Below are 118774 nucleotides of genomic sequence, written 5' to 3'. Positions count from 1 at the left end.
AAGGACCATTGAAGGAACACCTGTATGGCGGGAGGGAACAATGCACCGGGCCCGTAGAGAGATTGATTTTGTGCATTAGAGAAGCAGCCTTTGTCTAAAGCCACAAGGCCCTTTGTTATGCTAACCAGCCGTGGAAGATTTCCAATTCAATTTCACCTGAACGCTGGTCAGCCGCGCGCTCCATTGTATGGCGTCCCTCGGGCCCCCGGCAGGCCCCCCCCCCCTCACCACCACCACACCGCCGCCGCCGCCGCCACCCCCACCGCCCGCCACCCCTGCCTCTCCCCTGTCGTCTCTCAAACTGCAATTTAGCCACCGAGAAGTGTGTGTTTGTGTGTGTGTGTGTGTGTGTGTGTGCGTATAAGTTGTGGTGGGGGGGGATAGGAAGGGTGAGGGGGGGGATCTAGATTGACAGGCGGCTGGATACTCTGCCACAATATTCCCAGTGTCCTGTCCTTGTGTGTGCATTGGGCCGCAGGAGAGGATCACAGTGAAATGAGATGATATTAATTATCCTAATCCTGATCGCTCTCTCTGGAACTCAGTATATCCACTCGTTCTGTCTCAGGAGAGGATCTGGTACGGTCAGGAGAAGAGAATGTCAGAGAAAGAATAATAAATTCAAAAAAAGCAAATTGAAAGCCGACAAATTCTGTGGAGGATACTTCACAACAAGCTCTGCTTGCTGAATGCGGGAGAGACTCGTCTTTCCTTTGTCCCTCCCTCTCCAATCGTCCACTCTCATCTTTCAGGGCGTCGATCAGTTCGTTTTTGGTTTTGGTGACAATGGGAATAAAAAAGAAAAAAAAGAAAAAGAAAATAATCATGAACGTTGTCGTTTGAATTTTTTATTTGGCTTGTTTGAACTTAATTGAAATTACTCCACAACTTTGTTCAACATAAACACACACACACACACACACACACACACACACACACACACACACGAACACACACACACACACACACACACACACACACACACACACACACACACACACACACACACACACACACACACACACACACACACACACACACACACAGCCAAGGAGAGAGAGAATTTTTGAAATCATTACTCATGTATTGTCAAATTTATTTTCTGATAAAACTATACGGGGAGGCCTTTTTAATTGAATATTTCTCCAATAGAGCAGATGATAATTGAACCAGAAGGAAGAGGCAGGCTGCATGAATAGGCCTGTATTACATAGAGATTTGTATTAAGATCAAGTCCCTGCAGTGTTGAAATAGCACAATGCCCGGCCCCCACCGTTTACTGTGATATATGCATTAAGGAAAACTTCTCAGCTCACTCATGGTCCCTCATTATGCTTGATGATTGCATTATTTTAGTGATGTCACACTCTGGTGGACTGATTTGATAACACGATTCTGAAGACTTATAGCTATTAATTAGTTATACGTATATATATATATATCATTACAGTTTGGTGTGAATTGCCTAGAGAAGTGCATCTAACAGTTCACTAGTGTCTGTGTGGGCCTGTGTGCGTGCCTGTGTGCGTGCCTGCCGCTCTTAGGACAGAAGGAGGATGGCATGGAGCCATAAGTGTCTGTCAATCATAATGTAGCTTAATGAAAAACAATCAAGCTGAAAGCTAACAATCATGGAATATGCTATACATATGGAATATTTTGGATTGGAAAAGTGCAGTGAATTATGAAGCTAAATACATTCTCAACAGAAAAAGGGTATTAATTTGTAGCAATAGGCCAATACCCAAATCTTTAACTTGCACTCTTGACTATAAGAAATCACAGTGATGAGCAATACAGTAAACGGTATGCGTATGCGCTTTCTGTACATACAGAACTTGTGCCATTTCTTTAGATTGGTGTTTTGCGTGCGTGTGTGCGTGCGTGATTGCTTGCGCGCGTGCGTGCGTGTGCATGCGAATGCATTGTGAGTTCACCTGGCTCGCGCTAACACATTCTTATGTTCAGAGGGTGCGGATATTTAGGGTGTTTGTTTTGATAAGGTGAGACTGTCCTATCTCTGTCGCCCCAGTCTGTGGATTAACGCGTTAATACGAACCAATCTCAGCTGACTAATCCCGTCTCCTAATGAATGGCATCATAGACGAGTCACCCCCGCATTCCCCAGTCAAAAGGAAACAATCCGTCCAGGTCCAGACGTACGCCCTCAACATCACATGGACCTCGTTTATGGAGCGTGGTTTTAAAACATAATAAATACTGGGGAGGCTTAATATGTCCAAGACAAACAAGACAAATCATGATATTTGCATGACTGCACTCGATGAGAAAAAGAGCTCAGATACTGATTCAGTAGAACAGTGGTTCTCAACCTGAGGGCCGGGGCCCACTGGTGGGCCACGACGGTATCGCAAGTGGGCCCCCACATACTTTGCAAAACACTAAGATTTGACTAATGATAATAATATGACATTAAAAATAAAAAGTGATGGCCTGGATCGCTGGCGTAGCGGCTCAGAACATGCACGCGGCCCACCCATCTGACCAGTGGTGTAAAGTAACTAAGTACATTCACTCAAGTACTGTACTTAAGTACAATGTTGAGGTATTTTTACTTTAGTGGAGTATTTCCAATTTTCAGTACTTTCTACTACCTTCTACTCCACTACATCTCAGAGGCAAATATTGTACATTTACTCCGCTACAATTATTTGAAAACTTTAGTTACTAGTTACTTTGCAGATAAACATTTTTAAATGATAAAACATATATTAACCACTTTAACTTTATACCTAGATCTACAAGCTCACACGCGTCGCATCGCGACGTGTTGTGAGCTTGTAGATCTGCTAACATTTTAGTAGGCTACTTTTACTTTTGGTACTTTAAGTATATTTTGATGCCAATACTTTTGTACTTTTACTTAAGTAACATTTTGAACACAGGCCTTTTACTTGTAACAGAGTATTTTTATATTGTGGTACTGCTACTTTTACTTAAGTAAAATATCTGAGTACTTCTTCCACCACTGCATCTGACCACTAACACAGTGGTCAGATGGGTGGGCCGCGAAAGCTTTCGAGATTTTCAAGTGAGCCCTGATACAGAAAAGGTTGAGAACCACTGCAGTAGAACATATTATATGGGGCCTGTGGTGGTGCTGGGCCCCCGGTTCATTCCCGGCCCGACCGGACCATTTGCTGCATGTCACTTCCCTGTTCTCTCTCCATGTTTCCTGTCTCTACACCAGGGGTCTTCAACAGGGGGTCCGGGACCCCAAGGGGTTCCTCAGAGTTACTACAGGGGGCCGCCAGTTGCAAGCCCTTCCTTTTTTAAATCCCCCAAATAGCCAACATGTGTCTCTTCACAGAAAGACATGTGTCCTGTTAAGGTGCAAGTCACTCCAGATAGGGACATCAGCTAAATGCCTACAATAAAACATATTTGAATGAAGTGAAAATAAAGAAATCACATTAAACATGACTCTTATCTCCCAGTGTACTAAATAATTCCCATTGTACTAAATTCTGTTTAATACCAGATAAATAAATAAAAAATCAAACATTTAACTGACCCCCTATAGCTCTACAACTTAAATGCTTCAGCCTTTTTTGGGAACATTTTTAGAACGATATATGCCTTTAACACATCCACTGCCAGGCCCGTAGTCCTACGGGCCGTTAAATCCAACCGTTAACTGCCGTTCCCGTAGCCCGTAGTCCCGTAGTTTTCCCATGTTAAATCGTGCAGGTGCAGATTCCGGATTTTTTTTGCACTTCCGGTCTCGAAGTGGGCGGACCGGAAACGAAATAATACTGTTTCCGGTTTTTCTCCCGCCTCCGTTTCCTGTCTAGCGGTCAACTTTGGACGCCATTATCTCTGGCTTGTTGTTTTTCTCACCGCATCCACCATTTTAGCGTTTTCCTCTCGTTCTCCAGAATGCAGTGTCGGATCGCCGCACGGTTTTCAGCGTTTTGTTCGGTCGGGTCCCGTGTTTGTGTCGAACCAAATGAACGCGGATTTTAAACGGATTTAGCGGGGCCTATGACGGAATCAAAAAAACAAAAAAGGTAAGAAATTGCTTGGCACTACGATGGACGTTCTGAGATTAGCCGATGGCAGTCAATGTGTTAAATTATTGTCACAATATGATATCATCACAATATCAATGCCGAGGTATTTGGTCAAACATATTGTGATGTTTGATTTAGCCCATATCGCCTAGCCCTACTTCAGACCCACCACCACCCCATATCCCATCAATCTCTCACAGCCACTGCTGCTCCAACCCATGGGAGGACTCATGCAGACCAGTTGATTAAAAATCACTTAGAGGCAAACACAAACAAAGCTGTCAGCCTTCTGGCTTGCCCTTGGGATCAGAGAGAGAGAGAGGGGAGGGGGGGGGGGGGTGTATGGATGGAATGAACAAGTATAGTCAAAGGGGAGGGCAGAGGAGATACTCAGCAGGCTGACTAAATTAGATATGAAAGTTGGGCAAATGTCTCAAGCTGAGAAGCTTCAAATGGCAGATTAATGCCTATGACTGTCTGGGCAGCACTGTAAGGCCTTCATTTCAGAGGGAAGAAAAGTTAATCAGTAAATCAGTTCTCATCAACTATGACATTTCAGTCATATTTCTAATGTATCATTTTTGTAACCAAGATCTTGTGATCACATATCACATATACTGTATTGTAGTAGTGGTATTGAGTATTTCAACGAGATAAAGACAACTGCTGCTAAAGGTTATTACCATGCACACAGTAGGAATAGGATAGCAAAATATCTTACAAAAATGATTTTCATGACATTTTCAGGTAGCGTTCCTTGGGGGACCCTCTCCAGTTCATTACCTTTTGTTGCATGTCATGCGACAGCTGACCAGATGGCACCATGAAAGGTATTCTTGCCATTATAAGTGAGGGAATTATGTTGATATACTGTAAGTCCCTTATAAAAACGACAACATATTTTACATACAGAATTTGTGATTTGTGTCCATCTACCTGTGAACAAAATAACTTGTGAACAGATTCACTCATCTTTATGAAACTTTTAGGAATGATCAGTAGGCTGCCCCCCCCCCGAAAATATTAACGCTTGGGTCAAAAAGGTCAAAAGTCAAGGTCGCAATGAAGGTCAAGGTCAAAAGGACATTACATTACAAGTGATGTTGGACAGGGACAGGGCCTGCACCCCAGGGTGCTTTTTTTTTTTTAGAAGAGATCATGGTAGAAGTGCATACTGTAGAGAGGTGATGGTACAGAAAACACTCATCGATGTGTCACATTTCTGTTCAAAATTGTGGAAATAATCTATGATTATGAAAGATAATTGTGGATTATTATTAATGATATAGTAATGTACTTTGTCATCTGTCCTGTTGGAGAATACATGTCCCTTTAGCAGGCCATATTAGACCCCCTGGTGAGGTAGCTGCTTCAAAGGGCCCCTCGCATACCAAGCGGGGGAAGGTTGTGAGATAAGAAACAATAGGTAGACAGGGCAGAAGGCCAGAGCTAGCCTCCCCTTGTGTGATGTGAAACAAGAGACAGGACCAAGCGCAAAGCCTTGTGGGTAACCAGAACTTCCTGTTGCTTAAAGATCTGCCCTAAAGGCGGACCTTATGTGTGAAGATATAATAGGCTGCCTGAGCACAGGATTTTAGATTCAGAAGGAACAGTGCCGTGGGTTACCTGAAATATGGGTTTTAAGTAACTTACCGAGATCCTACAAGAGAGTGAGAGACCAATAGTGAGTAACATTGTAATTTTGTACTTGTGATGTGTACGTCTGATGTGAAGTCATATCCTTAATACTCTGTGTGTTATGTGCTTATTCTCTCTCTCAGGTTTTATTACCTAACCACTAACTACCGGTGCCTAAAGTGCTAACCGTTGCTAACTGGTAACTAAGTTTTAGACTAGATTATGTTTGTAATGTTTGTATAGTAAATAAAAAACCATCAAAGACACCAGGTATGAGTAATGTGCTTACAACTCTCTCCACTCTTCTTGAACCCTTTCAATGGGTCTAGCGATTGTAGCTTAGCTGCATCAAACGCAGAAAGTGCGATTTGCTACAAAATTGAACAGTAATAAAACTACTGATGCCTCCGGAGGAGGCATGTTTGAGTTTTAAGCATTGAATTATGCAGTTATTAAACTTTAGGGTCTCTTATATAAGAGACATCTATCAGTTTTAAGTTTAATTACAAGTTATTAAACTTTAGTAGTCTCCGGAGGGGACTTTTCTAAGGCCTTTGTGTATACAGAGGTATAACACAGTACTAGTTTGTCTGAGAGGGACAACTAGGTATAAGTATAATTACAAAGTCATTAACAAAGTTTAAGTGTTACATAGTAATCAACCACTAGTGTGTCTGAGAGGGACAACTAGTTGTGTGTATTGGTTACATAGTCATTAAACAGTGATTAAATGTTACAGAGTAATTAAACAATTATAAACCCGTGGTAGCCTTGGTAAACTCTAAGAAAGTATTTGGCCATAGAAGCGGATGAACCTTGAGAAAAGGTCCCGTGGTAGCTTCTGTAATTCTAGGAAAGAGAGAGGCCTTGGAAGCGGATGTTATGCATGTTATATAAAGAATAACAAACTCCTATAGCCATAGGAATGAAGACGCACGGTCTCTTTAAGATGAGACGTGAGTTGTAATAATAAAATAATTATAAGGCCTGGTATGGGACAGGTTTAAATAGGCTCACAGAACTAACGCTGGCTTAATGAACCAGTGCTAGTTGTGTGAACAAAGGGGACAAAGGGCCTCAACTAACACAAACTGAAGGAAGTCATCTGTCCACGGAGGCGAAGGGAGATACACGGAGCCGGCGGCCTACACGACGCTAGGACCGAGGCAGCAATACCGTACGGGCCCGAGGAACCACCGGGAAGAGACTCGCTATCAGGTTGCTATGAACAAAGCCCCACAGTTCTGCGAAGACCGTGGAGGACAAAGAGACTGTAGATTGTGAAACGCTGCGTGCTAAGAATAAGGAGCTGAGGGAGAAGCTAGAAGCTAACCACAGGTTATGTAGCTAGGCTACCGTTAAAAGTTTGATTAGCGTACCAATAAGGGGGTTTAGGAAGCTAACAGTCCTGAGAGCTACTCTTAGTGTCGCTAGCTCACAGTGCTAACAGATCTATTGTCTAGCATAAAGTGCTAGCTGCTAGCTAACTGCCACTGCCACTGTTGAGTGGTGGGGGTGTCTTTGTTCACTTACAAGACAGTGCTAAGCTAACCGCCAAATTCTAACACGCCTTGAGAGGAGAAGTAGTTAGGTTTGGTTAATAATCTAATCATAGATGCTTGCCTTAAGCTGATTAGACAACCTTTAAAATAGTATTCATGGTTTAACTAGGCTTTATGAGAGACCAGCCACTGCAATATAGCTAAAAATCAGACTAAAGACAGTGATTATGAGGTGATCTTATAATTGGGAGTTAAAGGCCATTGTTTACTGATAAGGGGTGGGGGAGGTTTTCTACCACTAGTGTAATACCATGTTCAACCAGACTTCATGATAGACTAAAACTGTGAGCAACTAGATGATTAGTTACGATAGCAGTGGATTAAGTCATCATTGTGGGTTAAATGCTATTATTTACTTTGGTAGAGCTAAATAAATCCTGCCAGTATTAATTAACAAAATAACTAAATGTGAATAGACCATTAACAGGCTTCTTGCATAGAATGCTACAGGGTGGGTGCTATTACAGGTTAAACACAGTGTTAATTAATTATTGTTGTTATGAGCTAAAGGCTGAACAACACTTGCTAAAAGAACTGACGATTGCTTTCACAGCCTATTGAATTAAGACTAACTGAAAAGCCTACCTAAAAGTCCTGTAGAAGCCAAGAAGGCAAGGTAAAAAGGGGAAATGGCAAAGTTAGCTAAATTAGTGAAAAAGGTGAGGGCAGCACAGTCAGAATTCGAGATAGCAGCAGGGTTCCTAGTCTACAGTGTTAGTTATCTATCAATGAAAGAGGTAATTACAGCAATGGAGGAGCTAGAAGCCGATTTAGATAGATTCCTTGAGATTGCTACTAGTTCTATCGCCATACTAGTAGCTGTTGGCGAGGATTCATCTGAGATCTTCTGTATACAGGATGCCTGTTGTGAAGAGTATGACGAGACCTTGAGGCAGGTCTGGTTTGAAATGGTGAGGGTTGAAACGGTGAGGTCACGCTTCACACAGCCCAAAGTGAGTGAACTCCCCCCTGCTGTGAGGGAAGAGCAAATGACCTCCCCCACAGAGATAGCAGCAAAGCCGGTTGTGCCTGGAGAGGGGGTTGGAATCACCAGTCCTACAGATGAGCCGGCCGTAAAGGACAGAGCAACAGGAGGTGAGAATGTCACTCCTACAGATAAGCCGGTCGCTGCAAAGGGGGGTTGGAAGGTCACACCTACAGGATCTACTGGGCCAGCAGTCCTGAGAGTCAACCCAGATGGCACCACTCCAGGGAGGAACGCAGGGTCCTGCCCGGGGGTCCCATTCTACGCTGCAGAGGAGGGTGAGAAAATTACTCCCACTGTCCAAGCAGCCATCGCCGCTGCTGCCATAGAGGTCGATGACTTCACTACAGCTCCAGGGGACCACGCTGAGAAGGAAGTCCGTCCAGAGGGCCATCCGGAGGGAGTGGCATCAGAGGTCGAACCAGGCGTTGCTGTTCCTGCAGACGAAGCTGCGAACGCAGAGACCCCACTCTACGCTGCAGAGGGAGGTGAGAAAGTTACTCCCACTGTGCAAGCGGCTGAACCAGAAGCTGCTACTGCTCCAGAAGACGACGCTGAGAAGGTTCCAGAGGGAGTCAACGTCGCAGAGGAGTCGGCGGCCGAGGAGGGAGTGCCATCGGAGGTCGAACCAGCTCCTGGAGACAAGGCCACGGGTGACGTGGTGGTCGAGGCGGAGGCGTCAATCGTGAGAGCCACGGAGGAGGACCCACTCAACGCAGAGGGATACCATCCACCAGAGGCCGCAGGAGAGGCGCCGGCGAGGGCGTCAGAGGACGTCGTCACCGAACCAATCAACGCAGAGGGATGCCAGCCACTGGATGTGGCAACTGGGAATGCTGCACCAGGAGAGGCGCTGGCGTGGGCGTCAGAGGACGTCTACACTGACTCACTCATCACGGAGGAGGTCCAGGGAGTAACTGCGGGGTGCCAGCCGCTGGAGGTCGCTACTGGAGAAGCTGCACCAGGAGAGGCACCGTCGGAGGTGTCAGCCACGACAGCTGCCATGGAGGACCGTCCAGAGGGCGCCGCTATGACGGACGTCGACACCAGCCCACCCAAGATGGAGGGGAAGCACACCACTACGCCAGGGCGGAGAGCCATGGCCAGCCAGCTGGGTGGTCCTACGGAGCCTCGGGGTAACCAAGGTGGCAGGCTACCTGCTCGGGGTAACCAAGGTGGCAGGCTACCTGCTGGAAGCGGCGGTCCCTCTGAACCTCCAGTTCACAACGGTGGCAGGCGACCAGCTAAAAGCAGACTGGTGGCGTTCGAGAAGGGCGGCGTTTGCCCCAAATCCGCGTGTCACAAAGGTGGCAGGCCTGGGAGCAGGCGACAAGCTAAAGGCAGACCAGGGTCTGTCCGAAATAGGGGGCTGGGCGCCAACCCAGCAACCCCAAAACCACTCAGAAGGAAGTCTGAGTGGGTGTGGCCTGGCGTACAGGTCCTTTCAGTTCTTACCGCCAGGATCCAGGCAGAGAGAATGCTTCGTCCTGGTGGGGCTGGAATAATTAGAAAAAAGAAGGTAAAGATAAAAGATAAGCCTTCCTCACCCTCTGCGGAGGGAGCAACCAGCTCTTTCTTGGCAACAGCTGAGAAGAGGCCCCAGGAGGGAGCTGCTGGAAAAGCAGTCCCACTGGCGGTTGGTGGCGCCAGCAACGTGACACTGGCAAACGAACTGACACTTGCGCTGCCACCCTCGGAGTAAGGGGGCAGTGCGGACGAGAAGCGAAAAGACGCCATGCGAGGTGTCTAAAAAATCGAAATGTCTTATTTGAGCGACTGTTTACATTAATTTCGAAATATATTTTGTAAATGAATGTATCATTTCTAGGATTTACAATATTACCACAGAAGAAATAACTTAACGCATAATGAAATGTATTAAGCTACTTGTAACTTCCAAAACGTCCAAAATGCAAACATAAGTTGGGAGGTTCTTCCGCACAACAACAATTATTCTCTACTGATATTTGACTCATGGTATGAGCAATCAGACCTGTTTGAATTATTATTTGTTGATTGTCTAAAAAGCATTTTTGTATGTGTGCTTGAAGTTTAAGTTAAGGCTTCTTAAGGTGTAATTGTAGACCAACTATTTTAATAATCTTTTAACCCTTTTGCCCAAATTGCAATGTCAGTTACCATGGCAAAATGCCCTAAAATAGGACATTGACTTAGTGGGAGGAGAGAAAAAAGACAAGACACGTGGGTGTCAAACAAATGGGCCTTGGAGGGTTCATGCTTGAATATAGATAATAACTACAATTAAAGTTAATTTGTCCTGGGATTTAGGAAAAATCTCAGGGATAAACTAGTGGAAAAGAATTGTTGCTAAATTAAATTGGTCTTGATTTACTATGAAGTAAAGTCAATTTGAGATCAAATATTAGCCACAATGTCCAAAAAGTATTTCAAACAAATTGAGAACATTAAGTTGAACTGTTAATTGTTTCAAAATATGGGTTTGGAGCCACTGAGAGACAATGTGTGTTGAAAATGTAACCTGTATGAGTATGGGATCAGAGCAGTTTACAGAGAGCCATACTAAATAATTGTTTTACCGAGCCGTTATCTAAAGAGCCAAAAAGCTCACGAGGAATGTTTTGTGTGTGTCCTGGATCCTAGATCAGACACACAGGTGGCAGGTGTGGAAATAATCTATGATTATGAAAGATAATTGTGGATTATTATTAATGATATAGTAATGTACTTTGTCATCTGTCCTGTTGGAGAATACATGTCCCTTTAGCAGGCCATATTAGACCCCCTGGTGAGGTAGCTGCTTCAAAGGGCCCCTCGCATACCAAGCGGGGGAAGGTTGTGAGATAAGAAACAATAGGTAGACAGGGCAGAAGGCCAGAGCTAGCCTCCCCTTGTGTGATGTGAAACAAGAGACAGGACCAAGCGCAAAGCCTTGTGGGTAACCAGAACTTCCTGTTGCTTAAAGATCTGCCCTAAAGGCGGACCTTATGTGTGAAGATATAATAGGCTGCCTGAGCACAGGATTTTAGATTCAGAAGGAACAGTGCCGTGGGTTACCTGAAATATGGGTTTTAAGTAACTTACCGAGATCCTACAAGAGAGTGAGAGACCAATAGTGAGTAACATTGTAATTTTGTACTTGTGATGTGTACGTCTGATGTGAAGTCATATCCTTAATACTCTGTGTGTTATGTGCTTATTCTCTCTCTCAGGTTTTATTACCTAACCACTAACTACCGGTGCCTAAAGTGCTAACCGTTGCTAACTGGTAACTAAGTTTTAGACTAGATTATGTTTGTAATGTTTGTATAGTAAATAAAAAACCATCAAAGACACCAGGTATGAGTAATGTGCTTACAACTCTCTCCACTCTTCTTGAACCCTTTCAATGGGTCTAGCGATTGTAGCTTAGCTGCATCAAACGCAGAAAGTGCGATTTGCTACAAAATTGAACAAAAATCGTCTGTTTCTGGTGATTGATAAAGTATAAATTAGGCTTTACAAATCAGATACGGTTGAAAACAGAGAGGGACGTGTTGTGAGCTTGTAGATCTGCTATTTTCTGCACAGGACATCATCGTACGACAAATTATAAATCAGGCTTCACTCCCGGTAGACTAACGTAAACGTTGCTGTCAGACAGAAACCTTGCATCTCCATAGTTCAACTTTTTATGTTTTTTTCGTAAATGAATGTCCTACTTCATATTCATAATAAAATAGTGGTGCACAAAAGTAGTGAAAATAGCAGCTCTACAAGCTCGACAACGTGATGTTTGCAGATCAGCTATTTTCACTATTTTAAATCGTTTTTAAATAAAAATTAAATAAATTCCACCCGACAGCAATGAAAACCACAGGGGCTGGGAAGGCATCCCCTTTGGTACAAATTCGATGTGTCAGCACATGATGACCAGCACCGGCTTGAATGTGTTGTAAACAGTAACATATTGCATGCTACATCCACCCACACCTACACATGTGTGTGCAGATACACACACACACACACACACACACACACACACACACACACACACACACACACACACACACACACACACACACACACACACACACACACACACACACACACACACACACACTCTGACAGAAGCACACAGCTGCCACTGACAAGGTTAGGGCAGCATCATTTCAACGGTCTTCTGCTCTTCACTTCATTACCAGATGGTGGTCCCTACTGGTTTCTCTAACACTCTCTCACACACATACACACACACACACACACACACACACACACACACACACACACACACACACACACACACACACACACACACACACACACACACACACACACACACACACACACACACACACACACACACGGTTCTCTCCCTACCGGTTCCTCTAACTCTCTCACACACAAGCACACGCACACACACACACACACACCGTAAAATTTGTATTTAAATATAGTATTAATTCAATATTAACTAGAAAAAGTGCTCCTCGGAGCACAACTCTCCGCTGTTGGGAATGTTGGGAATGTTCTATCTGTATAAGTGTCCTATCCGTCCTGTCTGTATAAGTGTCCTATCCCTCCTGTCTGTATAAGTGTCCTATCCGTCCTGTCTATGTAAGTGTCCTATCCGTCCTGTCTGTGTAAGTGTCCTATCCGTCCTGTCTGTGTAAGTGACCTATCCAATTGTTACAGTATCCGCCATTTCTCAACCATTTCGTGATTGTTCCTGTCTTACCTCACTCTTACCAGACTTGTGTTGGGAATGTTGGGAATGTTCTAATTCTTATGTTCTAACTGTCCTATCCATCCTGTCTGTATAAGTGTCCGATCCGTCCTGTCTGTATAAGTGTCCTATCCGTCTGTATAAGTGTCCTATCCGTCTTGTCTGTATAAGTGTCCTATCCGTCCTGTCTATGTAAGTGTCCTATCCCTCCTGTCTGTGTAAGTGTCCTATCCCTCCTGTCTGTATAAGTGTCCTATCCGTCCTGTCTGTATACTGTAGGTGTCCTATCCGTCCTGTCTGTATACTGTAAGTGTCCTATCCGTCCTGTCTGTGTAAGTGTCATATCCCTCCTGTCTATGTAAGTGTCCTATCCGTCCTGTCTGTGTAAGTGTTCTATCCGTCCTGTCTGTATAAGTGTCCTATCCGTCCTGTCTGTATAAGTGTCCTATCCGTCCTGTCTGTATAAGTGTCCTATCCGTCCTGTCTGTGTACTGTAAGTGTCCTATCCGTCTGTGTAAGTGTCATATCCCTCCTGTCTATATAAGTGTCCTATCTGTCCTATCTGCCAATTATGTATCAGCCATGCAGCCATTTCGTGATGGTTCCTGTCTTACCTCACTTTGACGGTGGCAAAGACACCGTCAAAGTGACGCCATGTATTTATACAGTATTTCACCGTATTGTCACGTGTCACGTGAGGCTTGACCAATCGGTGTGTCATATTTAGAAAGTGAAAACAAAACTCTCCTACGGAGAGTAATAATAATTAATTCAGTATCAAGTATTCATTTCACTCATCCTACATTAGAATTGGCGAATGGGAGGACCGGCTGGCCGGCGGACCACAGCGTCACGCTCATGTCACTATGACTCATAATGGCATGCCATAACCATAAGGGGGCAACTACGCCCAAATATGGAGTGTGTTGTCTAACCTCAATGTATCATCATGACATCAGGCACAAACAAATCAGTCAGCTCCATATATGGGCACAAAGGGGGCATATATTGATTGATATATCCATATATGGGCATCTTAAATTCGAATATGACAAAACTTGACATGTTTGTGGGTTCTGAATTCCATAGAACAAAATGTTTTTGTTTTTTTTGTAATGTCATATTATATTTAGGGCCCTATTTTGCGTCCAAGTCGCTATACGCACTATTTGGGGATTTAGCATGGCACAAGGGGCGTTCCCGTGGCCAAGTTGCCATCTTCCTACACCAAGCCTTGTCCCTTTGGGCGTTACATTAATAAAACCAACCAATCATCGTGCCAGATGAAACTGTGTGTATTTTGGAGCGAATGGCATCACGCAGCACAAATCATTGTCTTCTTTGAATAGACTATCATCTTATATAAACACAATTGACACAAGGAATTGACACTCTCACATCTGCTGATTAAAGGAAAATCAGAATCACAGAGTTTCGTTGAGAATTAGGAGTGAGGGAGACCTCTGAATGTTGTGCGTCCGGCCCGACTCCCAACATGTCCATTGCAGGTGCGCTCTACCAAACGGATTTGGCATAGCGGGTGGTTTTAGAATCCACTATGCGCTTTCCCAAACGTGTGTGGGCAAGATAGCAATTTTAGGGATAGCGCAACAACACGGCCATGGCCACAATACACAATAGGCGCAATAACGGAGTCGGCAAGTATAGCGGGTAGCGCAGCCGTAAGATACCGTTTGGGGACAGCACCAGCTGCCTTGTTTGTAATTAATAGGTGGTGGGTAGAAATAGGGTCCTTAGAGTTTGCCAAACTCCAAATATTTTCTTCCAACAATCGTTTGTCTTTTTTGGCTTGGGAAAACCTACAGTGGTAGCATTCAGTAGTCCGCAAGGCATCCAAAGACCTTCATGACGTGATTGCTCAAGTGCATTTCCATCCATGAATTCTTGGTATATCTCTAGGTGTGTTGTCTGGCATACTTCTGCTTGTCATGAGCAAAGAATTTGCATAGCTTATTGAGAGAAGAAAGGTGAAGCTCCAAAAGCATGTAGATGGAATTTAGGATTATTGGCCTCTTTCTTGTCAAACACTGTCATGGCAACCAGGACTTTGTGAACCTGTGGGCTTCACCGATTGGCTGGGCTTTGCGTCGGTCGTACGCTCGTCAGTGGGTACTGCACTGGGTACTCTGATAATGGGTGCAATGGGTACTCTGACAACAGGTACCACAGGATGGGTATTGCATAACCGAGTGGGGCATGCATTCCCAATTTGTATCGATCCCAATTTACATACAGTAGTTCCCAACTTGCATGGTCCCCGAGTAGGCCGGTGCCCAAAGGCCACCGGTCTAGTCTACTTATGGTTCACATATTATGCAAACCTGACCAGCCCAAGTGCAGATGGCCAGGCTGGACTTTAAGCCTTCTTTTACATCATTTATATTGTTTAAAAAAAATTGGAACTGAAAAACTGTGATACCTTACTTCTTCTATATCTCTCTACTCTTACCTGTATATGTGTTTTATGCCTACTGCAAATGCTGCTTTGACACCTAAATCTCTCTCAGGATCAATAAAGGTCTGTTGTCTGTCTGTCTGTCTGTCCATCCATCCATCCGCCCGTCCGCCGTCCCATCCATCCATCCAGTCTCTCTCTTTCTCCCTCTCACACACACGTGCCCACACAAACACGCGCACACTCACAGTGACCTACTCTAATCCTCAATATTACCCTCACTAATCCTAAAAATCTAATCACAACAACTAACTACAATATCACCTTAGGGTGTCAAGTGTCAGCAATCGGCAGCTTTTCTCTTGTCCTTAAGCCTTTATATCATCTACACAGCTAATCACCTTTAGTACAGTGCGGATAAGAAAGAAACAACCTATTCTTGAAATGTATGATATGACACAGAACTGACTGTGTGTCAATCTCCTGTGTGATGCTCATATTATGTGTCTAACAGGCTTCCTTGAAAGGCTTAACTCTGAGACCTCTGTCATGTAAAGAGTATAGCCTGAAGCCTCACAACACATTGCAATGCAATGCGTTGTGGGCTTGAAGATCTGTCTGTATGAATTAAGCAGAACAGACCCTCGGACACAAAGGGATCACAGGTGGAAAACCTTGACAGTACAGTACACTAAAATACTTAATGGGGGAAAGCTTAACGAGAGGAAAGAATATAATGACATTGATGTAAAACTCTTTGAATTTCTGAGTGTAATTTAACAAAACGTTAATTCTTATGACCTAAAAAAATTTATACATTAAGTGGAATCTTAACATGGCTTAATGACCTAAAATTAAAATAGGCTTTCTGTGTGGAGTTTGCATGTTCTCCCCGTGTCCCCTAGGGTAGGTACCCTCACAAAAACAATCCTGGTATCTATACGGCCTCCCCCTGGTCAGCCGGGGCGCCTGATGGAGGGGAAAGGAACTGGTTGGAATAACGTGTTCCTTCCACGCGCTACGTCCAACCGGAGAAACTCCCCCCTGTCAAGTGATAAGAAGCTTGCTAGCTCCTCATGCATTGAAGAAGGCATGAGCTCAGTACTGGGCTCTCCCTGGCAGAGGGAGAGTAGCGCCCAGGATTACATAGGCAATTGGCACTGGGTGAAAAAATGGGTTGCAAAATCGTGGGATAAAAATGTAAAGTAAAAAAGTGTGTCCTTACTTTTAAATGTCCATACCGCTGTCAATACATGTCATTGTCTATTCACAGCATTGGCCATATATTGTGTATAAAATCACACCCCGTGTGAAGGAAGCGGTGCCTTTGGGGCGGAGCTTAACTCATTTCAGTTCGTCCCTATTGGTCGTCTGAGTCCACTTACCAAATTTGTACTTGGTAGCATGCTGCAAACTGGAATAATGGCTGTTTAAAGCCAAGCCAATGGGCAGACAGAGGGGGCGGGGCTTAAGTAATTACAGTTCGTCCCTATTGGTGGTTTTAGTCCATGTACAAAATTTGTACTCCGTAGCATGCTGCGAACTTGAGTTATGGCTGTTTAAAGGCCAGCCAATGGGAAGACAGAGGGGGCGGGGCTTCAGCAATGCATACTCGTCCCTATTGGTGGTCTAAGTCCACATACCAAATTTGGACTTGGTGGCATGCTGCAAACTGGAGTTATAGCTGTTTAAAATCCCGTGCTCATCCCGTGCTCATACGGGCGGACGGACATAACATACGCTGGGGGTCCCTGGAACCCTGGGGCGGGGCTTCAGCAATTCATGCTCGTCCCTATTGGTGGTCTAAGTCCACATACCAAATGTGGACTTGGTGGCATGCTGCAAACTGGAGTTATAGCTGTTTAAAATCCTGTGCTCATCCCGTGCTCATACGGGCGGACGGACATAACATACGCTGGGGGTCCCTGGAACCCTGGGGCGGGGCTTCAGCAGTTAATGCTCGTCCCTATTGGTGGTCTAAGTCCACATACCAAATGTGGACTTGGTGGCATGCTGCAAACTGGAGTTATAGCTGTTTAAAATCCCGTGCTCATCCCGTGCTCATACGGGCGGACGGACATAACATACGCTGGGGGTCCCTGGACCCCTCTTTGATAACTTCAGCAATTCATGCTCGTCCCTATTGGTGGTCTAAGTCGACATACCAAATGTGGAATTGGTGGCATGCTGCACACTGGAGTTATAGCTGTTTAAAATCCCGTGCTCATCCCGTGCTCATACTGGCGGACGGACATAACATACACGTGTGGCCAATGAGAGGAGAGATGGCATAGGCAATCTCCAAGTCCGTGTGTGTGTGTGTGTGTGTACTCCATGTGGTGCGCCTGGTCACCCGCACCACCTTCTGCAGGTCCTGGAAAGAGCTATTCCCATATAGTGATGGCCTCCATCAGGATGCTCTGGGTGATAACAGAGTAGAAGTATTTCAGGACCTTCTCTGAGACGTTACAAGTTTGATTTCATAACGTATTGAAATGGATGGAATCCAATGGCTTCCTCAGAAATCAAACAAACTACGGGATGCTTGGGAATACCATAGTCAATGGGCCAAATATGACAGACATAATATGTTCCTTCAAGAAGATTGAAGTACACTGTACACAGTAAAATCCTCAATTGTTATAATGCCTTATAAGTGCATTATAATGCATTTTAAATGTGGTTATAACACATTAGACCCGACCTTAATCTCTCAAGAACAGATTCAGAGCTACGCTACTGAATCTGTCGAGAGCCCCGTTCAGAACGTGTGCGCGTTAGCTTACAAGTGGGCGTGCCTTCAGATCAGGAAGCAGGCCGCGCTTTACCCAATCAAATGCAGTGGGCGGGATTTACTGTCTGTGCGCTCCCTTCCCAATCAATCCCACTGAAAACAAGCCGAAACTCATTTAACAATAGCGTCCTTGACGCAGACAAAACCACGGAAAGATATTCACATTTTAACTTGCTCTGTCATCATAGAAACAAGTGGGCTTATAACCAAAACGATCCATGTTCTCTGGGAGAAATGGTGTTAGTGTTCCGTGTAGAAATATTGTTAGTGGGAATGAAAACATAAGCGCACCACCAGAGGTGGAGCGCTGAGGGCAGACTAAAACCCCGGTTTCCTTGCGCACGGGTGCTCCATTTAGCTCGGCCCAGAGCCAAGTGAAAGAGTAAAAAACAGCAGAGGGCGCTGTTTTTCATTTTTATTTGGCGATGGGTTCCCAGATTGGACCCGACCTTAACATAAAGTCTTCTGGTTCTAACACATCTGTCTGCACAAAACATCCATGCATAACTCTAAGAGTGTACTAATTAAACCAAATGAGCCAATAAGGGTCTCTAATTGACACTCAGGATTTTACTGTGTAGATGATTTGGAGTGAATAAGTGTCACCCTCACAGTACTGAAGGTAAAGCTAAAGTTGCATGGTTGAATGCTTAATTGATTGGCCTTATACCTGTATATGTTTTTTTAAAGGACAGGCCACATGGGGACTGACTAACATAGACCACCATGAACCTGATCAGCACTTTGGAAGCAGGGTTTCAAGGTGAGCTGTCTCCAGGGGAGCAGGTTGAATGAAAAAGTGAGAGTAAGAGACTGAAGGAGATGAGTACAACCACACAATGAAAGGAGGATAACAATAAAAAAAGAAAGAAAACAAAACAATGAATATGGATGTCCCGTGGGTCACAGAGCAATGTCACCCCACCCCACACACACACAAATACAAACTACTCCCTCAGGGGCCTTTTAAAGGGTCAGCTGAGAGCTCAAATGCATAACGCTGTGTCTGCCTACACAGCTAGAAAGTAAGAAAAGAGAGACAGAGTAGTGAAGGGTGCGTGGAGAACTGTCTGCAAGGACAGCAATTTACACACACACACACACACACGCACACACACAGCGCACACACACACTGCGCACACACACACTGCGCGCACACACACACACACACACACACACACACACACACACACACACACACACACACACACACACACACACACACACACACACACACACACACACACACACACACACACACACACAGTATACACAAGACATTTCCCTTAACTGTTGTTGTGATTCTCCATCTTATTTTGCTGACCTGTATGTGAAAGGGTTGACAGAGATGAGCACACAATCTCCCAGCGCCCAAACGCAGGGAATTGGATCACCCCTGGTCTGACCCCCTCAGAGCAACGCCTCCCTATCTGTGCCCTCTGCTGTTGAGGGGACGAGGACGGGGACGGGGGGGCAGTTTGTGACCCCGCTTGCTCCCCTAGTCCACGGTTTCCTCTGCTTCGTCTACTGGTCAACATGACAACCTATACAAGGCCCTGTCAAACACATGATTGACATCTCCCCACCCACCCACCAACCCACCCCGCCCTCAAGCCCCGCAAATTACCCAAACCCCCAGACAGCAGTATCTCATCTCCCCATTTCTTCTCTCACCGTCCCCTCCAAACACACATGCACACACACGCGCACACACGTGCACACACACACGCACACGCACACACACACACACACACACACACACACACACACACACACACACACACACACACACACACACACACGTCTTAATATCTTTGTTGGGACCATTATAATTGCCATTTGTCTTAACCTGCTGGCCCAACCTAACCCTAAAACTAACCCTATTGCTTTTCTTCATGGGGACCAGTACAATGCCACATTTGGGCCCCACAAAGGTAGCAGGTGGTAAACACACACAACTGCATCCCCACACTTTGGGGTTCTTCTCATTTTAAACCTGGCATCCCTATTTTGGCCATTTCATTATAAGTGGCATTTTTCAACAAAAAAAAATAAAAATAGCAAAAACAGCTCAAATCTAGTAGATTTTTGCCACGAGACACTTGACAATTTGCTCCATTGAAAAAAATATATAATTCAAAATATGCTCCCCATTAACTTACTTAATTGTACGGTGAAACAGCTTTCAAAGTCACTCTTTTAGCCCGTAACTGAATGCAAACAAAGCTGATTCTGACAGAACATAACGTCACAAAACCCAGTACTGTTTGTTTTTAAAATAAAAATGTCAACTTCCTGTAGATCTTTCTATTTTTATTAACAAGAAAGCAAATTGCTGCTAGGAGCAAATTTTGAATGTTCAATTTCTAGTGAACGGAGCAATTATTTTTGGATTTCTTGCACACCTTTGGAGTTCCATCATGGAAAGGTAACTGCACAACTCAAACATCTACCAAAGTGTTTTTGCCCTTTAAGTGGCTTAAAAGTTGTGACAAATAACATGATGTTGGCTAGCGAAAGGAAGTCAAGTCATTGCAACAGTTTGTGTAAAATATTAATGTGGTCCAGAAAGATGTCTCTATTTAGTTGACAATAGCAGGTTACGTAGACTACTTACAGATTCAGAGCAACCACACTGTCTGTTACATCAAAACACCACAGTCTGTTGGTGATTGTCACCTTTGCTTTTGTCCAAAGCCAAAGTGTTTTATTTACGTTTTGTCCTGTTCGTGACAAAGTAATCATGGCAATGGGGTTACTGTGGCAGAGCGGTGGGCTCACGCACTCCCCCGCATGAAGCACAATGCAAGCCATGCCTTAACCTTCCTCGTCAACAGATCACAGATTGACATGCAGTCTACATGAGAGTGTACAAATGCGACCAAATGGGTCCATTTGGTCCCACAGTCGCAAGAGTTACAAGTGGATACAAATTAAAACTGTTTTTTTTTTTACTGTGCATACAGATGGTACTAGCACAGATCAAAATGTGTGTGCGCGCACACACACCTACAGAGATCAAAACATAAACATCTCCGCCAATACACATTCACACACAAAATAAACCCACAGATTTATATACACAGACAAGCAGACTCACACAGACACTACTCCCACAAAAAGAGTATCCCTGCTGTGAGAACGAGCGGCGGTACTCCCTACCATCAACAGCGGCCTAGATAAACACAATACACACAAAAGACTCACCCCATGAAAATAACCCTCCATCTAACCATCACTGCACTTATCTACTCATAAACATAGGGATAAATCAATTCACTGAGAAACACAGATTTTTTTTCTTCACTCATATGAAATTACAGCTCTGGGACCACAGCTAGCATGATAGCATAGGTCAAATACGCTAACCTCTCTTCTCCATGGCAACAGTCTTGCTCTTACAAAAAAGAAAGGAAAAAAAGAAAAAATAAATCTCACTGTGGTTTGTTGGAGTAACTGTAAGATGGTGTGTGTGTGTGTGTGTGTGTGTGTGTGTGTGTGTGTGTGTGTGTGTGTGTGTGTGTGTGTGTGTGTGTGTGTGTGTGTGTGTGTGTGTGTGTGTGTGTGTGTGTGTGTGTGGCTGTTTTGTTTTGATTAATTGATTGATTTAATACTTTATTAGTCAGAAATGTAAACAGCACGTGGTACAGTAAGACATTAAGGCTAAAAGGATAACACAAAAAAGTCCTGGGGAGTTGTTTCCATTGTGGTCCTACAGTATGTATTCAATTCATCAACAGCATAAAAAATGTACCCAGTAATACATCAACAAATACAAACACAATATATGTACAAAGGAGAAGAAGGAAAAACGGCTGCAGTGAATGACACCACCTTTCGATGGGAATTAACATTTACCTCCCCTTTCGCAAGTGTGTAACACATGTATATTTTCATATGTACATTAGTGTATCGGTTTATCTGTGGTGAAACGTGTGTGTGTGTGTGTGTGTGTGTGTGTGTGTGATGACAACCCTGCTATCACAGCGTCTGTATTAGCATAGCAGCGTCTCAATGCTTTGTTTTACTCTGACCTGTATAATCAGTGTCACATTAGCAACACAACAAATCAAACGCTGCATGTTTCCCCCTTGCAGCCCCCCTCACTCATGCACGCATACACGCAAATGCGCACACACACGCATGCACGCGCACAAAGAGACAAACACACACACACACACACACACACACACACACACACACACACACACACACGTCCCCCCTGTGTGCTCCCAGCTGGCTACCATACTGTGTCAAACAGATGCTAATTAATATGATAACTAATACCTATTACAGAACACACTGAGTTCCAAGACCACTAATTTGATTTCTTTCATTCAGAAGGACAGAGACAAGCACAGAGCACAAGCCAAGCAAATACTTCTTGTGCTTTAATTTATACTTAGTTGCACGCAGGTGTCCCGCGCCGGAAACACCCAAGCTCACGACACATCGCACTGGCGCACAACTAAGCATAAATATAAGGCTTTACTGTTTGTGAATCCTGTCCAATTATGCAGGTTATATTTAGGTTATATCATCCTATCCTATACTACATCCTATTCCTATACACTTAGAATCCGCAAGGCGTACGGTATATATCCGTTCGCCTACTAATGGCACACCAGTAGTGCAATTGGCTCCAAACTTTGCACAAAAATAATGCATGCCGTGGGAAATTCAATAGGCTACCTTTCATACTTTCATATTGTCCTTTAAACTTTGATTAAAACTGAGATTTTGCCCCTGATTTTGTCCAGCAGAGGGCGGCCCACTGCGCATTCTGCGCAGGCACCACAGACGCACATGTGCGATGCAGGACTCGCGCATAACCATTTCACTGCTGTGTTGACTACAAACTAGGCATGCCATAAGCAACAAGTGGACAGGAGAAGCCCTATTTTCTTTCTTATACAAACAAATCATGCCACAAAAAGTCAACACAATACCACTGTTATTGATATTAGGCTTACATGTGAGAGAGACGATGTGTGTGCGAGTGTGAGAGAGTGTGTATGAGTATTTTTTCAAAAGCGTGTTGCATTTGGTTACCTATCCAATACGTGTCCTGTCACGTCCCGGCATCACTGCAATGCATAGACAGGTCACACAATCAGATGAGTAACCATATGCGGTGTAACAGCGTACCATGTCCTTGGCCGTGACTAAAAAGTATACTGGGCTTAATTTTCGTGCTATACCAGGACCATGGACAATTTGGAGATACAGGAAAAGAAAACATATGAAACGTTGTAGCTGGCAAGGGTCTTTACACCCAGTGTAACACTACACTCATCTCGGTGTGCGTGTGCGTGTGTGAGTGTCTGCATGTGTATCTAAAGTTCAAATGTAGGACACAGACAGTATGCCACATGCGCTGCCGTTGATATTAGTAAAGCACAATCAGAGAGAGGCTGGGGGCTAACCAGAACAGTGGGCCCCTGACAACACTGCTCACCATTGCTTTTTTATATGTAATTATTTTAGATTTTACATTTTGATTTTATGTACATTTGTTTTACAAATGAGGGGCCAAATACATATAATACTTTTGTTTCTCCTTAATTGCATTACATACACAAAACCTGACTCATTTTGGGGCTACACAAGAAGTTGAAGGGTAATTCTAGGTCTGATAATGATGTAGCGTGATGTTAAAATCATGTATACTTTACATTATTTCACACCACTTACACTTTTATACATTTCGGAAACAACTGTCCATTTAAGGTGCAATTTTCCAATTCAAATAACAAAGAATATTGATGCAATATATTTTAGTCAGTTTAATTATCAATTCCATAGTACATCCAGAATATAAAACTATTGTATTCTGCCCACCACTCTCCTATATCCCACTCAAACAAAGATTCTTCAGCTTCTTACAGACACTCCAATTCAACATCTTGTGCCAATGTGTACTACGCAGGCCCTTATCAGAAATATACAGTAATGTCACTTCATTCACTGTAGTTTTTCAGCTTACAATCCACTTTGAGTTTTGTTCCTGCAGTGACATAAAACCACAAATTTCAAGTTACATTTCCCAATAATACGTTATTAAGAAGTCCTCCGTCAAATAGCTACAAAAGACTTGGAATTGCTGCGAGAGAAATTTAAGAGGTTATGTAATGCTTTTATTCAATGTGTTATGCTTTTTATAAATGTGTGCTCCTACATGGCATGTTTTGAATGACCAAATGTAATAATCAGCACAGGATCAGATTAGTGGACAACACGTGGACAAAGTAGCAGACAAAACAATGCTGTTGCTCTTTGTGGGACTTACGATGAGATGGAAGGCTCAACTCTAACCACTGATTTATAGCCGTACGATGGCGTGGCACCCCACGTCGGAAATAGCAGATCTTCAAGCTCAAAACGTGCTGACATGTTGTTAGCTTGTATATCATGCTATTTCTGGCACCGTCGTACGACAGAGTATAAATCAGGTACAACTCTTGAGTTCTCAAGTGATCATCTGCTTCGTCCCTTCCACTGCAACCTCTCGTGAAAAGCCTAGTTCAGACCGAAGAATCAGGATGAGGCAAAAAGATTTTATACTTCGTCGTTGTACGTTGGCTCCAAAAATAACCGATCTACAAGATTCTACATCTGCTATTTTTGGCGCACAACAACGTTGTATGACGGAGCATAAAATGAAGGATTCAAACGGGAGAGAAAAATCGCAGCAGTCTGAATTACCCCAAAGAAGATAAGAAGTGAGGCATGGAGGAAATTGTGAAGAGGGAGAAGATCAGAGGAAGGAAGGGAGGGAAGACGGAGACAGATGGGCGAAGAAGAGAGAAACGCAGAAAGACAAGACGGGAAGAGGGAGCTGAAAGAAGAAGGAAAGAGAGTTGATAGACAGAGAGATTGAGGGAGAGAAAGAAATAGAGAGACAGAGAAGAGAGGAGGCGTACTTTAGGGGATCCAGCTGACATTAGCGGGTGAGTTTATGAGACGTGATGATTAGCCAAATCCTGCTAATCAATGACACATTCACATGGGTTCCTGCTCTGTTGCTAATGCCCTGCTAAACACTAATTGGTCTAATTCTGTGCTAAATAAGGACATGCTGCCTTCCACTTTGCCGTAAGCTGACATGCAAGAACACATGGGACACATGTGCACACACACACACACACACACACACACACACACACACACACACACACACACACACACACACACACACACACACACACACACACACACACACACACACACACTCACTCATCATCTGTGCTTGCATACACTTAAACGGTACATCTGTAGTCCCAGAGTGTGTAGCATATTTTCGTAAAAGGTCAAATTGAGGCTGATTCAATTTGAGAGTGGATGAGTAGCGGGGGGACACTGCTCCGCCCGCTCCAACAAATAAGGAGAGAATATAATCCTGGAACGGGCCAATCGGACGGTAAGGAGGGAGAGGGGTGGTGGTGGGGGGTGAGTCTTAAATTCAATTTCAGTTTTGTTGAGCGTTTAGATAATGTCTCCTAATGTAATGTGGTTCTGTGGATTGAACCACAGTGCTGCATACCTCCCACAGTGGTGACGTACAATGTAGCAGCAGCGCCACCAATGTCCTGCACTGGACACTGCCACCCCCCTGTCTCTACCTACCTAATTACTGAGCAATTGGAATAGATCTACTGTATACCAAGGCAGTTAGTTATCGGACTAATCGATTTCAGCGATTATAAAAAACAATATCGATTTTAATAAAACAATCGATTTTGTGGGACAAATTCGAAATTCCTTTTTTCCCTTCCCAGATTTTCAAAAATACCCAAAATAGCTGATCTACAAGCTGGCACCATGTGTCACAATGCGACACATTGTGAGCTTGTAGACTGGGTATTTTCTGCATTTTTGCGCGACATCATTGTACGACAGTACAAAGTGCAAAATATGGCTCAAGTGGTTAATAAGAATATTGATTTAGTCAATTATACATTTGTAGATTTGTTGATTTGTATTTTTATTTAAAAGAATGAAGCAACTTCTCTATTTTTCAAAACATTTATCAATAGAATAATCGTAAAGAAAATAATCCATAGTTGCAGCCCTACTGTACTAGTTGTGTGTCACTAACATCCAAGTGTCTAAGTGTGCTTCCCTCAATGTTTTGATTTAGACCAAAAAAAATCAATGAATGGATTCATAGAAATCATATACGTATGAATGTATATATATATATATATATATATATATATACATATATATATATATATATATGTATATGTGTATATATGGTGTATATAGTATATACTGTATATATGATATGATACTGGTAGTGTTATACTGTAAATATATATGTCATTTATATGTAATGTAAATATATATCAACTATCACTACAGTAAATTCTGGAGTGTTATTTCAACTCTGAAAATGTACAAAAAAGCATAGTTTTGTAATCTAAACTGAACATGCACAAAACAACTCTCACCCACTCATGCACACACGTAAGCGGCTAAGCGCGCACGCACACGCACACACACACACACACACACACATACACACACACACACACACACACACACACCACGAGTAGGGTCATTGTGGGGTGGATACCTCTCTAAGTGAGTGCCCGTGGTGAACAGCGCTTTGCGTTGGAGAGGAGGACAAAAGGAGGGTTCACTCAAATGTGTGACTGTTACTACCTAAATATTAGTGCAGGGTTCCTCTCTCGCACTGGATGTGCGACAACGTGCGATAGTGTTTGAGAGATGTGTGCGTGGCTCTAATTACGTGTGAGAGGCTGTTTGTGGTAAATACAGACGCAATTATTCTTTTAACCTGTTAGGTTGTCTCTCCCATTGACACAGAGGCAGTGGGAGAGAAAAGGAGAGAGAGAAACTGTGTCAGACACAGCATTTACAGACAGAGAAACACATATTACACCTACTAAACTAAACTCTCTGATTATGCTCATATGCTCAGCTAAATCCTGAGAGTTCATTTAACGCTGACGTCGCTGAGACAGTAAAAAAATCACCAGTACATGTACATGTATGAACATTTCCCAGGTGGATTGATTCAAGAGATATTGATGGATATCAATCCATCAATCCATCATTTAATCCATCATTTTAATGGTAATTTCTCTTCCATAACATATTATAAAACAAAAATATAAAGTGATTTTTGTTCCAACCAGTGGCAGCCCTCCTGTGTGTTGTCAGTTTTTGTACTTGTTATTTTGCGTTTAGTTTCGTTTTTTTATTCTTCTATATAGACATATGTCTCTACTGGAGTCAGATGTTCTGCACTGGTGACAATGTCAAAATACCCTCTGGGGATAAATGAGTTATCAATAATAACATTAACATCATCAGTGTGTTCCCCTTAGATGACTATTCCTATGAATATTCACATTCCTTGGTACCAGTTGCTGGGCTGTATTCATGCAATGCCACATCATGTTTCATTAGCGACACATTCCGCACAGTACCACATCAGAGGCAGAGGGAACAGTTTATTTTACAACTAACTGTCAGAGTGGCAGTAGTAGTAGTATTTCATAAAAGCCCTCAGTATGCAACTTAACAATTCGGTAACAATACACAAAGTCATTTGCATTATTTAACTACTTAAACTACTTAACTATACTAATAAACCTGACATGAGTTTATTTATTTATTGAATTTATTTTTATTTGACATGGACATCACAATCACATTGGACGAACCAGATGCATTGCTTAAAGTGTATAATATACATTAACTTGTGAAACAAAAGTAGACATAATCATTCAGATAACCAGTCAGTAACTATACATGACTGTATTGATTTGATTTCAACCATAATTTGAGTCCTGACTCCTCTGTTAAACACATTACCATCCGACTCTCTAGTTTTAGAACCGTAGGCAAAGAGTTCCAAAGGTTTGCCCCCTTTACTGATAAGGCAGATTGTCCAAATGTGTTCTTGCACATGGGAACAATACAGTCACCATTTGTTGATGCTCGTGTAGTTGCTCTACAAGAGCTCTGACGTCTACCAACCCAACCAGTCCAGAAAACAGAGCTGAAACATGATTATGTAAACATTTAAAAACAATTTGATAGTACAAAAAAAAAACCTTTTTCAAAAGTAAAAAGGTTGTGTTTTCTTAAAATATCACATGCCATCTCACCGGTTTCTGATCCACAATTTTTATAGCCTGTTGGTATATTGACGTTATTGGTTTTAAGACAGTTTGAGAAGATTGTGACCATGATGTAATGCAGTTGGCTGTGTACTTTTCCCCCTCTACACCAAATGTCTTTGCCGAAAAAGATCTGCTATTTTCTGTGAATTTTACCCCAGAATAGGGTTGCTGAGGTTCAAGTGGTTAATTTAAAATGTCCTGCTAAAATGTCACTATTACTAAATTGTTTTAATCTCACACAATAATAATAATCATCATCATAATAATAAGAATAAGAATAAGAATAAGAATAATATTTATTTGTTTATATATATATATATATATATATATATATATATATATATATATATATATATATATATATATATATATATATATATATATATATATATATATATAAATTAAGCTTATTGTTAAATAAAAGAAAATGCAGATAATAGAGAATATAAAGAAAGGTTTCTGATCAAACCTTCAAGTCTTGTTAATGCTCTCAATGGTAAATGTGCTTTGGAGAAATACTATGGTGCACTCACACACACAGATGCACATGCACGCACACACACAGGCTAATAATGTTATCGGCTCAGATCACTAACTCAGCAGATCTCAACCACATGTCACCTATGATAACTCAACACACACACACACACACACACACACACACACACACACACACACACACACACACACACACACACACACACACACACACACACACACACACACACACACACACACACACACACACACACACACACACACACACACACACACACCCTTGTCAATAGGACGTTAAGGGTTTTGGCACTAATGACCAGTGTAAAGATAAGAGAGGAGAGGTTAATGTGTAGCTGTGGGTGATCTAGATAAGACCCATCCCTCTAAACCTGCATGGGGACAATGAGAGAGAGAGAGAGAGAGAGAGAGAGAGAGAGAGAGAGAGAGAGAGAGAGAGAGAGAGAGAGAGAACTAAAAGTCAGATAAAAATTTACTTACATGAAAAAGAAATACAGAAAAAAGAAACAGAAAATACACACTCTCACTCAAAAGTGAACCCTACCTCAAGCTGATTTATGTCACACACTGAGTCCTATTCATGTGAGATGTAACATACTGTATGTATAAGATGAGATCAGATGTATTCTGATTCCATTTTTTGGGAGTAGTATGCACATTATGTTACAGGTTGTTGCACGTAGCCAGCACTAGCCGGTCCAGTCTTTCATTGGCCATGGGTGAATGGGTTATCGGACCTGTTCAACAGACAGACAGAATATACGACCCTGTCCCGGACACAAAAGGCCTTTGTTTGCAAGCTCTTTGTGCAAGTCAGTATGTGCGCGAGTGCATATGTATACGACGTGTGCACGTGTGTGTGTGTGTGTGTGTGTGTGTGAGTGTGAGTGAGCGTGTGTGTTTATGTTTGTGTCTATGTGGGTGCATGTTTAATACACCCCTCCATCATGTAGAGGGATTTTCAATTTATTGTAATTAAAATCGTACTGTAGTTTAACATCAATTCTATATTCAATTCATTTACAGACATGCTCACATGCAGGCGTGCACATACAGAACACACACAAACACACACACGCGCACCCACACACACACACACACACACACACACACACACACACACACACACACACACACACACACACACACTTGTGAGGACATCAACATTTTAGGACGGCAATTTTTAAATGCCATTTTTATCTCCTCTTTTTTTTTTACCATAACCTTACGACCAGATTATACTTATAGTACTGTATATATACAGAGTACACTACTTATGCTTAGTTGTAAACTGGTGTCGACGCATTGAATTTATAGCCAATCTACAAGCTCACAACCAGCCACGCTGTGACGCTTTGTGAACGACACCAGAGAGCAAATAATTGGCTCTAACGCCAACACCTAAAACCAAACTCTAAATGCCTAATCCTAACCGTAAAACCAATCTGAATCATTTCCAAATTGTAAGCCTTAAGTCTAAACATCTTTTTTAACCACAAACAACAATTTGTCTTGTGATGTCTATTTATCAAATTCTACTATACTTGTGGGGACATTTGGCCCTCTCGCGTATACAGTAGCAATACAAGCCCACACATCCACACCCACACTCACACACACACACTTTCTGCTTCCATGTGAGTGAAGGTAAAATGGAAAGGCTGGCCCCCTATCTGTGTGGCTGGCTGGGTCGGCTGACATTTGGACACTTGTCAATCATCTCTTTCAATAGCCCAGCCGCGGGAAAAATGGAGTTGGGGGTCAGCAACTCAGTGTATCGCCATGGCAACAACGGCACTGAAGTTCATAGCCTGCTGGGACCGTAGCTCTAAGTGTGTATAACTGTGTGTATTTGTGCATTTCTGTCACTTTGTGTGTGTGTGTGTGTGTGTGTGTGTGTGTGTGTGTGTGTGTGTGTGTGTGTGTGTGTGTGTGTGTGTGTGTGTGTGTGTGTGTGTGTGCCTACTTATGTTTCCAATTGTTCTCCACTAGCCAGGGGCAAATACTCTTCCTTCCATTTTAGCCCTTCTACCTTCCTACCCAACCCCCACCCTCCACCCCAGCAGGTCAAGGTAGAAGACCCTGCAGGAAATACAGCATCCAAAAAGAGAGAGAACTTAACCTTTCCCCACCTCAGCCAAGAACCCCCCCACTTCTCTGCCCCGCTATCCCTGCACCACTTTTTACCTTTCTCACTGTCTGCCTGCAGGGAGCTGCTGCTTTCCACTTTCACCCAGCACCCAATGCAAGTGAAAAATGTAATGCAATGTGTCGTCGCATTTTCCATTTGAAAATCAGTACAGTACGAAAAGTAAGTGTCCCAATTATCCCAGGCTCAGGTTCAGAAGCACGATGCAGACCTGCATCCAGCCATGCGTGATCGCGTTCCCAACCACAGTGACTATCACCGGCTCATTCGGGCCGCACCACGGAGGGCAGCTTTATGCCGATGAATGCAGAAGATGATTTGTGTTCTCAGTCAGGGATAATAACCCAGATTGAGCCTGGGAGGCGTTTACTGACCTGTTTACTGAACACTTATCACAGAGAGCTTCACAACCACTACTCAACTCCCTGGGGGCTCCATTGGCCACCACACACCAGCAGGCACCTTCATCCTTCCTAACTATCAGACTTTAATGATAAAGGGATACGAGGCCAGGAGAGCTACTGTACATGGAAATGATTCAAACAAAGTGGGCTCCAGAGACTTTTCCTATGTGCACAAATGTAACGAATTGGCCCCGCCGTGGTCCATTTTGTTACATTTGTACAGTCTCTTCAGTTACAAACCCGTAAAGGTCCATTTGGCTCCTCCTAACTATCAATCATTTACCTGGGGATTTTTTTATTTTAATGTGTACAGTAGCTACAATATGCTCGGTTGTGTACATGTTTAGGTTGTTGTGAACAATCACAGCTTTTTTAGACTTTGGGTCCAGATTTACGTGTTGGATGGGATTGTGGCGAAGTGCGGCGAAGTCCAAACTCCTGTGGCTTTATACAAAACTAATTCAGGTTCACTTCATGCACAGCCCAAATTGCCAATATATCTACTTGGAAAACCAAAACACTGGCTGGTGAAATGGACAACTCAACTACAGTACTTGTAAAAAGGTGGAAAATGGGTTGCTAAATGTGTGCTAGCAATGAGTCTAGCCTCTCTCACTGTTATGAGTCAAATCTGCTGCTAATGGCTGTTTGATGTGGATTAACATGCTCCATTACCCCAATGTACCAACACTGCCAGAATCATTACAGAGCACACAGACGGCACACACACACACACACACGCCGTGCACAGAAACTCCAGCATCCAAAACTCGCGCTTCGTCTCCCAGACCCATCAACGGACAAGGCCTGACTGGAATGGCGTAATTCGAGGGATAATTCATGGATAATTTTGGGATAATCTCCAGCAAACGATTCAGAGCGCTGCCACCCAGTTTGCCCACAGCCTGATTACCAGGCTGCCAGTGCCAGGCACTTCACTGACCAGCGACGCCAGCAGCCTCTCTGTTGCAAGCAAACAAACAAACAGCTCCAGCAAGCCAGCAGTCAGCGCACACACATAGATATTCCATACCTGAACTGAAGTAAACGCACACACTCGCACAAGCACGCGCATGCACACACACACGCACGCACACAAACACACACATAAACACACACTACACACAATACTAAGTGAGACTAATACACGATTTACACTTGGTCGTGCACGTCGTGATGTGACCTGTTGTGAGCTTGTAGATCTGCTATTTTCCGTGTACCAGCGTGCAACTAAGTATAAAGCAGGCTTAATGCACACACTGTAACACAAATACAAACAGTAGGAATAGGATGTGCTCACCTCTGAATCAAGATAGAGAAATACCAGCCTCAACACCTACAGTATAGTTACACACACACATATGAAAAACATGCATGTTCACACACACACACACACACACACACACACACACACACACACACACACACACACACACACACACACACACACACACACACACACACACACACACACACACACACACACACACACACACACACACACACACACACACACACACACGATTGAAGCGATTTCCTTTAGGTATGATTGCCATCTGGTGGTGGTAAGTGCAAATGTTGGTTTCCTATCAGATTGCGGGACGCCCCATTAATCATGGAAATAAGAGGAACTACTATGATCTAGGTTCCGTAGCTCATTAACTACATAACTGAGATCAATGTTCCTTTAGCTCTTGTATAATCTAGATTCTAGAGTGTAGGCTATTCTAGACCAGTGGTTTTCAAACATTTTAATGTCAAGGAGCCCCAAAATGATATGTATTTGGCCACAGACCCTGTCTGAATAGATGTTGTGCCAGGGGACACCCATAAGAGAAGATTCGTGTTGTTAACATTTTTCAAAATTATTAAAAAGAATTCCCACAATTCATCAAGGTTTTATAAATAAACATTTAAAAAGCAGATCTACAAGTTCACAACGCATCACATCACAATTGTAAAATAGGGTTCCAGTGATTAATGCATGTTTTGCAATAATACATTTGATTTTGATAACATATGATATTGATATTAAAGGTAGAGTAAGTGATTTTCTTTGGTTAAAATAAGTGTTAAATAGCTCTGTATTCTGATAGTACTCATTGCTATAGACTCTATAGAGTCTATAGCTATGTGTGTTCAGTAACAGGAGTCTCCATGTCTCTCCAGCTCTTTATTAAACACCAATTTGATCCAATCAAGATAGAGCACTCAGTCAGGATACAGATTAAAGTGAAATTGGAAGTGATGACACAGAGAAATGGGCACACAAAATTGGAACTGGAACACTATAAAAATGAAGCTGATAAATGGGTACTATCTCCTGATTGGCTGAAATGTTGTCACCTAACTTAAAATGTATTTTCTGTTTATTAAAGAGCTGGAGAGACGTGGAGACCTCTGTTACTGAACAAACACTATAGCAATGATTACGATCAGAATATAGTGCTTTAACCTTTTAACCAAAAGCTTTTAGTTTTAACCAAACAATACCACTTACCCTACCCTTAACTAATTAACCCAATTTGCTGGGGACTCCCTGGAACCCCCTCAAGGACCCTGAGGGTCCCTGGAAGCTGGACCGACCGCACTTTGAGAACTTTGGGCTTCTTGACTCCTCCTGGCACTTTTCCTTTTCATATTTTGTGTACTATTTTTTGTTAATTGTTTTTACATTTTGTGCTAAATAAATAAATCAAAACCACTGTTCTAGATTATCTACTCCATGGGTGGGCAGCACTATTCTCCAGAGGGCCATACTGACTTAGATAAAGTGAGCGAAGGGCCACACATTGGACAACTGAATTGAAACTTGACACACATAGTGCTGTGTACATGACATTACTATGCACCTTGCTTAATCACAAACAATGCAAGAATTGTCTTTCTTTTTTTATTTTTATTTTTTACAGCTGTACTGTATCACTGGTGTACTTTGAGGTTACAATGAAAAGGTTACTTACATAAAACAATCCATTTCAATGCTTTATCAACTTTTGAATGAGCCATATTGGAAAAATAATTGGACCCACTGGTGTAGCAGAGTGTTTCCAGCAAGTCAACATGCACAATATCAGCACCATGATTCTGTTTGACTAGAATGGAACAGAGTCTTAATTTGTATAATTAGTAAGACCTGTGAAGGAAGTAAGGAAGAGGTCCAATTTCTTTCCAATATGGCTGATGAGCATAGAGCCTATTTACAAGTTAGTTGTCTAATATGCACCACTCCATAGGTCACTGATAAAATACATTGCATTATGTTATAAATGTAGGCTGAAGGCAGATTGTTTCACTGTTAAATTACATATGGATGGAATGCAGGTATGTACTCAAATGGTACATAATATTAGTACTATTAATTTGAGTCAGGTTAAATACATTTCCCTCAAAACCATTAACATACTGCCTATTATAGGCTAATTATGATTTTCTTTTTTGTTTGTTGTTGTTGTTTTTTGGGTGGGGGTCATTTAGTTTTTCTTTGAGGATTTCGTGGGCCGGATTGAAATGGCCAAAGGGCCGTATGTTGTCCATGTATTATCTAGACTAGAAGAACACAAATGGGACATTGGGGAGCTTTCATCATATTTTTTTTGCCTGCACAATAATGTCCTCATAGAACCAATACCAGTGACATAAACATGTTTCAATCACTCTTGCAATGCACTGTAAAATCCTGAATGTTAATTTAACTCTGACAGTGCATAACTCATGTCCGTTTTACTGAGAGCCTTGCTCCAAATGACACACATTTACTGACTCCCTATGTACCTGAGAGTTCTCTGAGATCGGTGGATGCAGCTCTGATGGTGTGGTTCTTAGATCCTGGCTTGTGAGCAAAGGTGACCACCAGGCTACATCATCAGTGACATTTAAATCAGTTCTTAGAAACATTATTTTATAGGAAAGCATGTATGAATACTTGAAGCTAAGCTAGTGGATTTTATCATTTCAATCCTGATATTTTGAATATACTGTATGTGTGTATGTATATTATATATATATATATATATATATATATACCTTATTTTATCCCCTGATGTTTTATAACCCCTGTGTTATATTTATTTGTTTCATTTTCATCTGTTGTTCTGCTGTTCATTATCTGTTGTTTTTATCTGTGCTGTTATTGTCTCCGCCAGGCCGAAGACGTGGCCGGGACTATGTTTTGCACCCTGTCCGTCCGTCTGTGGAGAGCTAATCTCCTGCACGCACACACACTCCCTGGATGCCAGAGCAGAACCTCTGTCCCAAACTTTTCACATCGGCCTGTTATAGCGCCACCAGGAGGCAGATTATTGTTAAACACATTTTGTGATATTACTCCTACAGATTTTGTCTAAACATCACGCAAATCAGTACGCAGTATCTCTATAGTCATCTGATCAAGACGGATCTGTCCAATTTTTCTTATTCCATCCTGATTGGCTAAGATTTGCTTCCAAAGTTTGCAGGAGTGGTCCGTTTGAACAAAATGCCTGAAATCATGAACCACGCAAGGCAGCATGCGATTGCTGTGAAACTTTGCACACACATTCCCACTAGAACAAGCAAGAAATGTCACCCTACAAATCGGCCTCATGGTAAATGGTAAATGGTAAATGGTGCATTTTATATAGCGCTTCTATCCGAAGCGCTTTACATTGATTGTGCCATTAACCCATTCACACACACATTCATACACCGATGGCGGAGGAAACCATGCAAGGCACCAACCTGCTCATCGGGAGCAATTAGGGGTTCAGCGTCTTGCTCAAGGACACTTCGACACTAACTCTAGGGGAGCGCCCCAGCCCGGGATCGAACTCGGGAAACTTACGGTTTTCCAGTTCACTCTACCCGGCCACTCTACCCCTGAGCCACTGCCGCCCCCAGGGTGGCGCTATAACTGGCTGATTCAAGTGTTTACCTATAACTGGGCCAATTGGTGTGCACACACACTCCCTGGAGGCCAAGGAAAAAACTCTGCCCTGCATTTTTCACATCAGCCTTTTATAGCGCCACCAAGAGGCAGATTTTTGCAAAACTTTTTTTCTATATTACTCCTACAGATTTTGTCCCAATATCACGCAAATCGGTACACATTATCTCTATAGTCATGTGATCAACACGGATCTGTCTGGTTTTTCATATTCCATCCTGATTGGCTAAGATTGGCATCTAAAGTTTGCAGGAGTGGTTCGCTTTGAACAAAATGCCCCAAATCATGAACGCAGCGATTCCACTCGTCTCTATAATGACAGAATTCCGAACATTGCTGGCCCACAATAACCTACCTGGCCTGGCGGAGACCTGTGCTCCGAAGAGCACTTTATAGTTATCTGTTGTTTTTCCTGTGAATGTTCCTGTTTTGAATCCTGGTCTCCTCCCAATGAGCTTGTTGGTGAGTGTGTGTGTGTGTGTGTGTGTGTGTGTGTGTGTGTGTGTGTGTGTGTGTGTGTGTGTGTGTGTGTGTGTGTGAGAGAGAGAGAGAATGGGTGAAGAATGGGAGAAGGATGGGTGAAGGATGGGTGAAGGTAAAGAACATTGTAACATAGCGCTTTGAAAAAAGGTACTATAGAAATGTACTTAGCATTTAATGATGAGTATTATATATACATATATTTTTACCAAAATAAATAAGCATTAACAAATATTCTATGGCTTATGCTGGATTTCAATTATTTCAATGGTCATCAACAACTGGAAGTATAGACTGTTTCATATGTTGACTAATACTGACATCTAGTGGCACAGCTGTGAACATTACGTTTCGGACAGCCCCAGGGATCACTTATCATTGCCCTGTACTAAAAATACCTTGTTTTTTCAAGCGTTTCTATAACAAGGTTTTCAACCCCACTGTTTGATTGTGTCTGTGCCTTTTTTTGTAAACAATCTTAATAGACAGATTTTTGGACATTCTAAACGTTAGCATAAAATGAAAAAAAGATAGATTGTATGTAATCCTGGCAGTGCAATGCATGCAGGAAATAGTTAATAAACAGATTAATCACTGAACTGATACATTCTACATCATTGACCTGCAGGTGTCAAGACGTTAAGATCTGAAGTTTGAAAATTCTACTGTTATTACCTCCTATTTTGTATTAGATACTCAGGCATGACTTTTGTAGTATCCTGGTAAATGTAATTGCCCAGTGTGCAGTTAATAATTCCTTCAATGACCAAGTCAAATGGATTTCCTGCAGGTTACACATCACGCACACACACACACACACACACACACACACACACACACACACACACACATACACACACACACACACACACTTAATCCAGCTAAAGTCCAAACAAAGTGCCATTGCAAGCTGACTCACCATTCATTGAGAGTATTGTCTTTCTGTCAGTGAAGTAGAGCAGCAGTTCTCTGTCACATCCTGAACATCATCTCCATTCTATACACGAGGTCCTCCTCGCTCTCCCTAAGTTGACATAATTGTATATACAGTTATTCTTCTCAAATAGTTTTCTTCTTTCCAAGATTTTTTTTTTTTTTCGTAAAAAATAATAAGAGAGAAAAGAAAAGCAAAACAAACCCACTGTGTCATTCCAATGTGGAATTTTCAGCTGCAGAGAAGTAGCACGGTGGATTGCTAAAGCATCCAGAGGGAGGGAAAATGAGGAGTTTGTCCAGTCTTGCAGTAGATCCACTGGGCAAATAATTCCTTTCGGTTGAAACAGCAAAAGCCCTGAAATGGGAAAAAAGTAACAGTTGTCTACAGGGGACACAGGATGCACTTTCCTTCAGCTGCCTCAGTGTTTCCTCAGAGCTACTTAGATCACTTGTGTCAGTCCCCAGGGGTCTGCTTGTGCCGGTTTGTTTACATGCAAGGCAAGCCCTGCACCGCACAGCTTAAGGTGACTCAAGTGACAGACGACATTTAAGACAACAGGCTCACCTCTGTCCCTCTGAGCTGTCCATGTCGTTGCCATCCAGTCATTGCAGTCTGTGTGTTCCGCTGGCGAAGACACAGCATTCTCATCTCCCCCTCCTCTCCACTCTCCTGTTAGAAATTGACTGCCCCTCTGGTCTGCCTGTCTCTGCCCTTGACCACTCCACTCTATTCAGCTCCACCACTCACAACTCTACAGACAACCACGCCGTTTCAACCTGCTCTATTTTTACCATGCTCTCGCTCACTTGTCTCACCCACCCCGCCTCTACCCCTCCCCTACATTAACATTGTCCCCCTGTGTAGCTGGAGGTACTCAAAACCATTTTCCAATCTCCTGCCCTCCTCTCCACGTTCTTATCTTGTCTATGACTCCCATTTCCGTCATTTTCACCTTCCTCACCGACACTCATTTGTCACTCGACACCCCCTTTTAGCGCTTTCGCTCTCTCTAATCAGGCCTCAGTCTCTGTCCCCCCAGCCATCACCTAGTGTCTGACCCACTATTTGCCATTAGTCTCTGCTATACTCTTCGTCTTCCCACCGCTCTCCATCTCTGCCTCTGCCTCTACTCCTTATATACTCGCAGCCCTTTTCGCTCTGCCTTCTCCCCGTCTCCAGCAGCATGAATATATTATTATCTACACAATGGGGGCCTGCTTATTGTTTATGAATTACCAGCCTTGCGGCCAAACAAAGCCTATTTTCATAAGAAACCTCCATTTCATTTCAGCTCCAATTAGATTGGGGGCTAAAGAATAGGGAGTCCTCAGGCCTCAGCCCCTAAGGATGGCAGGTCCATTCAGCTTCATTCAATGGGGCCTTATTGCTTTCCTATACAAAAGAGCACGTGGACGGGCTTTCAGACTGAAACACCGACCAAAAAATGACTGGGAGACAGTACTGTACAATAACAAATCTTTAAAGAAAGGACACAGAGTGCTTATCCTCCCATCCATCAATTCATCCCTCACTCTTCTCTTTCTTCCCCTCCACTGTTCGTATATATTGTGAGACCTGGACATTAATGACAGACAGTTGAAAAGAGAAAGGGAGCGGAAGAAAGAGTGGAAGAAAGAGGGAGAGCAGCAGCTCAGTTTTTCACAATACACGTCAAGTCTTAAATGATCACTGGGCCTGGTGAATAGACAGAGAGAAGGGAAAAGGAATGAGTCATGTGTGTGTGTGTGTGTGTGTGTGTGTGTGTACAGCTGATTGATTCTCTGCTTTGAAAAGAAAGAAGAAAGAGGAGGGGGCAAACGAAAGAGAGAGGAAGACCTTGATGCTTTTTTTCTGAGTGCTACAATAGTCCCTGGGTCTGTGCCACAGTGACAGGCTGTCAGTCTATCGTAGTACGAAGAATAGAGCCGGAGAGGCTGAGGAGGAGCTGGTGCAGGTCAGGGCCGCATCCCTAGGTTTCTTACCACCTGGACACTTGAAAGGAAGGTGACAGTTACAGTATACATAGAGACAGTCAAATCTTCTGTGCCAATTTAATCCTGAGTGTAAAAATGTACCCAAAAGTGTCAATTATTACACTCTCACACTTAAATTATTAACAACTTGGGAAATGGGTAACTTATGTTGACAATCGCAAGTGTATGCAGATGTTTTGTAGCTTGACCTGCCACCGTTTGTGCATCACATAGTCCTTACTCAACACTGTGACTTGAAGTTAAACAAAATAACTATTAAATGGGGTACCAGAGGTATTATATCAACATGTACTTACCTCTGCATGAAACACAGGGTAGGCCAGCTGAGTGTCAGACACATCGGTACGACTCCCTAGCCTTGGCGAGAAAAGGCTGTGGCCCTCACCACTTCCTGGTTCATTAGCTGGCATTATGTTGCAGTCAGCCAGGCAGTGTGAAACAGTCAGGCCAAACAAGGTCACAGCATGGCTTTATCTGGGTGGATCTGCTTTAGAGGAGAAATCTGAATTGTGCCTTTGTATCTATGCAGGAATATTCACTGTGAGACAATGGGCAACTGTTCTCATTACTAATGAGTGGACAAGGTGAGAGTCACAGTGAAAAGGCTGACATCTGTGGTTATTTAGCCAACAGCAGCAGAATGGGATCGTTTCCTTACAAAGCATATCAGTGGTATCAGGGCACACAATGGGTTTTTCAATAGGCATGTCACTTCAATAATAGGCATACGGATGCACTCATGCACATACGTGCACACACCATTTCTTTATGCATGAAAGGATTATTATATCATTGTCGCATTCATCACAATCTTAGAAACGCTAAGCCCTCGTCTCATATCTGCAAATTAATGGGAACATAATGTTTTTACAATGATGTAATTAACATGCATATCTATTTGTGCAAGTTTTGACAAGCAAACAACTCGCCTGTATTCCCCAATTCACTGTATTTTACTTATTTCTCAGTTGTGTCATTTTAACCACTTTCAACCTAGTGTCCCTATTTTGGGAATGTAATTATAGCCGAAAATGTTTGTACATCAAAAATTGCTAAACTACAATCTCATAACATGTCCTGATGGAAAGCGTTGAGCTTGTAAATCAGCTATTTTTGCAATTTGTACTGTTTTTGTGCAACAACACTAGGGCTAAAGTGGTTAATAGATACACATAGCAGTCTCTTTCAGTAGCAAATTATTTAGAGTCATGCTCCTAAAAACACATTTATTTCTCCCAAAGGACAAAGGCTCATCTTTCAGCAGTATTTACATCATACAGTACAAGTTCAAAATCTGTACAACTCCCTTAGGACACTCAATAAGAACAGAAGGAAGAAAAAAAATTACACTACAAAATAAGACAACAGAGAGCAGTTTCTCTGGCAGAGACTGAACCTTCCTCTAATCTAACAAGACTGGGCTAAGCCTGGGCCAGGGAAACTGCCTCGAAACAAACAAATTCTTAAAAAATTAAATAACGGAGGTTATGAAATGAAGAGGTTCCAGTTCAGAATTGTCTGAGGCATTTGTGACAATCAACGCTGTTAAGAGTACCATCGGAGTACCACTGCAGTACCATCAGAGTAACATTAGAGAATGCATTGCTTGTAATGTTTGTAAACTGAGGGAGGTACAGTAAGTTCTCCCCAGGTGCAGTCATCTTGGATTCAGCTGTGGAGACTGTTGGATGCCTCATAGACCCACAAAGGACATCGAAGGTGCAGCTTCTTCCATTATTTTGGCGTTTCAGGAATGTTACAGTGGAATGGTTGGTCCAGACAGTTCAGCACCAAACCGCAACCACTCCCCTCGCTCTCATCTCAAGTGGCAGTGATGGCCAAGGCACCGGAAATCCTGAAGGCATCCTCTCTCAGAGCACTTACACACATGCTGCGCACACCTGTCACAACCAAGCTCAAACATCCACACACACACACACACACACACACACACACACACACGCTTTTGCTCTCGCTTGCATCCAAAGCTTATAAATGTATAGGTGAGACACACATTGAAAGCTTACAGATCGGTGTGAATGCACCAATGTCTCACACTCGCACACAAATTCAGCCATACAACATATCAGCCTCACAAGTTTGTCTCATCCCACGTTGGATCGTTCATGCTTTTCAACACCCTCTTCACAACCTTCTCCAGTTCCTTGCGTGCTCTCTGCTCCTCTTCAAGCGATCTCTTCATCTTCTTATTATCCTGTTGTGGAACACAGTGAAGTCATAGCAGTTTTAGTGAATCCACCTTATAGATACCAATCATTCAATCTCCCTGCTCAGAATAAGTGTCAATGACCATTATTGAATCAAAATGGCCAGCAAGAGGCAAAGGGGTAGTTGTTTTATGGAAATCCCATGCAAACCATGGTAGAGTATTTAAATTCACTATCTGAGTGGCTAGAGGCTTATGTACATAGATGATGGAACAAAAAAGAAACGCTTGCATATAGAACCATATTGTCATCAGTATGTGTCATTGTCTATTATGCCATAGTTATGTCTGACCTCACATTGAGCCATTCTAATATCTTGTGATAAAATGCATCCTCCACCTGTTACCTACACCTACTCCTGTAGAAACAGCCACTGCAAGCTGCAGTTTTTTATTTTAATCATTTTCTAAATATAAATATTAAAACTATAATCATATAGCCTTATTTAAAAGAATGAAACTTTATTTGAACTAATCTGCATGGTAGCGTATGTGGCCGGAAATAACGTCAAATACATACAGTGAGTTGTTATCAATGAGCATGACAAAACATGCCAGTCCGTTGATACAGTATTGTCCAAGCAAGAGGTTTTTGTTTTATTTGTTTATATTCGTTCGGTTAAGATATTTAGTGTAGTCCAAAATCAGGAGTGGGCCTAGAGTAGAGCCCTTGGGAATCCGGTCAACTAAGTATAGGGTTTGAGTGGTTTAACCAAACAAAGAAACGGACCAACTTCAGATTCAGCTTTAGCTTGTGACATGACCAATGACATTTAACCAAAAGATCATTACAAAGTCATTCACCTGTTTTATTTCTTGGACCTCATCCCTCAGAGCATACACCACATCCACCAGGCTCCTTTAAGAGAATACACAGCTTTCACAATATAGCACTCATTAACACAGCAGTTCTAGCTCTCAAAGAATAAGCATCATTAAAGCCAAGAGCAGCTGACAATTCAAGACATGTTTTGATATAGTATTGTTGGGGACTGACAAGAAAAGTGTACTTAAAGGTAAAGAAAGGGTTGATGGGGGGGCAGTTTGCCTTCTTACTTTTCCTCTCCAGCAGTTTGCCCGTTGCGATTGGGATCCTCCACTATAAACTTCTCCACTCCAGGTATGATCACCTGCAAGCCCATGTCTTTCCGCTGCCCTGTTTCAAAACACAAGAGGTCCCATAGTTTTGTACTCTGCAGCAAGACTCCTCAGTGCCCAGTCACCTTCAAGGTTCACGTTTATTATCACTCACACACACACAATACAGACAATAGCAGTTAATGACTTAACTCGTTTGTGTGTGATTGGAAGGGTTGCCAGAACCCTAAGAGCAGTGGGCGAGAACACTGGATTTTGGGAGAGGCGGGTGTTAATCAAGCACAGATTGGACATAAGGGGAGACAAAAAACACAGAGGAAAGTTGAAGGGAAAAGGAGACACCATGGAAAGAGGAACAGAGGGAAGTTAGAGTCATTCACCCTCACTCACTGAGTCACCATCGTCCAAACTTCCCCAAAGAAAACAAGAACAAAAAAAACACACCAAACACAATCAAATGCCGCAATTCTGACAAAATCACCCGAATGCAAGTGTCTACCAAATGACAGATTTATTCAAAACTCATAATACAGCGTTTGGGACTCGTATACTTCAGTTGTGTAGAACAAATATTCTGAAGGCGCCATTTGTAAAGAAGACATGGTCACGTGTGAATTGTATACAGCATTAGAGCACACAGGACAATGTTGGTCGAAGGCAGTTAGTTAGTTGCTCCATCACCCTGCCCGTCCCGAATTTTCATTCAGTATGTTTGTCAAAACCACAGAATACACCTGTCACAATGTATATAGCACATAACATGAGGACAGTCATATTCTTGTCTTAAATACTCATAGAATGTCTGATAGGATTCATTTAATTTTTTTCACTTGATCCATGACAACCAATATTTACAAAAAGGGAGACTTAACTTATTTTTTCATTTTTTTTTAAAGCTGAAGTCCACCCTGATAGTATTCTGAAATATTCTGAATGAATAGTTCACAAATGATCTTGTATAATCACGTCTGTTTTTATCTCTTTATACTCCCAGAATACTGAAGGTGAGCATTTACACTACAGATGAGCTTTTACTTTACAGTAAACACTGAATACTTAAGTCTACCTTTAGGACTATCATCACACACTTTAGGCAGACAAAACAAAAAAAAGTACTGAATCTGACAGATTCTGTCCACCCCTGCCCCCCCCACCAACCCGCCCCGTCCATTACATGATTGTGCAAAATAATTTAAACACTTCATGTTATTATAGCTTCAGTGTAAAACCTAAATACAATTTCAATCAAATGTAAAGAGAAAGCTAATATTATTCCAGGGATCATTTTGTAGTTGGTGTTGTAAACATAGACATACAGAATAAAATATAAATACAAAATAATAATCATATGAATATAAAATAATCAGTAGAATGGAGAAATGATTTTTATAAAAACAGAAAAAACATGGACCGATAAACTCCATATACATACTGTATATCACCAAAATAATAACTGTTAGCAGGAGAGACATTCTAAATGGACTACAACCTGTGGTTTATACCCATACTGGAAAAATACTTCTTCATAAAAATAGTTATTAATGCAAGGGATAGCATGGGAAGCCTCCCCAGACACATGACAGAAGGTCTCATGTGGCTTGCGACGCTATAGCATAGGTGCTAGTTATTGTGTTCTGATGCAAAGGGTGTTTGTTTGCTTACTTTGGGGATATGCTAACCGAGACAATTTCACTACTTGTCGGAGCCAGAGATTTTGGCATCTCATTGCATATCCTGTAGAATGCAGACTTTCGATTTTAAATTCACAATTTAAATTTGGTTTTGGTGTACATTCAGAAGAGTAGCTGCTAACCCCCCGCCCCCCCCATCCCCTATATCTTTCATTCCTCGGCCTGAAATACATGAAATGCTGATTTTTCGGTCAATGCCTAAAGTTTGAGGTGTCTTTCTGGCAGACATCAGTTGGTTAGCAAGATGGGTTTAGACTTTAATTGATCAATTGCAGAAGCTATAAAGTGTTTAAAGTAGCTTCAATGCACAATGTATATTCATCAACCACTAGTTAGAAGCCGTTACTATAGCCTGTATAAATCTACTTGCGTAACCAAGACTAACAATTCTTTCTTCCTGGAAGCAGCTAGAACAGAGAATGGCCAGTGCTTTATATTGCGTTAAACTTAGAAATGACATTTAAGGTTCTATACTTTCTAGTCATGCAGTGTGCTAAACGCAAGTACTGCTTTGGACCTGAAAATTTAAATAGGGCTTAATAATATGAAAAGATATCTTTAAAACCAACATTAGATAAAATGTTAAGAATGTAAGCATTGCATTTGCATGCCGCTATATTATTCTGACAGAGCAGGAGCGTTGTGTGCATACTCCCGTGTCTGTGTGTGCGCGTATGTTTATGTGAGCGTGTCTGTTTGTCATTGTTGTACTTGTGCTATGTTTGAGCGTACGTCCTGCAAACAGACATAGTGGAGAGTAGTAGTACATGGTATATGGAATACACTCCTTCCTGAATCACATCTGAATATCAGACAGGAAAAACTCCGTCCCCATTGCTCCCTCCCTCCCCTAATAAACCCACTCTACAGTAAAATCTTCATTGTTAAACGTATCCATTTGTAACTCGGAGTGTACAAGTGTAACATACAACTGTACACTCTCAGAGTTAAATTAACACTGAGAATTTTACAGTGTAGCATTCCCTGTCCTCTCTGTGACGAGAGTCCCCACACTGAAGGTCAAACAAGGGAAGAGGGCACATTCAAGATAAATAAACATACACTATCTAACACCTACTGCATGACAACTACAGAAAGAGAGGAGGCACATAAAAAGGGGATGTGGTCAAGGCAACAGGGAGATACTTATCAAAAACTATGTAAAGAAACCGACAAGAAATAAATAAAACAAATAAGTTAAAAAACACAAAAACAAACAAAAACAATAACCCAAAACAAATATATAACAACATAAATAAATAAATAAATAAATAAAATGTAAAAACTTCTTCTAATTTCTAGTTTCTCTCAATAGACCAAAGGTTAAGAGGTAAGCGCGCCGCACGTTGCGTTACGGTACAGCGCGGCAGTGCAGTTGTTGTTGTTGTAGTAGTGGACTTTTTTGTTTGTTTTAGTTCTGGTGAGAGATGCAGCTCTTACGCGACACTGAGCCCATCCTGTAACTGTGGGTGGTCCAAACGGAGTCGTAGTCAGAGTCCTCCGAGAGGTCGGAGCTCAGCTCCGGCCGCGTCACACTGCTACGGCGGCCTGGGGAGTCCGTGCAGGACCGGTCGGCGTCTGCGAGCACGTGGTTGTGCATCAGGTCTGTGCCCTGCCAGGCTGGTTGGAGGGAGGGTGGTGGCGTAATGAGGTGCAGGGTGGAGGAGGTGTCGGGGTGGAGGGAGGAGAGGCGGGGTAGAGTGTGGGTGTACGGTACGGGGAGAACATGGAGGGTGATGGTATGGAGGAAGGAAGGAGCATACGCAACATACGCAACGTGTTGATGAGCAAAATCATAAAAAATAAGGCAGATGAAGGGTGCAGGGTGGGCGAAATTATATATGTGGACAATATCACAGTGTGGGGGAAATCATTTAAAACAGCGCAAATCAACAAAAATAAAGGATGACGAAATAAACCAAAAATTAACAAAAAGGGTAACAAATGTTAAACCAGACCAATGCAAAGAGTGAGGAGTGAAAGAGAGACAGACAGAAAATATATTGTTAAAAAGGATCATTCAGAATACCAGTATTAAAGAAAAGACAACTGAGTAATGGAAAAACAAACACTGCACACTCAAACATGAACCCTTGGAAGTATGTGTGCGTTTCTAAGCGTTTCCTTACTGGAGTTGAGGGTCTGCCTGGTTTTAGCACTGGTACAGTATGCCTCGATCACTTTAAGGATCTGGGCGTCCTCCTCCAGAGCAGCTGTACCTGAGCAGAAAAAAAATATATCTTATTCTGGGCATCCGGGAAAAAAATGCCAAACATGTAGCAAAAATGTTCCCTATTTGACATACAACAATATAAAGGGTTTAAATGGTTAACCACTGTCAAGCTGCCATCGCTATTTTGGGCAGGTGAAGATTTCCAAAATATCTCATTTGTTTTATTATTATTATTATTATTATTATTCACCAATAGCAAATATAGCAGATCTACAAACTCGGTTCTACAATGATCGGTTATTTTAGCTGTTTGTCGTACAATGTATATAGGGTTAACTCTTCCTAGAAAAGTTGTCCCTTTAGATGTTTCTACACCCTTTTTCAATCTAGACCTTAAACAGTTGCATGTATTTGGAAATGTAACATGTTTCAGACATAAAACATCACAACAGCAGCAGGATTCACATTCAATGCATTTCAATTGACCGGTAAAAGGTCACAGCAACAAGTTAAGACGTTAAACATACTCTTCCTCAAGGCAAACTCCTCTTCCGACTGTTTCCTCTCAGGCTTGCGTTTGGGAAGGAGCTTCTTCACACTTTTGGGACTTTTACTGAGATCCTGTTGCAGGAGGGGCAAGAAGAGAGAGACTTATAACTAGACTAAAGGTGGCTGCATGCTACCATTTTAGGTGATAACCCTTTCACCTTTTAACGTTTTCACCTAAAAAGGTGATTTTGATACTAGGCGCTCATGTTCCGTGTCTCCCCTCTGTTTCACAACACTGTTCACCATGTGCCTGTGAATCCAAGGGGACCGCCCACCCAACATCTAGACCAATCACAGCCGCAGGGTGATTTCGGTTAGTAAAAACAGAGACGTGTTGGGGTGAACGGTGACTCGCTTATCACCGCGGCTCAGTCATGATGTAGTTTTCCAACCACCGCGGTGAGAAGGTGATCACCTAAAAGTGGAGTATGCGTTCAGTTTTAGCATCTAAAACATTGGAGGGGGTTCCAGGGGGTCCCCAGCTAGATGATGGACAGGAACCAAATGGACCCTTATGGGTCTGTAACTCTGAGAGTGTACAAATGGAACCAAATGGACCCGTTAGGGTCCATTTGGTTCCATTTGTACACTCTCAGAGTTAAATTAACATTGGTTTTACAATGTGAATTGGGGTCCCAGAGGTATAAATGCCATTAAATGGGGGTCTGTAGCCTAATGAATGTCAAACTGGGGGTCCTTGAAATTAAAATGGTTGAGAATCACTGCTAGAGAGCCGTAAAAACCTTCTCTTATTGGGGTCCCTGGCTTATCTTTTCAAATGGGGGTCCGCGGGGTAATAAGTGTCAATTAGGGGGTCCTTGACATGAAAAAGTTTGAGAACCACTGATCTAAAAGGCCCGCTATTACACCCATCTAGACATTTTGGCCTAAAGGTGGTGCTAGAGGGAAGGGCATGGGCTCACCAAAACCGGTCGAATTTAATTGATGCTGCCTATGACATGATGTACATCTTGTGTGCAAATTTGACATTTTGGGCTGAAGGGTGGCACTAGACTGCTAGGGGAAAGGTTACCTCCTTGTAGCAGAGAGCCGCCGAGGGTCTTAGAGGGGGCGCAGGGCGCAGGCAGCTCAGGCTCCAGGGTTTAGGAGTGTTGGGCGGCTCCAGGGGTCCCCACATCATGCTGCTGCTGAGAGAGCCACTGTGGGAGGAGGGGTGGGGCAGGGTGTGGTAGGCTGGTGCCACGGTCATGGCCCTCCCCTCAGCGTGACGGGACGGAGTCAGGGGGTGAGACGGGAGCTGAGGGAGCAGAAGACACAACCTATGTAATGATCCTTTGTGGTTCACACACACTGGAATGCACACTGGAAATATACATCCACTACAGGGATTCCCAACTCTGGTCCTCAGAACCCCCGGTACTGTGGGTTTTCAATTTCCACGTTTTAACCACTGTAGGGCTGAGTGGTGACTGTCAACACCTTAACCCATTAAGACCGGCAAAGTATTTCTTTGGCTATTGAAAAATAGCATATATATATATACACAAGCTCATAGCGCAGAACCAAGTACCACACTATGAGCTTGTAGATCTGCTATTTTTTTTTTATCTGTGAAAATGTGTGCAAATCTTTGAATAATATGTTTTTAAAGCGAACATTTGTAACTCAAATCGTTGCTTCTGGGGGTCCTTGGAATCAAATATTTTGAGATGGGGGTCGGCGGCCAAATACATATCATTTTGGGGGTCCTTGACATGAAAATGTTTGAGCACCACTGATATTGCAACATAGATTTGTCAGAAACCTGTATTTAGTAGACATTTGTAGATGCTTTCCCGGATTTAATGGGTTAATACCCAAGTTTGTCCAAAGCGCTTTACATTCACCCATTCACACCCTAATTCAGACACCGACGGCACAAGAAACCATGCACGGCATCAACCTGCTCATCAGGAGCAGTTGAGGTTCAGTGTCTTGCTCAAGGATACTTTGAAACAAACTCGTGGAGCAGTCCTCTTTGAAAGCTTAACCCATTCAATCTGGGAACGCATCCATGTCATTTTAGATTAGCTATAACATAAGCAACATAAGTTTTAAACTTAGGATTTAGACGCGTTCCCGGATTGAATGGGTTGAATTAGCTTCCATCCAAGTTCAGTTTGTGGGGCAGCATTGATGTCGGATACAAATATCATTGGCGCTCACCACCAGTCCACAGTCCAGCCACTGTAGTGTAATCCACTTCTTACGTGTGTGTACATAGTTAGAAAGGGTTTGTGTGAGGGTTGCTTGCTGACCGTGTGGCAGGGCACAGTGAGAGGCTTGTGGCTGGGAGCTGAGGCTGCAGTGTGCTTGGTCTGCCAGCCAAGGTGTTCTGTCCAGTCCTGCAGGTCCTGCTGGTTGTTGCACACCACCTGGAGGCGCTCAAACTGGGTACCTGCAGACACAGCACAACATGCACTTAACACACAACCTGTAGATACAGTACAACATACACTTAACACACAACCTGTAGATACAGTACAACATACACTTAACACACAACCTGTAGATACAGTACAACATACACTTAACACACAACCTGTAGATACAGTACAACATACACTTAACACACAACCTGTAGATACAGTACAACATACAATTAACACACAACCTGCAGACACAGTACAACATGCACTTAACTCATTCAGTGCCATTGACGTCGCCGACGTCACGTTTTTAAGCCCAGAGTGCCAATGACGTCGCCGACGTCATTGGCACTCTGGGCTTATATATATATTTTTAGCGGCGCTAGTTAGCGGCGCTAGCCGCTCTATACCTTTAGGTATACCTTTAGGTATAGAGCGGATATTAGCCCTCTATACCTGGCTTTTGCGTCAACGTTCTGATTGGTCAGGCTCGCCAAGGTTCTGATTGGTCAGGTCCGTCAACGTTCTGATTGGTCAGGCTCGCCAAGGTTCTGATTGGTCAGGTCCGTCAACGTTCTGATTGGTCAGGTCCGTCAACGTTCTGATTGGTCACTATTCATGACATCACTATGTTACTATTCATGACATCACTATGATGCAAAAGCCAGGTATAGAGGGCTAATATCCGCTCTATACCTAAAGGTATAGAGCGCGAAGTTTGTATATCTGCTACAAAAAGCTACGAAGATAGAAGCTGATAGAGTGGGTACCTAAAGTTTATTTTTTAGGTACCCACTCTATCAGCTATGACAGATCAGTTTTTGCCACTTACCTTGGAATGCATTTGGTGATTCGCTTCCAATGGCACTATTTAGTGCCACTGGAAGCCTTTTAATATTGTTTCTCTAGTAGAAACACATATCTATGATAAAATATATCAAAGGCGCCGCTACCTTCACACAGGTGTGATTTTTTTTTAAATGTTCAGAACCCAAGATATCATGATTTGAAGATTTGCTGCTCCATTCACTTCTTGTTTAACATCTTACTGAAAAAGGCTGTATCTCGCTTCCTAAGCACTTTTTTTTTACAATGTATTTTTGTCTCTGGCACTCAGAGCCAAACTGCCAGAAATAAGTCAGGCACTGAATGAGTTAACACACAACCTGCAGACAGTACAACATGCACTTAACACACAACCTGCAGACACAGTACAACATGCACTTAACACACAACCAACATCCTACTACAGCTTCTTATATTACAATTGGCTTACGGGAGCCATAGTCTGGGAGTCTGGGCGTCGGAGCTTGTACAGCAGGGGCGCGGCCACAGCGTTGTGATTCAAATCAACAGCCAATGAAGAAAAGGGGGCGGGATCCACATGCAGTGGGTGTTGCATCTAAATAGAATCGACGGGAAGCAATTTCCCCTTGAGAAATTGCGCCCGCCATTGTTGTGTAATGCTGTTTGCCTCTCGTCGGACTTTTTAGACGAGTTGCACAGCCTCAGACCGGTAAGAGGCGTGTCCGCTCAGATTCTGAGCGTAAATTACATCCCGCCCACAAATACCAGGGCTCTGGCCCAGAAGTTCCTCGCCAGAGCTGGCGAAAACTTCTGGGAACTCAGATTATGGGAGCCATAACCTAATAAGGAGTTCCCAATGCAGCTACGCCCACATATGGAGTGCGTTGTCTAACCTCAATCTGTCGTCATGGGCAAACAGGCGCAAACAAATCAAGTCAGCTACATATATTGGCACAAAGGGGGGCATGCCAATGTATGGGGATATACTCATGATATCAGCGATCTCCATATAAGGGCATAAAAAGGGACAAGGACTGACAGATACAGAGATCCGGTTGTCTAGAGCCACAGATCCAACCGCTATGCCCATATATGGTGGGCCGACCGACTTCAAACTCGGCGTGCAAGGGCTCGAGGGAGCGCTGTGCCTGCAAGCCCCCAGAACCCAGTGGTTGCATTGAAGCGCATTGGACATGCTGGCCATTCATAGGTACTGCAGCTCAAAACGGCCTGGGGCAACTAACATGCGGCCCGAACTCTAGATGTCCGGCCTAAAACTCTAGTACATTACCAGTGAGTTCAAAGGCATTTTTGTGGGCTTCACAGTCTTCCAGTTTGGTCACCGTCATGCCAGCCAGTGGCAGCTTTCCCTGTGGGAAAAATCGTCACACAAGTACAGTAAATAAACAGTGTATAACAGGATACAATCAGGATTTAGAAGCCGGACCTCAATGAGAAATTAGAATGGAACTTTTAAGTGCAGCTGTGGGAGAATTTAGTGTGGATTTAGTCTGACCTGGAATATGAAGCCACTCATTCTGGGGCTGGCAGACAGCATGAGGAGGACGTGATGGAAGAGCATGAGATAACGCTCACACTTCTCCTGAGGGGTGGTTTGAAAAGTGTTACTTGATTAATACATTCAACTCTGACGGCAGTCAAATGATTTGTAAGTCATAAGCATGAAGCTACTGAAAAAGCCCCAAAAATACATAATATAGACAAGAACCGATGCCTTGAAATCAATTTGATTTCTTTGATGAAAGTTTCTATTTGAAAAGGTTTAACTTATAAGGAAATAAATAAATACAAATAAAACACCAATAACTTTTTGATAGATGAAAAAAATTCAAATTAAGACATTTAACTTTAATCATACAATGGACCAGAAAGCAAATATAAAATACAAATTAACTGAGCTTTATTTTATTTAACCACTTATTCCCTATTCAAACATATTCAAAACTAGCTTGTAGATATGCTATTTTAGAAATGTATTAAAAGGTGAAAAATCAGGACGCAATGCATCGCCGATACAAAGTCATCAAAAAAGTCAAATAATGGCCGATATATCGGTCAATCCGATATACAAATAGCTCTAGTAGTATAATATAGACGGCTTCGACAGCTTATTGTTGCTAGGAGATTAGCCCTTGTCAACATCCAGTCAGTTGTTTACACCACTAGGGAGGGTTTGCGTCCCACTAAATTGAAAACTCCTCAAACAACAATTTGTATGGCCATTTCACCTAACTAACAGCTGTTTCTCTGATAGATATAGTTGTTGTTTCCCAAGGGTAATAATACAGAGTTCTGTCCAAAGCTAGATACTCTTCTGCCAAAATAGGGGACATCTGTACAGGAGTTATGTCATGATAAATGTCTATAAGAGATAGAACAGTCAACACCTCTGTCTGAAACAGGTGGCCCCTAGTCATAACAGAGTTATTCTGAGCATGAGGTCTTAATAATAAGCCCTCTTCCTCAGGGAAGGTGTTGTTCAGTCACAATGGAGGATTCTGTCTGTTAGAAATGCTACAATCAAGGCCTCTCTGTTGAAGGGAAAAGTGCTGTTAAGTCACAATGGAGGATTACGTCTGGAAGTTATGACGAAGAAGTCAGTCTAGGTGTGACATATATTGACATTTCTGACAATAAATTATGTATTCTGCCTTAATCCATGATAATATATCAGTGTTCTAATTTGACATATTGTGTCCTCCTAAACTTGTGTAAAATGACCTTTGAATAATTCAAACGCAGTGGTTGTCAAACTTCAGTCATTTATCACGAGTGTCACTCAAACATACCTAAAGGTTTTATTTTGATTATATGAAAGGTAGACCCTGCAGAAAAACGTGGGCAAAAATCCTTGATTATGCGATGGAAAATGCAGGGGTTTTATGGGAATTTATGCTGTGAAATTGTGGGAATTTGCTTAAAATTGCGGGAACTTGCGAAAGTTGCGAACTTAACTTTACTTTGCGTGAACTAAAAAAAGATGCGTGTTTCGCCTGTGATAGATGTCAACATGCTCCGGCAGACCTCATACATACATTTTGGCTTTGTCCGTCCCTCCACAATTATTGGAAAGAAATTTTCGTTTCTCTGTCAGAGATATCGGGGGAAAATGTGGAACCATGTGCTGTTGGTGCATTGTTTGGGGTTTTCCCTCCTTTGCCTTCCCTCCCTAAAGCTACGAAAGATGCTATGGCCTTTGTCACCTTATTGGCAAGGAGTCTTATCTTGATGAAATGGAAATCTCCTGACTCTCCCTCCCATACTCATTGGATGAGAGATATCCTATATTTTCTTAAATTGGAAAAAAGACTGTCCCTGAATGGTTTTGCTGAAAAATTCTGGAAGGTATGGAGTCCTTTCTTCCAATATGTCCGGAGGATAAACTTTCCTTTCATTCCAGATTAGGGTATTGTGTGAGGTCTGGTGGTGTAGTGTTATTGGGGTGTCGTGGCGGGAGTGCTGTTTTGCGGATTACACTGTAACCTTTCCGTATGGTTCAGTTGACTGATGTGTTTGTTCTTTTTTTCTTGTTTATGTTCCTGTTTTTGGTTTTGTGTATTGTTCTTTTTTTCCTTTACTTGTATCTTATTTCTTGTACGGTAAGTCTTGCAAGAGTTACAAGAAGAGACTTGTCCTTTGTTTTCATTTGGGGGGAAAAAACAAACTAACTGATTACTGTATGTAACTTTTTTCTTCATTGGGCTATTATCTATGGGGCAATGCAATGGTATGTGTTTTTTGATATATATATGCAAGAAACAAAATGTTGTTTTTTTAAATATATATATGCGTGTTGATTTAAAAAAAGTGATTTTCCTACACCCTATGGTATTGGTTCTCAAAGTGGGGTCCGAGGACCATAGACATATAAAGGTAGACGCCTCCTTCGGCTCTGAGGTGTGCGGATCTCGGCCGTGCTTCCTTCCGCTTCAGCAGGGCAAGCTGGAAACTTCCGTGTGCGTCACAGAAGGGGGCGTTCGGTAGGCCAATCAGAGGCAGGTGGGGCGGGTCTTTTCTTAAGAGAAAGCCGCGCAGCAACTAGTCAGTTAAGACGTGCTGTGATTGGCCAGTAGTCAACGTGCTGTGATTGGCCAGTAGTCAAGTAGCCCTGCGGAAGACCCTTGTATTGAGATACCAGTCGCTCCAATGAACTGCAGAGGCCAATGAGGTATCTAGGTTTCTATATCTATGCCGAGGACCGCCAGTGGTCCTTGAGGGGGGTCCCCAGCAAAATTCATAAATATTATAAAAATCTATTTAACCACTTTAATCATAATATATACAGTACACTGGATATTTGAAAATAGCCAATCTACAGGCTCACAACATGTCACTAACGCAACGTGTTGTGAGTGTGTAGATCTGCTATTTTCAAAGTAATTTTTTAAATAGTTGAACAATTTGGAATTCTTGAAACATTATAACACAAATCTTGTATGGGGGTCCCTGGCACAAAACATTTTTCAGATGGGGGTCCGCAGTCAAATACATATTAACTTAGGGGTCCTTACAAGTGTTGCTCCTATCTGCTTCCGTGGAATACTATTACTTTTGTCTGAGGAGATGGTTTGCTGGAACGTTTTTGAACGTGGCAATGTTTCAAACTCAGTTTACAACAAGTGCAATGGACGTCGCATCAAGTAGGATAAACATAAAATTCTCATTACGAATGTTTCTTGAATTTTCACGGAGCAGGTTAATTTAGGCTACATTATTGAGCAAGGGAGGAGAGTGTATCTTCTGCTGCCCTTCAGAGCCGGGTGCAGCCAGTGCACGCACGTGAACACACACACACACACACTTCACACACACACACACACACACACACACACACACGTCACAGACACCGAAGCACTGTTTAATTACGGCACACCACCACGGTTTGTTTTGCTTCTGTGTGAACGTGAACTAACGGGTGAGGCGATGACTTTATAAACTTTATGTGGAAATGATTTTGAAATCATGCGAGCCCGCATATTGCACATATTTTGCATGGAAATATGGATTATTGCGGTGAAAATGCACCCTTTTTGAAAAGAAATTACCCCCGCATAATCTGTGCCATTTGGCTGATTATGCGGTAATTTATGCGATCGCATAATCGCGTTTTTCTGGAGGGTCTAGAAAGGAGTACAATGTAACATTTCCAAGCAATGAATAATTGTGAAGAAATGTGAAGAAAAAATGGCATATAAATATGCATTATTAGAAAGTACAAAAGGTTTAGCAAAGGAGCAATGACTTATGCTTTAGAACCATGGGTTGAAATGGCGTGACTATTACGGGCTATTCGAGTGAGGAGCAGGGGGATGGATGGTGCTTGTACCTCCGCTCCCGGACTGTGGACCATGGCTTGGCTCATGTAGAGCACAGAACCCAGGGTCCTGATGTCATCGCCCTCCCACAGTCGGATGGACTCGGTCAGAATTTGCAGCTCCAGCTCCTTGCGTTTCCTGACCTCCTGACACTGAGCCTGGCACATGGGAAACAAGCCAACAGCTGCTCAGAATAGAGCTCCCATCTATTTATGTTGATGTCTCACTCACAGAAAGGGGGAACTGACTTACAGATAAGTTCTTGAACGTTGCCATGCACTTCTGAATATCTGGCTTATCTGGGTGATTCTCCTAAATGAAAAAAAATAAAAGAAACAAATAAGTTACAGTATACAACATATAATCCAAGCACGCATTAACCACGTATACACCCTCTATACTTTATTGACCAGAGTCCCCCAGGGGTCTATTTTATGCCCCCTCCTGTTTTGCCATGGAAAATAGCAGATCTACAAGCTCACAACGCATTGCAATGAGTTGTGAATCTGCTATTTTCGCTGAATGTTTGCCTATTATGGCATGCCCAGAATAGGGACGCTAGAGTTCAAGTGGTTAATGAAAATGAGTAATCAGATAGATGCAGACACACCTCCATGTGCCTCTCCAGCTCTTTTAGTAAGTTAGGGTATTTGTCGAGTCTCATGAAGGGTTTGCTGAGGCCCGTGGTCAGGGTAAGAATCCCAGGGCTGACTGCACCCCTCCCCTCCATAAACTCTCCCAGTGCCTCACTACAGAAGAGAGGAGAAAGAGTTTGTCTGATCGCCTGTCGTGATTTCATAATTACAATTTTAAAGGAATAAGTACAAAAGAAAGTCATACTTTGTAAGAATTAAAAAGACAAATAATGCACTCTGCAATACTAGCTATTGTGACATTTGCAATAGAATGAAGTTAGGAGGGTGGAACAATTAATTGAATCTGGAAAATCTTGATTCTTTGTTTCACAATCATTTATTCATTATACTTCAAGCTGTTGCACCTCTCCTTCTCACTTTAACATAAGGGTTAATAACTAGAACTTTGTACAACACATCTCTCCATCCATCAGAGGCCTTTACATGCCATTTGGTCAAAGCAATTTCACTCTACAATAGGTAACAAAGCCTAGCCATGAAAAAACATTATTATCAATAACCATGATTAAAATATGATGTTTTTTAGCCATAATCATGCAATCCTAATGAATATAAGTGATACTATTGTGGTATGCAGTGGTAAAGTATTACAAATAAAAGAGGCCATTAAGGCGTACCTATGCTGGGTGAGCACGTTCACAGCGGAGGGGTGGTTGGAGCAGTAGCCCACATAAAGAGCCTTCATCTGTGGCATGAGGTTAAGAAAGAAACCTCCAACCTTTTGCTGGTTCTCTGGAAGCCTAAGAACAATGAAAGGGGACAAGCTGGTAAAGAAAACACCAATCAAATGAGACATTGTGGGCTCAAAACAATATAAAACGGACCACAGTAAATAGAACCTGACCACAGAACATGTAGTACCACAGACAAACAGTAGGTGTCCCTGTACCCATTATGAAACAGCATGGAGGCTGCTGCAGTAGACATATATTGGGCGGGACTTACTTGGTGCACTCCTCCAGTGATTGAACAAGCATTTGTTGGAAGGTGCTAATCTCCTCCAGGTTCCCCAGAATAAGAGCGGCATCTAAAGCACTCAGCCTGGAGGAAAGAGTAAGAGGATATATGAAATTGCTAGGTATAGGACAGGACCAGAACTGAGACAAGGGCGTGCAATTTAAAAGTCATATTCAATGATTAACTATCAAGCCAGCTGTTCCTTTGTTTTTGACCAGCACAGAATACACATTTGAACCATCCCGGGTTATTCCACACACCACTAAAACTATGGTGGTCAGCTTGTGGTTTATATACTTAATGTTCTGCCTCCAGTCAACAACTTTTAGTCACAACTTTGTTGCTTGCTGACAATAACTGATATATTGTCCTTACTAGATCAAATCATTGAGGGCTGGCCTCAATGGCCTCATTTACAATGATGTTGTGCAAAATCAAAGAGTATAAAGGATAAAACAGTAAGATAAGTAATACAAAAATCAATTAAAACCAGGGTATGAATACAGTTAAAAGATACAAGGACACAAACACATCAGTCAAAATAGATGCAAATAGAGGTTAAGTAGTTAGTGATCAAATTAAATTGTTCCAGGGTCTAGGAACTTGCTGTGAAAGCCAGACATAAGACCGAGTATGATATTGGCCAAAGGATCAATCTAGCATACAGTAAATGTGACATATGACAATGTAATTCACAAGCAAAGTGATGGCAGATATAGAAGGCCTGAAGCTGGATTGATGTGGACTGGATTTTGTAGTGACAAATTTCTTACTCCGACGACAATGTTTGCCAAACAAAGACAATTTTGATATTGGGTATAGTTATTTGAGCCTTAATCATGATTCATGAATAACATTAGAATGTTAGTAGGACGGGATCCCCTATTCTCATGAATGAGGCGATTTACAAGCTTGTGAATCAGTTCTTTATACATTAGGACTTACTTGTCTGTGCTCTGAAGAGATCGCAGGTAGTTGGTCAGAAGACTCTGGAGATCCTTGGAATACTCTGTCTCTGTTTCCAGAATGTTCTGTAACACCTTCAATGAACAAAAGAAAGGAAAAGGATACCAATATTATATTCCAATTCAGAGTATAATAGCAACATCTTACACCACCATAAAAAGTAATAACTACAGTACTAGTAATCAGTAATAAAACAAAATGTACTGACCCACCTAAGACTGAGTGACACTTCCTACTGTCTAGCCACTCCCACACTAACACAGACCTGTGTCAGCAGCTACAGTAGCAGCTTTATAAAAAAAACAACCACACCCTCGAGGCTGTGGGGAGTAGTAGGGATGCAAAGTAGGAGAAACAAGACATACATAACAGGGGCAGACTAGCATAAGTTTTATGACAGGCAGTTCAGCTGTCATAGTAGCCGCCATTTATAAGTTGTGGGACAGAAATGATGTCACAGGTCTGACTACTCATCATGAGCATGCTTGTGCCGACATCTGCGAGGGACACGAAAACGACCAGATGCACAGGTGGAAGTCAAATCTATCTAGCTAGACATTTAGTTTTCTAAGATAGAAGACTAGATGGCACTGAGGCCTGGAAATAACCCATCTAACATTATACAATTCCCAACTTTGTAACCTGAACAACCAAGGAATGGGTTGACCCAGTCAAGCCTATTGTGGCAAAGGGGTATTAGCAGGTATCTACACAGCCCTTTGCCCTGCTACAAGATTTGACATTTGGCCACTAAAAATGCACCACTAATTGTTTCCCATTAATTAATTTCACTGTGGAGTGCACAGTTTAAAGGAGCTACACCATGAATTTAAAAAATAATAATAATATTTGATATCATATTGTTTATGTCCCTCAAACGTTTTTCAAAAGGTTTGAGCCTAAATCAAGCCTCAGATATACTCATTCCAACTAACTTCTCTCTGGCTTAATTTCAGAATGAACACCCAATATTATTGTGTTAGGACAAGGGGCGGGAATCCAATATTAATTAATTTCTTGCTGACCTGAGTTGGTAAGTCAACCTACCCAATAGTTTTGCCCACCACCAGACTCGTCAATGCGCATCCATGTGGAATTTACTGTGCAGGTACTATGCGTCTGGAAGGCTCCAATTGATATCAATCGTACCACCTACAGTACAACAAATGCACGGATAGCTCGTGCCCCGCATAAGCATGTTCTAAAATAGGAATAGTTTGGTCAAACTGAAATGATGTAGGCCTGAAATTATGTCATCAATGTGATATTAATTAATTAATTAATATGAAGGCGTTTTTCTCTCCCAAACTGTTGCAACATGCTTGCTTTTCTCCATTTCTAATCTCTGCCAAGCGGCTTGTGAACTGCACACTAGGGCTCCAAGTTCATCCAAACCGTAGACTCCAAACAGTTCTCTATAATAGTATATCCATCCTAATTGTATATCCACCATAATCATGAAATCTATTGATTCTGATTGCATAAAAGTTAGATTTATGAGAACCAATAATTTCAGTATTAATAGCCTACATAGGCCTATTCACAAGGGAAGGCTATAATGTAGCTACTAAGTCCCAGCCTTATTCATAAACGGACGCTGTTTCTCGAGTCCTGCAACAACTTGTGTATGCAATTGTGTTTCTGGTATAGCAGATAGATTTTACTCACAATTTTATTTTCCTGGGCTACGCACAAGCCACGAATAAGTACATTGGTGTACAGGGATAAAATGCTCCCACAAGGTGATTTTCAAGTGAATAGCAGCAAACAGGGAAAGAGCTCTAGCAGGCACACTACACCTCAGGTAAACAAAATTTAAACAAGCATTATCATAAATTGTTATGTCTAGTGTAGGCCCACATCAGAGGGTTGGACAAAAAGAGATCTGAAGGGACAGAGAGAGACCACCCAAGTTTTATCTTTCTTCTCAATGCAATTACTTGCTTCTAGCTCTCTTTTAAGCCTGGCGCTTAAACAGACATTAACTAAAAGAGAACAAGCATACGCACTGAACGACGACTGATTACGTTAAACATGATGTCCATTGTCTACTTTCAGAAAGCTCTTTGAGCATAACCCGGCTTATCAAACAAATGATGAACCACTTAGTAGGGAAAATAGCCAATCTACAACCTCACAACTCATTACATCGCAACACATTGTGATCTTGTAGATCAGCTATTTTTTTTAAATTCAGATTTTTATTTTTGGTCTACGATGACATGCCCAAAATTGATACGCCTGGTTAGAAGTGGTTACAGGAACAAACGAGAGAGGAAAAGCTGACTTCGTATCACTGCTGTGCTGGGTCCTTACCAGATTATAGTACGTCTTGCTGATAGCCGTGGTGTCAAAGCCCTTAGGAGGACTCTTTAGGGTTCCAGACTTTGGGGACACTTGTTTGTCTATGTAGGGAGAGAGAAATGCGTCTTAATTATTACATTTATAAATCTATCAATTCTCTTTCAAACTTATTTTGTTTCATGGTCAGAAATAAAAACATTGCTTTTCTTTCTTTTCTTTTCTATATTAATAATTTGGAAGACCCACACTATCTGTAAATATGTGCAAATATAGAGATGTAATGACACCAAAAACTCACAATAGAATAATGTCACAATAACAAGTCCACAAAACAATATTTATTTCAATTATTTTGATGCCGACCCATAAGCTTGTAACGTGTAGCAGCGCAATGCCTTGTGAGCTTGTAGATCTGCAACCCTCATGTAAGACACAAGCGTGCAAACATGTATAAATGAGGCGTAAATATGACTGTTGGAATGATGGAATTGTATATTTTGCAAAACCGGGAGAAAAGACACCGTTAGCAGCTAAGCGAACGGCTAGGTTATGTTGTTCAGACGATCAGCCAAAAACAACGGGTTAGCTGTGCGATTAAATAATGTTAATAATATGTTATCCCGATATCACAATAACGACAATATTGTTACATCCCTATGCAAATATATTAGAATAAAATACAGATTCTGTCAAATATTCTTTAGCAATAAATATATCCGAATGGTCATCAACTCTAAACAATGACCAATTCACACAGATTCTATTACAACTGGAATGTAGTCTGAGATACACACCACAGCCTTTGATCTCGCGGACATAGTTACTGGGGAACCATCCAGTCCTGCCATTGAGTGAGCCCTCCCACCAGCCGCCCTCCTCCTGTCGAGTCACATTGATGATTTCACCCTTGTTGAAGGTGAGCTCATCTTCATTGGTCTGTTGGAAGTTAAAGCGTGCCTTCACCAGCAGCTGCTGCCCACTGTTCTCGGACATGTCCTGTCAGACATAGAAAGGAGACGAGGTGGAGGACATAGAACCATAAGAGGTGTGAGAGCAGAGAATGGATACGTGATGGAAATGTGCGGTGCGTAAACAGAGTCTGTGTGGGACGGTCACCTCAATCAAATCTTGAATTGACAGTGAGTCGATAAGAAAGAGGGGACTTTTAAGGGGGTGGGGGTAGAGCTATCTCATGCATTTGCACACAGAGAGCGAGAGAGAGTGAGAGCGAGAGCGAGGGACATGGGCTTGACGGACACAATTATTTTATGGCATGCACTCACATTGCAAACGAATATCATGTGTCAACGTCAATGTTGCAGACAAACAATACCCTTGTAAAACCCTGCCCACAGCAAGGGTGTGTTACTACGTTCAACAACTCAAAGAGCTGCATTCATTACAGAGTAAGTTGTATTTTTGTGTGGCATATGAAATAACAGTATTATGTTATTCATTCATATATTACATTATATTTTTTTCCTCTCATATAAGCGCACAACAGCGCCATCTGCCCACCATCAGCTCTAGTCTGTGCTCTGTGTTTACAGTGCACACAGTGACTTTTTAACACCTTCTTAACACCGACATTTCCCAATCTGATCTCCAAAAGTAGCTTAGTAGTAGTCAGGACAAGTCTGTTCTGACACACACAACAGTCACTCGTGAAATTATGCACATTAATGGGGAGGCAAATAGTCTCAGAGCCGAGGAGGTGACCAAGAAGAGCTCCAGTTATGTGAACTGTGATTGTACTCTACAAAGGGACCATGGAAGCTGTGCAGAATACTGGGTGGTCTCAAAATCTATTTGGGATCCCGAAGAGGACCATCAAAAAATGTTTAGCCTATATGTTTTGTGAGGGCATGGTGAATGAGCCAATTAAACAACTACTCCATGCACCGGAGGCGTTTGAGATCACCAGAAGGTTCGAGGCATTGCATCACATCCCCCAAATTCTAGGATGGGATAGATGGGTTGCATATTACCTATGAGACCCCTGGGCTACATGTCTTACAAGCATGGATCGTAGTGTGTGTATAGTATGTGTCTGGAAAAGCTATATCAGAGTGTGATCGCGTATGCGTGAACCTTGTGTGCACATGCTGTAACATAGGAATGGAAAATGTTTTGACCAGTACAGGCATGAATATACAATGTCCACAAAATAATTCCACAAAATACAAATGTTTGAATAGTTTGGCTGACATCCACTCATTTTCTTGTATATTATTGCCCCAGGGTCAGACTGGAACAAATTGTTTACGGATGGATGGCCATCTTATGTGCTTGCAGCACAAAACATCCATAAACAATTTGCGAGTTAACAAATCCTGGTAGGACATCTCTTCTATCGATTGAAATGAAAATTCCTTCCAAGCCATTTTTATTCTGATTGGGCTATCATTTTGATTATTAGTGGAATATTAGGGTCCATGTACACATAGTTATTGTCACTTGGGGCTGTTTCATCCCTTTCAGATAAAAATACATCCATGACCTGATATTAATTACTTAGGATTTCAACCTCAAACATATCATTGTTTGTAAGCCAAGTCCCTGAGATTAGCAGTAAACCTAATACAGCTGTCATATTTTGGACAGCTATAAAAGTAAATGTGTCAATATCATCCAGAGGACATCTCATTTAAAGGCTAGACTCTTCTCAGATATTAAGCAGGTTGATACGATAATACTGTAAGTCTGAGTTTCCACTGTAGTGGTGACTGTTTGCCTTACCAGACTGCGGAATTGGTTCTGCAGCAGCTTAGATGATCGTCCCAGGGAAGACTGCGAGGACAGGGACTCGAACGACTTGATACGATGAGCCGAGGAGTGACGAGCACACACAGAGTCACTGCCCACGCCGATGTCTGTAGCAGGGAGGGCAGGATATAAATACACTCAGTCTAGCACTCACTGTCACTGCCCCCTCAGTCAAACACAGCCGTGAGGCTCACTCTGACCGGTGTTTCAATACAGGCACAGGATACCATCTCCACAAACTACTCACACACTTTTCACTCACCTGCAGTTACTTTGTTCAGAGCTACCAGACTGCTCAGCACCTTTGAGAAGTTTAGCCCCAGGAGGAGGTCACTGGCCTCAAACGGCTGAGGGAGAGAGACAGAGAGGGGATGGGGGGGGTGGGGAGAGACATAGACATAGAGAGAGAGAGCGCATCAGCATGTGTGGCAGAAAGTCTTTGGCAAGTGAATTACCCTTCTGAAAATTGTTACCAATTCCACAGTGTTCTAAGGCTGTGTCATCAGTTGGACACACCGCTAGTGGTGAGCAGCCAATCGATAATTCTCATTATCTTGACTGTAGCAACGAGTGGAATGCATTGATGGTTCAACAACATACATGCATATCTGTTTATGATACGGAAGCAGCAACTATAAAAAGACTGACTGCAACGACTACAGTGCTTTACTGTGGTGTATTACACGGCTTGGTTGAATGCTTGATTCTGATTGGTCAATCACTGAATTCATCGGTCTGTTATTTTTGAATAATGAAAATGAACTCGGTAACATAATCGCTTTCTGTCAATAACATAACCGCTGTGGCGCTCTAATTAAAGACTCAGAGCACCTGGCTCATATCAATCTACGTTGCTTAATTTTTTTCCCCATATCCAACTTTGTATCCATGTAAACAAACACAATGTAATTTACAGCTAAACTCAAGCGAGAAATAGACCGAATATTGATTCTATTAGATCAAAACTTCCCGTTGTTTTGCACTGGACACACCTGGCATAAATTAATTTCATTACCATAAGCAATGAAGCTGTGTAATAAGCAGGATAATCTTTACACCCTACATACCCTAGTATATATTTGACCTGTATGAGCTGTATGTGTGAGCTCTATACTTGACCCTCTAGTATTTCCCTCTACACCAAATGTCTTCACTGTAAATATCCCATCTATAAGCTGACAATGCATGTGTTGAGACCTTTTGTAGATCTGCCATTTTCGCAGAATGTTCACCCCCAGGTCCTTCAGGATAGGGATGTTAGGGTTCAAGTGGCTAATTCTGTACTGAGTGTACACCCATTTGCCCAGTACCCTGTTAGTTAATATCAGTGGCAGTGATTTTAACTCTGTTGTTTGCTGTGGTTGTGCTCCTACTCTCTTCCTGTATCACAGCTTCAGCGACTAGTTAATCTCGGTCCAGTGCCACTGAGGCTGAGTGACTGTGAGATATGGGTCTCTTTCATCTTCCGCTCTGATTAGAGATATGCCCCAGGAGAATATGTACGTTGTGTGTGTGTTTGTTTTTGTGTGTGTGTGTAGGGGGCTGTTCTGTTTTCAACAGAAACAGTCCAGTCTTATATCCCTCCAGGACTCCCGAAAGTTATTCTGTCCTCTGTGAGGACTCATGCGAACACATCCTCATTCTTACAACTCTGCGCTGTCACAGGGACTCAAGACAGTCACTAAGGTTGCTGCAGAGTAGACTGTACTATTTTGGTCGCCTTATAATTATCAAGATTTACCTTTTTCCCATCACACAGTGTTACATTTAATGAACGTATAGTTCATTACATGTAACACTGTGTGATGAGAAAAAGGTAAATCTTGATAATCCACCAAGTCAAACTGTGCGAGTTGAATTTAGTCTAACTGTCACATTGTGCAAAATGACTATGACCTACGTCCACCAGCGTATGCTATGCCTCGTAGCGTATGCTGGGGCAATATTGTTATTGTACCACAAGAAAACAACACAAAAAAGTTAAAGGAGGAAGACCCCAGTCTTGGCTTGGCAAAAGATGACAACAACGGGATGTGAATTCTCCAAAGGAAGATGGTAATATCCTCACAGCTGTTTTTCATTAAATTGTCTGCAAGCAAATTGTGGCCTTAATTTCTCCGATAACAGTTACGTAGATGTTTATGTTAACACAATGACCTTCCCTTTATTTTTTAACATGTTGGTAGCTGTTATAACGCTCTCATGTTGACTATTGTCGGTACCACCAGACTCACTGAACAAACATGGCCCACAATTACAGACCCTGCCAGAACACTGTTGGACTCTACAACGGAATACATTGGCCCACCGATGGTGGTCCTTTACCCTGTCACACTGAATGTGACCCAAGACGCATAAGACGAACTGTTTTACCACAACATGGACATTTAATCTGGGACAACACTAAGTTGGCCAATATTGTACAGTGTGTGTGTGTGGTCACTATAAGCCCTGAGAACATGTGCTCTCTACCCTCTCTCTTTTGCATCTCTCTGCAAAAATTGGACCTCTTCCACATCACCTTACAGGTCATTGTAATAGGTTTTCCCATAAGTGGCAAATTATCCACTGTTATAGTGAGAAACATGACTAGAGTGAAATTAAACATTAATGTATCCAGATAATGAACATGCTGACAAAGGAGATGCCTGTCCCGTCTCAAAGCATCACAGTGAGAGAATGTTCCCTTAGAGCAGGCTCACACAACAATAACCCTCCGGTGACTCAGCAAGATATAACAAGATGATATTCTGAATACAAGATATCACTCGTCAAGAGTGCATAAATAAGCATGCTTTATGTGCACAGACTAGAGTCAACCGAATACGAGCTCATATCCAAGTTGTTGTCATATTCAGAAAGGTCATTATAGCCAATTTCATATCCTGATCACAAAAATCCCAGTATCCATGAAGTACACTGAGTGTTACCATGGAAACAGAAGACACATCCACCCCAAAAAGCAAAAGGGGATGGTGCCTTTGGGTGCTGGCTAATATTAGCACATCCCAGCTAACAAATTCTGTTTCCATGAGCTTATTCCAATAAATAGGACATGATATACTGTATTAGCATTTACATCCAACTCTGAAACTGGAATACAAACGATAATACAATTTTACTTGACGATTAATTGTCATATACATAATTGCTATTAATGGTTTGTGTTTTTGTCATTGAACATTGGAACACATAAAAGACTTTTAGGCATCCTAAAATTAGCCGATCTACAATCTCACAATGCATCACAGTGATGCGTTGAACGCTTGTAGACTGACGATTTCTGCTATTTTTAAAATAATATTTGAAAAGGTATGCAAGTTTTCAACATGGAAATGATTATGCCAAATAATTGCGATTATCTCAAATTATTGCAATTAGGCGATCATGTAATAATTGTGACAGGCCTAACAACATTCAGTGAGCAACCAGCAATGACACAGGTTACAGCCACTCAGGATGAAGAACACAGAAGTCCCACCCTCTCCAACTCCTTTTCACTGATGACAGCAAATGTGTCAACCAAGTCAACCACACAGATATGTTATTGTCCCCAAAGTAGCCAGAGGATAAGGTCACTGTTCCTGGGGGACTCAAGGGAGGCATGGGAATTCTAGAGGATCACTTCCTGTTGTCAAAGGAATTAGTGGTAAAGTCATTGGAAATAAAATGAAAATCCAGCTGCTGTCCCCAACTATCCTGTGCATAAGGTAACATCCACACGAATATGTTTTAAAAACACATAGCTTTTAGCTACGTTTTCACCTAACAATGCCGACACATTCAACCTCATTCAGGAAATGTGAGTATAGTTGCTTTGGCAATGTAATCATATGTTTTCTCATGCCAACAAAGCTCCTTTGAATTGAATTGTATAGTACAATTTCATATTAAAGTACATAGGCTACTTAAGAACGTTTCCACAACCATATAGTAGCATTCATCATTTCTTTATCAACTGAATTTCAACGGTACAATAAAAATATATGTGTTTGGAAACATGCGAGACGGTTGTAGCTTCTACGTGGAATTCTCCTAAACGTTGCCTAAATTGACTGCTGTCTACACAGTCCTCACTAGTTGCTGCGGGTCATCGCCACAGCAGACTCTAAGACCTAGAGTCTTAAGGTTAAGAAGGTATGGTTGGTCTTATACCAAAGAGAGGTTCAGCTTCTGACCGATGCAGGAGCATGATGATGGGTTACCAAACTTTTATTATATAACTTGCAGTAGCCTATGCATGTGTCAGTCTACTGTCTTGTACAGTTTGTCTTTGCAATGCAATCTACTGCAAAGTCTACATGGATGCATGCCCTAAAACCCACTTCATCTAGAAAGCCTGTACAAATAGGTGCCCTTTACTTATTTATTTTAAGTTTTGGAAATCACTCAACGGTCCCGGAATTTATTGACAGAAAGTAGCTCATAACATGTCTACGGTGGATTTTTAGGAAACAAAAACTTGGCAGAAACAAAGAGGATAACCCAAGCTTTCCGTACAGCTGCAATGTTGGTGAGTTTAACATTGTTAAATACAATGAGATTGGACGTTTTGGTTTCAATGAATGGGCTGTCAAGGGTTGGTATTGCAACTCTAGATGCCAGACAGCATCATAGCATCTAAGTTGCTTGCGGCTACCCTTTACTAACAAAATGCAGGGTAATTATTTCGAATTAATAAAAAGGGCATGATACATGCTACCAATATGACAGTGCATCCTCTCTACACATCCCCTTCAATGGCTGCAGTCTGAGTTGCTTGAGTCGATGCTGTCAAACACTGAGCTGTATTGTCAGATTGTGAGTTCAACGACCCCTCTATGCACTGACAAACACAGTAACTGTGCACTGTCCTCAATTTGATAGAGATAGTGTTTATACCGTCCATCCTCTCAACTACAATGCATGTGCAGTAAGATGTAATGGGTGAAGTTACAGTACTTGATCCACTAACAGAGCTCAAACCATATCATAATGTTTAAATTACAATATCAAGGAACAGATACCTGTATCTTGGCTGTGGTTTTAAGGCTGCTATAGTTGCTGCGCCTACCAAGACCTAAGTTGCCTGCTGCTAACCAAGACCAGTGATTTGGTGTAAACAAAAGAAACGTCAATACATCTGACTGCCAGTGTAACGACGATGTGACAATAATTGCCACGCATGAGCCCGAGGACAAAGCTTTGCATTAATTACAGGGCACAACCGTACTAGTGCCATTGGTGCTTTGTCTCCTCATTCAAATTAAAGACGATGTGAATCACGGCCCGGTTAAGTTACAACACCCTAAGCAATCATATAAATCGAAGAATGGTGGGTTATGGTGGTGGCGCTTCTTGTTGATAAGCAGCAACACGGGACAAACGGGGCTCCTTCCCAGCCGGGCGATGGGTGATTGTTCTCGGCTCGCTGTTCACACTCCTCCCACTGTCAACCATCCACTCCGTGTCCCCATTGTTTATTGTTTGAAGAATCTCTAGTTTCACACCACGATACCCAAGAACTGTCACTGTATCTGAAAATATGCTTGTGCTTTGATAAAAATGCGTAATAACTTTGAATTGTAATCCTGGAAGGAACACTTACCTCGATGCGAAACGATGTGCAGCCCTTGAGAAACTCCTTTATGTTGCTCAAGCATTCACCGTCGTTCTTCGGTTCTTGGTAGATCTGAAAAGCCAGAACGCTGGTTAGAGAATCGATATACGACTTACAAGCAGCAGCACTACAGATATATGTCTCTTTGATCTTCAAAGTATGACTTTCTGCTGGGGATTAAACAGTGCATTCTCTCTGCACGGGCTTGTTGCCACCACACTGTAGCTGGGAGGCTGAACACAGTGAACACACACAGATCCTTGGTAGGGAAGTGGACATAGGGACTGTATTGGATCAGGGGAAATGACGTTGACAAATAGGGATTCCCGCTGATGTTTAAGGTAACCATTTTTGCTATGGATAATAGGAAATCTTATTAGGACACCCACCATTAAGTGTTGAGTGAGAAACAGCTGCTATTTGTGCACAACTTTGCAAAAGCTTATCCCAAGCTAACCTTTCCTATGGATATAGGCTAACTATTTCTGACAGCAAATGCACAATTCTTATGGTTTTATAGGCTAGTTAGATTTTCCTCAGTTTCAATGTAACAGCGCTGTGTACACGTCATTTCTATTCCCTTTTAATTGTACATACTTTAATTTTGTTTTGATTGTATTGTTGCCACTTTTGCCGTGGCAATGTAAATGTATGTTTTCTCATGCCAATAAAGCCATTTGAATTGAATTGAATTGAATTGAGAAAGCGGCAATCTTAACACTTTCTGCCATTCATACATAGGTCATGAATCACAGGTGTGCATGTGCATGATTTGAACAAGCCACATACTTTATGTGGACGACGGGTAGGACTGAAATGGAATGGCAGACAAATCAGTAGCAGAAAACACAACAATACTTTGTTGTGGGAGCAATTCAATAACTTTGGGACATATTCTGTGTAGGTCTAGAGCAGTGGCTCTCAAAGTGGGGTCCGGGGACCCCCAGCGGTCCTTCGGGGGGGTTCCAGGGGGTCCCCTCCCCAGCAGTTAAGTTAAAGGTAGGGTAAGTGATATTTTTTGGTTAAAACAAAACGTTTTCTGTTAAGGGTTAAAGCACAATATTCTGATAGTAATCATTGCTATATAGTGTTTGTTTAGTAACATGGCTCTTCCTGTCTCTCCAGCTTTTTAATAAACAGAAAATACATTTTCAAGTAGGTGACACATTTTCAGCCAATCAGGAGAGAGTACCCATTTATCAACTTCATTTTTATAGTGTTCCAGTTCAAATTGTGTCTTCTCATTTCTTTGTGTCATCACTTCAAATTCCACTTGTTTAATCTGTATCCTGACTGAGTTCTCTATCCTGATTGGATCAATATTGGTATCCTGACCTGAAAATGCATTTTCTGTTTAATAAAGAGTTGGAGAGACATGGACACTCCTGTTACTGAACAAACATTATAGTAATGAGCAGAATATATAGCTATGTAACACTTCATTTAACCAAAGAAAATTGACCTAGACTAGAGCACTATGACAACCCTGTTTGGAAACATTGCCTCCTTTTGGGAAGTGTCCGAACTGACCGTGCGTGGCTATACGTTGACACACAATAAATAGTGCGCTGTTCCTTTAAATGGGGAGAGGGTCTATCTATGTGTCTGTCTGTGCGCCTTTGCAGTCAATGGCGGCCCACTCTTATGGTCTCTGTGTACAGATAGCCAGACATCCATGTCTGTTGTGTTGATCCGTCAGATCATAATAATGCTCTGTGTATAAAATACATAAACATACAAGCAAAATTGTATAGGTTACACACAGCATGTAATGCTGCGTAACAGGAGTCTCACATATAACGCATACCCGTCTTGCATAAACCCACAATAAAAAAATAAAATAAAGAATACATTAAATGTAAACTAGGCCTCTGTTATAGAGATCAAATGGGCCCTATTGCTTATCATTTCCCCTTCTGCTATGATGCTGGCTGCCCATTGCCTAATTTTGCAAGGGAATCTATGTCTACACTGGAAGTAAAAACGGCCTTTATCCACGCGTAGTGTACTAACATTATTGTGCAACCATTTGGTGCTGTTTTTAGAGACAATAACCCGCGCTCTCGTGACCTACAAAAGGAACTCTTCATGGACCACTGGGCAAAGAGAAGCGCGATAACAAACCACGTCGTGTCACCACCACGGCTCTCGGCGACACAGACGCGCCGATGAGGCGGATGGTTAATATGGGGAGGACAGCGGCTCAGAAGAATTGCCCCTTACTTTCTCCGTGAAACCCGGGCTAAGCCGCTCCAGCAATCTGCACAAGACCACCCCATCTTTGAGGGAGGTCTGCAGAAATGCCTCGGGATCCGAGATGGTCTTCTTTGGCGATTCCAATACCCCGAGCGTGATCAACCATGTAACCGTCTGTTCCGCCGAATTCATGGCCAGTCACAACAGCTCCTATCCAACGAAGTGGCGGTTGTTTGTGTATTTAAAATAGCAACTGCTGGCCCGGTTACACTGTCATTTGGGCGTTAAAATAAAAACATAATTAATCCAGAAGCGGCTGCCTGAGATCTTGGTGAGAGAGGGAGAGAGAGAGGGGGAGAGACTACGGAGAAAAAGCCCTCCTTCCTTCTCCCTCGGGTGGATGCGGATGACGCCTGGCTTGTGGAAATTCGGCGGCTCTGGTTTCCTCTCTCTCTCTCTCTCTCTTGTGGTGTGTGTTCTTTTTCTCCTCCAGCCTGGCAAGCTGTCAAACGCAGTTCACCGTGATGCGTTGAGGCAACGGACTGACTGCATACATGCGCATCACAGCCGCCAGCCACTCATCCAGCGGATGACATCACACAACAGGATGACAAGCTAGTCCAACCAGTTGTTGGGCCACTTCAACTTGACACGAATAGGCTTCCTATTCATAAGGGTTTGCACTTTGCATATCCTCCGTTTATCATCATAACTACAGGTTATCTGTCGTTGAGGACAGGACACAGCCAGCTATATCCTACTGTATTCTACTGTATATCCTATTGTATGGATATAGCTAGCCCCCCAGGACCCCAATGGAAACAAGCCATAGGTGTTTTGGGGTTTAAAATCCTCTTAGCAGTATGAACCGTACTTTCCTGTGCTTTTTTTTTTTTGCAAACTGCTAATACATTCAAGCCAAGGTCAATTTTTTATATAAAGCACATTTGAAAACAACCAGGTTGACCAAAGTGCTGTACAGCATGATAAAAACAGCATAAAAATAAACAGCATTGCAAAAACATTTCAAAAAACAGCAAAAGTTAAAACAATGACAGACCACAAGATAATAGCATGGGGGGAGGGGGGTGCAGACTAGAGATGGAGAAACATCTAGGGTGGATCAAAAGCTAGGGAGAAGAGGTGTGTTTTGAAAGTGTCCAGGGAGGGGGCGAACCTAACAGTGGATGGAAGGCTGACTGCTCCACAGATTTGGGCCAGCCACAGAAAAGGCTCGGTCGCCTTTTTGCCTCAACCGGGCGTTCGGAACCTTGAGAAGCCTCTGGTCAGAGGATCTCAATGTCCGGGTGCTGTCCGGGGGGGCCAGTAGTTCAGCAATGTAGGGTGGTGCTAGTCCATTTAGTGCTTTAAAAACAAAGTGTTCATTCAACCAATATAAGCCCATCACAGGCTAGCTAATTTAGTAGGCTATGTGAATGGCTGATAGTCCCTATATGTCCAAGTTCTACATGTAGGCTATTTTACAGGAGGAAGCTCCAGGCCAGAATACCAACAATTTAGAAACCTCCATTTTACTCACATTTTCACACAAAAAATACATGTAAAATTAACTAATAGTCAAATGTCAACTGCATATGGCGGTAAAACCACCAAAATCTATCTTATATTTAAGAGGGAAACTCTACACAGGGGCATAGGATGTGTGACATAGCTAGGATATTAGTTGTCAAGATAACTATCAACACCAGGACCTGGTTGTGATGCAGTGCTGGCTACAGCTTCACTTCTGTAATTGTCCACTAGGTGGGAGTGGGACTCTATATAAACACTATAAATAATTGTGTAGCACTTTACTTTGAAAACAAACTATGGTTCCCCAAAATCCCCTCATCTAGTGCTAGGTAGGGTCATCCGCTGGCCTAGTGGTCCAGGCGCATACTACATGAATTGGTACTCCAGCATGATAGCGTGTTGCGGGTTCGACTCCCGCTCCCGACGACCTTTGCTGTATGTCTCCTCCCCATTTACTGTCCTGTCCAAATAAAGGCATAAAAGCCCCAATAAATATCTTTAAAAAAAAGAAATCTAGTGCTGGGTGGATGTTGTCTTGTCACTTTCAGGATCACCACTGTTTGCAGGTGGATAGTGGATACTGAACCTTTATGAGAGGTTAACTGCGAAATCTGAAAGCAGCCCCATAGCTCATCACACTAATAACCCCTATCACCTATCAAGTAGCCTAATGGTTGCTGCTAAGTGTGTAATCCTATCCAATCCATTTACCAGACTTAACCGAAACCTGTGGTTACAAGGGTAAGGAGGCCTAATTCTGCTTAAATAGATAAGGGAAGGGATATCCATAGGCTCCACAGTAAATTCCGAATTAACACTGGCTGACCAATAACTTCTATCTTCAGATTTATGCGCCTGAACAAGATTTAAAGAACAGTTATAAAAATTGAATATGGTAGCCAACAGTCCATGGATGAGTGGAGCCAATGGTTTCCTCTGAGGAAGAGGTTAAAGGAAAATTGGCTCCCTTCCTCGCTCTACCTGGAGGAATCTGGAATTCCCAAAAGATCGCCATGGTTACCAGTGCAATCTGCAAGGACAGATGTTGAATGCACCTTGGTCAGGCCTTTTCTCTCTCTCTCTCTCTCTCGCTCTCTCTCTCTCTCTCTCTTTGAGGCTGTGTGTGTTGTCAGGAAGATTGACCCCAGAGGCCATCCGTGTCTAAACAGGCATTGTCGAGGGATACCTAGTGCCCCTGTGGTCCTGTCACCATGGGTCTGTTACCAAGCATGCTACAGTGGGGCTGTGGAGACTGGCCCCAGGCATTTCATCTCCATCAATCCTGTGTTCCTGCAAAGTGAACATATTGTTGTTTTCTTCCTATATGCTTTGACATGCTACTTGAGAGCATGTATAGGAAATCAAAGAGAAGAGAGCAGCAACTACTGTACTATAGATCACCTTTAAAGATTCTCTTAAACTAAAGGTACCCAAGGTGCTCTCTGAGCTTACTATGCACCGTGGGCATTTAATTCATTTTTTAAAGTTATTTAATGAACCACGTTCACTAACACGCATAACCCTATAGTGTGGATTGTTTTATCTTTTTTAAATGCATGTCAATTCTCCATTTTTCACCCGAAAAACTTGTTTTTGGCAAGCACACCACCGCACAACAATTTATAAATTAATCTGAAGATGTTAGAGGCAGAGAGTCGCTGTAACATCTGGGTCACCTGCTGCGTGGAAATCTGGCCAGTAGAAAGGAGCAGCCAGTCAGGCACATAAATATGAGCTATTAACACGTCATACACTGAAACACCATGCAGCCTGTTAACAATGACCCTGTCAGTATGTGTGAGCATGTATATGTGTGTGAGCATGTATATGTGTGTGAGTAGTGTTAGAGGGTGAGTATGTGTGTGTGTGTGTGTGTGTGTGTGTGTGTGTGTGTGTGTGTGTGTGTGTGTGTGTGTGTGTGTGTGTGAGTGTGTGTGTGTGTGAGTGCGTGCGCGCGCGTGCGTGCGTGCCTGCCTGCCTGCCTGCCTGCCTGCCTGCGTGCGTGCGTGCGTGCGTGCGTGCGTGCGTGCGTGCGTGCGTGTCTGTGTGCATGTGTTTATGCGCTCAAGTAGGAGCAGCTCATGGCGTCTTCCTCTCCATATCTTGGTCAGTTGAATAAAGGAGTCGTGACACATCTCCCATAAAAAACAATTTCCATCTTCCTCCTCCTCTCCCCACCGATAAACAATGATATGTAAACAGGTCTTTATTGATTTGACTATTTTATGACCAGCTTTCTCTGGATTTATTATTATGTACAGAGTGCCCAGGATTTTTTTTATTCCTTGTGTGGGAGGAAAAGATAATAACTTAGTAACTCAAAATATATCCTATGACATACCAAGTTCGTACGGTAAATGAGATCCACACCGTCACCGTGGCAATGAGGAAGCCAAATCTACCTCGCTTATCTGTATTTTGTGGAATTTCCTTTTTAATTTGCCGGTCGAGATAATGACATCAGCTCAAACAGTTATGTCAGCAACCAATAAGAGTGCCATTCTTTGACACACATTGTTGGTGTCAAACAAAACTCTCTGAACACAAAACTCTACCCCCCCCCCCCCCCCCCCCACACACACACACACGCACACACAGTCACACACACACACACACACACACACACACACACACACACACACACACACACACACACACACACGCACAGTCACACAGTCACACAGTCACACACACACACACACACACACACACACACACACACACACACACACACACACACACACACACACACACACACACACACTGTCACACACACTGTCACACACACTGTCACAGAAGCAAAATGTAGGCCCATGCTGTCACACTACCCTCTGGGGCTGTCCCTAAATTCAGCGGAGGACAGGTGTCATAGGCAAAGTAGATACTCTGGTCTCAGGGGAGTTGAACCAAACCAAGACAAAAATCAAAACCACAGCTAAAACGATTTCCTCAAAAAAAAGGATATAACAACCGCTAGGGCCATATGCACGAGCACGAGCACGAGCACGCACGCACGCACGCACGCACGCACGCACGCACGCACGCACGCACGCACACACACACACACACACACACACACACGCACACACACACAGTGTCACACCTGTAATAATGCTCATGAGTCATGACTGAGAAAAATAGTTTAGGTGAATGTACTGGGACACACACACACACACCGCAATAATGCTCATGACTGAGAATAGTTTAGGGGAATGGGTTTGGTGTGTCACCTACCTTGTTCAGTGGCGTGCTAAATCAATTGGGTGCCAGCTTCTGTTAATCTATCACTATTTAAACCGGTCCCTCCTCCCACCCCTTCTCTCAGCCTGCTGCCTGAGCCATCTGGGCCAAGGAGACCGGTCATATTTCATTATGACAAGGCAAACTCCATACAACACAGAGCCACTTCACAGGCCAAAACAGAGTGCATTAGTGGATGATGGATGCACTAGACAAGACAAGCGTGCACTGGCACGGTATTAAGGAGAGGATCAGACATTCATTTGTGCTAAACTGTTGCTCTAAAGTAGTGGTTCTCAAAGTGGGGTCCAGGGACCATCTGGGTTCCTTGAGGGGGTTCCAAAATGGACCCTTACAGGTCTGTAACTCTGAGAGTGTAGGCTACAAATGGAACCAACATCCATTTGTACATTCTCAGAGTTATGGGGGTCCTTGAAATTAAAAGGTTTGAGAACCACTGCTCTAAAGAACAGAATATGAGAGCAGCGTGCGTGTCTACATCTAATTCCCTACTGGTGGTGGCCCACATAGCAAACAATAATAATAACCCAATGGCCATGGGACGACTGCTGTGTCGTGTATCGAAAATATGATTTAGGCTACAACTACAAGCTAGATCGGTTATTTTTCTGATAAGAACTGATCTTCAAGCTAACAACGCGTCGCGCACACACGGTGTCGTGGTGAGTGATCCTGTGACTTGAGTCGTGCTCCCACTCCATGGGGTTGTGTGTGTGTGTGTGTGTGTGTGTGTGTGTGTGTGTGTGTGTGTGTGAGAGAGTGTGCGTGCGTGTGTCATGCATGAATACTCTCTCCCTGACGTCCCGCCCACGCACGGCGTCCTCTCCCTGTATGACACCAGCTCCACGGTGACTCCGCCACCACCAGTGACCAGTGTTGCCATGTCCACTTATTATAAGCGACTTTGGGCTTGTTTTTCTTGGTAAGTTGCTTGTAGTTGTGGTTTTTGGGGCTTGTTGCGAAAGTGTAGTTGCTTATTTGCGCTTGTTTGCTAATGTTTCCAAATTAATTAATATGTATTTGTCCACCGACCCCCCCTCTAAAAATATTTTGTGCCCCCCCCCCCACCCAACATTTTATGCTAAAATAGCAGATCTACAAGCTCGAGCTTGTAGATCGGCTATTTTCAAATAGCCGATGGCATATGTTTAAAGTGCTCAATGATGTGTGGCCCATGGTCGCTTCTTTTGGGCTTGTTTTCCCCTGGTTGCTTGTTTGTCTCACAGAACCTGGCAACGCTGCCAGTGACACACAGCCAGTAGTAGCTCCGCTCCTCTAGTAACGGACCTGCTTTCCGTTTAGATCGAGTGGACAGACACTCACTGGTATGGACACCAGAGGAGACAGCTGACCATCACAGAAACATGCCTACAGTCCTGTGCGCTAAAGGGAAACTTTCCATCGCACATGTTCTGCTTCGATGTGGATCATCTACTCAGGTGAGGGGCGTCCAAGTGTGCGATCAAGTGAGCTTGAAAAGGAGTGAGTTTAAGAAATGAATATTCCTCTCAATATTACACGACACTGACTGTCTGTAGGTCAAGTGTTTTGATTAGTTAATTGATCCATCTTGTTTGCCGTTATGGTACAGTCGGCTAGTAATTGCCCTCTTAATTAAACGCTGGAACAGAAATAGTGATTGACCTAATTGTTTTTTAGTTTTTTGACTCAATTTACGAATCAATTAAAACATTGTTTTAACTTATTATCCAACCTTATCTAATAGAAATATCGACTCGAACATTGAAAGTAACATAACTCCAGAAATTATGAATTCTTAAAAATGTAACTTGTTGTGGCTTGAAGGCTGCTTGTTACAGGTGTTATGATAGGTTGTGGTTTGTCTCTGTCTCAGGGGGTGTTAACATACACCAGGGGGATTGCACCAGTGTAGCCTCTGATGCCAGTGGGCATGTAGGTGTGAAACACATTGCACAAGGTATTATGCTTACATACTAATGGGCCTGTAAGTGTAAACTGGTGAAGCAGGACACACATTTGCCATTGCCCGTGCACTGCCACAGGGAGGAGGAACATTGGGTGTTTGTGTTTTCATTGCATGCCTATGGTCTCATAACTGCCTCATGGCCATAATAATCAGACAGCCTAGTTTTCTCACACACACACACACACACGCACGCACGCACGCACGCACGCACACACACACACACACACACACACACACACACACACACACACACACACACACACACACACACACACACACACACACACACACACCATTTTCCATCCACGGGCTGGAGTCCAGAGACTCAGACAGCGGCCACAGTGAGTCATGAAGTCATGTACACACACACACACACACACACACACACACACACACACACACACACACACACACACACACACACACACACACACACACACACACACACACACACACACACACACACACACACACACACAAGCAGCGATATTGCACACACACACACTAACCACAGTGTTCTCATTAGGTATATGAATGGCACAGACAGTACTAGGCTACAAGTGTGAGAAAGGTAGAAGATGGCAAATTCTAAAAACAATTCTATACAGTTGAAAACCAATGTATACTGTATAACTCTGTTGATAGCAGAGTCCAAAACATGTAGGCTACAGAACCGTTCATTCATTCATTCACTCTCTATCCCAGTGTGTGCATTAACCAGTAGGCATAGAGACTCCCTGCACAATCCTACACAGGCTCAGTCAGCAATACAAAATAAATAAATAGCTAAATAAAACAGAATATAATGTGACCACTCAGGGCTCATAGCTTTATGCACCTTAAAAGACGTACCGGGCAATAGTCCTTGTTCTTTAGACACAGTGACTTTTATTATTATTATTGGGCAACATCAATTGAAACGCTGCGCACATAACCAGTGATGGGATCGATTTAGAGCATTGTATCAGCCACTGGAAAACCAGGCTAGTTATGATCATAGTTTGACACAAATCTAGTACCGGCCAACCAGGAGACTTAATCAAACTCATCCTGATGAGAAGGTGTGATATTCGTCTATAGGTTCCAAGGAATCCCATAACATTCACTGCAACTCTCTAGTCCAGGGCTGAGCGTATACTGTATAAAGATTTGACTCAGGATTTGGTACAAATATTAGTATTTTTTTAAATAGCAATACATTATTTCATGAAATATACAGCTCTTTAATTTAACCCTTAAGTTCAATTAATTATTTCCATGTGTTCATGCATACACTTTTGTCCTCTCGATTATTAGAAAAATTGAAAAAGTTATTGATAGAATAATCAATACGAAAATAATCGATAGTCGCAGCCCTAATCGCAAATGATTTAGCTACAACAGCCAAGCCTCGTTGGTGCTGGATTACTACAAAATAACTGAAAAATCATTGTATTATTTGATGGCCTTGATGCCCAGGCATTTGACCTTTCTGCCCTCAAAGAATTGACAATACCAAAGGCCAAGTGGCCCTGCCCTTAAAATCGTGAGATTGTATTGAAGAGGTGAAATCGAGGCATTCTGTAAATTCACAAAAATCAAGCTTAACCCCTAAACACCAAATAATATATTATTTCAAAATTAAGCATTTGACGAGAAGGTAAAATGCTGCTGCAAATTTGCATTTGCTTGTGCAAAGCTTGGACGTGGAGTTTACTTGATGCAACTTGACAGACAGTGAATGACAACACACACACACACAAACACACACACACACACACACACACGCACAAGGATAGGTGTGTGGGGTGAGGCGAAATGGTCTGACACTATGGTTATTGTACTCAACTTGGACCGATGCCTGAGGAACACACCGCAAAATCCGAAGTGTCAATTTAACACTTTCAGAGTTAGATTAACACTCAGCTGATATGTACTGTGTACATTGAATTAAATGAATTCTAGGAATTCTAAGATGAGCGGAAAATGTATTGTGTGATTTTGAGAAGGGTGGTGTGAAAGAGAAAGAGAGAAAATGTAGAAAGTACAGTAAAGTGGATGGAAAATTCAGTGTAACGATAGTTCATGTAGACACGGAAGGCAGAATGTTTATATTCTTCATTCACAGTCACACTCCCCGGACCCCTCCCCATTCGCTTATACAGTTGTACTCCTTTAAGTCAGTACGTTCAACCTTTGTCTTTCTCATTCGCTTCAAGCCAACTCACTCACGCCCTCATACCCACAGTGCATCTGTTCATTCTACATGCTTAGCTGTCATTGCAGGTTGTACAGCTGTAGGTTTTCAAATACCCTCCACCTCCCCGGCCTCCTCCCTGTGGCATTTAGTTCATATTGTTATAGGTTTATTCTGTGTTTTGTACTGTGGTTCTCTGGATTATACTATGATTCTGTGTATTGTACTGTGGTTCTATGGATTGTACTACGATTCTGTGTTTGTACTGTGGTTCTATGGATTGTACTATGATACGTGGTAGTTTAATTAGGCATTGAAGGTTCAATGTTTATGTAAAACTGTATTTATGCTATGCTCTGGGGGTTTTATGATTGAAGATCTGTGACATTTTTGCACAGGGAATCTTTAATATCACAAGAGCAGAGTCACACCGCCAAACTTGAATGCAATATCATTGCAATATGGTAAATGGTTAATAAATGGTAAATGGATAATTAATGGTCTGGTTATTTCTGAGCTGAAGTGTCTAAATGAACAGAGAGTTGCTACACTGTAAAATACTGAAAGATAATTTAACTTATTTTTAAAGAGTGTAACTCTGAGAGCATACCAACCAAAGGACAAACCAAATTGTACAGTCTCAGGTTTAAATGAACGCTAAGGATTTTACAGTGTACATAGAAAATGAACATCCTTCTGATCATCTGCAGCTGTTATTGTTTCAGATATGAGTCACCAATGCACAACAACCTCCGCTCAACCATCAAATTACTGAGTGTTCTGTGAGAGTGTGTGTTTGTGTGTTTGTGTGTGTGTGTGTGTGTGTGTGTGTGTGTGTGTGTGTGTGTGTGTGTGTGTGTGTGTGTGTGTGTGTGCGTGCGTGCGTGCGTGTGTGTGTGTGTGTGTGTGTGTGTGTGTGTGTGTGTGTGTGTGTGTGTGTGTGTGTGTGCGCGCGTGCGCGCGTGCGTGCGTGTGTGTGTGTGTAGGTGTGTAATGATGCAATTTTCAGCCAAATCGGATACCCACAAGACGCATATTGTTCTTCAAATATTTAAGTGTGGCTGGTTTGCTCACAATCCACAACTGCTTACTAGTTGTTACTTTCCCCCCATAGGCATGCCTGCTTGGTATCTGCTTTATTGGGCCACCGGCTGCCTGTGGTTGTCTTGTTTATGAATCTCTCTTATCCCTCTGTTCTCACAGGTCACAGGAAGTCAACATAACATCTGTGCCAAAGACATCTTTGGGGTGAGAGAATGCTTGTAGTCTTACTTTATGATTCTTCTTAATACTAATACAGTATAGTATTTAGTTACTTACTTAGTATTTAGATAGCATGGTAATTATTCGATAGCATGTTGTTTAGACTGATGTTTATCTGATATCCCAGTTTGTACCCTCAGGCTCAGAGAGGGTACACACTCTCTGAGCTAAATGAACACTGATGATTTTACTGTGTGTGATCATTGGTCAAGCCTGATCCTGGTGTTCTGCTTTACTCTGATGTGATGTCAGAGGACATGTGCACAACCATAACCCCCCTGGTGGTCACTGGTCACTGCTGCCTCCTGCTAGTTAGCAGACAAGTGTGAGAGAGAGAGAGAGAGTAGAAAGAAGAACAGAGATGCAGGAGACGAGGAGTGAAAGAACGGGTACACCAGGATCCATTTGTACACTCTTGGATTTAAATGAACACTGAGCATTTTACTGTGTAGAGGAAGTAGGAGGAGAGGGAGCGGGGAGATAGCGCAACACACGTTGTTCCACCTGGGAGACGTTGTTGTTGTTGGAGGAGGGAAGGAGAGAGAAGCATAGCCGTGTGTGTCCTTGGTGACTGGAGGGAGGAGGAGAGATAATGACGTGAAAGGACAAGCAAAGAGAGGAAGCACTTGCCCCCCGGGGGGTGGTGGAGCAGAGGCTTGAAAAAGAGAGAGTGACAGAGATAGAAGAAAGAGAAATGGATCTGTGCAGGCTCACCAGCTGGCTGAAATGTGTTCACATTGAGTCATGACTGAACAAAATGTCCACTCCCAGCAGACTTCAATTAAGGATTATTTTAACTTGGCGAGAGTTCTGTCTCTGTTGCACTATCACACATCCTGATCTGCTCCGTCAATCACTCAGGCACATGGGCGTGCATTGACGCACGCACGCATGCATACGACGCACGCCGTACACACACAAACAAACAAGCACATGTTCTCATAAGCTGAGACATCAGCATTGTTAAAAAGTAACCTTTGCCACTTGCCAGAGCTTGCTTCCCCCTCAACTGTAAACTCACCGTATTCCCTCTTTCTCTCACTCACCAATCCATATTAGCTTTACACTTGACACACAAACAAACACACACACACACACACACACACACACACGCGCGCGCGCGCACACGTGCGCTTGTGTGTAGTTAGGTTACTTCAACTACATGGGAACCATTCTACATCATGCTGAAACACCATTTACCCTGCAGCTATGGGACCTACTTTTTCAAAATGACGCTGGTGGCAATCTAATCAGCGCAGATTATAATCAAAGCAGGCGCAGAGACAATGCAATATGGATGCAGAGCTCTCTACATGAGGCTGGTTTCCTCCTCCTGAGAACAGTGCAGATAGGACTGATAAAACATACCATACTGGGAGCAGTGTCATGTAATAGCCCTGCCGATTATCTGTGATCATCATAGTCTGCTCTTCTTCCCTTGGGAGAGCAATGACTGACTGACTGACACTCTCACACACACACACACACACACACACACACACACACACACACACACACACACACACACACACACACACACACACACACACACACTGGCAGTACCACCTATTTTTTTTAAATATGGCTTGCTAACTTCTTTGCATTTGGTGTGAGTATTTTACAATCTATATGACAGGTCCGAAAAGAATATCACAGCATTTGTCGGATGATATTTTAGGATTGTATACAGAATTTATGCTGGATATCCGTATGTATGATACTAGCAAGAATACGTACCCATAATCACATGCCAAGCATCTTGTAGTTGTAATAATCCACACTTCAATGCCCATATGTACCCTCAGACACTCCCCCTAGTGGTAAGGACTTGTGTCAACACTTCCTTTCAACTGCAAGCTGACTGGTTACTGCAAGAGAGTAGTCTCACATAGCCAGACTATTCACAGCTCCGCTCGGGGGAGCTGTGGAGAGTCTGGCTATGCGAGACTACTGCAATAGTAGTGTATGCTTATTAATGACTAGAAATGTCTGTTTGCATATGTGACCTGTGGGGATTGCACATTTACAAAAGCCTGTCTATTACATTTGAACCTTGACCTCCTCCGCTCTGTTATAACAGGACATGACACACTCCTGGCCATCCCAGCAACCCATATGTGGTGACCAGGCTCAGCGCTTCCTCTACAACCCTAAGGTGTGTGTGTGTGTGTGTGAGTGTGTGTGTGTGTGTGTGTGTGTGTGTGTGTGTGTGTGTGTGTGTGTGTGTGTGTGTGTGTGTGTGTGTGTGTGTGTGTGTGTGTGTGTGTGTGCGTGCGTGCGTGCCTGCCTGCCTGCCTGCCTGCCTGCCTGCCTGCCTGCCTGCGTGCCTGCGTGTGTGCGTGCGTGTGTGTACAAACATGTACGTTTGTATTATGTTATTGCTGTGTAATGATGAACCAATTGATGATGAACGAATTTCACAGCCCTTGTATTTTTCTCAAGGATGCAAGGCAGCACTCGACACAGCAAAGGCAAGGTATGTATTTATTATAAACATAGTTTAATATCAAAGCATACACCCCCTAGCAACCACCTGACCAAACAGTCTAGCACCTGCTAACCAAGTAGTACACCCTAGCAACCACGTACAGTAGCATGCACTAGTAACCACCTTGTACATTTTAGCAACCACCTAGCAACATCTTATCAACCACTTAGTTTACCCTAGCCACTGCTGTGCAACATCCTAGCAAGTAGCAACCAAGTATTAAAGCTTAGCAACCACTCAAGAACTTATACACACATTGCTTTCTATAACTTGGTGTACCCTAGCAACATACTCCCAACTGCCTAGCAATATCCTTGCCATAACCAATAAACCCTAGCAACCACTTGGGAAACAGGCAGCAATGTCAACCAGCAAAGCAGCAGCCACCCTACATTTTCTTCAGAATACGCACATAGTTGTAGCTAGTTGTATTTACTACTTATGTCTCTCCTGGTTTAACTGACTGTCTGTCTGTGGTCATTTGTTATATTGTGTCTCCATCTGTCTGTCTCTCCCTCAGCTCGTGGGGACATGCAGCTGCGAATGACCCGCCACCCTCACGTGGCGCCTCACAAATCGTAAGTGGGGCAGAGGAAATATGATCCATGGAGGGTCATCAAACCTGAGCTGGGGCAGGAGTGTCACACTTACAAACACATATGCAAACTTATGATAAAACACACATATTTTAACATATACACAGTAGGTTTATTTAATTTAGTTTGAATAAAGCTGTAACTACTTTCAACATGTTATCCCTATTTTGGGCATGACATTAGGGGAAAATTGAATGTCAGAAAATGGGAAAACAGCAGATCTACAAGATCTTGTAGATCAGCTATTTTTGCTAGTTGTCGTACAGGCTTAAGTGGTCAATGGTGGAGTAGGTCGAATGGGGTGAAGAATGGGGTCAATTTGGCCAGCTGACAGCTTTAGTGGTGGAGCATCACATATGGCTAGGGCCAGGCCAAAGGTGAGCTGACATTCTAGAATGCTGTCAGAAGAAACCACTGTTTGTTAGCTCTTTACATCCTCTTTTGACTAGATGCACATGTTCCACATTGTTCACTGACAGCTTTTTATGGTGTTTTTTATTTTGTTATGTTGCAGTTCATCCAACACAATTTGCTTATATTTCAAATTTACCGGTTAATCAGTTTTATAATCTTGTTTATGTTTATTCAACAGACAAATAGCACATGATGTTCGCAACACTGCATTGGATAGAAATGCCAGAGAAAGCTTTTTGAAAATAATAAATATTTAAAAGATCAACGCGGAGACACACACCAATAGTTAAATAATCTTCACAATGATAATTTGCATAAATGTTAAATGCATTTAGATGCATGGATTGATTCATCACATTGCAGAAGTTTGGTAGGCTAGAATGTTTTGAATTATGATGTAACTTTTATGGATTCATCATAGACCAGCTGAGTAAAAGATGGTAGTCTCCCTTGTTTCATAAAGTGAAGAAAGTATGTCACCTGAGCATATTTAATTGTAGCTTGACTAAGGATGTTGATTAAAAATAAAAAGTGGTGTTTGTGGATGTGGGAATCACAGTTTGCAGCATTGTTACATAGAAAGAATAATTATTTTATTGAAGTTTTGTTCAGTGTTTAAGACAACCTATTGCTACTAGAGGTCTGTCATTTTAGATCATGTGTTCTTGTTTCCCAGCATGCTTGCTGATGACCTCAAGTTGAGCAGCGATGAGGACGACACTGACAGGGTGGGTGGACCGATGCATGCGCTGCACGACCTTTCACTTCAGTCAGAAAAACATTTTACTGCCTTTCAAAGCACCTCCATATGCGGCTCCCATTACGTTCATTCTTTCTTCTTTTATGTTGGTAATCTTAGCATAGTTGGCTACGTTTGGTTTACCCTCCACATTTTCTCTCTGTTCCTCATGTACTCATACGTGCAGTCAAATCCATTTGTAACTCTGAGGGTGTACAAATTTAACCAAATTGACCCGTAAGGGGCCCCAGTGTTTGGTACACTACCTCTTGCTGAACGAAGCCTTTATGTCCACTGTCTGGTAGAGTAGAGTGTGATAGAGTCCTATCACACACACACACACACACACACACACACACACACACACACACACACACACACACACACACACACACACACACACACACACACACAGTCATTCTTTTTTAGTCCATCTCTGTTTTAGCATACTAATATAATTATAATGTAGTGATCTGTAGGCTACGATGGTGGATGATGAACCTTTGTCTTATTTTTTGTCTCACTGAAGGTCGCACATCACTCAGCAACCTGGGATGGACACAGGTACATTATAAGATTATTACACATGTACACGCATGTTTCTTTCTTCTTTTTTTCCAGCAATACATGTGTACATGTGTATCTATGTGTGTTTAGTAAATATGTTTACATCCCTTGTGTAAGTATGTGTGTTTCCATCTGCCCATCTGTATGTCTGTCTGAGTGTGCACACGCCCACATGCATGTGTACGTAAGCTGACCCCTCTCTGGTGTTTGTGTGTGTGTGTGTGTGTGTGTGTGTGTGTGGACTGACAGTCTTTCGACACAGCGCACACACATACATGGCGGGCGGGTGAGACATTCCAGCTCAGACTCTTCAGGCTCGGACTCCACCGGCGGTGACTCAGAGAGCTGGAGCCAGCGCTCCCGCACCCCGAGCCCACAAGTTCACTCCGATCCTGGGTCGCCTGCCAACACACAGCCCCTGTGCGCCAAGGAGGTACTATGTCTGCATGTCTTTCTATGTATACACAGTAAAATCCTTTATCCATTTGTAACTCTGAGAATGTACAAATGTAACCCGTAAGTGTCCATTTGGTTACATGTGTACGCTCTCAGAGTTTATTCAACATTAAGGATTACTGTGTAGTTTCTCTCTTTCTCTCTCTGTTGCTCTGTTTGTGTGCCGTAGGGTTCATTCTCCACAGGGAGCAGCACGGAGGCAGTTGAGGGCAGGTGGGGGGCAGGGACAGAGTTATTAGGAATGCATGTGTGCTGGAGAGGAGCACGTGGAGGGGGGCATGGATGGGGGGGGGGCTTTAGCTTCAGGAATTAGAGCCCGGGTGTCATGTCAACAAGCTGAGGCTTAAAGAGGAAAGCCCTCTTGGGAGTTGGAAGTCGCAGAGATTCAGTTTCATGCTAACACTTCATCAGCGATTAGCATAACCCTCTCTTTCAGCTCAGTGGCTGCACGCTATAAAATGAGCTGAACTCTGCTGGGAATTGATTGATGTCAGATAAACCTGATTGGTGTTTTGAATGGGTGAATAGGTCCAGAACTTCACTGTAGATACTGGAATAGGCAGTTGGGCATAAAGGTGCCATATTTTTTGGAGGTTTGGGCTATTGTGGAATAAAGAGGGACCATTGGGGTGGCTTGTAGGGGATTGCAGGGAAACCTAGTCCTCTTTTTTATGAATGGAAGGCCCTGTGTGACAAGACGGGCCTATTACTGAATGTGCACTATATCAGGCCCCTATAGAGAAGGTAAGGGAGGGGGACCATGTGTTTTTCATCTACGGAGCGTTCGAGTGTCTCCCAAGGAAGGAGGGAGGGAGGGAGGGACTGGATGGGGGTGGGAGGGAGGGACTGGGTGGGGGTGGGAGGGAGGGACTGGGTGGGGGTGGGGTGGAGGGGGGCAGTAGGGAGCTTTGGACGCAGCAGCTCCAGAGTTCCAGGTAGAGAGGGAGGAGGGAGAGAAAGTAGGCGGGAGAGACGGAGTGAGGGAGGGGAGCACAGAGGGTACAAGAGATGTAGTGTCTTCTCTGGAAAGAGGGCGAAGGATGAGGGGAGGGGGTCACTGTTTGACTTGAGGAGTATAAGTTTAATTTAGCTCTGGTCAGCGAGGAGAGAAAGAAGCTGAGAGAGAGTGAGAGCAGAGAAGAAGAAGTTTGCTCTCCAGGAGTGAGTATCACACTTTTATTTAGTTTAAACTTCCTTTCTCATGTGTTCTTTCTGTTCTCCTGGTTACCCAGCCAGTTGTTAAGCAAACAGTGCATGAGTCATTTGCAGTAATTGGGAGGGGGGTTGAGCTACTGTCAGCACAGATGTGGATACTTGAGCAACAGACTGTAGTGAGTATTGAGACAAACTTGCTTGGTTGAAATGTCTCAAGATCGGCCATTACAACAGTTTCTTGATTTTCTATAGGTTTTCTGAATGAATCACAAAGTCAAGATGCTGACTTTGTGATTAATCACTTGCAAAGAGAAGTCCATGTTGCTGTATGGTGTGTTAGTTGGCTTGGTTATGCTAAAGTGTCGGATAGAGGTCAGTGTGTAGCTTTTGGTATGTGTCATCTCTGGGAGGCTTGAATTTACCTTAAAACTTTCCACATTCCTTCCTTGCAACCATCCACTAATTTGGTAATGGCTTCCTCCCCCTCTCCTGTCCTTTTCAATGACAATGTGTGAGTGAAATTTGCATGTGTTGGCTCCCACTGTTACAGATCTACTGATTTTGAGTCCTCTTAATTCTCTACTGCATTCCTACAAAGATTGTTAATGTCTCTTTCTTTTCTTTTTTTTAGACAGATCATCCCTCCACTCAGTGGCAGCTGGATAAATGGCTCAAGAAGGTCCGAAAAAAATCTTCCAGTTGTGAACAGGATCCCAGAGAGCACACCCAGAGCATTCCAGGAAACCTACCCTCTCCACAGAACCACAGAGCCCCGTCTCCGGCCAGATCCTGGGACAACAATCAGGAATACAGTCCTAGTCAAAGTCCTATCCCCAGCCCACAGTTCAATTACAGCTTCAGGAATAGCCCATTGCCTAGTCCTGGCTACAGCTTCTGCCCTAGCCCAAGCCCATTCCCCAGCACCTGTCCAAGTCCCGGTAGCCCAAGACACAGCCCTAACCCCAGCCCAGCTACAAGCGTTTGTCCCAGTCCGCATGGTAGCCCAAGAGCCAGCCGTAGCCCCAACCCCATACCACGACAACCTCCAATTAGCCCAAGTCCCAGCCTTCCTCCTTCTAGTCCTTGTCACTATCCTCAGGTTGAGAGCCCTCACCGGGAGAGCCAAACAAGATCTATCCACCATACCAGCCCCAACAGGACAATTTGCCAATGGTCTGGCCCTGTGCCTACTGCTGATACCAAGGCCAAGCCAAGACCTAGGCCCTGTGCCCAGCCACCCCCCCAACACAAGCCCAAGAATAAACTTCCACAAGATCAACCCCAAAACCAAAGCAAAGCCACAGTAAGAAATAAGACCACTCCAATTTTAAACTCTGAGAAAAGAGAAAACCACAAAACAAGGCCTAAGCCTAATGTGCCACCAACCTCTACACACCTCGCTGTAAGTCTCAAAGCCAAATACCCTTCGAAATTTGAGCAAACTCCCAAGCAACTGAGGCCTAGCCAGAGTTTCAACCCGAGCGACAGACCTACATATCAGCCTAGCTCACAAACTAGCCCCACACTTAGAACAAAGCACTTACCTGCTCCTGCACGAGAAACCAGTGGAAAGGCTGGTCACATTTCACATTCCCAATCTACCTCCAAAACTGCTGGCAATCCTGGTGCCGGGTCTGGCTTGAGATCCAGCCCCAGTCTAAAACCTAGAGCCAAGTCTTGTGAGGCCCCGGCCCCAGTCCACATCACTCACACTAAACCCACACAAAAGAAGCCCCAGTCCAAAGAACGGGAAGTGGACCACAGAAAGGCCACCCAAGCCAAGGCAGAGGAGCAGACGAGAGAGAGGAAAGAGGACAGGCAAAGGGAGAAACCAAGGGAGAAACAGAGAGAGAAGCACGACCGAAAGGAAGACAGGAGACTGGCGGAGGAGCAGCTACTGAGACGTCCCTGGATCCAAAGTTCAGAGGAAGAGGAGGAGCAAGAGGAGGAAGGACTGAAAGAGTGTCAACGAAGGAGTGAGGAGACGAGGAGGAGGACGAAGAAGGAGCATCAGAGAGGTGAATGGCAGGCTGTCCAGCCCAGGCAGAGACCTCACACCAACACAGAGCGCCACCACCTTCAAGGAGACCCACGTCACCAGGGGACGACGAAAAAGAGGAGTGAGGAGAGAGCATCGCACCCAGGCCCCTCACCTCCGGCATCACATCCCCCAACTCATCTGATCCCGGCTTCATCCTCTTCCTCATCGGCATCTGATTCAGAGTCTGAGTGTCGTGCTGACATCACCAAGGTACCAGCAGATTCCACATCACACAAAAGGCAGACCCCCAGGAGAGGCCACCACCTGGGCCCCGGGAGGCCCAAAGACGCAAACGGGCATAACGTGGTCATCCCCAGAGGTTCCTCTTTGGAGGTTCCAGGTGAAGGACAGCAGAGCGCCGGGGCGCGTAAACTCTACACCCTGGTCCCTTTCGGGCGCAGTGAGCAGGCCACAGCACCTTCCCAGCGAGGGCTGAGAAACTTGGTGGTACAGATAGACCTCTCCCTTCTTAAAAGGGTCCCAGACACCACCAGTGAAGCTCATAAACCACATCCAGCCTCTTCATCCTGCTCTTCGTCATCCAAGGCCAAGCAAAGAGACACCATGAGGCATCTATACGTCCCCGAGACAGAGAATAGAGACAATAGACGGAAACGCAAGGTTGAGCATATACATGATATTCTCTTCTTAGCGTGGCGTTTCATTGCCCGACTGCTTTCGTGTATATGATTTGTGTATGTATTTTTAATGTGCTAAAATATGAATTTGTGCATGTGTGTGTGTGTGTGTGTGTGTGTGGTCTTGACAGTCTGAGAATGGCGTGTCACACAGAGAAATAAAGAGGAGCTCTTACGGAAATGACCAATGTCAGACGGAGTCTTCTGTTCACAAACCTCAACGGAACCTCTCAACTGAAACGATACACAATGGGTAAGATCCTGGTCGCATGAGCATACACATACACAGGCTGTCAGAGGTTAGCATATTGATCACACACACACATACATATGACAGTTTTAGTTTATAGTTTCCTTACGACAAGATGTGGTGTGTTTGTGTGTGTGTGTGTGTGTGTGTGTGTGTGTGTGTGTGTGTGTGTGTGTGTGGTCGCACAGGTACTTGGAGGAATATTTGGACAGTAAGAGACCATTGTCTCCCCTGTCACCACTGTCTGACAGCCCTGAGCCCCCCAAGCCCCCCTCTAAAATGCAGAACTCTGAACAGCATTACTCACATGGCCAGAACGACAGAGACTCTGCTGTAAAGGTAAAAAATAATAATATTAAAAAACATAAAAAATATGAAAATTAAAACATATACTCTTTTAACTCCTGACAAATGCTTTGGTTAATGTCGACTCCAATCCAGCCCAAGATGGAGGTGGAGTGTACGGGAGTAGCAGGGCAGCTGCAGCAGCTGGTGTCCGGTTCTTGGCGCCCCCCTATGAGACAATCAGGAGGGCAGAAGGCCACCATACCCAGTCATGACCCGTAAGTGATCTTGTCCACTATGTCCGCTCATTGCCGTGTATTATCCTAGAATCCCATATGCTTGTTTTTGAGACAGGATACAGACTACAGAGGCACTCTTAAAGGACCATACCGGTGGTCTGGCATGTTTAGCCCAACGTGATGTAAAGAGAGAGTGGCGACAACTCTGTTCACTCCAATCAAATAATACATTTACAGCAATGCCGGGGCATGGAGCCTCTCAAAGGTTCCTGGAAGTTAGCAGCAAACACTAGCAAAGCAGTAGAGTTGCAGCAGAACAGACTATATATCTCGGTTAATGTCTAATAATATACATCTCACTTGACTGGAGAATTAGTGCCACCTACTGCTTATATCGATGAACGTACATGTAATATACACGCACAGTAGTGGATGGAATCATGCCTGATTCACACTTGACTTAAATTATTATTTTTTTCTTCAAAGGTTTGCTAAAATTTGCTCAACAATTTACGGGAATACTGTTATTGCATGGTTATATTCTATAAAAAATTACGTTATTACGTTAAGTTTTATTGCATTTCAATTAAATTCAAACGTCCATGACTTCTTAACCACTCAATTGTAGCCAACATTGACTCAGGCGTGAATGACATGTTTTAACACTGCTAGGTCCTTTAATAGCCATTGGGATACGTTGTGTTGCAAAAGTGTGAATCACTGTCTCTGTGAATCTCCCTCTCCGTCTTTCTAGTCCACACCACGCTGAGTACTACATGCATGAGGCCAAGCGAATGAAACACCGTGCAGATGCCATGGTGAGCTCTCTGCCATACCAACATAAAGCAACAAACTGGTGGTACACAGTAAACTCCTGAGTGTTAGTTTTACTCGGAAAGTGTACAAACTCTCAGAAGTTACATTAACCCATTAAAACCAGGAACTCATCTGTGCAACCACTTAAACCATTATTTTATACTTTGGCTATTCAAAAATAGCAGATATAACGAGCTTGTAGATCTGCTTTTTTTTTTTTTTTGTGGAAATTTTTGCAAATCTTTGAATATAATATGTTTTAAAAGCAACATTTTCTAACTAAAATCTTTGCTTCTGGGGGTCCCTGCAAACAAAATATTTTGAGATTGGGGGTCCGCGGCCCAAATACATTAATTTTGGAGGTCCTTCACATGAAAAGGTTTGAGAACCACTGATATAACAACATACGTTTTTCAGAAAACTGCTATAGGATTTAGAAGACATTTGTATAATCGGAACCTCTGGCCTTAATGGGTTAATACTGAGGATTTTACTGTGTATAACAGTGAACAGTGAAATAAATATATTTTACTCCGAAACTCACCATCACCTGGATGTCCCTTTGCCAGGTGGACAAGTTGGGGAAGGCGGTGAACTATGTTGATGCTGCTCTCTCCTTCATGGAGTGTGGGAAAGCCATGGAGGAGGGCCCGCTGGAAGCCAAGTCTCCTTACACTATGTACTCCGAGACAGTGGAACTCATCAGGTGAGACATGCCAGGTTACTGTGTAAAATACTGTGCATGAAAGGATGATGAATTATCGTTGCTGTCACTGTCAGGCAGAAACCCTGTATCTCCAATATTGAATCTTTTTCTGTTTTTTTCATGAATTGTTGTCCTATTTTATACTTTGTTATATGTGTCTCGCAAAGGTAGCAAAAATAGCCAATATACAAGCTCATACAAGCATTGCAATATGCACATACAGTATATATGAAAGGAAAGCAATGGAAATAAGCTGCTGGCTTTCTTGCGTTTTATTCTTTTGATAATGGTGTGACAATATATGCATTTTACATAATGTTTATTATCAATAAAGAGGTCAAAGTCAAAGTACGTTGTGAGCTTGTAGATTGGCTATTTTCACTATACTTGAATTGTTTTTAAAGAAATTGTCAAAAACTGTGAAAAGGTTTGCCTAAAATGACATGCCCAAATTAGGAACACCAGGTTGAAAATGGTTACGTCTGTCCGTCTGTGGGTTTTGTAACTATTTAACCAATGAAAAGTATTAGAAAGAGCTTGTGTTGTGAATAGTAACTACTTTGGAACCATTGAAACACATGTTCTTTTTTCAATTTCCTGAAAAGTAATGGTTTTGGACATACAAGGTTTCCAGTTGACAGCAACGATGTGTAGAACAGACATTCACAGGCACATTCTGTACATAATGATGCAAAGTGAGGCTGCATTTTGTAATATCCCCGTGGTTTCAGGTACGCTATGAGGCTGAAGAGCCACTCTGGCCCTGGGGCAAGACAGGAAGACAAGCAGCTGGCTGTTCTGTGGTGCGTACATCGCCTTCTCTGTTTACACCTCATCCATCATCTGGCTGAGGGACCTTCACATTTGGGAATTGTTGTCCCTCTATGTTTGCTTGATCAGTTGATTGTTCCAACAGTTTCAGGTGCCTTGCGCTCCTCTACTGGCAGATGTTTCGGCTGAAGAAGGACCATGCGCTCAAATACTCCAAAGCTCTTCTGGACTACTTTAAGGTATTTTTCTCTCATATGGAGGTTAGAAAAACTAGTGATGCAAATACTGTATTACGGCTTCACATGCTTGAATTGATTGAAAGGGCTGGGTGGATTTAGATGCCTATATGATTCTTGGTCACTGTGTCATTACAGAGCTCTCCCAAAGTGCCTATTACATCATCCCCTTTCTGGAACGACTCTGGGAAGTAAGCAGACTAATATTTTTTTCCCCCTGTTTGATTCAAATAGATAGCCCTTACATTTGTGTATCTTATTATCTTTCAGTTGTGCATTTGTCTTTGCTCCCAGAGGTACAGGTGGACCACCTTCTTCACTCTCTCCCAACCCCAAACACCTGGGCCCGGGGTCACATGGGGGCAGCGCTGCCCCCTCCCTCATCAGCATTCCCCAACGTATCCACCAGATGGCAGCCAACCACCTAAACATCACCAACAGTGTCCTGTACAGTTATGAGTACTGGGAGGTGGCAGACAACCTTGCTAAAGAGAATATAGGTGAGGAAGCCGAAGGACCAAATGAATGTACATGTTTCTAAATAGTTTTGGTGCATTTTTATGTTTCTTAATCACTTTTTCCTTTATCTTTACTATTCATTCCAGAATTCTTCAACTACTTAAACACTCTTTCGGGGCCGCTGACCCTCCATAGTAGTATTGCTCATGCTGTCCAGTACACAAGACAGGCTCTCCAGTGGATACGTATCAGTGCCAAACTCAACTAGCAAATCAGAGGATTCAACCCAGCCTGTCTTCTGTCTGCCACACCAAGGCCTTACTGAGATGTGACGAAGGCCTGGACTCTCATCTCTTTTCAGCTCGACTGGGTTTCTCCAGGACACACTGTGCTGCCAAATAATGGAGGGTGGACTGTTATGGTGCCCATCATCATTTGGATTCGAGGTTGCTGTACTCATCACCACACCCAGGGACTTATTGTGTGAAAATACTACAAACTCTCTTTTTCCTCACCCTGTCTGAAAATGTCCCATAAAAAGAAAAGCAAGTGACATCTCTGAACTCCTTCGAGCATTACTGCAACCATGTCATCAATCGTTGCAGTGGATAAACCTGACCAAATGTGTGAACTGCGGATTTAATGTCTGACTTTTGCCAAATTTTCCATTGTGACTCAAACACGGGACGCCCAATACATTTGTTTTAGATCCGAAGAAAAGCTGTCTGACAGACTCATTGGAGTAAAATGTAAAACAAAGTGGACGGTGGATTTGGGGATTTTGGATCTTGTGAAATGATATACCACTTTATCCAAAGTAGCAAACAAATCAAGATCTTTTGCCTTCATGATTGTTTTTTATGACATTTGGACTTTTTAAAACTGTGATATTTTCACCTTTTGTGACTTTTTATTGTGCAATAATTTATGTATTTTCAGTTTTTATGAAAAAGGGAAAGAAGAAAAAAAACTAAGCAACCTAATTGGTTGATTTAGTCTAGAATAGAATCCAACATTGAAGATTTTTTTCTATGCAAAAAATATTTTTGTTGCTGTTTAACTGTTGAATTGTGTAATAGATTGTATCTATGTGAAATGGAACTGAAGTAATACTCCTCTGGTAAAATTACTTCCAATCCTCTGTGAGAATTCTTTAGATACTTTATTACTACAACTTGCTTTCATACTGTTATGATAACATGAATCTACAGACAATTTTCCTCTAAACTTGGGCTGGGTGCTATGCCATGACAGATTTAAGCTGCAAAGTACCCCAGTTAAGAAACATGGTGACTCCAGACTTATATAATAGATGCAGAAAGCTATGTTTTGTATTAGCCAGGACTAACACGTTAGTGCCTTCATCAGAGCATCAAGCAAAGATGCTCTGATGGTGAGACTGAGCTTGAGACTTCAGTCTTTTTTTAACTTTTATTCAAGTCTGGAGTGATGTCAGCACTTTTTAATGCCCTGACCCATTGCAGCATGAATCTACAGTAATTTGTAGTATGAATAGAACCTTCCATATAATCATTTTTGAATAAGTGAGAACATTGATAAGGAGGTAAGAGGACCCACAGAGGGCTCTATTTTTACAACAGTTAAGCTTAATACTTGCTTGCTTGCTGACAAGAACTGATTTTCAAGCTAGTGTGACATTCAGTCACAGCTAGTGTGACATTCAGTTATTTTCTGCAAGCGACACCATCATACTACAGGGTATAATTTGGACTTTCCTTTTACATCATATTTGTGTCGGCATTTTAGATTTTGAGATTTTACCTCTTCAGATTCAATATTGCCCATGGGAGCATCATACCGCCACAGCTGTCTCAAGAATCAATAATAGAGAGTTGGACAAAATTCTGCTCTACCATGTTGATGCCCACAGAAATGTGTGGGTAAAATATTAACAATGCACAGCACCATAGATAGCATCATTCTGCAAAACAATTGGTGCAGAATCAAGCCACTGGTTACCAATGGCCATAGGGAAGGATTAAAGACATAACACTCTTTGAATCGAAGGCTTTGTGATGTCCCCTAAAGACTCCTTGGTATCTGGTGGGTCAGTCATTTAAAATGCTGCCTGCCCTCTTCACAATACCTATGCAATGTTTTATTATGTAATACATCTTTGCTGGATTATTGGATTAGTAATTCTCTTCTGTCTTTTTGGAAAAAGAGTTGTATCAAAACCCAAACAGGGAGTTAAAGACAGAGAGACAAAGCAGGCACAGAGAGAGAGAGAGGAGAGAGATTCATTAGTCACACCGGTTCTTCAGAGACATGACTCTCTTTCTGATTCTCCATCACTATAGACTACTTCCTTCTGCACCAATAGGAAGTCAGCAGGCGAAACCTCAGCATCCTATGTCTGGTACCATAGCAACAGTTAAAGAGAGCAGCCAATAAGGGGCTCTGAGGGGCATGACAAGCCATAGATCAATAATATCCCATTTGTAAAGTAGTTCAACTCCAGACTAGACAATTACGTTTTTCCTCTCCAGACCACGAAGTTTGCAGGACTATGACCTAGTTTATTCTAACAAGCAATAATCTGTCAACAAATAGCTACTATTCAGGAAATACTGCTCTGATCGATTTTGTATTGCAGGTTATTTAGTGCATTGATTAAACTTCACAGAATATGAACTGGCCTAATGGCCTATGTCTCCTGAGCTCAGCAAAATAGGAACACTCGAGGAGCTGACATTGCCCACCTGCTTAACTGCTTAAAAAGATGTAGTAATAATAACACTGTGAAATGTGTCACAAAGGCTGCATAAGGGACGAGGGTACTTTGGAAAAGCAGTGTGATGGTCTGTGTTGTGTAGGTCAGTGGTTCTCAAAGTGGGGTCCGGGGACCCCCAGGGGTCCTTGGGGGGTTCCAGGGGGTCCCCAGCAAAATGTGTTAATACAGCATCACAATCATTTTAACAACTTTATCCATTTACGTTGGCTATTCAAAAATAGAAGAAACGCTGCGAGCTTGTAGATCTGCTATTTTGCAGCACTGCGAGCTTGTAGATCTGCTATTCTTTTTTAAATCCCCTGCATAAAATATTTTTTAGATGGGGGGTCCACAGCCAAATACATATAATTTTGGGGGTCCTTGACATGAAAAAGTGTGAGAACCACTGGTGTTGTGGGTTACCTCATGTCACATCGTCTGCAGTCAGTGTGAAATTGGGACACCACCATATTATTCGGATGCTCTTTCAGTATTCTGCACACAAGCAAAGCCCCACCGTGTGCGTCACGGCCGAGTCTGATCCATCAGTGACTGTGTAGCACGAGCCAGGCTTTCTGAGGACAACTGTGCCATCATGAGCCAGACAGTTACACAAAGGAGAGAGAGAGAGGGAGAGAGAGAATAGCCTACACTACAGTCTGTTTGATGGCTGGCTAGCGGCTTGGCTGTCGCAGGGAAGCAACCCGGGGGGACAGACTAGACAGCAAAGCGTCACCTATAGGCCAGTCTTGGTCACTGAATGCCGACGCCAGTTAATGTTCCCTCAACGCGTTTTCGCAAACATTTAATTTTAACCCTGTCCCGATTTGCGAGGTAAGAAGCTAATACATGTAGGCGTCACATTAGAATGAAGTGACAATGACTAGAAATTGAAGCAATGTGTGCTTCAAATGTGCTCTCTGCGTCAAAACAGGCGAGCTTCTATCTATGAGGTCGGCGCTCCACACGATGGCGCCGTGACAACATGATGATGTGAAGCCGAGCAAAACAAGAGGAGGAGCCGTGTGCAGCGTTGCCATGTCCGCTTAATATAAGCGACTTTGGGCTTGTTTTTCTGTTTGCTTGTAAATATTGGTAGTTGCGGGTTGCAGTTTTTTGGGCCTGTTTCTAAAGTGATTGAGTGATTGATTGATTGATTGATTGATTGATTGAATACTTTAAATTAAATTAATACAGATTTGGCAAAAAAAAAAGCACAGAAAGTACAGTTCAATACAAAAGGATACTAAAATGATTAAACCCATGGCTTGTTTCCATTGGGGTCCTGGAGTGTAGGCTTATTTTGGGCTTGCTGTGTGATGTTGTTTAAACCAGTGTTTCTCAAACATTTTCATGTCAAGGACCTCCTAATTAATATGTATTTGTCCACGGACCCCATCCAAAAATGTTTTGTGCCAGGGACCCCCATACAAGATTTTTGTTGAATTATTCAAAGCTTCTTTTGGGCTTGTTTTCATAGACCTGGTTGCTTGTTTCTCTCTCAAAACCCGGCAACGCTGGTGTGTGTGTGTGTGTGTGGCTGAGTAGGGAAGAGCGAAAAAGCGAGATCAGGCGGGCCAGAAATGGAGAGCAGCAGCACAGGGACTGGGAGGGCGAGCGAAATTCTTCAAGAGCCATGGTGGACGTATGACAAAATAATGGGACCACGGTTCAGTAGAATGCGCCTGTAGCTCAATTAAGTCAAGGTTAAGAAGTCGATCTAAACTGTCTCGTTGGGATCGTTTGGCGTCAGCTCTGGTGGTGTGATCTGCTGCTCCGTGTGTGACTGTGTGTGTGTGTGTGTGCACGACATTTAGGATCTGCTGGATCTCTGCAGAAGTCTGGCTAGCAAAGCCTGTTTGAGGGGATAAAAAGGTAAGCAAGTGACTGACTTCCGCTGGGGAACCGACACTACACTTTGAGCTGTTGTTTATTTACAACTGATGCGGATAACGTTAGGTTACATTTTGTTCACACTTATAGATCCGTGCAACCAGTTCATTGTCTGGTTGGTAGTTGTGCTGCAGACCGTTTTATGCACAGAAGACAATGTATAATTCACTTGCTGGAAATGACACAGTGTTGATCGTGTCGTGGCGCTGCGACACACATGATTAACTAACGTTACGGTTAGCTCACGTTTTTAGCCTGTCTACGGCTAGTGTGGTCAACACTACACGTTGCCTGGCTTCTTCTGGCTGGCACTGTGACTGACATGCTGGCTTTTAACCCAGCCTGGCTGTCTGTCTTGCCCGGGCTTGCCCTTGGTCAGGCTTGGTGAAACCACTTCTCCTGTCCTTGGGTTATATAGTTAGTAAAGGACAATGGTCAGCTACAGTAATTTACATTTAAAACAAATATATAAACAAATGTGTGCAAGTGCCTTGCACCTGCAGAGACACCAGTCCAGTCCATGTGTAGAACAGTTAAGCCACTTAATAAACTAGCTGCTGTTAAAATCAAGTAGTTCCTATATGCTTATTTCCTTATTGTAAATTAAAATATACTGACTAGTATTTTTTATAAATATTTCTACAACCAGTATTAACTTATTTGTTTATAACAGCTTTAGTCTCACCATCAAATTATTTTATAACATAAACACTTCTTATATGTCTGAATTTAACAAAAACTCCTTGCATTCTGGTCCTCAAGCTTGAATGTTACAATAGTATTACGCTAGAACTAATCCTGTTTATTCTCAGGTCAGGGTGCCCAGAGGTCCAACATGCCCTCAGTGACCCTGGGCTGTAAAATGAAAGAGGGCCACTTTGTGTAATTAGTCTAATTACAACAACACACACGTGTGTGTGTGTGTGTATATATATATATATATATATATATATATATATACATATATATATACACACACACACACACACACACACACACACACACACACACACACACACACACACACATATTGATAACATAGGTGTAAGAATGTACTATTAATATCATCTTTGTTTAAAAAATGTTTAAAAAAGTTTTTGTCCTTTAAAGTTGTGTCCAAGATTGAAAAACATAATTTAATCAGGCATAAACAACAGGTTTAGGTATATCCTAAGGTCCCCTGTCTCATTTCCTGGTTTAAAAAAAGGCGGGGAAGCTGCGAAAGCTCTGATAAGCTTTCTATTTTTTGATAAATGTACAAAATAATATTACTATCTGGTGTGTCCCAACCATAACATTTCAACTCCATGAGTCCTTCAAAATCCAAACTATACTATAAAAAATGTTTTAAAATGTGTAATTCTATTAGCAATAATAGAAATCAACTTTAAAAAATCAATTGTCTACACTACGACTGTGGAATGAAAGAAAAACAACAACATTTTGTCAACTCCGCCAGACTCCGTCAGATTAGTCCAACACTTCAGTATAAGTGTAGTCCTGTTTTTATCAGTGACCGTGATGTGTCCCCACTCTGGCTGGCTGTCATTTTACTGTCTACTCATGTACCTTCTTGCCAGAGCTGATCATGTAATACAAATAATAATCATTTATATACACACACACACACACACACACACACACACACACACACACACACACACACACACACACACACACACACACACACACACACACACACACACACACACACACTGTTGAAAGGGCCTGTTGGCATGTTCAGAAACATAGTCTGACCCATAAATGTAACTGTTCACCATAGCATATGGGTTGCATGAGTGGCAATACATACACTTGCCCAAGCCGAGCGTAGCATATTATTCATTCCAGACATTGTAATGGTTTAGTTTTAATCTGCTGTTTACATCAGGATTGTGTTTGATTGACGTTGTGTTCAGTCAGCTAAAATAAGAGTCCACACAATTGGCCCAACCCTGTAGTATGACAAGAGCAAAATGGCCACCATTCATTGTAAAATGACCTGCCACATAAGATATTAATTTGCAGTTACACTCTTAATAGGGAAGATATGTTGTGACCTGTCGTCCTTATCATGCCAAAGGTTTTAACTCTTTAACTTGAAGATTGATTGGTGGGTTTTGATTGAATGCATGGGGAACTGAACCCATCTCTTTGCTAATTAGTAATTACAATATAGTAACATCTATTATAATGTGCTGTCTTGACTTTTGTATAATTACTAATCTTGCTGGAGTTTTCTCTCTGCCTGTAGAATAGTAGATTATAAATATATTTTCAATAATCCTTTCAGGTGGCTCAGTATGAGTCGAGATGGATGGCAAAGGAAGAGAGCCAATGCCAGTGATGACAATGGTTGGGCTGAGAGGGTGAGTATCTCTGAGTATTCCTGTCGGTAAAAGCATTGCTCCTGTTATAAAGGGACACAGGTAATGCAAGAATACATTTAAATGCTTTAAATGCGCTGTAGTCACTCCCTCTGTCAATCAGATTTAACATATTTTCACATTCTTTGTTCATTCTGACACTGGTGTGTGTCGTCCTTTGGTAGCTAGAGCTACATAGGCTAACAGGTTATAAAAAGGATGAGTGTGAGAACTGTATTGCTGGATATGTTATACCTTTTGTACGTTATTTGATCTAAATGTACGTAGATAAACTGTGCAACAATGAGTTGTACATAGCTGAATGAATATATATTTTTAAAGCAGTGTGCTGCAACGTGTAGGTACGTTTTTAATGTTTTGCCATGCATTAACCATAAAACCAAAAGCTTTTTATTTGCGTTTTTAAGAGTGCCATGGTAGCTACATTTTTTGTTCATCAACTTAGGTGCTATTGTTTTTGTGCATCAACTTAAGAATGTTTTTTGTGGATATGATTTGTAATTTATATGTAGTTTTTAAAAAAAAAGAAGAAAGAAAACTAATCCATATTATTGGCCATTGAAGGCCAATGGTTCTGTCAAGCTAGAAGTCTCACCTACCTTTATCTTTTTGTCTTTGTTCCACTTCTGTCTGTAGGGGGGATACATGGCTGCCAAGGTGTCCAAGCTGGACGAGCAGTTTAAATTGGATGCACCGAGAGAAAAACAGAAGGATGGGGCGTGTTCCAACATCTTTAGTGGAGTGTCCATCTATGTCAATGGGTATACAGGTAACACTACTCCAGCTAATTGTAACACTGTTATGGAATCCGTTTTTCCGATTTCAGAAAGATCAGGCAGGCACTTTTAGCCTGATCTTCCTTTTAATATCATCCATTCATCCTTATGAAAGCTGTCATCTATATTCATAGACCTGCACAATAGAGTGAGGTCATCTAAAGTTCAGCTAATAGACATACGCGTTGGTGTACACTGTGCAAATTAAAGACAGGTTGTTGACAGTTCTGTCCAGCCGCCGCTGCTTTTGTTCTTTAAACTCAAATTGTCATACTTAACACTCTTTCTCATTATTTTCCCACACATTTCTCCTTTGGTCCGTTACTCTGCTGCCCACCCTTCTACACTAGCTTGCCCCATCTCTCTTTCCCATTGATCCATGCTTCCTGCTTGCCGCCTATATGCATGATAGACCGGATATATAAATCATCTCTTGAGAATAATCACAGCGTGAGGAAAGTCTGCTTGCAGCGTGCTCATGTTATAACTGCTGTGTTATTGATTTTAAGCCTTCATTCACTCTGTCTTTATGGAATCCCAAAATAATTATAACGGATTAGGGTTAGAAAATAATCTAACAGTACATTATATGAATATTAATACCTTTTTATGTGTGTGTGTGTGTGTGTGTGTGTGTGTGTGTGTGTGTGTGTGTGTGTGTGTGTGTGTGTGTGTGTGTGTGTGTGTGTGTGTGTGTGTGTGTGTGTGTGTGTGTGTGTGTGTGTGTGTGTGTGAGAGAGATAAAATAAAAAACGTTATTAATGGTCATTAAAGGAAGGGATCGAGGCCTTGAAAATATAATTAGGTTCAGTCAATTCATATCAACTGACACATTGAACAATTCACATCTTTGGGCTGTCAGTTATGTTTTTGTATTTTGCTACTCCTGACAAAAGTGGGAGAGAAAGTCATTGAACATAAGTCACAGGGTCAGGCCTACATGCACAAATCAAGGTTCCTGGTATGATGTTTTCTCCCTCTCAGGTAACAATCACATGACGTTTCTGCTAAATGAGCCAAGTTAGCCAACATTGTTAATGTGTATTTCTTGGTGGAAGTTGGAACGTATGCATTGGTTATGCTTGATTATATCCAGACCCTGTGTCTGGAAGGTGATTTGTTTCCTCCAGCATGTTTCATGTGCGTGACTTGGAGAAGATTGTGCAATGATATTTGCTTAAGACTGTTCATTTGCAGCCTGTGTTACTTTGATGTACGATTTACCTTGTATGGTAGAAGCTATGGTTCTGTGTTATATTTATTGTATTAAATAAAGTCTGATGCTTGAATCACCATTGAATTAATTTAACCTAATTTCAGATTTCACTTATACAGGGAAAGATTTTAGGCTTACCCCTTAGTCTGTGGAATGTCTGCCCTTGGCTTCAACTTGATGGTCTTTCCACCTTATTGGTTAGCCCATTTATCATGTTTATGGGCCTAGGTGACAAGCAGGATAACTTTCGTTAGTTCTTGCAATTTTTTTGGTTGTTTCGTTTTTTAACCACATGGCCTGTCGTTTTGGAATAGACCCGAGTGCAGATGAGATGCGGCGACTGATGATGCTGCATGGGGGCCAGTTCCATGTCTACTATTCTCGAGTCAAGACCACCCACATCATTGCCAATAATTTGCCCAACACCAAAATTCAGGAGCTCAAGGGGGAGAAGGTGGTCCGACCAGAGTGGATCACTGACAGGTTTGTTGAATTTGAAGTTAATGTACATTTTTGGGCTGTGCCGCAACAGCGGAGCCAGTCCAAAAGACGGACATGTTACAGACTGACTCATAGACTCTCAGTATGAAGGACTGCCCTAAAAGCTTAGCATTGGTTCTGTAATGCAGTTATTTATTTAATCTCTTAATTGTTTCCACTCAGTTTTATCCCCTACATTGAATATAGATGTCTCCAGACGTATCTATAGGCAGAGATCTCAGGTTGTCTGGCTACACATGCCAATGGAATTTGCTATGTACTTTCATGTTTCCCGGATGATGAACCCTGCTGATTTTTGTCCTTATGGCCTTTCCTTTAGCACCACCTTTTAGCCAAAATTTCAAATTGTACACATAATATCTAAAAATCTAACGGGCTGCCAGGAAATGTGGATCAGCAAGACATCTGGGGGGGCGCTAGCGGTGCTTTCAGTCTCTTTTAATTTGACATTTCTTCTTTTAAAAACAGCATCAAGGCTGGGCGTCTCCTGTCTCATCTGCAGTACCAACTCTACACTAAACAGAAAGGACTGAGCTTCCCGAGTGCAAATCTGCGTCAGAACCATGAGACAGCGGGACCCAGCCATACAGTGCCGCTACACAGTTTCCATCCAAACCTTCAACCGCCACAGGGCAGCATGAAGGGTCCTGTCCTCAACCACGAGCAGCCCTTATCCAGTCGGCAAAATAACTCCCCCAGTCCCAACTGCAACCAGTTGCGTCCAGACAACTTCCACCCTCAACCTGGCTGTCTCAATCCCCAGTCAATCCATTTGGCATCCATCCATCAGGGCCCTCAGGCCAGGCACAACAGTGCACACCCAAAACACTACGGTGCATTACACCCTGTCTCTAAACCAAGCACCATGTTGAACTGCATCCGGCCACCGCCACCTTACAGCCACACAAAGTCAAGTTTCATGCCCTCTAATCCCAGTCTCCAGTGCAAACCAAGCCACACACCACCTCAGACCACCTTGTCCTTCAATTCCCTCCAGCATAGCTACAGGGAACGGGACATAAAATTGTGAGTTTTCTTTTAAATGTTTTCTGTACATATTGTCAGTGTTTTGTCATTATCAAGACACATATTTATCATTTCTTTCTCTTGTTGATCTCTTTCTGTTTCACAGAAATGGATCACATGGACAGACCTCTTTAGACTTGACGCTCCACTCTAAAATGAATGGAGTGCAACAGTGGAGAAGTGAAGATCCCTGTGATGTTAGAGCCCTGCAGGGGTCAAAGGAAACACCCCTAACCAATGGACATACTCACCCTGTCAATGGTGCCTTAAAGCCTCTGGATCTTTCCCCTAATCTTGATCAAACTACTTGTGACAAGGACATGCCCCGATGCAGACTCAAGAGCCCAGAGTATAAACCCACAAGCCCCCCAGTGCACCACCAGTCCAAACCCACAAGCCCCCCAGTGCACCACCAGTCCAAACCCACAAGCCCCCCAGTGCACCACCAGTCCAAACCCACAAGCCCCCCAGTGCACCACCAGTCCAAACCAGACCCATACATTTTCCCCCACAGCCCTCCAAGGCCTGACCCTTCCCTCGTTTCTCCGCCCTTGGCCAACTCGCAGACAGCCAGTGAACAGAGAGCCAAACCCCCACCACCTACATATCAGGAGGCCATTGCCACTAAAGGCTCCCACCCATCGCCACCTCATCCATGCACTCAGCCGCCAAATCAGTCAGACTCTATCCCTGGAAAGACCTATTCCTCCTCTGCCTCCCTTTCGTCCTCTGCTGTTCGATTGAATGGAGGTCACCACAATGCCTTTTCATCGAACTCCACCTTGCCAAAAGCAAACGACTTATCAGCCAGTACCTGTCCATCTAATACTCCCGCCAACAAAAGCGTGTCGTCTGTGGAACAGATGGCGGCGCAAACGGAGGGTATTATCTCGGAGTTCTACTCTCACTCACGCTTTCACCAGATCTCCACGTGGAGAATTGGTTTCTCAGAGTACGTCAATGAACTGCATAGCAGACGACGGACAGCAGGGAGAGCCACCTTTCCCGGCAAAGACCGACTGAGGACGTGTGCGGCCGAGAGCCAAGGTAGGAAAGGCATGCCAATTGTGGATTAATGTTGCTTTTCCCTATAGATAAGTTCTCTTCAACACTCAGACCTCCTGTGCTCATAGTCTGTTTGCAGGCTTTAATATCTCAAGACATGTCATTGGATGGATTCAAACCACACATAACGTAGCCATTCTGTGACTGTCACAGGTGTAATCAGCACTACTGATATGAGATAGAGCATAGTCTGTTCTCTCAATTATTTGTATTTACTCATGTCTTGCAACCCCCCCCATCTCATTGAAGGCCTATTAATGATGTTGATGTGGACATGCACGCAATGCGTGTTCTGTAATTTAGGTTGGGAAGACAATGTATGCATATTGCTGTATTCTGGATCGCTGTATGATTATGAAAAATATTATCTTGTGATTACAGTTTCATTGCAAGCAGCATTACACATTAAATACCTATTCTGTGTGTGGTGCCAAGGGTATACATAAACAAATCAAATGCGTTGATGATGTGATACTTGATGAGTGATGAGTCTAAATCAGGGGTTGGCAACCTTTTTGACATGAAGCGCCATGGATTTATTTTCTTGTTTGTCAGCGTGCCATATCAATGTTACACCACATCAAAATAAAATATTTATATTTATAAAATACAGATTTTGATTGTCCATAAAAACCCCCGTTCTTCTTTTGAAATATGTTCTGTCACACCAGGACTTTGTAATGATCATTAGATTCCCAGACTCCCTCCCCAGTCAGAGTTCAGAGTTTGAATTAATGTAGAATTATGTGCAGGATGCAATTTGCATACAGATGTGAGGGGACTTAAAAGGTTTCTGAAAAAAAGTTATTTTAAGTCCTCTTTCTCGCACTTATGCCAGTGATTACCCTCCCCTGTGCCAATGTTGGCACCCTTGCCTAAGGTTGCCTACCCCTGGTCTAACTACTCGAAGCTCGCTCAGTAGTGATCTGTCAGACCATGTGAACACCTGATTAGCCAGTGCACTCGCAGCAAAAAATGGAATCCAGTATTTGTGATTAGCATATCGCAGCAGACAAACATCTTAATCTCATTCATATACTATTAATTGCATAGCCCTACTCACTATGTCTTCCTCTATACGCTTTGTGTGTATTTGTGTTAGGTACGTTGGCATCTCTAAGTGTCAAGACCTGCATCTTTCATGTGGACATGGACTGCTTTTTTGTATCTGTGGGGATCAGACATCGACCAGAGCTAAAAGGCAAGGGCCGATCTACTGTTTGTCTAGAACCAACACATTCTCATGGCACTATAATATTACACAAACGTCCAATCAAACCCATGCGGTCCTAAATACATATATTTCCTGGTATTCTCGCAGGGAAACCGGTAGCTGTGACCAGTAACCGCGGGCCAGGTCGTGTGGCTCTTAGACCTGGGACTGATCCTCAGCTGGAGCAGCAGTACTACCAAAGGAAGAAATCCCTTGCTCAGTCTGGTGAGGTTGTCGTGCCCTGTCCATTTCACACTAACAGATGTGCACAACCCTTTCTTAATTGTTGAATAATCAGTGGGTTGCATGAAGAAAATTATTGATTATCCAGATAGGTAATTAATGTGCCAACAGGGTGCCCAATGCAGCACATTTTCCTATTGGCAGGGTCAAACCCGAGTGGCTGCATGCCACTCTGGCAGGTTTGTGTAGATATTAGGAGTTGTCAAATAGTAAATATTGTTCTTGGAGACAATATTGTGTCTCTGTATTAGCCATTTATTTACGCAATCTTAAATTGCGAATGCATTTTCTTCTCCATCAGAGCCCACATCCCTTAACCATTGGTCTCCCTCACTCCACCTGACTCCCACCCTTACTCATTAAGTTGAGTTGGTTAACATGTGAGCATTTATGATGCATTGCCACTGCAAGGATCATCATTTAGCGAGTTGAAAAGGCAGCCTATTTTGCTCCATACTGAGAGCAGTAAATTAGTTTGGTAACAATGGAAGGCTTAAGATTCAGCAGATACAAGCAGTAGACCTGCACCCTAAAATCAATGATGAAACAGTCGTAGTCCCAAAAGAAGAAAAAGTAAATTCCTGAATCATGAATGATCATGAATGAATAAAATGATAAAATCCCTACTTCAAACAAGTGATGCAAATGCTTCTCATGTTTTGCTGTGTCTGGCTATACTGAATGCACCCTTGTTCTGTGTGTCAGAGAGTCATGATGGGAACCTAGTGGGAACGTTGCCACCAGAGAGTCCTGTCGTCCACACAAACGGAGTGGACCAGGACATTGCCACACTCTCCATGGCAGAGATTGCATCCTGCAGCTATGAGGCCAGGTAATATAGATGAACAGAAACAAATTATCACCCACCATTTTTCCTGATCTTGTACATTTTAAATACATTTATTTATAAGTAGTCTGTGATACTGGGATCGTTGATGTCTGGTTGGTTGCATCTCTCAGGCAGGCGGGGGTGAGGAATGGGATGTTCTTTGGCAAGGCCAAACAACTGTGTCCTGCCCTACAGTCCGTCCCATATGATTTCGAGGCTTACAAAGATGTGGCTCTCACCATGTATGAAATCCTAGCCAGGTAAGAAGTGAGACTCCTCCTTTATCTACACTGCAAAATCCTCGCTTTTAATTTAACTCGGATTTTACAAATTTGTACAGATTTACAAATAGATAAATTACCAATCAGGCTTCTTGTACTGTGTATTAATTGAGCTGATCTTCCATTCTCTGTCTCCATCCGTCTCTCCTTCTCCTGTGTCACACATTGTACGAATCAAACCTCTCCTCCATGTCCTTTGCAGTTATACATATGACATTGAGGCACTGAGCTGTGATGAGGTGTTGATAGATGGTGCCTCCTCGCTATCCGAGTTGGGTGTTGGCCCAGAAGAGCTAGCCAGAGCCATCAGAACAGACATCAAGGAGAAGACGGGTTGCTCTGCCTCAGTGGGCATGGGTGAGTGAGTGGGTCCCTCGTGGACCTCTTATCTCTGTTAATAAAATACATCTAAATCCTAGGAAACCAATTATGGCATTTCACCTATCCAGGGTCCAACATCCTGTTGGCGCGGTTGGCGACCCGAAAGGCCAAGCCAGATGGGCAGTACTTCCTGAAGTCAGAGGAAGTGGATGATTTTATCAGGGACTTGTCAGTGACCAGCCTGCCAGGTAGAAACGACACCACCTGCTGGTCATTCCTACGAATACAGTACAATAAGGCCTTCTTTTTGGGTCAGAGTAAATATTCAAGTTAATACAAAAGACATATTAATTGACACTATTTGCCTCTGTTTTAGGTGTGGGGCCTGTTATGGGTAGAAAGTTGGCTGCAATGGGTGTGAAATCTTGCAGTGACCTCCAGCAGGTGACTATAGCTCAGCTGCAGAAGGCGTTTGGACCCCGCACCGGAAAAACGCTCTACCGCTTCTGCAGGGGCTTGGATGACCGACCAGTCCGCTACGAGAAAGAAAGGAAGTCTGTCTCTGCAGAAATGAACTACAACATCCGCTTCACAGGGGTTCGATTGGATTAACTCTAATTTACTTATTTTTTCGTTCACCATTAACATGCTATCTCTTCTTTCCCATTTTATTTAATCTGTTTTTAACACCTTTTTAATTTGATATTCTGAACAGAATGACGAGGCAGAACGTTTCATGACCAACCTGTCCATGGAGGTTCAAAAGCGTCTCCAGGAGGCAGGGTTACGGGGTCGCAAAGTGACCCTGAAGGTCATGATTCGCAAGGCGGGAGCCCCCGTAGAGCCGGCAAAGTACGGTGGTCATGGCATATGTGACAACCTAGCCAGGTAAATGAAACATCACCAAAAATAACTATTATAAAAGACACTGTGTGGCGTCTGTCTGCATGTCATCGACCTGTCTCCTTAATCTGTCAGGAGTGTGACACTGGCCCAGCCCACTGACAGCGGCCAGCTTATCGCTTCAGCTGTCATCAAGTTGTCCCACGCCATGAAGCTGCAGGCTCCGGATCTGAGGGGGGTGGGGATCCAGATGCAGCTTCTTGAAGGAGCTCACTCTGTCGCTCAGGACCCCACAGGACCCCAGAAACGCTCCATCAAAGACATGTTTCTTGGCCAGAAAATCACTGTCCAGTCCAAGAACACAGGTCTGTATATTACAGTGGTTCTCTTGTGTGTTGTTTGTCTGCGTACTGTCTACGTGCTTTCAAGTCATGTGTATTGGTCTCTGACTTATTGGAATCCAATACCAACATTACAGCTGCTGCTGAACCCACCACAAATCAGGAACAAACATCCTCCACCGCAGCCCCATCGTCAGGCGCCTGTCCCCATGCTCTGCCCCCTTCTGAGCCAATTGCCGGGACAAGCAAGGAACCACCTGTGACACAGACGCCACACCGTACACGATCCCGTCTCAACTTGAGCATTGAAGTTCCTTCCCCCTCACAGGTAAAGTCTTCATAGAAGTCCCACATCTATGGTTTTCCAGTTTAACCCATTAAGACCTGGAACTGTGTCATTTTTAGATTTGAGTGCCGCGCTATGAGCTTGTAGATCTGCTATTTTTTTTAAATCGTGAAAATGGCGCAAATCCTCTGAATATATATATTTTTAAAGCGAACATTTTTAACTGAAATCTTTGCTTCTGGGGGTCCCTGGAACAAAATATTTTGATGGGGGTCCGCGGCCAAATACATATCATTTTGGGGGTCCTTGACATGAAAAGGTTTGAGCACCACTGATATAGAAACATACGTTTTTCAGAATACTGTTGAGATTTAGGAGATTGTAGAATCGGCTTCAGGTCTCAATGGGTTAATTGTGTCGTCATTTGACTTTTACACATCATATGCCTTCATGATTGACAGGTGGACCGGTCTGTGTTGGAGGCCTTGCCTGCAGAGCTGAGGGAGCAAGTGGAGCAGTCATGGACTCATCGAGAAGGAACAGCCAACAGTACCCTGCACCGTTCCCCCAGTCCACAGACCTCCCGTGCACTTCCTCTTCCCACCTCTCCTCCACCTCCGCCCTCCACCTCAGTTCTTCCACTGTTCACACAACCAGTAGGCACCCTGGTTTTGCAGATCCCAGACCAGACAGGCTCTACGGGCATCGTACTGGAGCTTCCTGATTTTTCCCAGGTACCACTCTTTACTCATTGACCGGGCTCAATGAAAGGTTGAATGTGTCTTGCATCGTGGTGCGTTTACATGCCTGTTTGATTGAAGGCTGTTAAATATGTTTGTCTTTTTACCATGTTTAAGAGTGCCTGAAGACTTCTTCTGGTTCCTGGTTAAAATGTTGTTGGTGTTGAGTGTTGAATGCCATCTCCACACACTTTCAGCCTGTTTCCTACTCATATTGCAGCTTGGGAGCCTTTTGGATTTAAAATGTTAATTTAATAAATAGATTCTGGGTGATTTTTTTTTAAAATATTATGGTTATTTTGTATTTGGAAATTGGTAACGGGTGATACATTTAACTCAATCACTTGGTTATCTGGCTGTAGGTTGACCCGGACGTGTTTGCTGCTCTCCCCAAGGAGCTTCAGGAAGAGCTGCGCTCTGCATACAACCGCAGACAGAATGTCCATCCCCAGGGGAAGATGGGTAAGTGCCAGCACCAGAGAGTTTAAGGCTTTATGTCCCGTTTTGGTATACTGCAGCTTTCTGATGTGATGCATGTTTTTTACCCACAGCTGAGCAAAGGAATCCACTATTGCAGTTGAAGCAGTCTGGAGTTGGTATTGGTCGTGTGAAACGGCGATACAAGAGGAAGAATGCTGTGAGTCCTGCTAAGAAAGGAATATCCCCTTTGAAGATGCGTCACACAGGAAATAGCCCAGTCAAACTCCTACCACCTGTTCGAAGATCCAAGGATGCAGTCAGTGGACTGAAGGTAAGCCCAGAAGCATTGTACACTTGATAAAGTCATAATTTATGGTATGGACTGGGAATGTATATATTTTTGTCTCTTCAAAATATGAGCAATATGCATACTGCAAAGGGCTGCAAGTTATCTCTAATTTCTATCCCTATTTGTATTGCAGGGCCATCTGATTGGTTAGGTCAGTGGTTCTCAAAGTGGGGTCTGGGGACCGCCAGGGATCTCTATGGGTGTTCCAGAGGGTCCCCAGCCTAATTAGTTAATATAGCATCAAAATCTGTTTAACCACTTTAACCCTATATACATCAGCTATTTGGAAATAGCAGATCTAGATCTGCTATTATCTGATCTGCTGTAACTCAAATCTTGTGTGGGAGTCCCTGGCAAAAACTCATTTCAGATGGGGGTCTGAGGCCAAATACATGTGAATTTGGGTGTCCGACATGAAAATGTTTTGGAATCACTGGGTTAGGTTATTATTTATCACCTATAGTGAAACCGTTCTAAGTAATCTGATAGTGTCTACTGTCTACCTGGTAGACAGTAGACACTATCAGATAAAATGGTCACTTAATGTGTGTAATGTGTGGTAAACTCTACCACACATTACACACATTATTATACAAACATAAGACATGAAAAATATGAACCATATCATATGTAACATATAGTAAAAACATATACAGTAAGTGACTTGGGAGGACATGTAAAAACCATCAGGTTGAAATATCATCATATATGGTTAGGTGCCTCTAACTAATCTAAAAAGGGGACATTGAAGACATCAGTCCATACAAGCACACAGATAGAATGATCCAGTCGGGTGTGAACGATTAATTGCCCTTAAGAATTTACTCGATTAAATGTATCAATTCTCAATTAATTAAAAAAGTGTATATCTGTCAGTCAGTCAAATATTTTTTGGGGGGGCTAGTGAAAGTTACAGATATGGTGTGTGTGATATCTGTGATTACTGAGTTTACCATAATCACAGTAATCCTTAATCATATTCCATCATATCAAGGGCTTTTGGAGAGAAATGTGACAGACCCCATAGAGCACTCCAGAGGGAAGGTGTGTGTGTCTGTGTCTATCTGATGCTCGTTGACGCTCGTTAATGTTATATACATCAAGGCAATTATGTTTCTGCACTCAGTTTCAGACAAGAATTTTCCTTTCTGTCCTAAAAAACGCTGCTTATCAATTAATCGATCGATAAGGTTATCAACTATCAATTAATTAATTAATCTATCATTTGCATCCCTAGAACGGAGCTCAGAAGGCGCATTAAAATCCCAAACATATAGATGAGATAAATGAATGATGTGCATAGAATGTCAAAACTGAAGATTTATTATGGTGAAACATCAGTCAAGTTTATGTGGAACTTGACTAAACCACTGCTCCCTTTACCCAGACTGAAAATGGTCCCTCCACGTCATCTCTAAAACAGGACATACCAGAGACTCTGCCTAAATTCACCCCACGCCCTGCTCCAGCCCTGGCTGGAGCCTACAACCTAACAGACATCAGAACACTCCTGAGGGAATGGGTCACTACCATATCAGGTAATAACTGACAGCTCCACTGTGGTCACCTGAAAATGCATGTGGTTTGTATGTATAGTTTGTGAGTGTTGGGGAAGGTGTGTGTTTATTTAATTTATTTTATGCATCCTCTCTCTTTCTCTCAGAACCCATGGAGGAGGACATTCTACAGGTAGTGAAATACTGCACTGATCTAATAGAGGATAAAGACCTGGAGAAGCTGGACTTGGTCATCAAATACATGAAACGGTAGGTACAGCAGAGGCGTACCCACTGTAGAGGCAGGACTGGCGGCCGCCTGCCCTACTAAGGTCTCGCCTCTCTAGAAAAATAAAGTAAAAGACTGACTGAAAAACAGAGAGAATAGAGGCCGTCGGGCCATTAGCTCCGCCTCCCATGCGCTGACACGAGACGGGTGAGACATGAGACTGCAGTCTTTAGCAATACCCGTCTCATTCACACGGGCAGGCAGCCAATCACCACCGTATCCATTCAGAGATTAGTGATGCGCGGGTCGGGTTTTTTCATGACCCGCCCCGCCACGGAACCCAACCCGCCTCGCGAACCCATATATAAATCTATGGCTCAACCCGCCCTGCGGGTCGTACCTATAATTCTGTAAAATCATGGTTAGAAAATAATCCCCAAGTGTATTCAAACTGTTTTATTGTTATTATTCTTATTCTTATTAGGAATAAAGACAAAACAAGAGCATGTGATTTATTTATTTTTTTGCGTGTGAGAGCGGCTGACCCGCAGCCCACATAATTGCCTCTGAAATTCTGACTCGACCCACCCGCACCACGGGTCAACCCGCGCACCACTAATAGCGATGCAAATGTAAGGGTTAGGGTTAGGGGGGGCAAAAGAAATCTCGCCTGCAATACATGTAATTCCTGGGGACGCCACTGAGGTACAGTCCAACAGCCTCTGTTGTAATCATATTTATGGACCAAACATCAGTATTTCATCTTCTCCAAAGTGTGTGTGTGTGTGTGTGTGTGTGTGTGTGTGTGTGTGTGTGTGTGTGTGTGTGTGTGTGTGTGTGTGTGTGTGTGTGTGTGTGTGTGTGTGTGTGTGTGTGTGTGTGTGTGTGTGTGTATTTATTCATTACAAATATTTCTTTTTTTTTACTTATCAATGGAGTGATTACTGTGACACATATTACCCAGGTCTTATGACACTTATTTATGTTTACAGGCTCATGCAGGAGTCGATAGAGTCGGTATGGAGCATGGCTTTTGACTTCATCCTGGACAATGTGCAGGTGGTCGTGCAGCAAACGTACGGTAGCACCCTGAAGATCATGTAAAAGAAGAGAAGTCCAATTTCTCTTGAAGCTTAATTTATCCTCTGTCGTACTACGGGGGATAAATTAGCCTTTATTCCCCATTACATCATCACTATTTGTTCTGCCACTGTTACCAGTTGACCCGTCAATGGAGGAGGTATTATGACACTGAAAAGATGTTTTTCTACGATGATTACATCAGCGGAAAGAGTTCTGTGGTACGGAGATCTCACAACGGGACCTCCTTCTTCTCACTGTGATATCACAGAACATTAGGCTACAATAAGACTACTAATTATTCTAAGGACAGACACTATGACAATATCTTTCTATATGATACAACAATTCGACTCTGTCACTATAGGACAGAGGGAGGATAGTATTTTATACGTTTTTCCCATTATTCACTCTACTCTCTCCGAGGGACAAATCACGCAGCGTAAGAAGGGCTGGAACCTTCCTCCTAATAAACACATCAACCTCATCAAAACCAGATATTTGCATATTAGCAACATTGCAAAAATCATTCAACTTAATTATTACATACAGTAAATGATGCATGGACTACATTTTTAAAATCATACAATATTTGTATGCACATTGCATTTTGATTTTATTTAGCCATGCCAGAGTCTTTATCAGCTTAAATATCTCTGCCAAGGGGGATGGGGGGTTTTCATATGGATCATGGGCGATTTTGTTTTCTCCTTGCAATGCCCAGCTTTGAATGAGCCACCTTTTGTACACCAACCAGGAAATATGTGGAAATGGAAAGTACAACATATTCATTCATTTTCTGTTTTTCATCATTCTACAATATTGGACCGTGAATTATCCAAGAGGCAGACACAATATGGTCTGCTGCGTAACTGTTGTGATTTTCCTTGTATCTTCTGCAAAAAAAAGTGCCAAACTTTGTTGTTATAGCATGTAAATAAGGTTTCCAAATCCTTCTTGTTAAAAGTTTCAAAACAAAGTGTATGTAGAGGTTTTTTCCTCTTGTATTGTTTACAAATAGTGTATTCTTAGTAACTGTCTTTACTTCTAAATCTATTCGCTCCTTAACTGTTTCATGATCAGTGTGCAAACATGGAAATTTAGAAGCTGGCCAAAGCACTTAACATATAGCCAGGAGGTTGGTTGTTGATTTCTCATAAGCACTCTAATTGGAGGTGTGGAGAGGGGTTATGGCAAATTGGCAATTAAGGAATAACCTATGCATTTCATGATTGTTCCACATATAAGTGGGATGCCCCCTCTTCTGGCATGTAACAATGTCTGGAATGGATCTCAGTATTCTAAAGTGGCTTTCCCACCTGTCACATAAATCAATAGGACTGTTTTCTTTTCTTTTTTTACATAGGAACAAAAGATCTTCTAACACTATGCGCCCTATTTTCTGTTCCTGTGTAAATAAAGCCAGAGAGATGCCCTCATCATTGTCATTCCTATAATGTAAAGATGGCTGAACAGTAACAAGGACAAGAAGCCAAATACTCATAACAGGGGCATAACTCTTTTTGTGATGTCATCATGTAAGTCGATAATCATGCAGCATAGGTAAGGATGATGTGTGACACGGTTGTTCAAAATAATATCCATGTATGGGAACACGATCATTCAATGTAAGACATTTTGAATACTGGTCAAATGAATGTAACTTAAACCACAGCAGACTCAACTTTCAAGAGCTCGCTTCTCCTCACCTGCCATGTCTTTTCAAAAAGGGAATGGCCAGGGTTCAAATTGGTCAGTATGTCCTACCACAACTGGCCTGTGCCTGAAGACCTGAAGCTGTGACATCATTTGTATGTTTTCTAAATCTTGATAATAAACTTTAAACTCTGCTTTAAATGTGTTGATGTTTGAGCCCCATCTATTGTGAGCAGTGGTGGAAAGTAGCTTATGTACATTTACTCAAGTACTGTACTTCAGTACACATTTTCAGTACTTTCACTTTACTTGAGTGTTTCCATTCTTCAGTACTTATAGTATACTACTGAATACTTGTATTCGACTACATCTCAAAGGCAAATGTACTTTTTTTCTCCAGTACTTTTATTTGACAGCCTAGTTACTTTTCAGATTTAAATTATTAATAACATACATTAACCACTTAAGCTCTATTTTATCTACAAGCTAAAAATACGTGAGTACTTTTACTTTGGTAAGTCTATTTTGATGCCAATACTTCTGTTCTTTTACTCAAGTAATTTTTTTAACTAGTCCATACCATTTTAAGAAAGCTGATTAGGCCTACTTCCACCACTGATTGTGAGTGCTGGATTGGTGATGGTAAGTTTCACATTTTGTGAAAGAAAAATACATAACACATAATAGCATAGATATCTGGCGTTGTTCGAGGTTATGAAAGTGCAAGCATCAACCACAGACTTTAAAATGGGCATCATCAACTAACTGACTAGCAGGCAGCACTGTGTGAAGTCAGTTTGTCAAAAGTCTCCATGCATCAAGTTGGATGACTAAACATTTGACTTACGATTTCAAAATAAAGGTATACTACTGCCGGATGATAGTGTTTTCAGTAGTGACGGGTGTGTTACGCAAGATACTCGTCGCAGTATTGCCATGTCTGCTATTATAAGCGACTTATATTGGCAGTTGTGGGTTGCGTTTTTTACGGGGCCAGAGCTCAGCTCTGGACCTGTTTTATTATTCACTTTATTTTAGTTCTTCTGCCACTTTTCGCAGTTCTGGCTGAACCGTGCTGTCGCTTTTTACGAAACTCGGCCATATGGTAGATGGTCATGAAAAACGATCAAGAAATAATTCTCACAATCTTTCGTCCAAAGGTGGCGCTATAGCACTCAATTGAAAATGCCAACTTTGAACAGGTACAACTCATGCCCTGTTTGACCTACAACCATGAAACTTCGATACAGACATGCGTCTCTTCATGCCCGACAACCTTCGTGGTCTGACTTTTGACCTCTGACCTTTAGATCGCCCACCATTTTGAATTATATGAAAAACAGCCATTGGCTCATAACTTCTGCATTTTTTCACTTATGGAAAATCCGCCGCTTTTGTTTTGTCGGCAAAGGTCCTAAGTTCATGTGTAAAATGTTTCGTGCAGATTACTCAAAAATCCCAGGAGGAAATAGATTTTAACTATTGCAGTTTTATGAAAATTATTCATCTGCCCCTAACACATACATGCAAGACTCACATTTCTTTGAAACGTTGCAGTAATGTAGAGAGTCATTCCAAATATCACTGAAACCAATCTCACTCCAATTGGCCAAAGGGGGGCGCTATAGCAATTTTTTTTAAATGCAAACTTTAAACAGGCAAAAGTCATGCCTCGTTTGGCCGAAAGTCGTGAAACTTGCTTACACTTGTGCCTTGACTCATGAGGAACACATCTATCGCTTTGACCAGTAAGCTCCGCCCTTAGATTGTCCGCAATTTTGAGCAGTTTGAAAAACACTTAAACCCAGGATTTTTCAGCTATTTGCGTGAAACTGTATCATCTGTGTGATCTCCTTTTTCACAGATTCTTGTCTGTTGGTCCAATGGCGTCTCCCTTAAATAAGTGCCTCACAATCTCAAGGTCGCCAGTTCAAGTCTCACTTGATGCAGACTTCATTTAAGTTGAATTGCAAACAACATGACTGTATCAATGAATACATGTGCAAATGGTAAAGATAACCTGAAATGCTTATTTGAGAGTACGTTTTTTCAATGTATGACATACTTAATTCTGAAAATAGCCGATCTACAATCTCAAAACTTTTCAGATAGCAACGTGTTTCTGAGCTTGTAGATCGGCTGCTTTCACTGTTTTCGGTTGCGAGGAGACATACAATTTCTCTATTGGTAAATGGTTTGTGAACGAGTGATCTTAGTGTTGGCTTGGTTCATGACAGAAGGCAAGAGTTTATGATCTTCAACAGACAACATCAGCCTGGACAAAGCTATAGCACTGTAGGTAGTGTTGCAGCCTATTAGTCCGAGGGTTGAGAGTTCGATTCCTGTTAAAGGCAATAGGTTGAGATGTCCAATCAATCCATTCTGTTTCCATCTCTCTCTCTCTCCAATCTATTCCGTTTCCATGTGTCTCTCTCTCTCCAATC

General features: G+C 42.7%; 3 protein-coding genes across 7 annotated transcripts; 2 read left to right on the top strand and 1 right to left on the bottom strand.

The window, feature by feature from the left end:
- Positions 1 to 40886: 40886 nt before the first annotated feature.
- Positions 40887 to 71827, bottom strand: arhgef7a (Rho guanine nucleotide exchange factor (GEF) 7a). Of its 2 annotated transcripts, none has more exons than XM_084085491.1 (21): positions 71396 to 71827; positions 69161 to 69244; positions 63836 to 63920; positions 63547 to 63680; positions 61602 to 61803; positions 60820 to 60908; positions 58483 to 58577; positions 57526 to 57621; positions 57198 to 57320; positions 56535 to 56673; positions 56177 to 56236; positions 55936 to 56082; positions 52105 to 52191; positions 51880 to 51958; positions 49671 to 49810; positions 48446 to 48670; positions 47391 to 47484; positions 46820 to 46909; positions 42958 to 43057; positions 42706 to 42760; positions 40887 to 41889 (listed from the first exon to the last, which is right to left on the bottom strand). In XM_084085491.1, the coding sequence occupies exons 1-21, from the start codon at positions 71558 to 71560 to the stop codon at positions 41767 to 41769; spliced, it is 2412 nt and encodes an 803-aa protein (XP_083941617.1). In that variant the 5' UTR covers positions 71561 to 71827; the 3' UTR covers positions 40887 to 41766. The 2 variants fall into 2 exon arrangements, with proteins under 2 accessions (XP_083941617.1, XP_083941618.1); XM_084085492.1 differs by having other exon boundaries at positions 56177 to 56233.
- Positions 71828 to 77480: 5653 nt separating this feature from the next.
- Positions 77481 to 95546, top strand: aff3 (AF4/FMR2 family, member 3). The gene is made up of 19 exons (XM_084084737.1): positions 77481 to 77601; positions 81490 to 81534; positions 83630 to 83704; positions 83992 to 84025; positions 84558 to 84615; positions 85724 to 85775; positions 86316 to 86350; positions 86603 to 86786; positions 88596 to 90626; positions 90775 to 90896; positions 91082 to 91232; positions 91335 to 91456; positions 92172 to 92235; positions 92803 to 92939; positions 93671 to 93742; positions 93856 to 93949; positions 94085 to 94137; positions 94241 to 94446; positions 94552 to 95546. Exons 1-19 carry the CDS (start codon positions 77527 to 77529, stop codon positions 94671 to 94673), a joined length of 3732 nt encoding a protein of 1243 aa, XP_083940863.1. The 5' UTR covers positions 77481 to 77526; the 3' UTR covers positions 94674 to 95546.
- Positions 95547 to 98707: 3161 nt separating this feature from the next.
- Positions 98708 to 116524, top strand: rev1 (REV1 DNA directed polymerase). Of its 4 annotated transcripts, none has more exons than XM_084083703.1 (22): positions 98708 to 99014; positions 101326 to 101401; positions 102056 to 102188; positions 103726 to 103894; positions 104381 to 104938; positions 105045 to 105985; positions 107106 to 107204; positions 107325 to 107441; positions 108165 to 108291; positions 108420 to 108548; positions 108772 to 108926; positions 109019 to 109138; positions 109267 to 109487; positions 109606 to 109778; positions 109869 to 110098; positions 110212 to 110402; positions 110822 to 111094; positions 111463 to 111562; positions 111652 to 111851; positions 113257 to 113407; positions 113533 to 113635; positions 114587 to 116524. In XM_084083703.1, the coding sequence occupies exons 2-22, from the start codon at positions 101336 to 101338 to the stop codon at positions 114696 to 114698; spliced, it is 4368 nt and encodes a 1455-aa protein (XP_083939829.1). In that variant the 5' UTR covers positions 98708 to 99014; positions 101326 to 101335; the 3' UTR covers positions 114699 to 116524. The 4 variants fall into 4 exon arrangements, with proteins under 4 accessions (XP_083939829.1, XP_083939830.1, XP_083939831.1 ...); XM_084083704.1 differs by lacking the exon at positions 98708 to 99014 and adding an exon at positions 100564 to 100622 and having other exon boundaries at positions 111652 to 111815; XM_084083705.1 differs by lacking the exon at positions 98708 to 99014 and adding an exon at positions 100564 to 100622 and having other exon boundaries at positions 113293 to 113407.
- Positions 116525 to 118774: the final 2250 nt, after the last annotated feature.

The sequence above is a fragment of the Gymnoscopelus microlampas genome (assembly GCF_963454915.1).
Source record: "Gymnoscopelus microlampas genome assembly, chromosome: 17".
NCBI lineage: Eukaryota > Metazoa > Chordata > Actinopteri > Myctophiformes > Myctophidae > Gymnoscopelus > Gymnoscopelus microlampas.
The sequence above is the reverse complement of the archived record's forward strand: the minus strand, read 5'-3'. Positions and strand labels throughout refer to the sequence as shown.

Coding starts and splice junctions, on each gene's coding strand:
- aff3 (XM_084084737.1), top strand. CDS start 77,527: ATGCCTACAGTCCTGTGCGCTAAAGGGAAACTTTCCATCGCACATGTT. Junction 90,627..90,774: donor ACAATAGACGGAAACGCAAG/GTTGAGCATATA, acceptor TGGTCTTGACAG/TCTGAGAATGGCGTGTCACA. Junction 93,950..94,084: donor CTCTTCTGGACTACTTTAAG/GTATTTTTCTCT, acceptor GTGTCATTACAG/AGCTCTCCCAAAGTGCCTAT.
- arhgef7a (XM_084085491.1), bottom strand. CDS start 71,560: ATGAATTCGGCGGAACAGACGGTTACATGGTTGATCACGCTCGGGGTA. Junction 60,909..61,601: donor CCGCGAGATCAAAGGCTGTG/GTGTGTATCTCA, acceptor CTCCCTACATAG/ACAAACAAGTGTCCCCAAAG. Junction 57,622..58,482: donor TCTCTTCAGAGCACAGACAA/GTAAGTCCTAAT, acceptor TCTTTCCTCCAG/GCTGAGTGCTTTAGATGCCG.
- rev1 (XM_084083702.1), top strand. Junction 110,099..110,211: donor TGTCCAGTCCAAGAACACAG/GTCTGTATATTA, acceptor CCAACATTACAG/CTGCTGCTGAACCCACCACA. Junction 111,852..113,256: donor ATGCAGTCAGTGGACTGAAG/GTAAGCCCAGAA, acceptor CCCTTTACCCAG/ACTGAAAATGGTCCCTCCAC.